Source organism: Tinamus guttatus, unplaced genomic scaffold, assembly GCF_059628265.1.
Source record: "Tinamus guttatus ecotype Peru unplaced genomic scaffold, ASM5962826v1 Tinamus_guttatus_pri_ptg000033l, whole genome shotgun sequence".
NCBI lineage: Eukaryota > Metazoa > Chordata > Aves > Tinamiformes > Tinamidae > Tinamus > Tinamus guttatus.
The window spans coordinates 2,574,132-2,718,310 of record NW_028288567.1 but is presented as its reverse complement, the minus strand read 5'-3'; the positions used below and the strand labels follow the sequence as shown (position 1 = coordinate 2,718,310).

The following is a 144,179-nucleotide window of genomic DNA, read 5'->3' as shown; positions in this document are numbered from 1 at the left end:
AGTTCTTCCCTGTCAGAGGAACTACAGCAATCAGCAGTTTGTGCTCTCATGGTAGCCTATGGCTTCACAGCTCACCGCTGCCTCGTGTCAGGCACAGCAGCCTATCATCTCATTTATGGCCATTTTCTCACGTCTGCGGCTAGAAATCACAAGGATCCTTGCAGGATCTAGCAGAATACAGAACTGCGAGCTCCCCATGCTGAGCAGACAAGGGGATGAGGAGGATGAAAGCCCTCTTTGCCTCCTCTTACTCTTACTTCTGCGTCTCAGTCAGCCTCCAATTACTAGCAGAAAGCTGGATGTCTTTGGCAGGCTGGGACTGTGGGTGTCCTGGGCAGCCTCTCCTCTCAACAGGTCCCCTCTGCTACCCTTGCAACTTCTGCCCGTGCTAGGCAAACCCCCAGGAAGTCCCCAGCCCACAGCTCAGTCACCAAAGGGTCTGCGGGACCCACAAAAAGCCTCCTGCTCTTGCATTGTGCTTCACAAGTATAAATTAGGATGGATTCAGGTTTTACCTTCTGGAGAGGGAAAAATAACAACCTAACAAAACCTCCCCACAGCCAAACAAAACCGACCAAGCAAAACCTCACCACACTGTTTTCATGAAGAGCTCATGTTTCTGTCCTTGTCTCAGGGACTCTTGGAAACGGCAACTGTTTTCTCAGTTTCTATACACTTACCACCAGCAATGCATAATAATCAGACAGAACAGACTTCTTGAGTATGTTTCCTCCTGAAATTGTTTTATGTTTATATTGTTTTATACTCAGAAATAACTGGAAATTCCACTTTTAAGAAATTTCTCTTGGCATCAGAATTGTATAGGCACCTTAATGATTCTAGCTTTAAAATTTCAGTATCGTTTTTCTGTAGGGGTAGTGAGCATAGTCTACTATCTGGCTATATCTAAAACTTTTCACTTTAGCCTCTTGGAGGCAGTTAGTCAGGGAAGTGATGCTGAAATTTAGCCACACAGAAATTTTATGATACAGAAGATAAGCAACGTTTTATATGAAAAAAAAAAGTCTTTTGCACATCTTTGCACAAAGGAAGTTTAACCTCCATAACTTTGTATTATAGACTTAGCTGTATCTATCCACTTTGAACCTATTTCTACCAACCTGTTGGCCCAATGAGTCTTAAATTAAACTTTTACTATGGAAAGGGATAAGGGGACCAAAGGGGACCTCTTTATCTGCAGAGACAATTAGAGACTATTCGTAAAGATATGATAAACTTTTGTTTAAGGGATGATCTACAGCTAAAAGTATTGTTTTAGCTGTAGGAGAGTACATTATTAATGGCATCTCTTGTGGTTCATTATGTCTGTAAGAAACAAAATGACTTTATGATTTAGAGATGAGAGGATTCTGCACTTAAAAGCAATAGTGTAAGCGTGTTTGTAGTTGATAAATACCTGCTTACATAGGAGCACATTTTTTTGTGAACAGAGAGCCCTGTGCAGCACTGTCCTACCATGAAATTAGACATGCTTCAAGAAAAAAAAGTTCTTTTGTGCATGTACAGTTTGTGTACCCTGCACAGATGCTATATGTAGAATTATAGAATAATTTAAGCTCTCTAGGGCCTCTGGAGATCAGCTGGTACAACTCCCTGCTTACACCAGATCAAACTCCAAAGCTGATCAGGCTGCTCAGGCCTTGGTCTGGTCAAGTTCAGACTATTTCCAGGGTTAGAGAGCCTGCAGACTCTCTGGACAACTCATTCTTGGGTTTGACCACCCTTTCTGAGAAGAGCATTTCTTATGTCCAGTTGGTTTTTTTTTTTCCCTTGCTGCAGCTCATGACTGCTGCCTCCTGCCTTTTTTAGCTGTGCCGTTCTGAGAAGAATCTGGCTGTATGTTGTCTGTGATCACCCAGGTGGCCCTGGAAGATCCCCAAATACCCTTAATCAAGCTGGACCAGACCAGCTCCTGCGCTTTCTCCTTGTGTGCCATGAGCTCCAGCCCCCTATCCATGTTGGGGTCTTCTGCTATGCTCAACCCAGCACAGCAGCGTGTTTCTTGTGGTGGACAGTCCCCAACAAGGCACAATATGTGACCTCTTCACAAATACCAAATAGAGAGGAGGAACATCTTCCACTACTGCGCGTACCAGTGTGCCATTAGCTTCCATGGCCACCAGGGCGCACTGCTGACCCGTGTTCAACTCCCCGCCTTTGGGTCACCAATGTGACCTGTGCCGCCGCATGGGATGTCTCTGTCTCTGCGGTGGGATTTGGCCTCCTGAGATCTCTGCAAGCATCAGCCCTACCATGCACCTCCATTCTGTGGTGAACCTGCAGAGGATGACTCCGTCCCATCAGCAGGAACAAAAACGTTCAACAGTATTGTCACCACTGCTAAAACTGGAGAATGCTGAAGTAACAACCTACTGAAGTAACAGCATACTGAAGTAACGAGACCCTGCTGGCTTTTTTTAACTGTTGGTTAAAACCCTGTTGGTCCAGCCAAATTTGCACTCACCTTGTATTTCACCTATCCAGCGCTTATCTCTCTCTCTTTGACTAGAGGTGTACTATGGAAGACCAAGTTGCAAGCCCTACTAGAGCGAAGGACTACCTAGGAAAGCATACCTTCATGGTCATAGAGCACAGTCGGGTTTGCCAAGCAGTGCTTACTCTTGGTAGATCCACACTGGCTATTCCCAGTAACCCTCTTCTTACCCCAATTTCTTTTTTTAGCTTTTTTTTTTCCTCTCATTTTGAAGCAATTTCTCATAATTTGAAACTCACATTCCTCTCAAAACTATTTAAGGCATATAAAATGAAAAGACAATCACCAAACTGATACAGAAGTGAGAGTCTAACCAAAACTGAGGTCGTGGAGCATGCAGTGATTTTACCGCATATTTTTATGACTTATTCATACTTCTTCTTAACTTACTGTCATCTCAATGGAGCACAAGTATTACATTTTCAAGAGGTGATAGTCCTTTGTATATGATAATATAGTCTCTTTCTTGGAGACACCTACAAATTTAAGCTTTCAATATGAAAATAAACCCCATTCCAAATAGCTAATCTAAACCAGACCTTCATTCTTTATACTCAGTTTGTAAATAAAAGATACAATAATATGTACAGATCATATATAATGTCAGGTGTGTAACAATATATAATTTCTATATACATAAGGATAGAGTTTGACACAAGGACATGGTATGCTAGGGCAAAACCTGTCTTTCTTAGGTATTAATGTACAGAAGAACAATCTCCTTCAGGACAGAGGTTCCCTTCCTTGATTCAGAAGAGGCATGCTGCACATTAATACATTTATTTTGGTACAGCACAAAGACCCAGCTTGGGTCCAGTTTGGCTCATCCTTATTTATGTCAGAGCTAACTGACAAGATACATGAATATGAGTCTAGCAGAATATAAAGTCTAAAAGATATTCCATAAAGGACCAATCCAGAGTTTACCTACAGAAAAACTCTTATTAGGAAACTAATTTGAAACTGGAAAATTTTATTAATTTTAGTTTAATTTCTAGCTTTATATTTTCAAAGTTAACATATTTTGTATTAAATTTTACTGCATTTTACTAACCTTTTGTTTCTTTATTAAACAGAAATCAAATCAGTAAGAAATAAGAGTATGTATTATAGTGAATAGGAAATTCTCTATTTCAGTCATCGGAGGCCATATGCTAAGCAAGAAGACAGTATGATGGGAAACTGGTACTCATAAATTCATCATGAAATCATTCAAAAGTAATGCATGTGTTTTTAAATAATGTGATTAAATTTATTTTGCAGTCTCCTGTGAAATAAATTCCCTTCACTTCAGCAAAGGGTTGAGGGGAATCTAATTGCAGTAATGCAAAAGGGGGCCATAAAAAAGACACATCTAGATTCTTCTTGGTGATGAAAAGAGAAAGAGTGAGGACAACATTTCCACACTGCATCAAGAGAAATTTCAAATGAACTTAAGAAAGAAAATTTTTTGCTGAGAGAATGGTTAAGCCATGTTTGCCTATAGAAATAATGAAATCTCCATCCTTAGAGTTATGCAGAATTCACATGGGCAAGAATACATACCTAGATACATATGTATATACATATGTACCTATACACATCTGCATATACTTGTGTACACTTAACAATGTGTTTAAAATTTATGGTAAGCTTCCGAGGAATGTTTTATGAATAATATAGTTTTCTGCTGCATTTTTACCCTCATCTGTGAGACACTGCATTCCTTGCACCTAGCCCTGTGTAAATCCTCAAGGGTTACGATAAGCTGAGGGATGGATGTAGCTCTGCTAGCTAGAGGAAGAGAGAAGTACCCATTTGGAAACTAAACCAAAAAAGTAGAAAAAGAAGAAAAAGTTAAGCTTTTCGAGTTAGATGTTGGTATCAAGAGATATTCTAGAAGAAGAATAATTTGTATTTGACTTCTTTTTTGCTTTCTTTAAGGGTGGAATTATCTATATGCTCTGATGGGAAGTGTTCTCCTCCTGACTCTCTTGACAGTCTGTAGGAGTGAAATCATTTTTACCATTGTTATGCTTAAAAATATTCATTAATTTTAAATGTTGATAGGACTGATCCTCATTTAACCTTGGACCCCTTTCATATTATACTGACAATGTAAAGAGGATCAGCTGCTAAGCAAGAGCTGGAACTGAAAAATTTTGGATTCATATTAGTACAGAAAAAATCCCGAGAAGGTCAAATGAGGGTTTCAGAACATCCCTCTGATATGCTCAGGCTCAGAAAGGCTCAGAAAAGGGGTCAGCTGTTCCTCATGTTGATGTTACTGCTTGGCTGATACTTGGAATAGCTATTTGAAAGCAGTGAATTTAAGGACATGGTTCAGGATCATGGATTTATCATGGTGTATCTCTCACATGACCATTCATCTGCTGTGCTGTTACTGCTGCTGTTTTCAGGGTTTGTTTGCTGTTTTGTTTTAATACTGGTGATTGTCCTTGAATAAAGTATCGTTATGTCCTGAACTCTTCCTAACTAAAGCATCACTTTGCATGAAATATACGCTTATACATATATGTATAAACAAAACAGATCAATGCTTACAGTTCATTGACTCACTTGGCTGTAAAGACCTTTTTGCTTTAAGCTGCATGTGAAAAGTGTCTAATTAATCACTCTGAATAGAAAAGACCTTTTCTCTTCCAGGAAAAAAAAAAAAAGGAAAACAAAGCGAGGCGCCGGCCTGTGTTTCAGGAGCCTGACCTTGAGCCCCAGCCCTGCCTGGTACAGACCTCTCCTAGTTTGACTTCCTTTGGCCTCTCTGCTCCCATCGCCGTTGAAGCATTCCAGTTACTTGTGACAGGCACGCAATGCCACTAAAAAGTGATTAAATAGATCTGTTTTTCCTTATTTCCTTGGGCCAGTAGGGGGCCCAATACTATTTTTAGTTATACAGCTGTTAGCAGAAAAGATGTTTAAATAAACAGGGACCACTTGTAACAAGGCATGGTGTGTGACTCCCAGATTTTTAGTCAACACACCTAGCTTAAGCAGACAAAATATGTCAAAGTAGCAAGCCTACTTTCACTTGGAATTACACTCCACAAAGGGAAATACTATCTTTTTTTTTTGCATGTGTGTGTGATAACATCATGTTTTTGACCAGATGGCTTCTGCTTCTGCTTTTACACTTCCTTAGTTTTGTCTTGGAGTACTCTGGATTTCTTTCTTTTTTTTTTTTTTTTTTTTTTTTTTTTTTTTTTAGAATTGCAAAACCAGCACTATTTTACTTCAATCTCATTCAAATTTGAAAACAACAAAAAAAGAGGTTTTTATTCTCCTGCACGCTCAGTGAGGGGAGAGTTTTTCTTGAAGACAGACATTTTAATCTGCTCACATCATGGCTGTCCTGTGCTATCATAGTAGTGGTTTAAAAGTGTATTTCCAATACAATTTCTGCCTTGTTTCTGTCCAGTCCTGTTCTCTTGCTGGCATTGCTGAGTACCTTAATGTGCTGGACTTGAGCAAGAGGGAAGTTGTTCCCTTCAGGCCCCTGAGCTGAGCTCCTTGCTGTCTCCTGCATAAGCTTGGAGAAGCTCCTTCCCAGGTGTCATGCACGCACAGCACAGTTGTGCAGAGGCTCTACAACCATATAAGTCTTTCCACTGCACAGTAAGGTTTTGTCCTAAATTCATCAGATCTCAAAACTACGCCCTGAGATAGAATAATATTTAGTAGATTTTTTCATGTGTCTTGCTTTATATCAAAACAGTTTAGGGGAATCTGAGAGGTGCATCTCGCCACACAGGGCGATGGAGTAGCCCTGCGCTCTCCCACGAAATCCTCAGGTCTGACATAAAGTAACAGAAACGTTCTTAGGAAGATCAAGCAATAATTCAAGGAATTAATATTCACCACAGGACCACGAAGGAAGTTGCTGAGTGATATTTATGTTATTACAGCCTAAACTTCACGCTTTAGGGTTTGATTTGAAATCATCCACACAGAAAGGCCTTTGTGAACAATGTAAACCCTTGCTCAAGTAACACAGATGTTCATCACCCTCTACCAGTGCTGGAGGCAGCAAACACAGTTTCTATGTTGCATAATACCAGGCAACTGTGCAGTTCTACCTAGATTTTTGGTTGCCATTACAAAAAAAAATCTCATGTCCACTAGACGCCTATGCTTTCCCTCTGCCCCTGCTTCTTTTCTCCTTACAGAATCTGGGAATATACTCAAGTGCAGTCCTACATCTGAGAAGTTTATTTCACTTAAGAAAAGGGATATTTTGCATTTTACCAATATAGACATCTTATGTGATTTTTATCTATAGAGTATTTATCTTCCAGGTATCCTATCCTGGACGAGCTCCAGGTGGACCAGGTTTCTATCACTAGGGATATAAGCTAGATGAGATCTTCAGATCACCTTGTTACATCATTTCAAAAGTAGGTCAACATCTTCTACTTATGGTTTGAAAGTCAGGCTGTATATTTTAAGTTGGCATAATGTTTTGACTCTTAAAAGGCATATGAAATCCAAAGAAGCCTCTTTCACCTCTGATATTCTTCCAACAGAAATATGTTAGTTCCATTTGTTGAATAATTTGCTTTTGAAAATCCTTCCTTACACTGAAAAAAAAAGGAAAGAAACATGGAGTCAGTTTGACTTTTTTTTTTTTTTAATAAACCATATGTCTTTTCTGATTTAATATATGTGAAATAGGTGCGCTCCTAGTAACAGAGATGGTAATTTCAAATATATCCTTATGGAAAAGATCCCACATGTGGCCATCAATATAGCTGATGGTTAGCATGGAGCCTGTCCTTAGGAGTTGAATAGCACAATAACCTCAGTATAACAAGACTTATCAGTTAAATAGACAAATGCAAGTAGTACTCAGGATTTGCTAAAGCAGAAAATAGAATCTTGATGTTGTATCCAGTAACAATACATATTTACTATCTACAACACGGACTGCAAGATATCATCTAGGGACACTGTCCCTATCGTGGGCCATTATTGTAATAGCTACCAATGGGCATCTTGTCTGAGAAGGATGGATAAACTAATCCATCAGTGGATGATTAAGATGCATGAGTGTAGGGTATGCAATTAATGTTTAATAATTGTAATGTATGCTATCCTAGGAAAGCACATGCAACAGTTGCTCTGGTTTACATGTCATAATTATAAAGAATTGTCAATACAGACATTACCAACAACTAAGTGATACACAGAGCAGTTAATAAAATCAAGCTTGTGCTAGAATCTACAAGATAAATTAGAGGTTAAGATTTTTTCTTTGGTGGGGGGAGGGGTGGGGGAATACAGAGACATCTACAGCATAATTTTATCCACTATTATGTTTTGGGCTAAGCATTCTTAGAGAGGTACAGACCATCCTCTAATAGTAGAAATTGCCTGTGGTTTCCCCAAAGCCTAGAAGAAGCATGTTTTATTACATATGTGCTGGCTATTTCCTCACATGGCTTCAGGTCCCAGTTTTCTGAGGTGTTTTGAAAAGGTGTCTACAATGTTATGACTGTATATAATTAAATTATGTGAGTATGAAAACATAAGGACAATGCCAAGAAAAATGCCCGGAGACTGGAATCGTTTTAAAACTACCGGGAACTGAGTAAGAGACTGTCTTTGGACTAGTATATGACATGACTAGTTAGAAGTAGCCAATGTCACGCCAGTCCTCAAAAAAAGGCAAGAAGGAGGACCCAGGCAACTACAGGCCAGCCAGCCTCACCTCCATCCCCGGAAAAGTGATGGAACGGCTCATACTGGCCATTGTCTCTGGGCACACAGAGGACAAGAAGGTGCTCAAGAGTAGTCAGCATGGATTCACCAAGGGGAAATCTTGCTTGACTAACCTGATAGCCTTCTATGATGAAATGACCGGCTGGATAGACGAGGGGAGAGCGGCGGATGTCGTCTATCTCGACTTCACCAAGGCTTTTGATACTGTCCCTCACAACATCCTCCTGGGCAAGCTCCGGAAGTGTGGGATAGATGAGTGCACAGTGAGGTGGATTGGGAATTGGCTGGGTGGAAGAGCTTAGAGGATGGTGATTAGTGGCGCAGTCTAGCTGGAGGCCTGTGGTTAGCAGGTGTCCCCCAGGGGTCAGTCCTCGGTCCAGTCCTGTTCAATTTATTCATCAATGACCTGAGTGCTGCCTCAGCAAGTTTGCTGATGATACCAAACTGGGAGGAGTATGCGATAACCCAGAGAGTTGTGCTGCCATCCAAAGGGACCTGGACAGACTGGGTAAATGGGCAGCGAGAAATCTTATGAAATTCAACAAAGACAAGTGCAAAGTCCTGCACCTGGGGAGGAATAACCCCAGACACCAGTACAGGTTGAGGCCTGACCTTCTGGAGAGCAGCTCTGCAGAGAAGGACCTGGGCGTTGTGGTGGATGACAAGTTGACCATGAGGCAGCAGTGTGACCTCGTGGCCAAGAAGACCAAAGGGATCCTGGGGTGCATTAAGAAGAGAGTCTCCAGCAGGTCGAGGGAGGTGATCCTGCCCCTCTACTCAGCCCTGGTGAGGCCACATCTGGAGTATTGTGTCCAGTTCTGGGCTCCACAGTACAAGAGGGATGTGGAGCTGCTGGAGAGAGTCCAGCGCAGGGCCACAAGGATGATCAGGGGCCTGGAACATCTGCCCTGTGAGGAGAGGCTGAGGGAGCTGGGCCTGTTCAGCCTGGAGCAGACAAGGCTGAGAGGGGATCTAAGCAGTGTCTATAAGTACCTCAAGGGAGGCAGTGAGGAGGATGGTGCCGGCCTCTTTTCAGTGGTGGCCACTGACAGAACTAGAGGAAACAGCCAGAAACTAAAGCAGAACAGCCAGAAACAAAAGTTCCACAGGAACCTAAGGAAAAAAAAAATTAACAGTGAGGGGGTAACAGAGCACTGGAACAGGCTGCTCAGAGAGGTTGTGAAGTCTCCTTCTCTGGAGATCTTCAAAACCTGCTTGGACACAGTCCTGTGCCACGTGCTCTAGGTGACCCTGTCTGTGCAGGGGGGTTGGACTAGATGACCTGTAGAGGTCCCTTCCAACCTTAAGCATTCTATAAGAAGGAAGGTGTCAAAACAGCATTTGAACTTTTTATACAATAAGACAGAGGGAGATTTTATTTATTAACATATGCACTGATATAAATATACTTTCACGGCCATTACGTTGTCTCGTGCAGGTGTAATTCTGAACAACAGACGTCCACTGATACAGAGAGCACTGTTTTCACAGAAATGCAAAATCGTTTTGAACCCTTGTGAGCTTTCTTTATAGCTCTTTCAACAGCATAGTCTTGCATTTTAAAGGAAAAATGAATTTTAAAAGGAAAGTTAAGTGCCCGGATGTGTTCTTCTCTATTAAACTGGCACCTTTGTTTCCCTGCCAGGTGGTCAGAGTGTCTAAGCTGAATTCATAAGGACAGCCGATTCCAAAATGAGAAGAAACCCATCTGTTTACGAGCTGTATGAAATTCCAGGTGCAAGGCTTAAAACGAAATACTCCCACATCCTTCTGCTTTATCACTGATGAGCTTGATAATGCTGGACAAGTTCCTTCCTGTTAGGAAAATTTCTGATAAAACATTCATATCCTGGCCCTATCAATCTAAAGACCAGAAGGCCCTGGATTAAATTTCCTCCCAGGGAAGCAAGGATTGTTAGAACACATTTTCCACTGCATTCTCTCATAGGAAGTAACAGCATTTTTACAGCCATGAAGGAATTGCAAGACAAGCGGACAGTTCAATAAACTGCGTGGGGTGCCTGCAAAAAGTCTTTTTTGGATTCTCTTGGAGTTTTTTCCATACAAACATGGAATACTGAATTTTGAGCATTTTCACAGACTGGAGATTGATAGAGCTGCTTTATAAATACGTAATATAGTCCATGGTACCTGAAGAAAATAGTTAATGAAATAGTCCTGGCTTCTCTGCAAAGTGATAACTCTAAAAATTGTGCATAGAGAAGCTTATTTCAAAGGAACAGGATCTTCCAAGGACAATCAGGAGGCTCTGAAATCTATTTTACAAGTATTCCCTACACTCAAGCATGATAGAGGATTTCAGTCCCCAAATGAGTGAAACATATGAGAACAGCTGATTTTAAGCAGAATGTTACAGGTCCATTAAATTAAAGCAGATGGCAAATGTTTAAAGTAACAAATTTGAGGGTTTTTTGAGAACTTAAGATATTAATGGGTTTGCTATTTCAGATATTTTTCAGGATTAGTAAAGGACTATTTAGCAGTGTTTTCACTGGGGCAAAACTTTCTTATTATGCATACACAGAAACACCTTCAAGTTCTGATATTAAACCTTAAAAAATCTCACACTCCAGCAGAGAATCATGCATCAAAAACGTTCCACCACATTATACCTTATCATACTTGAAACCTGTTTAGATAAAAAAAATGGTAGTCTAGTGTGAGCAAGCCACACTCCCTTCCTCTTTGATCTCCCATAGAGCTGCTGACAAGTTGGAATTGTTTTGATCAGTGTCTAAAAGATGAAAAGGTTGACTTATATATAAGAATAGCTTGTCTGAAAGAGAAGGTAGAGCACTAAGCACTGCAGAACATGGCTCAATTAGACTGGAAAGTGATGCTATTTGCAAGAACTTTTCCCCAGTGAATCAGTCTCAGACTGGATACAGAAACAGCAAGAGAAAAAGGAGGACCGGAGAGCCCTCACTTATGAGCACTTTATTAACTCACCACCTGCAAAGATTAGTACTAGATAGCCTAATGCTTCCAGAAAGCCGAAGCTTTGGAAATTAATTAAAATTTTAACTAAGCTGGAGACTTTTAAATATAGGTACACTAATTTTAGGTTGTTTTCAAATCCATCTAAATATTATCTCTGATAATTAAGAGTCAGGATTTCTCAGATTTGATCCTCAGTCTTTCTTGCCTCGACCACCTGGTGCCTGCTCAATTTTTTCCACAGTCAGGAGGAAGATGCTTCTGGGGCAACACATGCCACCCAGCATCCCTCTTAACAGAAATGGGAGCCTAAAGGGCCTGGGATTTGGTAGGTGGAAACAATTTTGGCCCAAATACATAAGCCTAGACATGTTTTTTAACTTCTTTTATCTGCTAAGGAATATTTCAAAAGAATTCTCTTTATCATTTATTAAGCAAGGAATTCCAACCTGACCTGGACCCCCTCTGCCTTGATTTTGACAGCACCAAATGCTGTTATATGATGGAAAACTTTGAGCAAGGAAATAACATTTTCAAATATGCAAAAAGAAAAAAGCTCCAAACTAAAATCTGAATTCTTCACTCATTTACCTGGTCCCTTACTGAAGACGAGCTGCCAATGAAAGGGTTTTCAATTCTATTTTGAAAAATAAATAAGAAAACTGAAAGCAAGCAATCATCTGTCTTTTGTCATAAAAATTACATAGTCTAAAACTGCATTACTTTATTTTTTTTAAGTTTTTTCTCCGCTTTACATCAGTGGAAACAGAAAAGCACTCTCCATCTTTGCAAAAGAATTGCAAATCTCTTCTCCTTCACTTTCTAGTTAGCTTATTCTATTTTCTTTTAACATACTTTCCAAGCTCATTGAAACCTGATGGCCCAAACATGTTTTTGTAATGTATTTTCAAGCCTCAGTTACCACTGCTTAAAAACATAAGAAGTTGCCATAATTAGAACTGTCACATTAAAATGAATTAATTTGCTATAACACAAAATGTGATTCAAGTTTTCTTGAATGAGACAAGGAAGCTTGGGTTTCTCATTATAATAAAGCAGTTCACTGGCTTAGGTGACCTGGTTTTAGACTGTAACAAGCCAAAGCCTGGGCTATTTCAGAGACAATAATCTCTGGGCATTTTTATGCCCTTGTCCATTACGATCAGTATGTTCATTTTAGCCCACATACTCACTTTTGCTGTGAATAGCCTGTTGATGTAATTATAACTTCTTATGGTAACCAACAAGTTTGTGATTACAGTCACAAGTGTTCCCCATTTTGGGCAAGCATTTAAGGACTAGGCTGAATATAGCTATTCCTAGACCTCAGCCTGGCCTGCTGAGGCCACTGCACTTGTATGGAAGAGGATTTGAAGGCTTGGAGTTTGGGATCTAAACTCAGTCTCAGTGGCTGCATCCATTATTAATGGGCACTGATAACCTTCTGGAAGCACAGGGAGAAAACACCTTGAATTGCTCACTGGGAATTGAATGTGCTGTGCTCAAATGAAGGTCACGTCAGCAGTATAGCAACGTGGAGTAACTTAGAGGTGATACAAGCAGAAAAAGCATAATGATTTTTGGCCTCGATATTAAACCCTGGGAAATTCATAAGTCAAGGTGGATTTGCAAGTGCCAGAAGGATCCCTAGCTGGTTCTATATTCTCAATATTCTTAAAATAGCAATGCATGCTGAAAGAAAATGGGATTTTCTAGTTAATTCTCTGAAATGGAGCTAGGGACCTCTGGGCTCCATTCTCGTTCCAGTTACATACAGGATTTTAGCTAAATTATTCCATTGCTTGTATCTTAATTTCCTTTATTAGAATGCTCTTAACATATTCTTTACTCCATATTCTGCTTCCTCATTCAGCTTATTCTCGCATGTTGCAAGTGTCTCTCCCTGCACTTACACAATGGCCTTTCTTAATGTGGCCCTGTGATTTCAGCCCATTTCTTTAAAGCCAGCAAAGCATAATGCTCAACATGCCGCCAAAGGCTGCCATCGTTTCAGTGTTATTCTTATGATCTTTTGTGTTTGTTACTTTGCAGGAAGGTTTCAGGAGAATCTCAGTCGTCTCTCAAGTACTATTGTAGTGCCCCTTGCTGCAGAAGAATAGTTGAAGGTTCAGGAAACAAATATAGCTGTTGAATATAATTTAATAGCATTTTTTAATGTACTCATTTCTAAGTCAACCACAGATTTTTAACACTTAGAGTAGGCTCCACTATAATTATCATCCTCACCTTCTGTTTTTGTCCACCGTATATGTGCTAGCTCATAAGCAGTTTGTACAGGGACTCAGGGTTAGGATGTACCCACTGACAATGGAGACAGATGTGATATCAAGTAAAAGCAAAGATTTTCAAGACTCCCTCTACCCATTTTTATTCATTGTCCCTGCAGCCTTAAGGTCACACTGATCTGCTCATAAAACACCCATATTTTCCTTAGGCAATTTGTTCTGTTGAAAATAATTGAGATAAGAATAACAGGAAATTGCTAGATATTGGCAATAAAGTCATTTATAGTAATTGATTGTATAGCATGCCTTATGTTATTATAAGGTTTAATAATCAGAAGCACATAACTAAGTCATCTCTAGCTGTGGAGAACCATGAGCAATATGAGCCATAAAAATAGGAGCAGCTGTAGCCATTGATGTTCTCTGATCTTCTAAATGCACACTGGAAATTGTATTAGCCAAGATAACAGAAAGGGAAATGTCTTGTTTCAGAAATAGTATGAACATAATCAGATTTGTGAAACCAAATGATTTTAGTAATATGGGGCACTGTGCACTGAAAGCAAAGAAATGGTTTTATGAATTGTAATTCACTACTCAGTAAATGTCAGAAAATAAACCACAGGGACTTCATCCTTCACTATGAGTGTGATTGTTAGTCCTGAGCATTCAATACGAATTCAGATCTCTCAGGTGCTATTCAGAGGAACTAGGAAAAGGAGAGAGGGCTTCACCAAGTGGCTTCAGAGCAGCCAGTTGCAGCCCAAAATACATCATTCATGGAAATAAATGGAGTCAGTGGAGTCTGTCTAACCCCTGTGCCTTCCTTAATCAAGTCCTATATTCCTACTGTGCTTACATGGCACTTCTTCATGCCTTTCAGATAAATACTGACATACATACCTCTTTTTTATTCTATGATTACAGAGCTCCTAGCACGGTAGAGTGCTGGTCCCTGCATGGTTCACATGGGCATCATGGCAATTCAGATTAATAGTAATATCAATTTGATTAAACAAATAATACGATTCAAGTGTAATAGACCAATTCAACCATTTTCTGCCTTAAGTTACAGCAACCATAGCTAGTAAAGCCCAGGTAATTCTAAGTCTTTGGATGGCTGCAGATTAAAACTTGTACAGATCAGAAAAAGGACAGACACAGGAGAAAAAAACCCCATATTTCCCCTATTCTGGAAAGCTCATACTGCCCTTTGAAGTAACAAGTGCTGCCACGGCAAAGGCAGAATACAGGTCAAAAAGACAAGTCTGATTCCTGCATCATATATGTGCCAAAAACTGAAACGTGGATACCACCACAGGAGAGAGCCAGGATGTGCTCAGATATGTTAAAAATGTAACCTTTAATAGTAACTAGTCTTTTTTGAGGGAGCTGGGGCAAGAGCTTTTCATTTCAGTCTAGTTCTGTCGAACACATCTCTGATTAATTCCATTTTAAATACATATGAACTTCATTTTCTTAAAAAAAAAAAAAAAAAAAGTTCGTGCCCTTAAACATTATATTTTCCTTTGCCATGGAAACTTAATTTATAAGCCATGATTTGTATCCTCAACTGCTTGGAAGATAAACAAGGGAAAAACAGCAGAACAACTACACCCTTCTACATTATGTACAAATATGTTAAAACAACTGCTATATTAGAACATCTTGATTAATCTTGGGGTTTAGATGGCAATAATTTTACATTAGGCAATTAAAAGGTACTTCTGTATTATTTAAAAGATAGATACTTTAAAAGCCCTTTTAGATCTAAGGATACTAACAAGATATTTAAAAGATACTTTTGCATCTTTAAAATCTAGATAGACTGCAAAGCTATCGCTTCCTTCATCCTTCATATTACTCACTCAGAGCCCACTCACTCTGATGAGGTAACTAGAAATATAAATTAGGTTCTCTGGGTCTATTGACCCAGGAATTGTAGCATATTATTGTTTATGCCCATGGCATGGAAAAAAATAAAAAGAAAAAAGCACGAATTTCTGCTGTAGCTATTTATGACTGCTCCAGTCAAGATATTTACATGGCTATTCAGCAGAGAACTTCTTGAATACAGGTGAAATCTAATTGTTCATATTTTACATTTTCATACCACACTGAGAAAATTTTCTGAACTCAGGAAGGTTTCTCACTGAATGATTTAAGACAATTAAGTCACAGCTTTGTGCTTCTGGTTAGGAAAATATTTGCAGCTACTTCTTACAATGTAACCTTTCTTATATGTTTAAACTTGTCCCCATATGAAAAATAGTCTTTCAAAAAGATTATCTGCTGCTTGAGAGACTTAGGCAGCCTCCCTGCGCTGATGTGTTTTCTAGGCAAGTTTCCAAAACAGGTTATAAATTACATATTCTTTAAGAAGACGTTATATGAAAGAGCAGCTGGTGTGCAAACAAAAGAGATTATACAGCTCAACAGAAACACTGAGAACATGGTAGAGACTGCAAGGGCACAAAACAGAAATTGCTTTGGTGAGTGCCACCAGACCTCAAAGGGCCTTTTCTTTGGCACACAAATGAGTAGTTCCTCTCTTTAGGGTTTGTGTATCAATATATATCCTCTCTATTTGTTTTCAGCAGCTTTTGTATAGCTAAGTGTTGCTTAGCACCACCACAGATATCCATGATGGAGCTGATGACTAAAATGACATTGGGAAAGCCACAATCTGATGGCATGGAATTTGCTGCATGCTTGGCATCAGCCTGAAGAGCACAGTGGAATAAGTCCATTTCGGAGCCTGTTGCTGCCAGGAGAGAGAGGTCCTCCCCAGGTCTAGTGCTCACCAGACTTTCCTCCTCATGCCCCAACCTGTAAATCGGTTCAACTGATCAACTTAGCAGAAAAACAATTTAGCATAAAAAGTACATAATTTTCTGCTGGATTTATCAGACAATTAAGTGAAAGGGTATTTCTGGCAACTCAAGGGAAGGTTTAGTCAGGTCCATACAAAAGCTGCCATATTTGGGTAGCAAGAGAGCAAGAGCAAACAAAAAAAAAAAGCAAACACTTCTCACTTCGCAAATATATTCCAATCTGCTGTGAAAACACTGGCCAAAAATGCTTGCTTAGAAGCAGAAAGAAACTAAAAAGTATTATCAAAAGCATGAACATAAAAATCCATTCTCATTTAAACCCAAGGCAATGAACGTACCTTCATTAAGGTCTTTAGAATTACTTTCACCTCTTAACGTCATAACAGTTATTAACAACGCTGCCTAGCACCCTAAGGGCACAGTTGTATGAGATCTCTGGTCCTGGAGGATGGGGTTTACAGGGTAACCACCTCAGCACCCCAGACCTGCTATTTTAAGTGCAGAGACAGAGTGAGTCTCACCATGCTCTGCCCTGAAGCTGTCAAGTGAGCAGTGTCCAACAAGGGCAAGGCAGAAGCAGATCCCGTTTGGAGGGGAATATTCCTTTCCAGAGCTGCCTCACCTCATGGATTTTCTATGCTAGGCAAAATGGCAAAACCAGTAAATTCTGGCAAAGAAGAGCAACTATTAGACTGAACGGCTCATGTAACTGTGCAAAAATATCTTGCAAGCAATGTATTTTTTCCACATGGGGTAACTAAGTTATATAACATTTAAGAAATAGTCATTTCTAAAGACAGATCAAAATTCGCTTTGGAAGCTCATCCCCCAAAGCCAATCTGCCTCCGGGGTCAACTGAGCCCTTCCAGGTGGTATCGCAGCGTTGCCACACATGGGAAATGAGTCCCCCTTCCTCAGCCTGCCCACACACACGCCAGAGTGGGAGCTCAGCTGCCCTTCCGAGTGGGAGATTAAAATCCAATCAACGTTCCTGACGTCTTATTAACTTCAGAGCAGGGGAAGAGGGCGGAGGTTGTCAGCCTTAATTAATGCCTGCTTTAAAAGCACTTTGCATTCCTTGCCTGGCATGTGCTTTACAAAAGCCCAGAGCTGCTGTTATTAACAACTCACAATATAAACACACTTGGCCTGATTTTCCTCTTCCATACAATAGACTTCATGCTTGTTTAACTCCTGATTCCGATGGAATAAGCAGGCTTTCTTTCCTCAGAGCAAGAGGAGGCTCTGGGAGCCTCATGACGTATATGAGCCACAAGAGGAAAAAGCAGCAGTGATAGTATTAAATAAATAAATAAATAAAGCCCTTGGTTAAGTGCTTCATTCCTTGAAGGCTGAGAATGGAATCAGAACAACACCACTTGAATAAACCGCTACCCATGTGAATTTCTTAGTGGCTTGAGCGAAAATTTGCCTTGTTTGGAAAATTACATATTTTTTCCTCACAAATGTTTTTTCTCTTTTTAGTGTGTTAAACTGCTCATAACACACTGAAAAGAACGGGAACATCAAAGACATTCTGCTAAGATACTTTGAGAAAAGGGAAGGGAAGGGAAGGGAAGGGGAGGGGAGGGGAGGGGAGGGGAAAAGGACGCACAGATCATCAGCTTGGGTCCTGAAACGCTTTGCCGCAAAGCATTAAGATACCTGGAGAAGAAAAAAAAAAAAAACCCAAAGCTCTCAAGTTCTCAAATCACTGCCAGAGGTTGTAAGCTTTAATGTTCTGCAAGTCACAGGAGGCACTTTCATTTGGCCTTGATCCTTTCAAGTAGCTGGAAATGAAAACATAGTGCAGAAGCTGTGGCTTCAATTAGACATAATACTGGAAAAAACAAATGTTGATAGCCCTTCCTTGCTAATGAGAAAAAACAAACAATCTCTGGGAGATTTCCATTCCTCCCTGTGAGCCGACATCAAGAATCACATGCATCTAAATATTAGTCAGGACAACTTGCAAACAATTTTGCACCTGTTTTCTCTAGTGACTGGTTCTTTCAGAGAGATGAAGATAGACCTGCTCCCTTTCTCCAAATTAAAAGGTTTTGATGATTTTCTCTCATTTTTTTTAAGCACATCACAAAAATCAGCTAGGAAATAAGGAGCTAGTTTTTTTTTTTTCCTCTAGTCCATAGATTATACTTAGGAACCAAAGTCACTGTCATCCTGTCCAGTAACACTGCTGTAGTATCAGGGAAGAGGCCTGTGAGCTTACACTGGACAGATAATGTTAAGAAAGAAAAGGAGTGAAGGAGCTTAAACATCAGCTTTTGTCCTTGTTCTGCTTCATGTGGCTGGTTATGTGTGTAGGCATTTAGAACCACATCCAATAAAGAATTTTGGGATCTATGTCTTCACTTTTTGTTGTTCCACTTATTACAGTTTATAGTTTGAAAATCTCAAAAGGATTTTGGATAAAAGGGCCAAAGTAAAAAACAAAACAAAACACAACTGCACCCTGGGGTCCCACGCAGAAGGTCTCAGCACAGCACAAAGAGCATCCTGCAAACATGCAGAAAATAGGAACTGGAAAATGTCCAAGAATACAAACATATAATTTTTTAATGACCATTACAGTAACCCTAACTAATCAAATTTCTTTCTGTTAAAGGATATTACCCTTCCTAGATCCACCCAGTGATTATTGGATTCAGTTTTTTCCTTTCTACATATGCAAAATTACCCCTGTATTCTTAAGGCAAGATCTTAGTAGCTGGGAAGGAAAAGTTCATCTGGACCTAACTTTGTCTTAAATTACCCATGATTTAAAAATTTTAAAAAAGTGATATTTTAGGTGGTAAGTAAGTAAACTATATGTGCCACAATAAAGTTCTAAAATCTCTCCCAGCCGCCGTGTCACACCTCATTGAGGGGTGAAGTGCCCTTTGAGACAAGGAGGCACTGAGCTCTGCTGGCGCCTGGCGCAGTGCTCAGGGATAGGCCTGGCTCATTCAGGACCCGTCCTCTCTTCTGGAGGGCAAGGGCTGGAGCTCAACCCAGCAGCAGGACCCACTTGCCCCAGGCACAGCCCTGGCTGCTCTGTCCTCTCCAGCGAGCAGAGGAGCAAGTTGGAGCCGTAAAAAACATCAGTGCTTAGCCTGGGGTCACCCCATTATATGCCATTAACCTGTCACCTGCAATACAAAGGCAGCATGACTACTCTCACCCTTCATCCTTTAACTCTGTGCTTTTCTTTTCTTTTTTTCTTTTCCCCATTTTGTACATTTTGCTGAATTGAGAACTGCATACTAGTCTTTATTTGGGGCATTATTCAAAACAAAACAAAAAACCCCACCACACCACTCAGATGCCTTTATAGCTTGTTCTTTTAAAGAAGAATAACTTTGGGAACTGGAGGCATAAAGTATAAAGTATTGTCCATTTCCTCAAGGAGGTTCAATTGCAAAAAAAAAAAATGCTCTTTTCCAGCATTATATATTTTAACTCTTCCAAAGAAATTGTTTGCATAATCTGCAGCAACTTCAGTAGCATATAGTGTGCTCAGACAGGGATTGAATTACTCTGTGCAAGTAGAGCTATCTTTATGTCTACTTCTTCCTCACTTCCCTGTTGAAAATAATAGGAAGCTTTCTGCAAGATTTTAAGTCCAGATTTCTCACAGAATTGCATAGTGCCATCTACTATAGTGGATAGTGTATGGGAACTTTAAGACCCTATTTTTGGTTAGTTGGGACTTTGCAAAATCCTAATTATTTAATGGATTTTGAGGCAAGGATACATCTTCCTCTAGGCCATGTGAAATGTGCCTTTGAGAATCATCTGCATGCACATACTCAGCAGAGACTCGCTGTTTAAAACCTTACCAAGTGCACTGAGAAAAACCACAATTCTTTCCGGTGAAAAACTTCTCCATGTGTTAGACTAACCGAGCAGCTGAGCATGCCCTAGTCCTTCATGACCGTTCCTTACGCCATTCCCACACAGCAACCAAACATATTCCAGAGCAGAGGAAAATTTATGCAGTTTACAAACTCCTTAAATTAACTTTTATGATTCCTATGTGACTTATGTCAATGCACAATGGAAAAGCTGCCGAGAAAGGGACTGGAAAATTGATTGTGCAGAAAGGTCTATCCAGTTCATGGTTTTCCAGCTGCTTTTATTCATCTTCATGACCTTCCTTGCTTCAGCCCTAGAAGGTAGCGTGGGAGGAAGAGTCCAGGCTCAGAAACTTTACATTCTCTAGCTAAAATAGCTGAATGAAAAGTAAGCATTTGTATTTAGTAAGGTACTGATATCTCCAGAAAAGGCCTTTTGCTCACAAAACACAAACCCTTATTTTGAACCATTTAGTCCATTTTAAAACACATTATCACCATTTTTTCCCAGGTAAGATATAGCTCACAAGTAACCACAGTGGTCTCTCAGCATTAAAGAATAGCAGATCCTCTGAACATTGCGGTGTTGGAGCTGCATGGAAAGAAACAAAACAGGTTGTTTTATGGCTATGGTTCTTACAGCCATTTATTTCAGCAATCAACACATCAGAAATATGTTGCTTATTTTAATTAAACATAAGAGATATACTTCCCAGAAGTATATCCCCTTTTCCTTATTCTTGTGCAACAGGCATTCAGTATTTCTAATTAGCCATTTCATTGCTAGGGCAAATAAATACACAGCACAGGTACAGTGATTACTGACAGTGCTTCTGAGCTCATGAAAAGAGGAAGTTTAATGGTAAAAAAAAATTCTTGAAGACAGCTGGTCTTTGATCTTTATTATTATCTCTTTTGGGGCTCTCCCTTTCTAGGCAGCTTCCAAGCCACTTTTCCTCCTGCACTGGCTCTTCCTTTCCTTCTCTTTCCTCCATGGAAGAAAAGTGAAACAAAGATTGAACTTTGAGGGGCCTGGTTGTACTATTCTGGGCTAGAAGGAAAAAAGAAATCATATTTTGAAACACTTCACTTAAGTAATTTTTCAGATCCCTCAAAATTATCTGATTCCTGGTGGAGGAACATTACCACATTGAGCTGAAAATCTTTGCTGTCACTGGGAATGAGAGCAAGAAGTCTGAATCACATTTCAAAGATTATCCATGTAATTTAATAAACATCTGATACTATGAGGGGAGTTGTTATAGAGCACGAGTTTTCCAGGATTGTATAACTATTACAAAGCAAATAACAGGTGAAAAATACTAACACATAATTCCTGGGTCAGGTGCTTTAATGATTATTTGTATATTAATTAATTCAGAATTAAAGGAAGGAAATTTGGACTCCTTTACCAAGAATTCTGTATTTGGGTTTTAGCCTCCAAAGCAAAAATAAAAGCAAGGATTTCAAGGCTAAAATAGAAATACTAAGCATAGACTTAACACCTGACTTTGAATTTCTTGCCTAAGAGAAAAAAATAACTGTATATACAGTATATAGCAGCATACATGTTTTCAGGTATTTTTGAGCAGTGCCCACTAAAATTAAGTTTGAAATAAAATTACAAAAGCAACCAAAAAGAGTTACAAGCAGTTATTTCCTCTAATGACAAACGGTGAATATTGGATAACCAATCAGGAGAACCCTTATGAGATCTCCAGCAACGCAGGCTCATAAATCAGTAGCTCTGTCTACACGCACTTGGATGCAGCAGAGATCCTGCTAAAGCAGAGTAATGTGTGACCAAAAAACGTTTGCCGTGCTTGGATTCAAAACTTTTTCTCCTTGGTTTGACAGGACTCTCAATATTTATAAATGCTATGTTTATTAAGTATAACATCAAGCATATTCTTCACAGAATCAAGCAGTCATGTTCATGGAGTCTCAGTGTACGACTGTGGTAGACACTTTCTGACTAGCTCCACTTTTATTAGCTGTGAGGCTACTAGTTTCAACCTGAAGGATCTCTAACCAGTATGCAGTAATAAAGGCTGTCTTTTCATTGGTGTGGTTTTGCAGATTTAGCATTCAAGTAGCACAGCAAGAGAGTTCAATAGTTCTGTTTTCTGACTATTTAAGACAAGTTTGGAATGAGGACACAGGAAGAGATGTTTACAGACAGCCAAGATTGGGTGGGCAGTCTTCCTGATCAGCTCAGGTTTTAATAACTGCAAAGCTTATTGTTTCCACCTGAAGACTACCCAGGCCAAAATACCAACACCGAGAAGAAAAAGTTATTCTAATTATAAACCGTCACGCAGATTGCAAAACAAACCTCAGTAGACTACTTTTGAAAGTTTGAATGAGAAAACTAATAACAGCTCCAAACCTTTTTTTTTAAACAAAACAAAACAAAACAAAAACAACAAACTAAGAAACATATGGCCTTGGATTATCCACTTCAAGTTTAAATTTGCATTTCTTTACCCTGGCCAAAATATTCACATACAAGTAACTACATGGACTGCAAAATGCCAAGAAAGTTGGCTAAAACTGCACCTTAACTTCTTTACACCTAAGAAAAATATTGCTCACTGCTATAAAATCTCTTTAGATATCCACATGGAAAATGCTGCTAGTTATTTTTATAAACAAAACAGCTTTCAGAAACAATTAACCCTTCTCTGCGTTCTCTTTCTGCATTCTATCTTTTTCAGGACTAGGGAGGAAAAATAAAAATAACAAAACTAGACTGAAAAACATAGAAGACAGAGCTGCATGCACCCCTCGAGAGCTGCGTGCTCACAGCTAATATGGTATAACAGGCTGGGTCAGGGCGCTTTTGATTAAGTCTGTTCTTAATTATTGAAGAATATGGTAACATAAATGACGGAGAACGGATGATGTGCTCACAGCTCTGGCATTATTTATACCTTTCATATCTAAACAGGTCATTGTATATTTAGTTTTTCATATCTTATTAATTAGAGAGCAGAAGTCATTTCTACTGAACACAGACTAGTGAAAGAGGAAGGCACCACAGCTTGCAAATGAGTTGACAGCAACAAAGCTAGAAGTTTATGTATTTTTTTTTCGTAGAATTCCACTAGGGAAATAACTAACTCGATTAAATAGTGTTCACTGAAAGGTGCTTAAGAAGCCTTACTTTATTAAAAAGTACCAGCAACGACCCAGGCACCATCATTAAAAATGCTGTAGTCAGAAACGGTCAGGTAGGCTTTGAAAATTGTTCTGGATTTCAAATAAAAATTTAGAGCTGGATCTGAAACAAAGCTTCAGTTTTTACACTTCAAGTTTACATTTTAAGTTCTTACACTTTCAAAGTCTGTTAGAATTCAAATTTGAAACTGAGAATTCAAATTTGAAACTACACAGAATCAAGCAGTTTGAATGAATAAATAAAGCAAGACTTTTTTTTCCTAAAGAGTAGCTTGCGAAGGAACAATTTTAATTGAATGAAGAGAGAATTATCTTCTTAAGCAAAATATATTGCATTGTACTTTATTGTTTATAGTGTATATGTGACATAGAATTTGTAATGTTGCTTTAATGTATGTGAAAATAAAATATATCATCCCACTAAAAAAAAAAAAAAAAGAGAGAGAGATAAAGAACAGCACATAAAATATTTTAGGTAACTTTTGTTCCCTAGTCAACTTGATGGATGGTTCAGAATCAGTCTCTCCTCTACAGTAGCTACAGAGAAACTAAGCAGCTACCTTTTAGGGACTGAAACCAAATAAGCTCTACTTGACACAAGGCCCAGTAAGCAACAATGTTTTTTTCCAAGATTCTTTTTTTCCCAACTTTTTCCCGTCTCTCTTCCTCATACAAGGAAGAACATGGGAATAATTTCATTCCTTAGTCCAAAATATACAATAAGGCTTCAAAACCTTCTTATTTTTAGTAGGGTTTACATTTAACAATGTTACTCTACCCTTCTTTACTCTTAGATGAGCCTCAATCTTCTTTTGGAAAATTTTTGGAGAACTGCATGCCTGAAATAAAGCCCCATGTAGGGCACCTCTCAGCTGGGAAGTCAACAGCACATGCAGTAAAATAATAGTATGGATAGGCTTAGTGATCTCAACATATGCTGCTTGTTGCTACCAGAAACTTGTTTTTCACTTGCACTGGAACCTGCAAAACTCTGTAGGGAAACCCATGAAGCACGAGTTGATTTATGCAGTTTCTCTCATGGTGTGTCCCTTACAACATTAACACACACAACTGGTCAGGACACATGTAGAAACACCTGCATATAGTCTATGCTTCACAAATGTACATTTACTTTTAGGAAAAGAAATGAGTAGCTAAAAATATACTGGCTTAAAATGAGTTCCACCATGAAATAAAAATCTATATGCAGACATCCTACCACTGATTTAGAAGTTTTTGATCATCTACTATTTCTGAAAATGACTGAAATGATTAGATTTTCTTCAAAGTGAAGCAATAAATAAATAAATAAATAAATAATAGTTTATTTGCTTGGAAAGCAAGGAAACTGACACAAGGAACTGTGTCAACTTGGACACAGTTCAACCAAAATGTGCCTCTCCATGGCACACTACTGGAACTCAATATTCCTTTTTACAAACAAATGTCAATTATTCTACTGCTTACTTACAAAAAACAACAGGAAAAAACAAACAAACAAACAAACCTCATAGCATTGTCATCAGGCTGTTGATACCCATTCAAGATTTATTTGTACAGTAATTAAATTTAGACTCCAAAGCTTGCAGAAAAATTCTAAATAGCCTTGGAGAGTCGAGTTCTTAAGACTATCAGCTATAAATATAAAAAACCCAAAACAGGAGTTAAACATTACTGTTTGTCCCCGAAGCAAAATTCAGAGCAGAATCAGAAGCTGAAATAGTATATCCAATGATGTCAGCATAGTTAAATCCCCGAGTTTAGTCAGAGATGAGCATTGCAAATCAGCAAATTATTTCTGTTCTGTTTCTATAGGAATTACGTACTTCGAACCCTTTTTTAAAATTTGGTAAGAAAACGCACTCCTATCCCTCCTCCTCCCCGCCCAAAAAAACAACAAAAAATCCAGGCAAGAAAACTCTTTTAACCTTAAAGAACCATATATGTTTGTCTTTTATCCTTGACTATATCAGACATGCCATACACGCATCACATTGAAGTACATATACTCAGCTGAACTTCTAACTTTGGTTCAGAGGACAGTATCTTGACATTAGTAATTCCAATATAAAAGCAAAGAGTCAGCAACAATAAAACAGTCACTTTAGCTTGGTACTCATGACTACTTAGATGCAGAGTGATTCTAAGCTCAGACAAATTTGGCTGGCTGAGGCCAAACGCTAAAAAGACACCTCCAAAATGCAACACAGAGGGTTGGTTTCCTCAGAGACGTTCTTCACTACTACAGCAGTAAACTAAATGCTGCTATGAAGGACAAATACTGACACTTTGGAGATGCAAGTCTGTAAAAATTCTAAGCAGCAGTAATTCTTAAATAAACAAATAACAAATGTCTTTGAGAACTTCATCTTCTACCCTTACTGAGGATCTCGTGCACTCAATATGCAATGTCACTAAAGCTATCACTCAGTTACAGAACACCACAGAAAATAGTAAATCATGAAGCAGTACTGTCAATCTGGAGCAGCCATGTCTGTCCTCTCTGACTGGAAGCTCCTCTTTTAGCTAAGGGCAGCAAATGTTTGAGCAAGAAAAACACCCAGGATTTACTGTCAATCACACCATTAGGAACTTCTGATGATTGTTACAGAGGTTTAAAGCCTTTGCCCAAAATGTCTGGTATCATCAAAACCTCTGTACTGTAAGGCTTCCTTTTTTGTCCTGCCTAGCTCTTAGTTTTTAAAAGGGGATGAGTTGGGCTTTGAGGGAAAGAAATGTACAGCAGTTTGACTTCTGTTGCATCGGTGAGGTGTCTCTTAGGGCACTTGCCTTATTTACGGAGGATGGCTTGAGGAAAAGTAAGAAACCCAATGAAGTTTAACTGGCTCTCTCTGAATGAGTCATGGACTCATTGTGAGAAGAATCACTCTATTTTCTAGCCCCAATACTTTCTAGCTCTGACTAGACAAGAGCAGTATTAAATGGTCTCCTGAGGTCAACTGACTTCAGTGCAGCCATGACTTTTCCCCATAAAGATGTCCAGGGCTACCCAGGTATTTTCACATCATCCAGAAGCAAAAGCATCAAGGTTATGTGAAGAGAGAAGTGGTGATTTTTAACCTCAGTTTAGGCTTTATTTTATCTAATCTATAATGGGAGCATGAAAGGTTGAAATTGAAGTAAAGCTCACAAATACCAAAGTCATCTGGCACTTAGCAATATTTAATCCAGACAATCCAGAATGAGTTTTTTCAGCACTTTTGAATACCAAGAAATACAGTACATAACTGATCACAGACTTGCTTCCTACCAACTTGTCTGCCAGAGCTAAATAAAAACAAAATTTGGAAACTAGACTCAATGTGAACAAAATGTGGCCAGGGCAGCAGCAACCTCAATATGTTCTTAATTTGTATTTTTAGTTGTAGTGACTCCATCAGAAAGAATTATTCCATGGTTTGAAAGAATCATTAAGGTTTGGTGAAATTCTTCCAAGCTGTAGGTTATAAAGATAAAGAATAATTTGACTGCAGTTTTGAAAGTGAACAGATGAAAGAGGCTGACGTTTACAAGAAACTTCAATAATTTCATTCCTTAATAACCTCTTAACTGTTGTGGAAATGGAACTATGCAAAGCCAAACACTTTTACGGAGACTTACTGTTTGCTGGAAATCTAATGCTTTGATCAATTCCTGGTCTGTTATCATACTGCTGCATTTTTCATATTAAACTGCAATTACCCTCTCTGGGTGGTTGAGTTACATTAATTTCTAGTTAACACTGGTGTTTGTCAACAGCAGATACACTTTAAAACAGCTGTAGTTCCTTTCAGAGCTGGACTGTTATTGAGACCATATGGCCATTATGCCGGAGTTGTTTCCTCTTTTGACCTCTCCTCTTGACAAAATAATTTATCTTTAATGTGCTAACCCTCCTCAGAACTGGCCTGGACATTGGTTTATTTTTATCCCTTGAGACACTAACAATTTCACAAATAACCCAAAGTAAAAAACTGAGAAACAGAACACATGTATTTCAAAGAAAAATCTTGGCAAATTCTTCCTTCCCTCCTTTATTGCTTCATTAATAGCAAGACTACAGAGAAAGTCAGTTTGAAGATAAGAAGTGCAGGCTTATTACAGGTATTAAACACATATTTCTGGTGTTAGCATTCTGCTTTATAATATTTCTGTAACTTTTCCTCCTGCTTGGAATTGCTAAGAAAGCGAAAACTTGCCAGTTGTCCCAGTCACACCAAGTCACCTCATTAGCTACCTAGGTTGCTCTATTTGCCAGTTGTCCACGTAAGCATCCATATAAAGAATATCCTTAAAGCATCTTTTAGGTGCTTGAAAATAATGTGTTTTGTTGTTGTTGTTTTTTTTTCCTCTAGGCTTCACCCTAGTCATTTTCCTAATGAAGTACTATCCCATGAGGCTAACATTTCAAAGTGATTTTATACCACACTGGCTCTTTCAGGCTACAACTCAGTGGAGATACAACAACTTTTATTTGAGAATGTATAAGTGGTAGCATGTAAAAGAAAATTCCAAATGTATTAGATAATAAACACTAGTATACAGTTTATCTTGCAATTACTTGAGAGCGTATTAGCTAGACAGGAGTTTTAATGTAACATAACTCACTGCGAGATTTCATGGAGAGGGAAGGTGAAATTTATTATGAAATTTCTAGGTAGATTTTACCCCCTTGCGCATCTTGCTTACATCAGTCTCCTTAAGCCTCAGGCAGTTGCTATTCACTGTTTTCCCTTGTTTGTTTGAAAAATAGGGCTCTCCCTGGTGGGCTAACAAGCAATGGAACAGCAGACGTGGCCCTGCTGTTTGGCTGCAGCATCTTCTACCATCGAGTCCTTGGTCCCGCCGCCCAGCCAGGCACAGGCCTGTGGTCTTGGCATAAACAACGTATTTCCCAATTCTACATCTAGAAGCAGCATGCTAGAAGCAGTGTCCTTCACCAGCTGTACAGGCCTCTCTTTTTACCCTCATTCTGATGTTTCTTCCAGTGCTTTCATAGACGTAGTCCCATTCACGTTTCCTTCAAACCACTTCCAGAATTTGTTATAATGCTCTGCCTTCAGAGCTACGAATACGGTCAGACAGTGTGCAAGGAGCAATCCCCTCACCCCAGATACTCTGCACAGTGATCTAAATTAGAAGGGAGAGAGCAGTTCTGTGGCCCAGTATTATGGACTGGGGTCACCAGCACTGGCCAAGTCAGTCCAACGGCAGGTCCTGAAACTTCTCACAACAGGAGCAGTGAGAAGAGTGAGAGAAAACATTCTCAGAGTGAGAGAAAACATTCTCTTCCAGAGGCACCAATACAAGATCAAGTGAGTAAGTTAACACAGAAAAAAGTAAAATAAAAGCAATAAACAACACTTTAAAGGAAGGCTCCAAAATCTAAACCTACACATTTGATAATTAGAACTGAAAGAGCAGGTATGTTTTTTTCAGAGTCAGAGTCACATGAGCATATAATTTTTGTCTGATTAATGTTCTTTCAGTGTTTCATCCATTGTACCCAAATCTAATACCTTTTTTATTTTTCCCCTCCCTCCAAATTCATGTTTAGCAATACCTAGTTAGTACAATAAATAAATAAATAAATAAAAAGTAAGAAATGAATCATGCAAACTGCGACTGAATGAGTATATTTCTTCACATATCCCTCATGCATCAGTTCAGAACAGCTGATCTTTAGGAATTAAAAAGAAAAGAAAACTAAGGCCCAGAAAAGAAAGAAAACTTGAAAAAATGGTAGCTTTCCTTTCTTCTGTATTAAAATATAAGTTGGCATGACTGTTCTTCTGAAAGACAGAGGCCAGCTGAGCAAGCCCATAATTCCTCTGTCCTTTTCATTATATTTGGACAAAACCTCATATTTGTTAAGTAACCTTCAGCAATAAACTTGACAAAGCATTTTTTCAGAAGGCTATGAACATAACAAATGTGAAGCAGTGCAACAGGCAACTCATCCAATTTCACACAGCACGTTTTCTTCCCTCCTATTCATTTGATTAATGTGCTATTGCTGCTTGATTTCTTTCCCTGCAGCATGTTTGCCACTGAGTTCCTTACCATCTTGCTTACTTAATGACACAGGGACATTTCCTTCCTCTCTCCAGGAATGTCACAACTGCAGGAAGAATAGTTACTTGCCAGTCCCACTTGCCAGTACTAAATATTACAGTATTTGGTAAAACAGACACCATTATCTCAGCTCAAGACAGCCTCAGAACAAAAGCCACCCTCACTTCCAGGAGGACAAAAAGTAGTAAAACAATCCATTAAAGAGGATTCGGCAGCTGTGGTGCAGTGTCACATCCCCACGGACACTGTGACTGAGTTCAGCTCGAACAAGGCCACCTTCCCTTGCCAGCCCCACGCGTAGACCCATGTGCCTGCCAGGCTGCAGAACGGTAGGGAAATCTGCCCCAGAGCAGACCGAAGTCAACACAAAGCACAGCAACAAGGCACTTTCCTACGCTAGCTCAGTCACTAAGATAAAAATATATACTGCATCCTATATACAGGATGAGTGACTTCCAATACCCCACTGCAAAGGAGACCAGTTGGGCTCAGTAGTCTTCTCAACCAGAAGAGGTCCATGCTCACATTTCTTGCTCTCAGTAGAGAGCTTTAGCTACCAAGACAGGTGTGACTCCAGCTAGTGCCTTGCAACACAAGGCAGATCCTTTTCCTACACCCCACACTGATAGCTTGAGTTCCTCCTAGCATCAGGGAACCCCAGCAGTGTTTTTCCTGCTCGCAATTAATGAGAAATTCCCAATCAGACACAGTAAATTTAAGAATAACCCAGGATAAAAATCGAAATAAAACAGCTGCTTGCATGCCCCCCAGGAACTGTGCATACAGGAGGCGGGCAGTTATTACACAGGGAACCCAAGTCCTCACCAGCAGTGATCGAGAGGAGAGACAAGAGCAGAATGAGCTAGTGGATTAGATGAAGACCTGGGAAGAAGCACACCTCAGCACCCCAAATAGATCTCAAACATAACACCCACCTCTATTTTTTGAACTTCCTCTTGTAACTGGTTCTAGACAGGGAGATTTAATGGGGCACTAAGGAACCCACAACTGATGTGTTAGCAGACTCTGGTGCTTTCTATCAGAGGACAGAAGAGAGTCCAATCACTCCTCAGCTCTGTGTCCCTTGCATCATCACCACAGTCATATCCAACCCTGTTAGTTTCAGGCAAGCCAAGCAGACCAACCGGACATCAACATTCCCACCCACTGCTGAGCTGAGGGATGTCCCCGGCCCCCGCGCCACACCAGGAGGCCTTGCTCAGTCGCACGGCATCTGGCTGCTTCTCTGGGCTCCAAACGCTGGAAAATTAGGTTCCGTGTTGACTATTTTTAGTTCCTTGTTGGACCTAAACCTCAAGGGCTATACTGAGTTAAGGCATCAATTATTAACTGTCACCTCAGCAATTAGTGTTTCATCTTTCGTGCTAGCTTGTAAGTGCAGCGTTCATGCATTTGATCAGAAGTCTCTGTTTCCTCGTTCCCTGTCGCTTCAGATATTCTGATGCCAAGCCCACTGTTTTAAGCTTGAGAGTTATGAATAAGAAGGGAAATGGGTTGTAATAAACATGAAATAAAAATAAGAATTTATTTAAATTAATAGTAATTAAATTTTTATTTTATTCCACAGCAAACAATAGCGACTAGTAGGAGCTTTGAAATATAATAAGAATTCAGCTTCTTGGAGGCCACTCAGAAACCTAGGGAAGTAAAATGGATCATTTCTATTCCATAGTAATCCAGCCTTCTCTCCTATATTCATGTCACGTGCATGTGATTTGGAAAACAAAATTCAGGTGTACTTGTGCTCTTTATGTATCATGTATGGATGAAGATTGCCTTAAAAGCTCTTTGTTCATTATGTTTTTTTTCTTGTTCACTAGTGATATCACGGCCTTCAGTCTAGTTTTTCTCTTGGATCAAGCATCCCAACAATGTGATTATTCTGCTTCAGATTGTAGGGCTAGTGCAGTCACCGTCTTTCACCCGAGTACACAAGACTGACACAATCTTCCCATAAAGGGCCAGCAGAAAACATGTGGAGAAATCACAGCCCTACGCAGCTCTAGTTTAGCTAGCCCACCCCATTGACTGAGGATCAGCTGTAAGGCAGCTATAGCACTTAGTTTTTTTCCTTCTTTTTGCAACTCAGCTCCACTGACAGAGAGCAGATGTCACTGTTGGACTCTGGATCTCCAGCTGTGGTCCCCAGCAGACCTGGAAGTGTCTGGGCTGTGCTTTGCTTTTTTTCTCTCTCTCTCACAGACACACACAATTTTGAGGAAATACCTACTATGTCATGTGAGAAAAACTTGAGTCCTTCTTGAGTATGTGAGAAGAAACACATACCTTATACAAAGAGGTGTCCATTTTAATTTTGTATCAGTGCTGGTGCACTCAATTCCCATGACTGTACTAGTTAACTGCTAAGCATGTAGCTTCTGTCAACAGACACACACTCAGTGTGGGTGACTGTTGATTTTGTAAATTTAAGTGCTAAGATGAATGAACATTCAGTCATATTAACATCATTACAGTTAATTGCACTTTCATTAAGCTCCCGCTCGATGCATAAATTGTTCTTATGTAAAGACTAAGACTTGTGGTTGATTTAGAGCAAACAATTTCCTGTAGCGTCCGGATTCTCCCACTTTTTCTGAAGATAACTTTACCCTGTGGGTTACGGCAGCAGAAGTGATCATTGTCATGATTATTTTATATGAGGTTCCACTGCACAAGTGAATGAGAAGAAACTACAAGGAAACATTTTCTCTGACCCTACTCAGGAGCAAGACAAAAGCATAATTCCTAGAATGGAGCTTTTTTTAAAAAAAAAAGGTTGAAAATCCAGGTTACGCTTTGCCAAAACTTTACAACCCGAGGGATGTGCATAAGATTAAAATTATCTCTACAAACACCACGTTTCTATTTTCTAGCCCAATCGTTCAGCTCCCAAGAGTGAAAACTGTTCTCTTTTACAACACTAGGATACTGGAGGACAGAGTTACTCAAAGGGAATGAAGATGAGGCTTTGGCCTGATACTCTGCACAGACAGAAAGTCATCCCTTCAACAGTCCTCTCAGGAGAAGCAGAGATATTTACACTGCCTGTAGTGACAGTTTATTTGACTTAAACAGGACTCTGCCTCCTGGGCTTTTGCTTCTTGATAGCAGTACTCAAAGCAAAGCTTTGCTTTTATATTTTCTCTTGCATTTTTTCTTTTCATGTACCTGCCACTGGACTTAGATTTTTCATGAGAAGCTCCTCCGAAGCAGTCTAGCAATCTGGCTGCCTCATTTATCAAAGCAGCTTCATGCCTGGTGTTTTACTGCAGTTTGTCAGCACAGCTTTTAGTAAATTAATAATTCCTGTCATCTCCCATGAAAAGGAGCACGGGGGTGACCATTGTTGCAGCTTGACATGTAGAGCCAAACTCTACTCCCACTTAAACTCTTGCCAACGGCCTGGATTCCAAGGCTTGCCTATTTTTACAGAACTGTGGCATTTAATGAGCACTGTTTTGTAACCTAACAGTAGAGAAATTTGTGAGCCAGCAATTCTGTTCTGGGGAGAAGGCCAGATCCCAGGTACTCCTTTTGTTTTTACAGGACTATCATTACAGTCACTTGACATGTTTAGAGAATTCTGAAATGGATATGACAAAATTAACATATTTGCTTTGGTTCCCATACTTTTCGTGTTGGTGGTCCTACTTACTCATTGCATGGTTAAAAATCATTCTCACTAAACTCCATTGGTTAATGAAGTATCATTCTATTTCCACAAATTCAGAGGAATTTTTTAACACTTCACTTGAAAAAGACTCCTCTGCACACCTTTTTGCAGTCTTCAGGATTATCCTGCACTTTACCATTTCCCAAGGTGATAAAGTGACCTTTGGTGGCTAAGGTAGCCACATAGTATGCACAATTTGCAGTGACCTACATGATTCTGTTATTTGAGAAGACTCAGATGTTTTCTTTGCTGGTATCAGGAGGAAGAAATTAGGGATTTTGATATCCATCCAAGGGAAAAGACATAACTGCTTGATCCGTCACTGACACAGTGAATGCATATCACTGTAGCAGCTACCAGTCAGGAGCACAAGGCAGAGGAGAAAGCGGAGAATAAAGAGGTGCTCCTTGTCTCCCAAGGCTACAATATAAGCAGAGGACAAGAGAAAGCAAGGAGGAGGCAGACACAACACTTTCACAATGTCTCCTAAACACGGAGGGAAGTACGTGCTATAAACATGGCTCAAATGGCAGTAGGGTTTTTTGTTTCTTTTTTATTTTAAGCAATTGCGGAATGCTTTCCATGTAAAGGGTTCAAAATACGTTTTCTTTTTAAAGACACATCCCAATATCCTTAACGATATGAATCATTCTTTCTGTGGCTCTCTCAATCAGCCACAAACTCGAATACAGCACATAAACCTAACTTACAGTCATGCTACACAACACACAAAAAAAACATGACGGGAGAAAAAAAGAAATGGTATTACCACCATGGGCAAAATTGCTCAAGAACAGTGGGGAAATAAGGAATGCTGTTGAACTACTGGACTGAATCTGTGGCTAATGATTTTCAGTTCTGGATTTTACTATCATCTGCAGGATGGTGGTAGAACATGAAGTTGGGTTTAAAGGCCTGACTTCCAGGGCTCTGGGCTTTCATTTGGTCAATTGCTTCAGATATAATTCAAACACAGACTGACCATCAAGAGCTTCTTAAATACTTTCAGTGAGAATTGTCTTTGATACATTGAATTCATTCTTTTATTTCCCTTGGATAGACTAAGATTTAGGGGAGGCTCACAGACAGCTACAAACTCAGGCTGTATAACTGCAGGGAGGAAACGCCACTTCTCCTGTCAAACTACTTGGCTTAAACTGCACAGGTGCAGAAAAAACCATGTGATTTAATCATTCCAACTCCTTGCCCCTAGACCCCTTCAGGTTACTGTTCCTTGACTGTCTGTTCTTCCAGCTCGCTTCAAAGTTTTTCTTACTGCAGAATTGCCAAAGTAACAGGTAGGCAGCAAGAATATGATAGGAAAACAGCTTTATTTTGGTTGAATGTAATTCTGACAGCTGTCTTGAGTGCTGCGAGGAGTGACAGCTCATGGGGGTCTGCAAGTGCTGTCGCATTGTTCTCCCCATACACCATGTCATGCCACAACCTCCACAGCAAGGTATATTTTCAAAATCTCTGATACTTAGTCCATCTTCACCTTCCTCATGTATTTTTTTCACAAATAACACTTTCCACCTGCATTGAGATTATGTTATTCATTTCTAATGGGACCAAAACCATTCAACCCAGAGGCATACAGTACATGAATTTGCTTAAATGATTTATATTTATTAGGCAAGATATCGCTAAAAACATAAAGATGCATCAAGTAATTTAACTAAAGCCTACAGACTGAAACAGCAACCAAAAACAGAGAGAGAGAAAAAGAGAAAGGCATCCTGACTTGTCTTTGTAGCTAGTTTTACCTTTCTGTGTATAACTTTTCAACGCTGAATAACTGGGGTTGTATTTGTAGTTAAAAAATGATATGCTCTGTACTTAAGGGTTCTACATATTTTACATTGCAATACTTCAAAGTGGTAGGCTAAGAATCTACTTCAAAAGCGAAGATGATTATGAAGCAGCTTTACTGAGGTTAGCAGATTTAACCTGATACGAGAACACAGCCCTTGCACTCCCAACAATGAAAACTCATTTCTGGTCTAAAACTGGCTTTAAAACCAGGAAGTGTTCTCTTATATTTCTCAGGCCACGCCGGTAGAAACACATAAGCCTTTTAGTGCTAAAGCTGAACTCCAGTCTAGCTCAGTAAAAGAGAGACCAAGCTCACGAGTGCAAAGGGCTGCGGTGATAGGACAACACTGCAGCCTCCACCCAGAGCTTGATAGAGCAGCTGGGAATATATTTTTCAAGACTCATTGTCTACATAAACCACTGTTCCAAGGCCTTCACATCAAAAAAGCCCATTTCATCCCACATTATCCTGCTGAATGCCTATCCCCAAAGGTGGATCCAAGGCTACAAAGCCCAAAACTAGCTTGTCTTACTCCATCTATGCAGTACAAGCAATGGAGAATAAGTTTGTCCCTTTTCAAGCTGCACCATCTGTGTTAGCACCCAGAAAGGTATCATACATTTATAACTAATGCACATTCAGAGCCTGCAAAAGAGCAAGAGTGCTCTGATAAAATTAAATTTCTCCTCTGAACGGTCTCTTAGGACACCAAGAAATGAAAGGGTCTTTGTGTCTGTTACACCTCCACTTCAAAAGATGTACAATAGCACCTGACATATTACTCCCACTTCCACTTTCCACAGCGGAGCCCAATTTTTTAACCTTCTTTTTGCTACAAACCACTAAAATATTATCTATTAAAAAGCCACTAAGTCTTTACGACTCTTAATTTTACATTCCCAGAGGGCCCAGACTGTAACTATTGGACTGATACTCTGGACAATTGTGCAATACAGGGCCTTTAAACCTGTAAAATTTCCTCTGTTTTGCTACAGAACAATGAGACATAACGTATTCTACTTGCTTATAGATAATACAGAAGAATATGGAAAGCATGGCTGTGTGGGTGAAAGCACAACCTCTCTTGATCATGTTTGCAGTCAGATCTAGTGGATTTGAACCAGGAATTGCTCCTGCAGTGACAGACTCTACCTTGCATGGGCACCTCCCATATTCACCCTATTCAAAGCATCAATGTCTAGAAACATTAAGTTGTCAGCAAATTCATGCACAGTAGAAAATAAAAGTGAAGCTTTGAACATAGCTATGATCTTGGAAAATAAATGAGGAACTTAACTTCATACACACTTCTTTAGCACTCAGGAGTCTCTCTCCCTCTGATCCTCCCACAATTTGGGGGTAAAAGGCTATAGTCAAAAAAAAGAGGAGCAGACTTGGGACTGGTATAAGTCAACACCAACACTATCAGTGGCTGATATCTGAAGATCTGGTTATCATCTGCATTATGTACGCAGTGATTACTTTTTTTTCCCTTTTTCCAACTGCTTTTTAATCCCACTGGATTTAATAATTTATTCAGACGTGAAGATTCCTATGAGCTTTTCTTTAAATACATACAAATAGATTTATATCCCTAGTCATCTAGTAAAATTATTCTCTCTCTCCCCTGAGCCAAAGTAGACTAAAATAAACTGTGAAAGATGCATATATCTTTCCAGAATAAAAACTTCTCATGTTTCTCTAATTAGAAGGATCAAATTAACAGTATTTTTTAAGAGTTATCACAAAACAGTATTTAAGGTGACATTCCAAGCTGCTGCTCATCTTCTGGAAAATATTGCTATTTATTGCTAACGACAGATAGCATATTCCCACAAGGCTCTCTATTTAGTTCATGCTTTTCTCTGGATGAGTAAGATCTGACTGCATGTATTTATTGTCTAGGATTAGCTGGAATTAACAATTGGGTTAATAAAGGAAATCCTTCTTAGGAGTTTCTCACTGAGGACATTCATTTGCCAAAATCAAACTAAAGATGTCTGTATAAACACTCATGTGTTTATACACATACTCACGTGTTCATATGTCACTCAGTGTGACACTCGCTGAAATACCAGTTCACCTAAAGTGGCTAATGAAAACTGCCAATAATGACTCACACCAGCACAGACAAAACATCATGTATTACACCTGCTTCATTCACAAAGAATTCCAGGATCCGTCCAGGAGAGTCTAGCCATGATGTATTACTTACAAAACATAGAAAAGTGAGTTGCTTTCTCTGCAGCTGTCAACAAGAACTAAAAAACTATCTAAACATTCAGAAACAGCTTAAGCAGTCAAAAGAAAAAACATTTATTATATAAAGCAATACCCGTCATCACTGGTGGAGAGAGACTGTTACAATTCATAAAAAATTGTGAAGCTCATTGATTTTTTAAAAATACTCATTTTAGATTGAGCTATAATACCAAATCACTAATCTAACATGAAATGATCTTTAATTCACCAGAGTAGATGTTTTGCTCAATTCAAGATTACATAGTAATATAATGTGCATGTTTCTGTGACAAAATAACTACTTCAAATCCAACAAATTAATTCAAAGTTTATTTAAATTGTATATATTTAATATATAAAATCCTTATCTTCCAAAGAGTATTGCAAAGTAGAAGAGGTAACACATAAGCATGTGACAGTGGTTTATTAGCAGTCTTACTGCCACTGCTGTGTTCTGACAGTTTCTCTGTACAGTTTCCTTGACACAGTGCTCATGTTCACTAAAAATAAAATTACCTATCTATGTAGACCTGAGATGAGTATGTAGGGTTGACTGCAAGGAGCGCTGCTTTCCATTTCTTGCTCTCCCAGGCACACTGTGCTGCTTCTTAGAGATCACTAGTGTAGACATAATGCCAGAGAAGGAAAAAGGCCAGCAAGAAACACACAGGCCAGATCGTCTCCGTTCTGCTGTCCTGGTCCTACAACTGGTTTGGTGACCTAAAGTCCCATCTCAGTTCAAGGGTGATTCCTTGAGAGGCTGATCACTTTGTGGGTTTCTATGTTACTTTGCAACATTTCTGCTGTTTTACCAAGAAACAATTCAGGAAGGGATTGAAAGAAGGAAGGAAGATACAGTAGGGACGTTTGTCGGTGCCTCTTTTTGATAGAATTTGATTGTGTTGGCTGGCAGTACAAGTGAAAATAACCCTTTACCAAGCTGGAACATATTTTTCAAAAACTTAATTAAGCAGCAAGTATGTTAGTGGTGTGGAAACATCTTCACGTATGTGTGAGAGGAAGGAGATTACAAAAGTGATTTTCCGAAGTCCTAATTAATGCTTTTCTAGCTCTGTAATTGGAAGGGAAAAGCAAGCTAAGCAAGATTTCCAGGGGCAAAAAAGACATGGGGTTTTAATAAAGGAAAGAAAATGAAATAGCCTTTACAGATTTCATCAAGTTTTATAAATGCACTTAGACTTCCTCAGCATTTGTGATCTATTGCTGTACATGGAGGGGGAGAAAAAGATTTCCCAATAACAGTAATGTTACTAGCCATATTTGGATCATGGTAGCTCTACCTACTTACGCTGTCTGGGCTGTTACACCTTTTCTTCTTCTTCTGGCATTAAACCTAAAAATAAAAGATTTTATTGTTAACGTTTTGTTCCAAACGGCCAAATATTATCTAGTTTGTTTTGTTAAGATATTTTAGATCTATTACAACATGAAAAAATAAAACAGTACCCTTTTATAAATAAACAAATGGGGTTATTTTTTCCCACAGATCACATCCAAGATCAAGGTAAATAAGTATTGGGTGGATTTAGCAAATATCCATATTAAGTATCAAACACATTCTCCTAGGGTCTCAGAACAATGTCTCTGAAGGTTCTAAGATAACTTAAAGTTTTTAAATTGAAAGAAAACACATATTCACTCTTATAAGTTGGTAAGCGGAAGAAAGTTATCTAGTTAGAATGATCCAAACATTCAACCTAAGATACTGCAACTCTGATTTTCAAAGACAAGAGACATTAAACATTACTGATCCCTTTTTGAAAGTCAGATCCAAAAGGGACTGAGAAACCTCGGACTGGAACGACTGAGGAAAACAGTACTCTTCAGCACTTACTTACCACCACTCTGTTGGCAGCTACTGTTCCCTCCACTTTAGGTTTTCAATGACAGATAAGGAGGACACAGGGAAACAGCCACTGCAGGAAGGACTGCTCCGGTTTGCAAGGTTAGTGCCGTGGCAGCTCTTTGCTCCCACACTCCTGCTGCAGGATCCCACGCAGGGAGCAGAGCTGGGGAGAGCAGAGAGAGCTCCCCTAGCCAGGGCAAAGACCGACAGGTTAACAGCAGCTCCGCAGCGACGCTCTGCTCTGCCACTTTTTTGAAACAAAAATAGCAAGCCACACAGTTTAGCATACAGCAATTAAACAGCGTTATTTTTAATATCAAGAAAAAATATATATTTCTGTGCTGGATGAGTCAAACCTTCGTGGCTCAACCGAGCTCAAATTAAAGCAGGCAGCAAACTGCTATACTCTGTAACCAATGAAAGCACAAAACCAGTTTCACAAATTATTTCTTAGTTATACCAAGCAGGAGATTGAGGAAAAAAAAAAAGCTTATTTTAATTAAAAACTTTATTTTTCATTACAATTCACAGTTTATACATGGCGAGAAGAAGCCTTGCCATGTGGACATTCAGAACACTGTGCTGGGGAGACAAGGGTCTTTTTCTTTTATAAGAGCATTTGCTCCGTGCTGTTTTATGGAACTTTCTTCATTTTAAAAGCGTACTCTCTGTAAATGTTAATTGACTGATATTTACACTGAATTGACTGAATTTACATATTAACTTATATTTATTAGAAAACAAGCTAAGCATCCAAAAACATTAACATTCATATCTTGCATGTTATCTAATGGTCAGAGATGCTGTAGATTTGCCACTTGAATCATGCCCAATCAGCAAAGTCTCATTCTTCTTTAATTTACACAGAGCCTAAATTATTCTTTAAGGCCTGTTCTATTCATTTTATGTACAGCCAGGTTACAATAGACTACTATGAGAAAAAAATGTAAAAAAAAAGAAAAAGGCAAAATTATCCATTCCATCCTGTATTTCTTCTGAATCTCACATACACCTACAAGCTAAACAGAGGACGTAAAATTATAGCTGTGTTTTCTTAAAGCCAGTAAGGATAACCCACGGTACAGTTTAGGCCTGCTCATCGTCCGCCTGTCCTGTGTGAACGGCCTGAGCGTCGTGTCCGGATTGTGCTATTTACCAGCTCCCTCCTGCTCGGCTGCGCTCGCGTTCGGACACCTCTGTGCCTGAGGTGCACAAAGTCACAGCGACACCGGCCGCGACCGCGTCCCCACGCCGGGCGCAGCCCCAGCACGGGAAGGCTCTCCCGCAGGATGAACGGGCGTCTGCTGCGACTCCACGGAAAAAAAGGAGTTAGGAATCCTTGTCATAGAGCAAACGCCTGGCAGAAGGTTTACGCTCGTTAAAACTACGGTACGTTACCGCCTTATTTTCTGAGCACGGATATCAGAATGCACCAGTTAAAACCCTCTTCTGCATATACTCATAACAGTAGTTTTTATTTGCTCTTGTCATCTACCAAATAACTTACTGATGTATAAGCTGTGGATTTTTCTTTTTTTGGTACATCTGACGCAGAGGGAAAAAACTGCTGAACACCGCTTGAAAAATATAACCCAAAGTGGGTCTGCAAATTCTGCAAGTCAGTGCGAACAAGTATCAGCTGGACCTGAGTAAAACAAATGCTTCTAGGGGACGTTTTCACAACAACTTTTGAAACTGCAGTGCCTTTAAATTTGGAGCTAAGGACATTGATTTGATGATTGTTGAGTTTTGGCATTCATTCATGCTGGTTGGTATCTTCGCTACAGACACCTTTAAAACACCATCGTTTCAAGAAGAATGAAAGCTCAAATGAAATACATTACTCATGCAAGAAAACAAACAAACAGAAACCATACAGGAATTGTAGAGGTTCTGGTTTTTCAAAAGATAAGGCACTGACAAAAATTTCTTAGGTAAAAGGCTGCATAAGAATTTCTTGCCATTTACAAATGTGTTGTAGTCCATTAATGGTCCATTCCTAGGCTCAGTAAGGTAGACCCTGAAATTTTAAGGACTGATCCCTCAAAGCTACATTGTTACCATAACGAGTGTGATTCATTCTTGAGGCCATATGGCACATTAGGAGAAATGAAAAACAGTCTGGGCAGATAAAGGCAGAAGACGTTGCTTGTTCCAGCATCTTTCAATAACAGAAGCGCCATTCATCTTGAGTCTTTGAAGAGATGTGGTGGTAACTCTGGACTGCAGTTTCTGTGGAACTCATGCACACATATAAAATGCTATTAGCATCGATCATTGACAGGGTGGAGAAAAAAAAGGTATATGGCTAGTCTAAGCCAAGAGCTTCTCAAGGACTGGGATCCCAAGTCATAACTACTTAATATTTTCAATAACAGCTATCTCTTCTGCTGCACAGTGAGGCGTCAAACCATTCATATAAATGCTGTCCGTCTTTGTCAGAGCTGGCAACATGTCCTTCTCGCTGGTCAGGTGGTTGACCGACAGGGTTCGCTTGCAAGGAGTCAGGTCTTGGTTGTGGTTGACGGCCAGTTCTGCGGAGAGCTTTCTTTTGATGGAGGTAGCCCGCTGGAACTTGTCGTAGATCTCCACGCTCAGGCGCCGCCGCGTCTCTTTGAACTCGGCGGTGACGTTGGCCGTCCATTCCGCAGCGTGGGCTCTGAATTCTCCCACCTGCAGCAAAGACAAGAAAGAAAGGAGCACAACGTGCCTGAGGCTTTTGAAGACCGGAGTGCCCAGTGAGCTAGCAGCGTGGCTTTGGGCTGGCAAGGAGCTGCTGCTGCTGGCACAGATCTCTCATGCCCCAGAGTCACTGTTTTAGCAATAAGCACCAAGCTGGTGTCCAAGAGGAAGAAATGCCACACAAGTAAGAGCTTACATTGATTCTAAAATCAAAAGAAAGATCTTTTCTGCTAAAAGGGTTTTTTGGGTTGTTTTTTTTTTTTTCCTTTTCTTTCTTCCCCAACCCTTTTTTTTTTTTTTTTTTTTTTTTGAATTAGATGCAGTCACCAACGCAGGGAAGTTCCAGTAAAGAGCGGAGCCCTGACAGCTGCAAGGTCAGGGGATGGTCAGAGGATGCTGAAATCCCAGCAATCCAGACTGTGTTATGTATTGTTACTAGGGTGCAGAGTTATTTATGAGCACTTTCCCTGTCTGTGGAAAGATCCCTAGGAGACTTGGCAGCAAACTTCTAAATTTAGACAGAAAAGCCTTTTTAAAGGAGAATGTCAGCTGCTTGTATTTTCTCTTCCTTGTGCTTTTTCCAAACCCAGCACTAACAGGTTCGGTCGTGCCAGCAACGTGCCCGCTTGTTGCCCTGACTCCACTGAAGTGGCAGATCAAAAGGCACCACGAACACGGCCGCACTGGGGGCTCCTAGGGCTGCTACCAGTCAGTTATACCCGAAGGACCCGCAGCCTGCAAGGCAGAGCACCATTTCCATACAGCTGCAGCGCCTTCGCGCCTCTTCCATGCACATCTCCCGTCGGGCTGCAAGGTGCCGGCTTGCGCCATCCCTGCTAATTCGCAGGGGTTTGTAAATCCCCACTGTCCAGCTAGTTCCTATTCTCTAACTCGACAACTTTGCCAACAACCTGGAGGCAGATACAGCTTCATTTAGAGTAAAACTACCATAATTTTTACCCTTTAGGCTTTCTTTCCACTCTGTTTCAGTATCAGTAAAGCTGAAACATCCTATGAGGTCACCCTGCATCTGAGGAAGGCAGCTGCCGGCACAGAATTCCAAATTACCACTATTTTTGAGAGATAACCCATGTAACAGAGGTGAACTACAGACTTACATATTGTATGTTATATATTTGCTCTTCGGTTTTGAGCAGACATAGCACTGTTAGTATCATAAACTAAATAAGATATATAAGATATATCAAAGGAGGCACCTCTGGAGGAGGTTATCCCATTTTACGTGCATAGTAAATATTTTCAGTTTTTTTCTGCTTTAAATCTCTGCTTTGTAGGCAGCTTAACAGCTGAAAGCTATAGCAAGGGGAAGACAGACTGCTGATAAATGCAGCTCAAAAGCAAAGCATTTCAGAAGAATTAACCCAATTAAATAAATTAGTCTAATTGGTACTGCTCAGTCCAGAATTTCAATCACTGGCAAGCAAGCTTGGAATCAGAGAGCACAGAAATCAAATAAAAACTAACACAAAGAAATATGGGGGGCAAAGCACCAGAAACAAGTAGCCACAGGCTTACTCATGCTTTGCAGTGCAGTGCAAAACAGGAACATAACGAAGGTGAAAAATGATCAGCTTGCCGGCAAGTGTCAGGGTTTCAGGAAAACTTTCCCCCTCCCACAAAGAAATCAAAAACCTCTGTTTATCCAGGGGTCATTTTATTACATTTGTCTCAGCTTCACTAAATTACACAGATGACTAATGTGGACCCATTATGTATATTTTTGAAAACAAGTATTATTTTCTGTAATACACAGAGGATTAGCCTTGCTGAACGATTATTAGTATTTAAATTGTGCAATTAGGATCAGACATGCTGCTCTTCACATCTGAAAATAATAAAATCTGTACTGCTGAAACATTTCAGCTGGTACAATGTTTTTATTTCTAGTAAACAAGTAATAAAGATATGATAGGCAGTATCAAGGCATGCCCTGGGGCAGCTCTGCCCTTCTCCAAAGCTTTCCCAAAGGCAGGAGGCTCAAGTTCTGGGTCATGCTGTCCACTGTCTGTGGAGGCAAAGCGAGAGTGAAATAGTTCCTATTTTACCCCATGCAGTCGTACCCCTCATCAGCTGTGTAAGCCTTCAGCAGTTCAGTTATTTTGCCCAGCAATGGCATTGCATACAGTCACATTCAAGGAATGTTATCAAGTTTGTAGTTTTCAATCTGTGCCTTGGCAGTCACAGCGCAGGCTACTGAAAATCACAACCATCTTAAACCACCTCCCCATATTGTTTTTAATTTGCCGTTTACTGGAATTTTCAAATCCCATTTCTCTTGTGTTTTCTCAGCTAAGAAAAAAACACCTGGCCATGCTTTTGACAAAAGGAAGTATATTTGACCCCAATGACATGCTCAGTATTGTTTGGACAAACCACCTTACTACACATTGATGGTGGTGCTGCCTTGCATGGGGCAAGCTCCTATATTTTACCTCTTCTGTAAGTTATTTGGGAGAATTTTTACATTGTAGTTGTTAGGATGTCCGATTGCTTCATTTTCACTACATTTCATTTGCGAAGCAAGATGCAGCTAGCTGAATATCATTAAAGCCATTTGTGCCTTTTGGAGACAGGTTCTTGTTCCAGCTAAGGTGAGATGGAACATGAATATGGTGGTCTTAACCCTATCTGCCCACATGTCAGAGCTCACAAACAGCTAGGGACAATTTTAGTTTCTTATTAAAAATTAGGGAAAAAATGAAAAATGTAGTGCTATTGCTAGGCAAAATTGAAATACATTAGTAGCTAAATTGGAACAGCATGAAAGCTCTAAGTTCAGTGCTGTGTGAACTCTGCATGCCCCAAATTATTGCTTTCAGCCCCTAGCTTTTGTGTGAACTGAAATGCACTCAAAAATGTTGTCTTTTCAGAATAAAATTCTTTTGATTTCATTGCACTTACAGACTCAAATACAAAAGGTTATAGAAAAAGAAACGTGCAGTTTTTAGCTGCCAAAGTACATAAGCAACCTGCTCTTGTAATTTGATCCCTCCTTTATCCATAGAGACATTTCAGTGTGTGCTCAGGCTCCGTCTGTCCCTAAGGTATGACGTTTTTTCATATGCATTATAGCTTCACTTCATTTGCAGGCTGACAGTCACAAAAAAATCTTATGCAAAGTGACTGAAATGCCAGTTGCCTGCAGTGCTCAAAAAATCTGAAGATAGACACCTACCATCACATTTGTTTGCTTTTCTCAAATTCTCTTGCCTCACTATCTGTAGCCGAGAGTCTACAGATGCTGCCTGATTAGGGCCAACATGACACAAGGATGAGGCCTCTTAGACACAAGAATGATTGACAACGAAATACTTTACCTAAGGCTGACTGACACAAAATATTTCTGAATCAATAGGAAAAACATGCCACGGTGATAGTACAGGAGTCAGCCGTATAATAAATAGCACTAGTCTGGTGATGTTGCTACATTGTGGGGAATATGAACACCACAAGTAACGGGGAAGCCGCATCTTTTACAGCTCCAGGTTAGCTTTCCTCCAGATCCAAGTCTAAGTTAGACTTCGGTGTGGGTTTTGGAAGCTCCAGTGATTTCAGGGGCATATTAGCTCTAATATGTTAACATTATACTTTCAACATTAGCATCTAGTAACTTGGATATTTAGAAAGTAATATCCTAATGCCCTCCTAATGCCCTGTGAGCCTGCACAGGGCAGTTTTCCTAGCTCTAGTCTGGTCAGTGATCAAAGATGTAGGTTACGGATACAGTAGCAAGTTGAGAATTTAAGGGCTAGGAACAATAAAATTATGTAAATCATCTTTTAAAAAATCAATTTAAGGTATGTTACCCTAGTTCTTTGTTTGGATTTTGCTGGCATGTGCCTTGGAAATGTCTGTTTTCACAAGAAGTCATGGTCCTGCAGGTGCCTCCCTGAAGATTTCAATGACAAAGTCTCAAAGAATATGCTAATGGTATAGATAATATCACATCCCTCACACACCTCACCATGAAAGACTAGATGCTTTTCTCTCAAAGAAACGCCACTGGCTTAATTCACTGCCTACTGCACACTTCCTGGCCCCAGCTACCTCTACAGATGAGCAAGCATTTCCCATATGTTTTATGCTACATATGACAGCCCCATGGGGATGTCTTAAATACGGCACAGGACATCTCTAGTGGCATCTCTGAATATCTATATATAGGCCTCTCTGTCTACCTGTAATTGAAATATTTCATTCATTTTAATAGAATATGATGAAAAACAGCTTCTGAGTCATTTTGAAGTGTGTTTAACAAGAAGAATTAAGGTTACTTTTTATTTTACATCAAAAATAATGCATGAGTTTCCCTAATGAGCAAACAGTTCCCAGACTGTGCACATAACCATCAATGCCATTTAAAGAGAGACATGTGGAATTTGACAGGACTAAGAAAAACCATGGACATTGAGCATCTGTTTCCTTCACCCGCTCCTGTCAAAAAGCATCCGAATTAACATCCACCTAAAACTAGTTTGGGAAGAGACTCTCTCCACCTGTATCACTGGTGAGGCCAAAACCTTCTCCATCAATTTTCGGCCTCATCCCATTTTAGCTTTCCCCTGTCTTGCTAAGAACAGCACTTGGATAGAGGCCAATTGCCTAATCCAGAACACAAGCATGTCCAAGGAGAAGCTACTCCCAAGGAGAAGAGAAACAAACATGTGAAGATACTGTCTCGCTGCACCTGTTTCAGTCTCAAGTAGCTTTCCTCTAATTCCTAATGTTTACGTGGAGCTTGGGGACCCTTCTGGACACTCCTTTCACAACAGATATCCAAGTAACTATAGCAAAAACCTTCCCATCATGAAGGAAGACCGCTCAGTCCAAGTATGCTGTGGACAGCACAAGCCACATAGCAACAACATTTATATGAGTGATCAGTACTGAGAATTAAACCACAGCTGCCAGAGCACACTTCTCCATCTGCTTAGCAGCACAGGTTATTGTGAGCACTGGGCCAGGATGTTCTCCTCTTTCGGCTGGCTTCCCACACACGAGAATCTATTTAAAACCTTCTCAACATGCATCGCCCTGCGTGGAACTCGGCTTTTTTCAACGGGGCCTTTAATTTCAGCAAAACTGAAAATATGACACTGATGAACGTAATGCTCTGAGGCAATGAAAAAGGTTTTAAAACTTCATAACAGAGAGCGAAAAAGACAAAAAAAAGAAACAAGCATAAATAAGGGCCTTCTTAAGCAGAATGAGGTGAATACACACTTTAACTTTCCCTTAGCTTGGCCTTTCTTTCTGACACTTCAAAAATATCCCAGTGTTCCAGGACAACCAATCAACTTGCTGCTATTTACAGAGTGAGGAGAGAGATGTAATTGCTTGAAAGATGAGATATGCAACATGAAAGACGTGATATGCTTGGGAGAAGAAGGAACACCAATGACCGCCACGTAAGAAAGAAAACAGACATTGTACGTCAGGGAGAAAAATGAGAATAATGTATATTTTAAATAAATTTGCTTAGTTTCTCTTTGTTAAGAGAAATTTTATGACATTTTCTCTGGCATATAGGGCTCAGTCAATTTACAACAGCCCTAATATTAATATTACCCTCTCCATGATATACCAATCAAAGACAAAACTAGACAGAGCATGCACATGTCACATTATCCAAGCAGCAGAGGAGAGTACATAACTTTTTGTCACAGAAACATTTTCTTTTCAAGAAACTCATCTAGTGCTCTCAGAAATTCCCTACTTAAAAACTGAAATAAAAGAATATAGGTACAGCTGGGCTTGATGGGTTTAACAATGCTATTGCTGGGCAGGTTGACCATCCGTGTGGGCAGGAGGGTTTGTCTATCTGAAGTTTCACTCTCCTGCAGTTACAGAGAAGCACAGGCCACCTCTTCCTGCCCGAGCTAATGCTAGCCACAAACCTATGTTAACCAGTTCAGTTCTATCTTCTCTAGAGATGGCTGGGGCACAGAAGGGGAAAAGAAAGGCTCCACCGACACTCACACTGAAGCTTGGCTATTTCCTGCATATTAAGGTGATTCTGTGTATTGTCCAACTAAGCAAATCTGCACACCCAGCATTTGGCTCTCAGTATATCCGCGTTTATAGCATTATTATTGCAGTTACTATTAGAGAGTATCCAAACCTCGCTGTACTAGAGCCTGTGAATAGATATTTACAGAAGATAGTGCTCTTGTCTTTAAAGTAAAATAAGACTATAGCAGCCGGCAGCACAGGGAGAAAAGGCCAAAGGCACTAATGAGATACTATGATGAGCTTTTCCAGCTGCTTAACCCACTATCTTCTGTTCCTTCAGTCTTTCAGGACTCAGCCCAGCAGATCTTCCACATCAGGTCTTTAAACTATAGAGCTTGATACTGCATGTTCAGATAAAGCAATAAATGATCACTCTTTGGGTTCCCTTGACTGACAAATGTGTCCCTCTACTTTTAAGACAAGTAGCCCAGAAGAAAGAATTTTATTTTGCCAAACAGCCATCTCTTGGAGTAACATTTACACAGAGAGTAGCCATGGTGGTCAGAAGAACTTTGGGAATGATGCCTTCTCACAGTAATTAGGTTATTGAAGTCCTCTCCAGTAAATATTTTTGACTTCGTTGTGGTGAGCAATAATTGTTTGGTTTCACCCTCGTAATTTCCATGAGCACATCAGATGCACTGCATGAAAATCAACCACATTCTCCACCTGGAAGGCACACAGCCCATGAATTTTTATTATTCTGGTATGGAGGAGCATCCACAGTGGCAGCTGTGGGAGTATGTTTTGTGGAGATGTGACAGATGACAGATGAATACGGCAGTTCTGCTCTATCAGGGTTTGATTCAACAAAATAAAAGCAGCTAGCCTACAAAATGTCAAAAAATTGCTTCTACAAAGCCAAACACGCTTAGACACCAAATTTCTCCATTTTATCTCTTTTTTATTTTTCCAGAAATATAAACACTCCTGTAAGGTATCTCCCGGGGATTACTCTTGAAAACTGCACAGACATCTCTCTGCATGAGTATGCCTCAATACTGTGCACAAACTACTGTCCTGATTTGCTCCTTCCCTAATGTTCGAATTTCCTGGTAACTTCAGAAGAAAAAAAAAAAGTGCTTACATTTTCCTGTCAAAATCAGTTGATCTAATTGAGTATTTTAGCTACCTCAGAGAGCTGTTCCAAACCCTCTTACAACCTGGTGTGAATAAATAACATCCAGCTACCTGTATTAACGACAAGAAACTGCTATGCAGCTTTTCATAAAGTTCTGATGGTGGAGCTTCAGGAAAAAAAGCATGTATGTATTGTCAATACTATAAAAACAATAACTTGGCTGCAGCCAGAGATGGCAAATGTTTTAGGAATTACACTATAGAAGTATAATGAAACTCAAGGCACACATAGCATTTGTCTCCATTTCCTCCTATAGGAAAACAGACAATGAGTGTTTTATGAACTCTTTGGTCTGATATGTTAAAAAGACATGTTAAAAAGAACAATTAAGAGAGACTTAATTTTGACAGAGGATTCAGCAGAGAATGGCTATTGTAACCACAAAGACAACTCCGAGTGGAAATTGTTTAATTCTTTGACATTCCCCTGTCAACATCTGCAGACATTTTTGTGTAAAATATTAAGGCCCATTTTATCTGTTCTACATGAGTATTTCAACTCCACTGAACCCTTGTAAAGAAAAGCATTCCAGAACTTCCTCAGTCTCATCTATCCGTTATTGCAAAAGAGTTTCCCCACTGCCAGCACAGCTGCTTGAAGATGCAAGAGTATTCTGCTGAACTGGCTTTGTCTGGGGACCCTTCCACAAGAAAAATATCAAATACACACGCAGTATTTATTCATAATGCATTTTAGTATCTTTTCCTAACAATATTCAAACTCTGAAAATACCTGGGAAAAAAGCAAGGTCTTCAGGAATGTTAATGATGGAAATGTGGGCTGAACAAATTCCAGATTAAGTATCACTCTCTGTCAATAGAATTAAATCACAGACAAATTTGTCTCAATAACTTAAAGAAGCTCTTACATCTTGTTCCAAAAACAATCTGAGTTTACTAATGTTAGCCATGATAATGTCCATTCAGGGAATCTTCATGAGCAATTAACTCTGGAGAAACACAACTGCTGTAACCCAATTCGCTTTGACCAATTTTTGTCCTACTACAAAGTTTTAGCAATTTACTCTGCCTTATTTTTACAGATTCAACAGATCTCATCACCACTATCTAGTTATAAGCAGAACTAAAAGCCTGGGCTGGAGGTTTTTTATCTCCACTGAAGTGTCTGCTCAGCGTGCTGAGGCAACCAGGAGAAATGTCTCAGAGTGGGTCCAAGTGCCAGTGCACCAAGCAGGGACCATCCACCACCTCGTGACAGGCGCAGTGTGCAGGGCTCCTGATAGGGAGGGCATGGAGGGGAAGGATATCTCACGTAATGCCAGACCAGTAGGGACCAGCAGCACCTGGGGACCTGATACTTCCTATACAATAATAAAAGTGTTGCCTATCAGGATTTAATATGTTCAGCTAAGAGATGGGGCATAAATAAGAAAATCACACCAAAATATTGTAGCTGTTACGTGCATGTGTGTGTGTGTGTTCTGAAGCTAAAAAGTTGGGTAGGCATCAGGAGTCCAGATTACACAGATTTATGATGATCCAAAAGAATATCAGCAGATGCGTTTTCCTGGGAATATCTGAACAGCATGTACTTTTATGTTCATTACTGCACTTAATACTAGAGTGTACTTGTAAAACAGTTATCAATACTGAAACTCAGACTTATGGATTGTTGCAAGAACACTTACACTCGTGATCTTTTGAGAAGAGATTGAATTTCATTCAAAAAAAAAATCAACATGGCAAATTCTCCCTTGTTGTTACGCCAACTCTGCATTTCTTAGAGACTCCCAAAAGTTAGGGATGGACTGTATCTTCCATTTTGGTTTTGATAGTGGCTTTATGTATTTTCTGTTTTAGTTTGACTAGAGACCTAGCTTTATGTACTGCAAAAATATTTTATGAACCAAGTAATATCTTCTCTCCTGACAGAAATCGTTAGAAACAACAACTGTTTTCAATGGGGTACTTCCTTCCCACATACACTATTCTGTACATCTTGGGAGGAGTGGAAAAAGGGGAGGTAGGAGGTAGTGTTTTCAAACAGCTATTTTGCCATTTTTTTTATATAGCTCTTTGCACTCTTTCTGAAGTTTAAGCCACAGAGCTAGATAACGGACAGTCCTTTTCCTACAAACTACATTCTGGAAAAGCCCTTCTAATAATATATGTAGCAATAATATCATTTTCCTAGAGCTATTCAACATCCCCCTGCTTGCACTTGTCACCTCTATTGATTACTGCCTTGCAAAGAGACCTCACATGCTTTTTCCACCATCACTTCCTCCCACAAACCCTTCTCCGCTTTGGGGTTTTCTAAAGGAGCTGGCAAACCATCCAGAAAGTCTGACCTACCTTTTAATTTCTGCATATAAGATTGTTGGCTGAACTGGAACATATTCGGAGGCCAAAGAACATAAATACTTAATTCTACAAACATAAATAGAAAATTTATAGCCTGAATGACTAAGACTCTTGATCGGACAGGGATTTTTGTGCAAATGGTGCAATTCAGAAGCAGGTGCAAAATGAGGCAAGAGAGAAAGGAAAAAATACTGCTGAAATTTTACTTTTCAAAGAGATTAAAATCAGAAGAATTTGTAAGTGCTCTGAGTAATCAGTATAGAGAATAATGAGGAGGAGGGAATTTAAGGCAAGCTAGCACGGTTGAAGCCAAACTTCAGAGACAGATTGTCTACTTAAGATGATAGCACACAGCATGTTCCAATCACTGTCTGACACTTCATCTATCTTCCTGTATGAACTGCTTCTAGCAACAGATCTATCCTAAAACTCCCACCTCTGCCTCTACTTGTCTTTCACTTCCCTCTCCATCTGATGCAATCAGAATTCTTGACTGTGTTTCAGGAGACAAAGGGTCACCTGAAGAAGTCAGATTTCCTGGTTATGAGATTTTATTATTAAAATATACTGATATTGAGTATCAGTGATATAAAATTGTCAGTGGTGAAATAGCATTTCATCAAAATAATTCTAGATAATAGATAATGTACTTTGAAACCAAAAACTATGTACAGATTTTTCTCAATTCCACTGACACATGGCAAAATTACCTGTGATACCTCAAAAAATAGGCATTTTGTTAAAAAAATGAAATGCATTCTTCCCTCCAAGTCTTAAGTGCTTTTAAGTACAGTGCAATTGTATCAGTTAAGAGAAAAGTTAACAGGACTACAGATAGAGACAGAATTTGCTGCCAATAAATGTCCACTTTCTGAGGTTTTCTTTCATAATATGCAGCCTAAACATGCAATGACAGACTATGCTTTAGTTCAGATAGGGGTAAAAAGCAAAAAAGAGATATCAAATACTTCTGCTGAAATATAGTTTTAGCTTTTGACATGGAAAGGAAGAGACTTTTCAATAGTTGCATCCTATGTTAGCCATGGCCTCTATTACAGTTAGTTGACTTGGCTGCTGCCAATCAGGAGTCTCCTGTAGCTTCTGCTGCCAGAGAAATTTGATAATTATAGTTCCTCTGAACTCCCTCGCTTTTCCACTCAAATTTTCCTAGGCAGATAGCAAAGACAGCTTCCAGATGAGCTGAGAGCAGTTTTTCTTATATAATGATGCCTGTAAAATGAATATTGTTCAGTCAAATGCAGTTAGTCTTGTAGAAAATGTGATATACGCATATACAACTTTCTTCCTACAATATGTCATTAGGTTATACCACAGATCATTTTTCATGTTTTCCAATTAGTGCACAATTTGTGATACGCCATAATTCAATTTTCTCAACTTGGTCTCAAGTTGAGACAGCACCTATCGGTAAAACTATTGAGAAAACATTTTATTTCTGCTATGGATGTTCAGAAGTATTTGAGCAATGGATTAAAAAATGGGGGTATGTTTCTGAACATCAGGAATATGATTAATTGAATGGTATGTTGGGTCTGTCTTTAATCTGACTTAAAAGCACATGAAACATTTGTATACAGCAAAATGTTGAACATGAACTTGAGCATATCTGAAGTATGAGGTTTTCTGTTCTATAGACAAATGAATGTGATTGTTTAGGCTAAAAAGATGAGAAGAAATGGAGAAAGGGTAGGGTAGGAATTCCTGGTGCTGCTGCTGAGGGAGCGTGGCATGGTGCTACACTGCGTCACCTGGAGAACAGAAGTTGTCTTAATAAAAATACTTAACAGCTAATGGGATCCAAAAGTGTATTCAGTGCACGCTTTTCCTTAAATGACTCTACACTGAAATAGGTTTGGTATAAAAGAAAATGTATTCTAAAATTCAAACATTCAAAACGTATTATCATCACTGTAATAACAAGGATCATGACACACTCCAACCAAGATTAAGCTCTCAGTGGGCTAGGCCCTGTGCTACGAACACTTACACAGTACGAAGCACCTTATCCAGTGATTTTATGGTCTAATAAAAGTGTGAAAAAAGTGACAGTAAGGGCCAGATTCATTATAGGATTTAATTCTAGGACTAGCTCTAGTGCAAAGGAGAACCAAACTATTCCACAAGAACATACAACAAAAGCAAGGGATTCCTGAACATGGGGTTTTTGCATAGTCCCAAGTCACAGTGTCTTTGTCATAGCATCGCCTTCCTTCCAAGGATCCCAAACAAGAAAGCCAGGGAAACTAAATCCAGTTTAGGAAAATGCCCCAAATTGATAACAGTTATCACCTGGATACCAGACTGCACTGGTCAAGTACCACATGTGCCTGCCCAGTTCTCACTTTCTCCTAAAGCAGATGGATCCCTACAGCACTTCCTCAGAATATGAGATGGGAACTTGCAAACAGACAGATTTGCACATGAGCACACCTGCATGATGCCTGCTGCTCCGTTTCTGTGAGGGATATTAGTTAAGCTAGTGGTGTGTGCATGCTTACAAATATGCTACCAAATTTGCGAGGCGGGGGCAAGATGGATTCCCTTACTCTTCAACTAAAACTAAACAAATATTGTCCTCTGAATTGATACACATAAATTAATTGAAGCGATAATAGAAGGAATTAATATGTTACTTAAAAAAAGTTTTTTCTAAAACTTATAGTGACATTTGTGTAGAGCTAATGGCAATCGACGGAAATCTTATTTACCCTCTAGCATTTTCTGAAACAGCAATATTTTGGTTAATAACAAAGTAAAACACCACCTCACCATTAGAATGGTAGATGCACATTTGCAAGCAGAAATATATCTGAACTCAAAGCGGTGCACCTGAATACAAATAATGATGCATGCAGCTGAAGACATAATGGTAAAATACACCCAGCTCATTCCAGTACTTCGTACCACAGGAGATATGTATTTTCTTAACACTATAAAACGATCAATGATTGAATATAATGATTTAATGATTTAGTATTTTTGATTTATCTGCATCCTATATAGGACTGAAACTGAATGTTTTTTTTTTTGCCTCAGAAATTAAGGACTTTACCATACCATCTAGAATAATTCATTTAGAGATTTTTTCCTACAAGAGAGGTACAAGTGTGCACACTCATATTAACAGTGCATTTTACCTAAATGAATATGCAGTCGTGTTTAAAAAAAAAAAATACAACACTATATGACCTGACTACTACACAGTTCTGTTTGAGCCTCATGGTAAACTTCATCCCTATATAGCTTTGACACATGTCCAAAGGACATATAGTTATATGCTCACCTGACTTCTAACCAGATTTTTTTTTAAGAGCAGCATTTCTTCACTTTTAAAGTGTTCTTACCTCTTCCTTTGTCTTTTTTGATATGACTCTTAGCCAGTCTCCAATCATGCTGAGGACAGCTGCAAAGTAAGCAAGCCCAACAAGGATCCAGAACCAAACCACTGGTTTGTAAATATCTAGGTACTCGATATCTGATCCCCCTGAAAAATAATAAAGTGGAAAATAAAGAGAACTTAATAGGCACAGGCACAAAAATGTTTGTAAAGAATTCTTTACCTAAAATAGCCGCTATTTTTCTTATAACTTCTATTTTCTTATCCATATGAGATTCGAGAGCTCTCAGACAACATAAAATAACTTGTATTTCACATCCTACAGTACAGTGAAACATAAGCCTTAAATGAAGCAATTCAACTACACCATGATAAATAAAATCAGGCTCCTACTTTGGGTTCCTAAAAGCATAATAGGAATAGTATATAAGTATAATAGGAAGATTTACCTATCTTCCTATTACTGGAAAGACTACATTAAAAACATTTCAGGAATATTTAAGTAGCTATAGGTATCTAATATTTTGCTTTATGTATCTGCATCCTGTATTGAAACAGCCCAAGAAGAATATTTGTTGTTCCCAAAATACAAAGCATCTTGTTATTCTACTAAGATAAAACTATGGTTATGAAAAATGTTTTTCCTAACTATTCTGGTCATTCCATGGGTTACTTACAAATAGCAAACAAAATGCAAATTTTACTGACAGGATATTTGTTATTCTCATGTTAATATGCCATTTTATCAATAAAAAGCCTTGAGCTGTAATGGTTTGTTTGGTTTCCTTAGAGCTAAATCCATGGTGCAGGAATGCACATGTTGACATCTGCACAGACTCAATTACAGTATAAACCAGGATTCTGTCTGGAATAAAGGACAGATAACCACCAAAAGGCTAAGTCTGTTGCAGCCCAAGATAATAAATAAATAAATAAATAAATAAATAGAGCGAGCGAGCTGTTAATGTTATGGCATCCACCAACCCAGTAAAATGGGATTTAGGGATCATGGTGAGGACAGCTGTCCAAAACTTACTGTCATTCCAAAGATGGTTAATTACTATTATGTCTCAATACCCTCAAGAACTGGTAGTGAACCGTTCATTGCTGTTCATCATATGATGGTGCAAAGTGCTACAAAAACTATCTGCTTTCCTGGTTTATTATTTTTGGTGCATAGAGCCTACATGCTGAAACTGGCACCTACTTCTGTCAATCTGCAGGGAGCACATCCTTCACAGTGCAAACAACTACACAAGAATTCTCTAAATCATTACAGGGGGGTTACTCACCAGGTCAGGTATTGGGGTCATACAGTTTTGTTTACTGTCTGGCCAGGAGATGGCCCCACATAGCCATGCCCAAAGGACTTCAGCTTTTCTAAAGTCAGAAAGGGGCAGTCAAGACCCCTACAGGAAAAGGATTAACTGCCAAAATCTTTATTAACTATTGGGCTTATGAAGTTCCAGGAGTTCTCAATGAAGGCTGAATGCAATGCAACAGCAGGGAGGAAAAGGGCTGCCTAAGGATGTGTGCCCTGAAATCACTGCTGTCCCCTGTGACTGCAGGAAGCTTTCCACACCTGTGGTTAAATGCAATGGAGCAGTATAACATAGTATGGGGGAAATGTCATTAAAATAGGTTCCACAGATAGGAAAACAGGACTGAAACCACCTGCACTGGAATCAAACAGAATTCAATAACTGCTGAATTGCAATGCACATAAATGGGTATGAAAGTATATGCATTTGTACTGAAATATGAGGTGACCTAGCAAATGAATTATCAGAATACATTGTAGAAAGTATACCAACATACAATGCACCTACAAAGACTTTACAGAGCACTAGTAAGAAAAATAGTATTCTATCATTTTTATTTTGAAAAGCAGAATTTTTTAGATAGCCATTTTGGAGGCAAAAATGTTGAGAAGTGAGAAGCTGCACTTTGTCAAAATTAGCTTAGCGGGCCAACAAACAAAACTTTGTCCATCTGTGTTAGACATCTGCCTGCAATGGCTCACAGCAACCACTGAGAAGAAATAAGCTCCTTTCTCAGAGATATGGTTTACTGGAACATACTCACTTGAACCCTGGGACTCTCAGAAGTCCAAGGATTTTCCAATCCCTCTTCGGCACAGACTCCACCTCAGTGCTGCTGCACTTGCCAAACTACTTTTAAATAAGTTGGGGTTTTCCAATGACAAACACATTGGAAGGCATGGATTTTTTGGCTTAATCACTTGTTCCTTACCAAGGCGAAAAGCTCTGTGCTTTAGCAAAGGCATTAGAAAAGATTTCAGGCATGCACTAGGGCAGATTCTGCTCATTGGATATTCATCAGGACTGGGCTTCAAAGTATATTTTTATATAAGACAATTATATTTTAAGTAAATAATTTTCTTATTGTTGGCACTTTCCCCTCACATTCTTACTATAGCCAGCTTTGACTCAAAAAAAAAAGATCTGTAGAGCTGTCACTGCTTTTTTTCTTCAAAAGTCGAAGTTGGAAACAGAAAATCCTACTGGTATTGAGAATCATAATTCCATATCAGACAAACTTCTAGTTTATTTAAGTTCACCTTAAATCCAGGAATCGTCTGTACTATTTTTAATCAGCAACGTAACTATTCAGAGTATAAACATGTCATTAAAACCAAATACAGTTTTAAGGGCAGTTTAACAAGTAGTTGTCCATTACTCCAAGTCTGCACTACTGGCACCTGACCTAATCAAGAAACTTTCTGTCCCATTCTGAAGAGACACAGACGGCAAACGGCAATATTGAAAAGCTGGCTTAGACAGAACTTGGGAACGTGGTATACCTGGGACAAGACAACATTACACCACCAGTGACAGAGGGTACAATAATTAGTAGAACACACAGGATATTTGATTCCACTCAGTGGAAAAATGGAGAGCTACTTCTAAATATAAAAATATGAAAATATAGCACAGCTATAAAGAACACTCTTCTATAGAAACAGAGACGCCATATACTAAATTAATTTTAAAGTAGTTTGCATGATTCATACCACTTGAGTGAATGCCTGAGGTGAAGACGAACACTTTAGAAGACCAACTAGGAGCAAAGGCTACACAGCTTTGTGGAGGGGGCACACAGCTTTCTTGCATGATGCTCAATGAGCACGTCTTGCACTGCACAATTGCATTTCCCCTGTGCAGGGTCCTTTTTTGCAGGGTAAGCAATATCACATGGGGAAAGAAGATCAACTGGAACACTATGACCAGAAGAGGTAGTGGGTTCCAGTTCTGTGACTTTAAACAGGAGCACAATTTATTCAAACTGGATCTTAGGCCAGGCAGATTTTACCTTTAAACCCATTCCTTAAGTTTCTTGGACCATCTGTGATAAGTGCAGACCCAAATATCTGAATTAAAATGGCAACACACCAGATTAAGTCACAGCCAAAAACTGTGAAGTAGTAATAGCTAAAAACTGAAGATGAAACAGGAGGAAAAGCCTAGAATACCTTTTTACAGTGAGACTTGCAAAATTCCAGAAATCATTAGACTAGATTAATTGCAATGTAAGCTTGTAATGTCATTAAGCCTCCTGTGAAACAGACTACTGATATGCTATTAACATTTCTGACCTCTACCTAATTTAGTCATTTTGGACATCTAATCTAATTTGTATTGATATCTGCTGGCTTATCTCTCTGAGAAATACTTGACAATACCTTTCAATTAACAATGCAGCTATCTACACATATGAAAAATATATTGTCATGGTATACATGATTTGACCTTGATGTTAACTTTAATACCCAGGAAGATTTTTCACTATATGAAGAAATGACACATTTAACACACAGCAGTTCTCTTGCTTTTCCCTTTCATAGAACATTTATAATATTGATTTGTTTTGTAATATTAATCAACGTTTTACACTTCAAAGTAAGAAAAGGAATGCTTGACACAGTGTGTCCTGCTTTTGAAGAGACAATGGTGACTAATCCTTTAATACAGTTTCTCACTTTTTCTTTCAAAAAACTTTCTTCCTTTACAAGAGTGATTAATTTCCCCATTAAGGCTCAAAAACAAGTGCAAAAAACCCCTTTCACAAGACACACAAGCAGGTTTGTTTTTTGGAATACTGTACATTTATTTTCTTGTACTTCCAATACAAGGTCTCTTCATCCTTGCCCTCCTGGCATTCACCTTGAGTGATTATACTGTTCTATATTTGTCTTAAGATTGTTCCTGCTGGTGGAAGCTGCAGTTAAAATTTCCATAGGATCCAAATTATTAACTAGCTTCTATGCACAAAAGGGCCTGCTGGTTCCTGGGAACAAAACACTGGTTGTCCAGTACAGTTAAAAATCCAACAGAAAAATTTCGAAGAACTGACAAGAATGTCTGTCACAACAACCCACTCTGCAGTCTTTAACACCATTCCTAAAGTCTAAACTCTGTTGACTCCCTGTTGGGTGAATTATTCTGAAAGCCTCTCCTCAAACTCCCAATAAGCTCTTCAGGACTTCTGTTCAGCTTTTAAGTCCCATGGTACATGGAGCTCAGTGTTTTCTTTTCTTTGCTAATGAAAAATGAGAACATATTATTAAAAAGTTTCTTCTCTCCCCCAATATACATTATCATGAGCATTTAATTTTTATATAAGGCTTCTAATTATATATTAAAATCTGGGTTGACATTTCCCAGAAAAATAATCCAGAGCATCATACCAAAATACTTGAAAATTTTCAGAAAAGTATATAAAAATGAAGCATTTTGTTTTAGCTGATATGGAATATTTTACATTGTTTCCAAGGATTAAGAACATTTTTGAGAAGTAATATTTAATCTTTTAAAGCAGGCACTGAAGACTTTTGTTTTTGGTGTAACCTTTTGAACCAAAATTGAAGGGAATCATGAAATATTCCACAGAGTTCCAATACGCTACAAGAATTAACCAAAAAAAAATTGGCAAAAGAGTTCACTCAACTATAACTGCAAATTGGAGAAACACTGTCCACCACTCCACTTTACTGGACTGCAATTCTGTATGTGTGAGTGGAAAAAAAAAATACTCTAAATATCTGTAAAGAAGCATCCCTTTCTGCCAAAAAAAGAGGGGGAGGAAATAAATTAGTGACAGCATGAGTTTTTTTTTTTTTTTCCTCCCTTTTTTCTCAAAAAATGCACTAGCACCTAGTCCTTGAGAAGTGGACTAATGCTCCTTTCTGCGTGCTGCATGACTCACTGTGACAAGTCACCCCTGAAATGCTGTAGAGGTACCACAATTTATGATGCTCCTCATCAGACAAAATACTCTTCATGAAACCTCTACTACATCCTTAAACAATTACATGCCTTAAGCCTAAATTCTTGTTTCAACTCTGTTCACGGCAGTCAGCTAAAATCTCTCTCTCTAAAGTTTCAGGTGAAGTGTATCAATGGCATTTAGTGTCTGCAAGCCAGTTCTGAATCATCTAAAAGAAAAACAAGCAAGCCCAAAATCATAAGCACAACTCAGCCATTAACATCCACAGATTCTGCATATTTTCTTGTAACAAGAAAAGCTAGCCTTTAAGACAACTATTTATTGGAAGGACAAGAAAAAACAAGCTGTTTGAAAAATCCTTCAGATTTTTGTCATCAAGAGTTCACTCAAGGAAGGCAATAATGAATCGATTCTTTGTCAACTTAAATCTCTGACAAAATGCTGTCTGATGGCCTTTTTGGACCTTGCTGTTTTGATGGCAACAGTACTCTAAACCAGTTTCCCGACAGGCACGGTCCCGTCTCTCTTCGACATCGTTACTGCAAATAAAAATCCAATTCCCATACAATGAAACTCTCAAAGTCAATATTTTACATGTCTTCTGCATGTTAATTTAAGAGAAAATAAAAAACTTCTGCACCATTCCGACATCATGCATACATTTACAGTGGAAATCTAAAATTAAAAATATAGGTTACATTAACTAGGAAAGGCTGTAAGGTATTGAGTAACACAATTCAAGGACATTCTGTAGAAGAAAATGCATTTTATGGTCAAATTTTAAAAGGACATCCTGTAGAAACGAATTATTATATCAAGTGGTCCACAAATAGAAAAATTTGTGGAAATTTGTAATGAGAGTAATGACGAATGTACTCAGTGTTCCAGTTACAGCCAAGTGGGCCACTTCACACAATGTCTTACAGTAAATACAACCAGGCCTTTATGGACTACTATTTTTATTCCCTGCCACACACATACATCTCAAAAGGAGAAAGTAAGTATAAAACACCCAGACTTTTGGCTTTGAAACAGCATAAATTTTTGATTTGGTGTTAGTCAGAATCTGGTCAGAATCACAAATTCCTGAACACAAAATGAAAGTGAGAACAGTAATCTGGTAAAGGGGAAAAAAAAGGAGAAGTCAGACACACATTCAAAAGAAATATAGGAACATTGCATATTCTCTAAAACTATGTAAAATATTACAAAGGATGCTAGATCTCAAAAAAAAATCAGAAAATGGCAGAATTATTGTGGAAAGAAAACAGCTTGTTCAAGGAACCTTATGTACCTGTTACACGTTCTGGTTTTAATTTGTACTTTTTTCTGTTTTTCCCCTGAGAAGGCCACATAATATAGTTGCACTGACTCAGAACAAAGTGCCACCTCAACCTGTACCTCTCACCAACAGGGCCAACATCAGCTGCCTAGAGAAGGATGCTCAGTTCTGTTTAATAGCTTCTGGTGGAGATAAGCATTAATTCCTCGGCCAAACCTGTGGACATTTTGACACTCACAATAGCCTGTGACAGTCAGTCCCACAATTTAGTACATGGTTGTATACGACAACCATTCTTGTTTGTTTTTTAATCAGGCTCCCCATAAATTGATTCAGTTCTCTTTTGAATTGAAAAATATGAATAATTGTTCCCTTCCTATTTGTTTAGGCCACTAAAGCTCTCCTTTGGACTCACTCCCTTTTCAAGGCTGAAGAGTATTAAGCTGTTTACTCATTCTTCCTACTAGCAGCATTCTATCCTCCTGATCATTCCTCCTGATCATTCTCCTGATCCTCCTGATCATTCTTCATGCCTTCTTTGTATTTTTTCTGCTTTTACTGAATCATTTCTAAGATGCAGGAACAAGAACTTTAAGTGTTATTTCAGAGCTAACAATTGTTAGCTAACAAAGCTAACAATTTTTAAAGGAGCATAAACACTTTCTGGTTTCTGCACTATTTTTTTTTCCTGATACTGCATTTGCCTTGGTCCACTCCAGCACCGAAAGGAAGCTGTCACAGAGTCAATCACGGTTCCGACGCCTTTCTTTCCTGAATGATAAGTTCAAGTTTGGAGCACCTCACTTTGCATATGAAGATTGGGGGAAGAAGGTACATTTATTTGCAGCTATCAAAATGATTTTCATTTGCCGTTTTATAGCTCAGTCCTGTAACTTATACGAACCTTAGACAGCTCTTCTTATGTTAGCTTTTTATTTAAAAAAAATAGCTTGAATAACTTAGTACCATCCACGCTTTAGTTCAATTTTTGCACATTCTACCCAGATCATTTATGAATATGCTAAACAGAGGTCTCTGTGGGACTTCACCTACATGAAGTGACATTTGACAGTGACAGGAGCAGTCACATCCCTGTCAAGGCAAGCTTCAGGCCTACAACTTTCTAGAAGTTACTCAGCCTGTGAGACCCACCTGCTGGGCCATGGGCAGTTGCGCACCAGATCCTGTGGCGGATCCGCTCCTCCCTCCACCAGAGCAGCTCCGCACAGCAGCTCGGGGCTGCTGGCCCTCTCTCTGACTACATATCACAAGCAGAGCAAGCTCATTTCCCAGTCACCTCCACCTGGCACAGAGTCCAGGTGTGGGAGAGAGTCAATGCCCACAAGCCTCTCATCAAGCAGCCAATTTTATGCAGACAACTGTCACGAGCATTTCTTAGATTTCTTACCACAGTTTCTCAAAGCTACATGCAACCCATCTAATCCAGGTGAAGGGACTGGTAAGCGTTGGACACATTGTGAATTAAGCTAAACTTTCTGCTTACAGTATAACACACACACGGACAATGCAAACGAAGGAAACAAAAGACAAAGCACAGCGAGAGGACAACACCAGAGAGGTTGCAACAGCAGAAACACAACTGTAGCACAACACACAGAGTTACACACAAAGCTTATGTCACAACTCATCAGTATGAGACCTTTTAGGGACTCCCAGTAAAAGCAATGAATATTCAGCAGACTAAAACACAGTACTTCTTATTCTTACATTTCTCAATCTGCAAGGCCAAAAATATCTGCCCAAGATTAAGTGAAGCACCTTTGAAAGGGTAGAAACACACACACAAAAAAAAGGCAGGCAGAATCAGAGACCAGGCATTTATTTCATCATCCCACCTCCTGTCTCTGCACTGCCACATGCTCCCATGTGGAGACAGGTCATCACATGGGCCCTTACACAAGAAAGATAAAGGGTATATGGGGAGAGAGAGGCACAACACCCCCACAACATACATAGTTGTGTGTACCCCAAAACAAAGACAAAAATGCAAACCTTGTATTACTGTGCAAAATATCGTAAGTTTTGAGAAAATCTTACCTGCAACATAGTCACCAAAACCAATAGTAGTTAAAGTGATAACCACAAAATAAATTGCATCTAGGGTGTCCCAGCCTTCTATGTGCTTGAATATAACTGCAGGAAGAGCAACAAACAGCACACAGCCAAACAGTATGAATATTATTGTTGAAATTATGCGAATCTTTGTCTGACTCACATTCCATTTCTATGAAAGAAAGAGAGAGGGAAGGGGAAAGACAGGAAAGCCACTGTTAATAAAATCGTGCCACTGTGCATAAGCACCTATCACCCACAACAGTGACCATTACGGCTGCTCAAGAGAACAGTGCATTGCAATTACCCAGACAATCAGGAAAATCAAAGTAAGATTTGATTTTGAAAGGGTTTTCGAAGGAAGCATGTCTATCTGAAACATCTGCCAGCAAGACACGCAGGGCAGTGCTGGCCTTTACACTGTAGCTGGATTTGCAGTCTGAGTGAATGGCATGTGCAACATTCATAAATATTAACAGCTGATCATTCAAAACTTTGGCTTGCTGGGCTACATTTTTGAGTGGTCTTCAAGTAACGTTTGTGGCTGTCATGTCTCAACTTCTTGGCATCTGCAGATAACCGAGTAGAATTGTTCACAATTTTGACCATACAGTTCTCCCTTTAATTAGACAACTGGCTAAACAGAATCACAGAAAATAGTGCTAAAAGGGACCTGAAGAGATGATCTATTCCAAACCTGCCTCAAGACAGAATCAACTCCACCTAAGCCATTCCAGACACATTACTGTCTAGACTCTTTAAAGCCTCCAGTGATACAGATTGATGGATGTCTCCAGGCAGTATGTGATCATGCTTAACTCTCCTCCTCATCAGAAGGTTTTCCTAATGCCTAACCTGGATCTCATCTGCTGTAATTTAAGTCTATTTACAGTCTTATCCAAGGCAGACAAAGCGAGTAATTCACTATTTTGCTCTTTGCAGCAAACTTTTACAGGTGTTTTCTTTCAGGCATCTGATGAACATGCTTCTTTCAGATTTTCCTTTTCACCTGCCCATTCTTGTTGCTCCACCCTAGAAATCCACACACACTTCTTTAGGTGTGGTGTTGAGGACTAGACATAAAACTGAAGACATCCTAGAGCAAAATATAATGAAAGGATCCTTTCATGTGTTTTACCTATTATTCATTGCTATTTATACTTCTGTGATGTATGCTTTTTACAGCAGGATGATGTTGACCTATATTAGCTTAAGAGCTCAGAACTCCTTTACAAAATTGTAGAATCTTTCCTAACATGTAAGTATGTATTTTATTATTCTAACATATAGTACTTCAAACTTTTTGAGATCTCATTCTCATTCTGTTCGCCAATCCTTAGTTTTAGTTTATCATTTTTAAATTTAGTTTAAAAGCTTTATCTGTTGTCTAAGGTACTAATGAACTTTTTTAGCTACACCAACACTAGAACAGACCACTGAAAAAATCCTTCTTGACATGCCCTTCCAGTTTGACAATTCCAAATCATACAGTTTTCCACCCGTCCGAGCATTTTAATTCAAATTAAAGGAAGGGAGGAATTGCACAAAAACTGGAATGTTCCAAAAGAGCAGATCATTTCTTATTAGAAAAGTCCTTGACTGTTCATGATACCTATTTTCTTGTACACTAGTGCCAATGGGAATTGTTTTAAGGTCAGCAAGGTAAAAGTACAGCTCTTTTAACTCAAATCAGTATAGCTCAGGCAACAGGAAATTCCCTACTCTGACCTATCATTGGTCTCCCAGTCCCTTTTTTGGGGAACAAGTAAACAGAACAAGGGAGTCTTTCAGATTTGATATATAGATCATTGTTTTCATTCAGAGATTGCCAATAAGGGGCTATGCCTTAATTTTATTCATATGTACACAAGCCCACACTACTGGATGGGTCTTTTCCTCTTCGGTGGCACTAAAGCTGTACCATTTTGCAAGGAACAATTTAATGTCCATACGCCAAAGAAAATAAAAGAGCATGAACCTCTAGGCTTGGACGATTTGAAGAGTCAGAGAGGATGACAACACTTTCAACTCCACAATGTCCTTAGAGCCTCGTGAGGAGAACATGGCTAAGCATGGTGGAGAACACGGCTAACATGCCAGAAAACAGGCTCTGCACTGTCTAGGCTGTCTTGCCTCCACAAACAGCCAAAGCTTTAATCACCTGCAGAATCTGCATGTATCAGATTCCTAAATATGCACAAATTTTATTCTGCATATTTAGGAAATATGCCGAACCTCCTAAATATGGAAATGCAGGTCCTACAGACTGCTTCCCCAGATAAGAGGGCATCTGAATAGGGATTTTGAGAATTGTGATTTAAGATTCAGACCCCACAGGCCTTCTGTGAATCAACTCCAAGCAGCAGCAATGGTTTCCATATGTTATTCCTACAGCTCCACTCTTCCATCTCTGTCAATGACTTCCTTCCACAGTCTATATTACAATTTCTAAAGGTAAACATTGTAGCAAGCTTAGGAGTATTTTAAGAGCAAAACAAAAAAAAAATCAGTTGCTTGGAGTCTTGTTGCTCTTCCTAATGGTAGTTACTGAAGAAAATAACCCATGAATTTCTGACAACTCCACCCAACTCTCAAATAACAATGTTCAATGTTCTTCCTATCTTTTGCTATATATCTGGTTGAAATGAATGAGCTATGCCCCATTTGCTGTATTTTTCAACCAAATTGTTAAATTTAGAACAAGTGGCATACTCACAACAAAGGTATCTTCTACTTTGGCAATTCCTTTTCCAAAGATTGTTCCTAGTTGATCTCCAACACCAGCCAACAGAAAACCAAAGAGAGGAATTCCCAGTAAGGCATAGATGATACAGAATATCTTGCCACCTTGTGTGCGTGGTGAGATGTTTCCAAAGCCTAAATTACAAACAACTTGAGATGTTTAAAAAGAAGTTACATATGTTAAAGTATACATTTAAGAGGAGTACAGGAACAGAACAGTTGCAAAAGGTCCTTCTTGGTTAGCCATATGATACAACAAGCATTGTGAAAAGTAAATGAAAGTGTATGTCATTATTCTTGTGAAAGTAAAAATCAAAGTATTGCACAATTCACCTTTTTTTTTCTGTATATCCTGTATTTTTTCCTTAACATACTGTATATTATACTGAGGAGCAAATCTGTCATTAGAATGTCATCACCAAAGAAATAAAACCTTGACTTCCTAGAAATGACAATTTTCCACATCTATTACCTATAGTTAATTCCAATCAGTTAAGATCTGCCTTAGCTTCTGCTACCTAGAAATGTTTATTACTAGACTTAAAATCTACAGCTGCAGTACTAGGAAACAAGGTGCAATTTTCTTTCAGATGGGCTGCTTTTTTAAGGGGAGCAATGTGAAACAGGTCATTTAGATGAGAAAATGACTATATCTCCTAGGTTCTTCAAGGGTTGTAGACAAGCTTTAGAAGAATAATTGATAGCTCGTGGCTCCTTCCATTTGAAAATTTGAGTCATTTTATCAACACAACTGTTCAAAACAAACAAAATAAAAGCCACAAACCACACACTCTGGATATACCTAAGATACCTTGATTGCTGCAATTCCCTTTAAAATGGAGAAGCAGAAACCTGAAGAGCACAGGCTCTTTAGATCTTATCTGTGAAATGCCCTCAAACATCAGAACTGGTAAATGAGTGATTTGTCCAGTATCACACAGGAAAGATAGGGCAAACCCCACACATGGGTTTCATGAGCATCAGTTCTTTTAATTCAAAAGGTTTTCTCCCCCCAAGAAACACTCATGTGTTCAGGGGGGAGTAACACCCTAGTGTTTTTGTCATTAGTTTATTTCTCAGCATATGGATGTGCACTCCCAAGAATGTCAGAGCGAAAGCTTGTCACAAAAGCTTGTTTTCCAAGGGGACATTAAACAAAAGCCCTTAAAAAATTAACATCTGTGCAGAAAAACATAAATAAGTAAAACAGTAAAATATTTTAGCAAGCAGTTGTGACAATTTGTTTTCTCAGCATTTGTCTTAAATTAATTCAAAATTTTGAATAAAAGATACTTTCCATATACACACAAAAATCATTCAATGAGAATCCAGTTTTCCACTGAAAAAGAGTTTAAGTAGGCAAATTTTATCAGCTCCATTGACAACTCTCAATGCCAATTTTCTTCTAAAAATAGCTTAGTATTTATGCAGACTGACAACTGTAGCCTTCCACAACGCAAAGCACGGTTAATGAATGTCTCACCTATTTGTCTGAATTTTTGTTTTTTTCTTTGTAGTGTTTGTCTTCATACAAATATAGGCTTTTTTTTTTTTTTTTGGTTCTTCTCTCATGTAGAGAAACTTAAACCAAAGCTTTGTGTCAAAGCTAAATTCTACTTTTGGTACTCTAAAGAAAAAAACGTCCCTTGCTGAGCTTTATTAAGGAAAAAAAGAAATCACATGGAGAATACATTTCCCTCCTAGATATTTTGCCCAAATATTTGCTGCTTCCAGGTAGTAATCATGCAAACAATAAAATCATTGGTAAGATCAAGTTTGGCTAGGTAGGAAAACATGATGTTGATATTAAACTTTCCCAAATTAAACTCATCGCATTCAGGTCCTGGAGTCCTCCAGTTTTACGCATCCTCTCTGCAGTAATATCATGCCAGGGAAAAAAAAGTTTGACCCAGTAAAGTGGAATACAGTTACAACACCTATGGTACAACACAATATTCTTCCTTGAGCCAGGGCTAAAATTACCAATGATTAAGATTCAGAAAATTTCACAGAACGGTTGAAGTTGGAAGAGGCCTCTAGGGATCATCTAGTCCAACCCCCCTGCACACACAGGGTCACCTAGAGCACGTGGCACAGGGCGGCATCCACAGCCTCTCTGGACAGCCAGTTCCAGGGCTCTGTCACCCTCACAGGAAAGAAGTTCAAGTTTGCTCTGTGCATTCACGTGCCAAGCAAAAAAAAAGTCCCCTGAGTTTTAAAATAAAATAAAATTAGCTTCTGTTTGCTCACCACAAAACAAAAAGGGACAAACAGATCCAAGCTACTCTGTTTTCATAAATATGTCTGTGCATGCAACAACAGGAGTTGAATGGTTGCCAGCACGTAGTTCTTGGGAGGTCGTAATGCAATTTAGAATCAGGATCTGGATATATCAGGTTTATAAAATTCAAACAGTGTTTTGGAAAGAGCTCCCCCCCCCCTTTTTTTTTTCTCCCCCTTTTAATAATATATAAAGACGGCTGTCTCCTAATGGTGACAAAATACCAGCCCAACCAAGCACAAGTCAAGGAGTCAATGTTATTTATTTTAACTTCATAAAGCAGACTGACATTTTCCTTGCATCCCACAGCTATTACAAAGACAATTGTTGCCGTGGCATACTTCTTATCTGCTGCTAATCATTATGAGAACAAGAAGTTCACGTTCAGCTCTATGCATTCACATTTCTAAATTAGAATCATACTTTGCTTGAAAAAAGGATGGTACTTTGTTCACTTTTATCCTCACAAATTGTTGCTTTTCATCCCCCCAAATGACAAATACTTGTCTTCCATAAATGAAAAAGATGTCCTATAATATTAATTACCCTTTAAAAGCCCTTGTGTACCCATTACTGGGTAAAAGAACAAGTGGAACAGTTTCTCTCTCCAGATGCTCAGTTCACTTAATTCAAACCACGGCTCCTTCACGACGTAACATGTGCTTTAGTGAACTGATGTACCAAGGGGTTTCCAGCAGACACGAGTTGTATTTCCGACTGTGTCCTGTTTCATAACCGCCTGCTGCTGTGCACTGCAGCCCAGGCTGCGAGCTCCACAAACCGAGCCCACATCTCATCTCTTGGCTTCTCCAAAGATGAACTAGTGCGTCATTTATGGAATGGGAGAGGAAATGTACTTCTATTTCATGCAGTTGATTTAAGTCCTGAGGGTTTTGCCCAAGCAAAGCATTACTCCTTTCTCGGAAGGGCAGCAGAATACTTGACAAGGCCACGGGAATACCATTACCCCTCTCTGAGGACCGTGCAGAGGCTGAGCAGGGCACTCTGCTTCACCAGGAGACCTCCACACTCAGCCACAGCACCACATGGCTCTTCCTCCTCATACATGAGCTTCCCTCAAAGAGCTTTTAACCAACTCTATCTGCAACGAGCCCTTTACGGAATACAAAGTTTTACTTCCAGAACTGGGTCAGTTTTGCCCAAGATAAGGGCAAGGCCATTTTCAGATTCCTTATCCTCAATGCGCCTTCACTTCCACCACCAGGCTCACAGCTTGCCTCCTACTTTTGCCAAATGTCATTCATGCCCGCCTCCATGAAGACTCAAACTACATTTTCCTTACAGGAATCTCAGTCACCCCCTTGAGTTGGCTATATAGGTTAAATCAAGGATTATGCAAAAGAACAAACGAAGAGATTTTAGGAGTTATTTTTTATTTTGACTTCTCCTATTTATTTGATATATTTGAGGAGGAAAATGTATAATATTTCCATCTGAAATAGGTTACTATTAAGTAGAAATTTTGTAGTTGTGTATTGACTGCAAGCATATTATTAGTTTTAAGCAAAGCAGAAAATGTTTCAAGTTTCAATTTCTAGTTGTTTTTTTCATATAATGAACAATAGTTTATGCTGCAAACATGAAAAGTTTGTAATGCCAGAAATTGTCACAGTATTGACAAAACTCACTTTTTGTTCAGGTCTAAAAAACTCTGTCTTTACTCCAGCCTTTACAAAACAGAGATTAATTTCAAAAATCTAATTTCTTTTTGAAGTAAAGGCCCTTTTGCTTTTTAGTTAGCTGGTATCTCAGTCTTTCAGAAAGCTCTTTTAGATACACATTTTCAAAGCAGAGTTAGAAGAATAGAGACTCCAAATGAAGGCATTTTAATGGAAAATTCCTAGACAAAGCAGGGCATCTACTCAACCTAGCTGGCCATAATCAAGTATTTCTCACAGGTACTTTCGAGAGTTCTAGAACTAGACTTTACTTGCAAACTGACTGAAAAAGAGTGCTACCACTTCTGATTCATTTGTATCAAATAGTTCAAGTGGGGTTTGAAAGTCCCAGGGAGGGCTTTGAGCATTTTCCTTTCAAATACGAAAATTCAGATGCCAGTAAATATTTTCTTTTCTTTTTTGACATATCCCAGATCATAAAAGACATGATTCATAAGGCAGCAAAGTGAAAATTACACAAAAAATACTGTCATATTTTGAGATCTGAGAACTACTAATAAAAGCTGTATGTTTGCATACGTGGTCAATTCATGTAGTAGCTTAACACTGAAGAATAAATATTTGGTGAACGTGCACCTCCTTAATTACTCAAAACGCGTGAGGCGGGTTAGAGCAACCTGCCCCTGTCGCGGCTGCGAGGAAGCAGGAGCAAAGCCGAGCCGCGAGCTCCTCGCCGGGACGGGACGCGCGGCCCGGGCCTCCTCCTCCTGCCCAGGCTTCGTGCAGCTGCTGCCGCAGGTCCCACCGTCCCGACCACGCAGCTCCATCACGGCCATCACCCTTTCCAAAGGGCACGCGTGTGTTTTGATACTGAATGTCATATTGATTCCGAGAGATCAAAAGATGCTTTCTGCAGGCCCCAAGAAACCACGTGATCAAATCGTTATGAAAGGTGCCTGTGTATTTCTGGTATTTAAGATATTTTTTCCCCTTTCAAGCATAGTTTGGGCTGAGGAGATTAGCATTTAAACATATACTTGCCCATCAATGCCAAGACAAAGAAACACACTTATTCACAGATAAATTTCGATACTAATTTTAGCATACACGATGGTGCGGACACAATCCTCAGGCAACAAGGCAGTGTACATACCCATACTGGCTGCATGCAAATCTCTGCATACACTGTAGAAATTCAAAAATTTGCATGTTCATGTCCACTAGGCATAACTGACTGTTTTTACACTAATCCTCTTTTCTTTGCTCAGCTCTGTTCTAAATACCTAAATACCAAAAATGTAATATACATCTGTGCTCCTGTATCCATATATATACATATACATACATATGATGAACAAATGGGTAACTGAAGCACAGGAAGGAGAGTCCAAAATTTTCCCTAGCATTTCAGCGCTCGACTCACACTGAATCTGTGGTTGAGGACGAAACAATTAGATTATAACTACCCTTAACTAGTGAAATTTTGTTATCAGAATTCTTCAGAGAGCCTTAGTCAAGCCTTCTTGTCCAAGGCCCTATTAAAATTGCTAATAAATACATGCATCAACAGAATCTCCTTTCTCTCTGAAGATATACCCCTGCACGTATACATGCACATACATTCAGGTGTGCAGTACAAGTCAATTTAAAGGCTGAGTAAGGATGAAGACCATTTGCAAATTTGAATACTTGAGTGAGCTGGAGCACCCTAGCAGTAGAGCACATGATATTTCTGTGTTACATATATACACATAAATCCTATCACACCTCCACATGCACTTTTTCCAGCTATTTTCATGATTTTTTTTTCCTCAGGTCATCCTTTTACGAGTTAAATCTTCACATTTACAGAAGCAGAAGTTGAGCTAGGGCAAATTAAATACTTTGCTATACACACACTCAACTGATGAGACTGACGGAGGGCCCTTGCTGAAGGAAGTGCCCGGTGCAATAACCACGCGACAAGAAAACCTCCGCTGTAGACTGTGGTCTGTTATGAAACGGATTGAAAATCTGTCTAACAGAAGCAGGGCATAATTTCCTTACTCATCACTGACTTCTGGAAGCCGGTGAATTCCTCCAGTAGTTTTAGGAAAGATGCCGTCATGTAATACTGCCATTAACTCATTGCTGAAAACAGCCTTTCCTTGGGTACAACACGGATCCCGGCGTACCAGAATCTGGCTCGTGTCAGCCCTACTCCACAGCGCAGGGCCAGGGCAGTGACAATACGTTACTTTTAAGGTTATGATGCTCTGGCTCAAGCCTGAGAAAAGGCATTTCATAATAAAGCTCTTCATTGCCAAAATGTATAACTTGCCCCTATTCAACTATAAGGGGAAACAGATTAATATTAATAAAACATATAGTATTCAATAACTGACAGATCTGATCTGCTTTCAGTGGTTTCTTTCCATTTGTGTTCTGTGGGAGCAGTAATCAAATCAAAGCAACTTTTTAAAAGAACAGGATATAAATATTCATAGGAAATAAAATTCCTTTGAGTCAAATTGCTATGCTAGAGAGGTGAAGGCGAATTTTAAGGAAAAGTCTCAGTATGGGTCCAGAAGCCATCGCAGTACTCAAACTCACATTCAGTTGCCAAGGCAATTTCTGAAGGAATTGGGTAATAATTGTTAAAAGCATTTTAAAAGCTTTAGCATCAATTCAGATAGCTCTGCCTCCTGGTACAGGTTCTTCATTTCATTCAGCTGTCACTTTGCCCAGTGATGAATAGCTACTTCCCATCAGCAGCTGGGACGCTCTGTCCCTTTTTTTGTTATTCCTTTTCTAATGTTTTTGTTACTGTAATTGGCTTTGTTTTAGCTCTAATTTCAGCAGAATGGAGTGAGCTCCATAACCCCAGCATCACCAGCATTTTTTTCCTTAACCAAGATTGGTACATGGGAATAATGTGCTTGGCTAGCACAACAAGTAAAAAACAAATGTACTTTAAAGAAAAAATGTTTTAGTTCAGCATAAGACAACACTTTTATTACTTATATATTTCTACCAAGTGCAAACACATATCAAATAAAACAAAGTGGCACTCATTCTGCATAGTCATCAACAACCAAACAAAAATTGAGTTTTAGACTTGCTGACAAAAATGCACAGACATAAGTAAATTTCTGAGACTGCAAGAGAATTTTGAAATAGTTTACTTCTAGAGTGTCTGGGGTTTTCTCTTTTTAATGCCTTTATTTGTTGCTTATAAGTAAGCTGAAAACACAAATTTGTGAAGGTTATTGTTTACAAATAAAGCAATTTTTAGTGCCAGATAAAGAAAGCTCTTGCTGATCTCTCTCTTCTAAGTACAAAATAGTATGTGTGCTTTTGAGGTAAAGTTACTGTCAGCCTGCACATGTTTCTATCTTCCTTACAAGCAATTAAATGTGGCAAAAATGATAGCAAATAAAGGATTATGGCAAAATCGTAGCAACAAATGAGAAAGGCACAGGTGAAAATCCTGTCTCTGCTACTTGCCCTTCTTTTCCAGCAGCATTACTATTAGCAGAGGCTACAATCAGCATACTGTCAGCTCCTCTTAAACTGGTACAAGTGGCCAAAATTAATACAGATATCCTGAAGTACTAGATAAGTTCTGTCTGTCTTTGTAGTTTCCAACAACTTTTTCAGACATCCTATGCCACTGTTGCAGAACTTGAACTAGTGTCCAACAGTGAATATATTTTGCTCATCATCATTTTCTGTCAAGTTAAAGTGATTTGTCTTCCCGCTCCCCCTTCTCATAAACCACACATACATAACCCAAAAACCCAAGTACCCAGATAATTTGCTCAGAATAAGAGGTAACCGGAGAAATTTTAATGGCGAGAGAAAACAGGCCAGGGGAGACAGGAGGCAGGAAAAAGAATTACGAAAGAGACCCTCATATATTGCATGCCCTTATCTAACTACAGATTTGTTTAATACTGTTTATAAAACAGGAAGAAGATTTTTTCGGGGGAATATGTATGTGCTTATAAGCATGGAAATAAAGCAAGTAATTTTTCATGTCCATTAGTTGATTATTATTCATTAAAATGTCCTGAATTAGCTAGCACTATGATATACCTGAACACTAACAAACACCATTTCCTTGAAGTTGTGGTTAAAAACAACCACCTAATTTCTAAGGATTTTTATTCAAGAAAGCAAGCAAAACAAAACAAATAAGTGCATGCTTAACTTAAACTTTTTTTTTTTTAATTCATCTCATCAAGTATTTAGTATATACACCTGTGAGGATGAAAAATCTATTTAGGATTTCATTTGGCAAAATTTGTACATGTTTGTTCCAGTGTTGTGATGTAGTGGAAATCAATGCTGGAAATCATGCTGTCAGATCCGGCAAATTCTCCCATTTCCCAGAACTTTACACCATATGTCAGATATATCTCATTAAAATGGTCTTATCTAAGCAAGGGAACAAAGGACAATTAAAGCGACTTCAAATCTATTTAAAATCCTTCAGAGAAGATGTAACTCATTTTCTGCTTCCCTAGATTGCAATTTTTAGTGGCTTGGAACTATGTAGACGTGTGGGTTTTATCTGTGCAGGAGTTTAGCTTCAACTGAAGGCGGCGCAATGACCGCGGTGCTGCCCTCCCGCCTTCTGCAGCGGTGCTGCTGTCACCACGGCCGCTTGCTTTTCTTCAGACCCCTTGGTAGACTGAATGTCTGGGTTCACAGGGAAGATTTCCGCTTCATTATTTGCCAAAGACAGAAATCCAAAAGAAATTGGACTTTGTTTGTGCTTCCAATGTAAAGACCTCAGTGGAAGAGCTACCGAATATAAAATTGTCACCCTAGGCATGATGATGGCCAATAAGAAGATTAGTGTCCAGCAGTGCAAAATAAATTTCCAAGTTTGTGTTTCTAATATGATAAAACACTTTGGTTTTACCTGCTATTTTGCTTTTTGGGGGAAAAAAAAAAAAGCAAATGTTATTTACAGTGGACATAAATTTCACCAAGTTAAAAAAAAAAAAAAAAACGAGAAACAAAAAGAACCCAAGAACAAGCATTTCCTCAGCAACACTTCTGTTTCAAATAGGTTGTGAGTTTTCTTGAACAAAATTGGGTGAATCTTTCACAAAACTCATCTAACCTGTACATAGAAAAAAAATGCAAAATGGACCAGAATATTTCATGAGACAGAGAACAAGTCTTTCAGTTGCAGGACTTAAATTAATGTAGTTCTGCATGCCAGTTCACAGAGGGAAAATAAAGCATGTATAAAAAATACTTTTACATGTGGTCCACTTTGTAAACATTATTTCACTTCTACCCTTCAAAAAGCCCTGAGTTTGAGCATGATGAGCTAGTTGGGGCAAAGCAATCCCCCTGACTCCATGAACAGCTCTGACAGTAAACATGAAAAAAAAGCAGCTTCTACCTGTTCAATGAGATATCATGGTTTTGATGAAAAGGAAGACAAGGAAAACCATATCCTGAATGAAATATTGTTTTTCTTATAAAACATTAAAGCAGACAGAGATATGGACAGCACAGTAGTTACACAATTAAGTGCAGTAAATCTTAATTGCTTTTAAATAGCTTTTAAATATGCTAAGTATCAGAACAAGACATCTATATTGCTTCCTTTTCACTCATCTTGAACCAGGGAATTAGAATAGCTAGTTTTTAATCCAAAAATGTAAACAAAATACTACTTCTTCTATGTAATTCATATGGAAATATCAAGAAAGAGATCACGACTCATAGGCCATTTCTTAACTTCAGCCTCTTTTGCTTACAGAATTTGGTTTTCTAAAACAGACAGACTGGAATTAATTGGGACCAAAATGGGGATAAATAGTAAACATTGGAAAAGAAACACCCATAAAATGAAAATTCATTTGTTGATGCTATAATCATTGGATATCGTTGGATGGCATTCATTCAAGAGAATACCATAAAGCTATGCTTGTAACATAATTAATTTTGTAGCAAGTAAATAAGTTATTCCAAATTAAAGGCTTAAGATTTTTATCTTGGTTTTAACCATGGTTTCCTTTCTGGGACCAGAAATACATGTAAGACAAGTCTGTGTCAGCTTGAGATCTCAGTTTCATCTGTGGATACAAAAAATTGTTCACATTTTGTTTTTTCATCATACATTTGTGACTTTTGGTAGAAAACGAACCATTAGGTAAGGTCTATTTTTTATAAACAAGCAGTTCATAAATAAATGACATTATCATAGGCCTCTTTGTATTCCCAAAGACTCATTGGGATTCATTAGGGCGAGTCTTCAGATTCTCTTCTTTAAGGGATTGTGACTTATCACACTTGTCATCTGGCTTTCTAAATTCTTCCGCGCCCAAAATGCTTTAAAACACTCAACTGTTTAATAATACCCCAATGAAATCTCTACTGAATCTCAGGTGTTTAAATTGAAATCAGAAGAACTGAAGCACAGGGTAATTTTATTTTTCCCTGAATTGGGCCACAAGCTGTGTCTGTGGTCTGACATACATCAGCTACAATCTAAAGGATAACTTTGGAATCTGTCTGCAGAACTGGCACATTAGGGTCTTATAGAGTATTTTAGGATGCAGGCCTGCTTGTAGCTATGGGGAAAGACTGGGTAAGTAGAGAAGAACAAAGAAATCCTACACCAAGTTTTTAAGGTTTGTACCAAAGGTGACTCTTTCCCAAAGTGACTAATATTTGTCTTTTAGCATCTTTTTTATTTTACCCCCTAATGCTTCCACGCTGATTTGGGAACATACTCCTTGCAGAATTATTGCCATGCCTTTGCATTGCTTAGTGTATGTTTGCATAATTGAACTGAACTCCAAGCTGCATAGATACTCTTGGCCTCTGCACAGTTTGGTAATAAGATTAATTAAGAATATAACACAGGCTCTACCCTTAAGAGCTCTATGGTGAGCAAAACCAGCTATTTAAATCAGCTCCATGTTATCTGTGCTCAGCAAGAGAACAGACACTCTGCTAACCCCATTCCTCTTCTTCAGGAAGGTCAAATCAGGGTCTTTCTCACAAACTATTTTATTTTTTACCTTTTATTTGAAGCAGACAGTCAAGCTAGGCCTGAACAACTCACCTCACCTCATTTTATCATCAATATAATTACTTCTGGCTTCAGCTACAACTATCTGTGTGGCTTATCTTCTGATAGGATGGAGATAAGTGGATCTTACAGTCAAATGACATGGGATGCTCTAGCTGAGGAGGCTTAAAATGAGCGAGAATGCCAACAACAGAGCAGAAAAAAAAAATTCCTCTCAAGCTGAGTTGGCCTCTTCTCTTTGCTCCCTTTCCATCAGCCTCTCCAGAGAAGAGTGACAAATTAGCAAGGCCTGGAGAATTTAGCTCCATTAGAATTCCTGTGACCATAAGAAATGAGCTTCAGTACTAACAGAGAGGTTTGGACTGCAGTGCACATCCTCTCGAAGCTCCCAAAACCATATCCTATACAGGCAGAATGTATTTAGTTTTTCCATCTGAACTTAGTCCTGTATAAATCAGAACCCCGCTCAGGGCTTCAAAGCTGCCTGAAAAATCCCTCAGAGATGTTACACAAGACTACCCGATGCTCAAGGGGAGTGAAAACTTAAATTCACATCCCAGATGACTTCTAGTATCAGTCAAACCAAAAGTCTTCCAGACAGTCAGGCGTGCCTGTCAGTCAAGAGTTGCTTTCCTTTAGGTTCTCCCTCATTTCACCCCCAAATGCTCTTAAATTGATTTGCAAACATGCAGATCTCCTTGCAGCACTATCACTATCGGTTTGCATGCTATGGTTTAAATAAATAAATAAGTAAATAAAAGGCAGAACACAGTGCCACAAGACCCTTTTATACCAACTAGGAAGGGATCAGAGCAAAGAGGAGGAGGACCAAAGGGCAGGCACCCATTACCCCAGGCCACGCTGGAAGTGCAGGCACCTGAGCTTACAGCTCTGTACCTGTTTGAATGCCTGAAGCCATCATTCGTGTCCCAGGGACACAAATACATTCAATGGACAGCACACCACAGCTAAAGTATTTCACCCGTATGAGAAGTAATACTCGAAGAACCACCATAGGGCATCTTTTACACACAATTTACATGACAGATGTGACCTCTCTGAGCTGGTCAGCTCTATGTGAATTAATTTAAAATAAACTTCTGCATAAGCAAAAAATGCAAACATATGTTTACTTGTCAGGAGGTGGGAACAGTAACAGAATATTGAAGAGCACAGCCCCATACCACTTGTAGAGATGCCAACATACATAGCTATTTAAGTGACCATGATGCAAATACATATGTGTAAACATATGTACGGAGCATATGTGTGAAACATATGTTATTTGTCCATTTGAAGAATAAGTTAAGTTTATGGTGTGGAGTTTTTCTTATACATTTCTTTCCAGCACACAGATGAGTCATGATATGGTAGCAAAATATCAAGAAGCCATTTCACAGCCTTTCCTGGATGGGTTTTCTCTGCTTCAATTAAGTTCTTTAACTGCCACTAGCTCTGAGCAAGGTCAGGTAAGGTATGGGAACACTGTGGCTGCCCTGCACTCTAACTACCAGGAATTAAATTGTTCCACTTCAGAACAAGCAAGAGAAAAATCCCTGAAATCTATCAGTGCAGACACACTCTTTCATGCTGGGCTCTGAAACCCATCTGTACTTTTAGCTGGCGTAGGATATGCAGCACTCAAACCGCAGCACAGACATCTGAACGCCACACTTGTGCACTATAGAAATTCATCACTTTTGAGTGGTGATTTAGCACAAAGTGTCCAAAATGAGTGCAGGGGGAAACTGAGCCGCTACTGCAAGGGCATAATAGCCACCTGTTGGACTTGCATGCTTTCAGGAGACTGAAAATCAATGAAAACCATACAATTTCGGTGAAAAAAAGGGTATTTGACAGGTAAATTAAAAAACAGGGAGTGGCAAAGAGCACAGTATCAGGACAGATACTAGATTCTTCTGAGTGTAAAACTGAGAATACTTTAATGGTACTGAAAATATTAAAGACTTTGTAGCCAAGTAACCTGGAAATTAATAATAAACTACTTTAAAATGGACCCTGATGAAATTCACCACACTGAAGGAAAATTAAAAAAAAAAAAACACACATTTTTCAGAATACATTTAAGCTCATTTGTATTAATATTATCAGAGTGCCTCACAAGGGAACACAATGTAATGAGTACAAAAAGGCTGTAGAAGCATATGATGCTATCGGTGAAAGAAAAATGAAAGTGGAAAACTTGGGGGTTAAACCTCACTGGACTAGCTAATACTAACTCGATTAGTCCAGGCACATCTTCTCCTCTCAAACTCAGAAGTACTGATTTTTTCCACAAGCATTCTCCAGGATCCTGCCATTCAAAGGTTTTCTCCAGGAAGGAAGGTAGAGGGTGCTGGCCAGCAAAGGATGAAGAATGTCCTTTTAACTTTTGGACAGCTCAGAGGAATGTGCACTACCCAACTGGTTTTTAATCTTCTAACATGTTACTGCTGCTAGTTAACAAGCAGATTTCTGTGGGAACATTTCCATGCAGCAGGAGGATTGCGGCTGAACTTTCCCATTCTGTCTCTACATGACTACTTAGCAACATGCTGTTCTAACAAGCATCTGGTAATTTTTCACATCTTCCAACAGCCTTAATTTAGAGAAATTCCATCATTAGAGATAGCTGCTTTAAATATAGCACAGAAGTTTATCTTTTGCAAAATCCTGAACTTTCTGGGACCACGGGAGGATAAGAATGAAGAAGCTGCCGTAACATTTATTGCTCTTCTAAATCACACTGTGGTATGTGGCACCAAAGGTGCTTGCCTTCATGTCAGGCAAAACTGCCTGCTCTCTAGTGCATCTGCCCTGGCTGGCAGGGAACTTGCACGTGCCCAAAGCGGGCAGGCTACATTAATGATGGGTAACATATACGAGCGTGTATACACACACCGTTCAACTATAGGCTTGGCAAAGCACCGGTGTAAAGCTGCCCACTCAAACGTTATAGGTCCATTCCTGCTGGAACCATACTCATCCTACCTCCAATCTCCATTTCACTGATAGTTATACGAGACCCGTCATGTTCCTGCCTCTATCTTCTATCCTGGCTGCTGAGCACAGGACAGCCGGAAAGAATCTCTAACGTGGAAGATGATGTAATATTTCATATTTTCTTGACTGATAAAAATTTTATGTTTCATTACCTTTCATGAATTATACCTCTAAGTTTATTCTAAGCTTCATTTCTTGTTTGCAGTGTAATGTGGAAAGGATGATTATTTCTAATCAGTCTCTAAGTCACTATTCACAGAGAAATATTGGAGAATCTTAACTACTGAGGTAATCTAAATACCAAGCAAGAAATATGGTAAAAAAAGAAATGAGTAGCACAAATGTGTGTCTACACTTACAAGTACAGCATTGACATTGGAAGGTCAATACAAAAAAAAAAAATCTCATTAAAAAAAAAAGCAATGAATCACACACATAGAATCACAGAATGCTTAAGGTTGGAAGGGACCTCTAGAGATCATCTAGTCCAACCCCCTGCTCCAGCAGGGACACCTAGAGCACGTGGCACAGGGTGGCATCCAGGTGGGTTCGGAAGATCTCCAGAGAAGGAGACTCCACAACCTCTCTGGGCAGCCTGTTCCAGGCTCCAATTCTTTCTCCTTCTCCAACCCCAACTGAGGTTCCTCATCTCCTCTCCAGCTTCCCCACTCCTCTGCGGAGGCCTTCCAGTCAAAGGCAAGGTCAATTGCTGAAGGATCATGTTTAGAAGGACTACAACAGGAGCACAGACATAGACACTCTGTTCATCTGCAACATGGTTCAAACATTTCATAGAAAGGCATAACAGCAGCACTGCTATAGTCAAGACTGGGCAAGAATATTAGTGGGGCAAGACAACAGAGTGAGGTGACACCTCGTATTAGAGCATGTGATGTAATTAGAAAAGCAACAGTATTTTGGGTAAAGGAAGTCTTCCTCAACTGTGCCCCAAAAGCAGTTCTTCCAACCGTGCTGAGTTGCTTGAACAGAAGATACTGCCTTCTCCTTCAAGTCTTGCTTCCTTTTACAAAAAAAAAGTAATCACCCTATATTGATTTCTATTCATTATAGTCATTTTTCTACATCATAAAATGCTGTGGTTTTATCACTATGTAATAAGACTTACTCATAAATGGAGAAATCCCTAGAATGCAGATAACACTCTTCAAGTCTCTTAAAAGATCACTCAGAAATAGTTAGCCATATGTCCTCACACTGCCACCACCTAGTTCTTCATACAACTACTCTCTAGCGTGTGAGCTGCTTTCGTTATAATGATCTGAGAACGCATTTTAAACAAATTTAAACTTAAATCTAAATGAATTTTAAAACAATCCAGCTTCTTTCCTATCCATATTTCTCCTTCCTAGTTCCCCTTCCCTATTGCAGCTCTTAAGTGCGTTTTTTTTAAAACTTTGTAAAGCTCTTTAATGGACATGGGAGAGTACTTGTCATATCACATTGCCTCGTAGGTTCAAGTTCAATATTGCTGAGGGCAGTTGCCAGGGCTGGTTACTTCAAAGAATGGCAGAACATGACATGACATAATGTCCTTCTCTTATTGTGCCATTTATACTTAAAGGAACGATGACCCTGTCTGCTGTTTGTACTATTATTCTTAATGAAACAAAACAGCTGAACTTGCAGTTTTAAATCATCATTTCTGGTATAAACTCTGAAACATCAAGTTCTAAGACTAGTTATCTGCCATCTGCAGCTCCTGTGAACTCACCCTTAAAAATAGAGCACAATCTCTGCAACACCCTCTGTGCTTTTGTACTAAAGTTCCAGACAAATTGATACTGGAGGCTTGTGCATGAGAGTCAGTTTCCTCTCACTCTCTCTCTGAAGCAGTTTATGAGACCACTTGTAGTTCCAACAAATATGTGAATGAAAATAAAAAAATATTGGTATCTTCGCCCATATACTAATCAAAAGTCAACTGGTTGAAGGATACAGATTTCCCACCACCACCTTTCTGCCAGTGCTGCAGTAATCACCCTGTTGGTAATAACTGCAGCCTCAGACAAACCTAAAAGCCAAGAGATTTAGCAGGGAAATTTTTAGCCTGTGTGTTGAGACTAATATTCTACTAGTTTCAACTGCTCAGTCATAGAGTTTGTGCATTTGACTTATTTCTCCACTAATTGACTATTGTCAATTAATGACAATTATATTGACAATACTGACAATTAATGACACTAAATGACTATTGTGCATTTGACTGTTTCTGCACTAATGGCTGGAGAATCATGCTGGCTAGTTCTTCTCCAGCCAATTATAAGATTCACAGATGTAACACCGCAAAACAAAAACACAGAAAAAGAGTACAGAATAGTGAACTCTCTAAATCTTCACTGACCCATAGTGGATAAAAGCGAATACAAGTTCAACTGAACATCAGATCTTTATTTCATACTGGCATGTAGACATAGAAATGAACATTTTAGCAACAATGAATAATTAGCAGTGAAAAGTTGAGAATAGAGAAGCAGCAATTATTTTGCAAGAGATTCTTGTAAGAGCAGATTCAAAAGCTAATTATTAAGAACAATATATTATTAAGAATCTGTCATGAGTCATTACCAATTTATAGATTTCTCTTCATGCAGATGATTTACAAAACATTTCACAGCAAAATAAGGCATTTCAGGCAAATGCAAAACTAAATTACATTTTTATGTAGCCTAAGAAAATACCACTTCAGGGCTCAGTTGAAGCTCAATAAATCCCATAATGATGCACAAAAAGAAGAATAAAAGTTCTTCACTCTTGATGGTCTATAATGGAACAATGAATCAGATAACAGCCTCTTGTTCTAGAAAGCACATTTTCTCTGATCAATGCTTAACCAGACAGCAAACAAACATATGGACAGAGAAGTTCCCCTTTCTCGGGCCTTAGAAGACCAACATGTGGAGCAATGTTTCCAGCTCTCGGCATACCTCCTCTCACATGCACTGCTTTTTGTGTCAGGGAAAGAATAGAGCAAAAGCCTGTCTCCACCAAGAGCTCTTCCACGGCTCCGAGTCCACTATCACCCAAATTCTAGCAAATGTTGTCTCCCATACATATTCCTAAAAGAGAACTTTCACAGTTCTTCATCAAGAGCTCTAATGCTGACTTTTGCAAGTAACCTATGCTTTTCTCATTAGAGCAAAGTTTATCAAACTGTAGTGCAATAAAAGGATGAATTAAAACTCAGGGGAGTTTCAAGAGAGGACAAGTCTTAACCTAGCATTGGTGATACTTGAACGCACTCCAGCAAACCAATGCCCAAATCTATAACTACCCTCAGAGAGCCAGGTTAAACCAATTTGATTTTAGAGCAGGTACCAATAATATGTAATCAAAGATTATTCTATTCTAATCTATTAGAATTACAGAAGTTATTTTCCATAGGGAATACCTCAAATACCATGAAATGTTATCTAACTAAAAGCTGTAGTAGATCTCCTACTATTACTATATCTTATTATTTAGATAAAACATTACACAGTGAAATAAAATGATCATCCATTGCACTGAAAATAATTCTGGAATATTAGTCTTTAATCAGTACTCAAATAGTAAGTAAAGTTTAATTCAAAGCAGTTTTCTTTCAAGTAAAGTTGTACAACTAACATCGGGGACAGAAAAGAGCTTATCGGCTAGCTCCACAAGTGGCAAACAATGTCAAGCAATTCTTGAGAAGTATTTAATTCAGATTATATACCTGGCTGGATACATGATGTGAGAAGGAAGATCTATAAAACAGGAGTGGATGACAGCAATTATTCAAGTGAAAGTTGGAGTCTGGCTACCAGAAACCAGAGCAGACCAAAGAGTGAAGTGCCTAATTCATCCATTTGGTTACCATTTCAACCACCACTGACTCTTTGATTCTTGGAGACAAGAACCATCTTCAGTGCCTTCCAATAATATCACCCTTAACCAGATATAGTTTTAATAGTGAATGAATTTTTATACACACATTTGAACTGAGAATCTCACTAGAGTATCTCAAACAGAAAAGAGCAGCAAGTTCTGTGGAATGAAAAAATGCAGTTACACTGAAAGCAGGAAAAAATAACCAAATGAAAAAAAATTGGCCTTGGCAGATTTTCTACAGCATTTTAATTCTCAGAATTGGAATGCATTTTTCTAGCTCATACTGCTTGATACTCCTCGCTTATTCATCTAAATCTTAAAGTGGCACTTATATACCCACAGTATCAGAGCATTACTGAGTTACACTGATTTTAGGTGGAATGACTGACCTTGAGTAAGGATCCCTGCAGGTGAGGGAAATCTAGCTGGGTTCATGATCACCCATCACATTCTTGTCTGCCAAGAGTTGAAATTACAGTTTGCATGGTTGCTATGAAACATTTACAGTAAAGATGCCCATATGAAGTAATGTTTTATTCCCCCTCCTCAATTGTCCTTGGCATTCCCAAGCCCTGGTTACCAGAACAGTGAAAAACATGCAATTCCACAGCAGTGCTAGAAAAAGGGAAGAAAAGACAAAAACACCACATCTCTAGTGAAGTCCCAACACTAACACTACTTGGAGATTTGTCTGAACACAGAGCCTTAACAAAGGCAAAAAACAAATATTTAAGAGATAAGTAATAATAATAAAATAATAATCAAAGAATATTCCTAGCTACCTCTCAAAAAAATTTCAACCTGATACTGCCTTAGAACAGGATGACTTTCGGGAAGTAAAATATCTAGAAGGAAAATATGTTATTTTTCATCCCTCTCCTGTGTTAGTCCAGGCTAAAGTTTTACCTAATAGTATTCAAAAGAAAAATACCTCAAAAAAAAGAGCAACTCATCATACAGCCTGAGTTACTATCTCACATTTTTATTTTTAGCTACTGTGTAGCCAGCAGGTATATTTCTTACAGCTTTTTTTTTCCCCTCTCTTCCCACTCACACCCAGAAAAGCACTTAACTCTTCCCTGGTTAAACTCAGCATGGGCAGAAAGAGGCAGGTCATGCAAACACAAGGGTTTTCTGTGCTATCACCTAAGCCCTGTGTTCCATGAGTCCTTTTCACCTCCAGCCATCAATTCACAAGCATGAACTTCATTTCTTTCCTACTAAGTGAAAGCCTGAAGTCATCAGAATCACCCCCAAAGTCGAGTACACTTTGGCACCCAATGATTTCACCTGCATTAGCATTTCGGCTCATTGTTTTAAAGATTTTTTTTTTTTTACTCTCTCTATTTGAAGAATTACATATGTAGATTATCTGCATTTACTGCAGAAATGCACTTTTCGACTGAAAAATCTGGATTTCTATCCCACACTACGCCTGAACAAATCAAGCCTTCAGCAACCTAGAACTTGGCTTACTATTACACCTATTGACACAGAACTTGCAAAAATAATGATACTGAAGGGTGACATTTTCTAAAACACCAGAGGATTCAATACAGCAAAAGACTCACCGAAAAAAGCTAATGGATTTTGTTAATTTCCCCTTTGCCTTTATTTGCACCATATTCCCTTTTGATGTTTCTTTTTTTTTTTTTTTTTTAATGGACCCAAGCTCCTGGCAATAATGAGGAAACTATAAAAGAGAGAGACCTCTCAGCATACAAAAAAAGAAACACTTTTATAAAATGCTAATGCACTATTGCTATACTTTAATGCCATTTTATTTTGCGATGCTGATGGCACATCAGATTTTATACTACCAGCAGATGATTTTTCCTTCAAGAAATCTTAATGCCTTAATGCCTCTGTCAATCCAACTTATTCTTCATATTCTTTGAAAAAAAATGCAGTCATCACACAGACTCACAGAATGGTTGAGGTTGGAAGGGAGCTCTGGAGATCATCTGGTCCAGCCCCTCTGCTCCAGCAGGGACACCCAGAGTACGTGGCACAGGGTGGCATCCAGGCGGGTTTTGAAGATCTCCAGAGAAGGAGACTCCACAGCCTCTCTGGGCAGCCTGTTCCAGGGCTCTGTCACCCTCATAGGAAAGAAGTTCTTCCTCATATGGAGATGATTTATCTTTTAAATATCATTGAAATTGAACCCATTACTATTTCCTATCAGCTTGTAAAACCTTGACATTTTTGATGCTGCAAGTGTTTTCGAAGGGGCAAGCAAAAAAGCATTTTTGTAACTTTGCAAAGCTAAGCTCTGTCCCATGCTTTCTCAAACACACCACTAAAATAAAAGTAATAAAGAAAACAGGTGCTCTTTTTGCTGCTTTAGGCATTCAAGAGGCTGCCATATGTCACAGCAAAATGCAGTCAAACTGAATCTGCATTTCAGTATCATGTTAACCCAGAATAAAGCAGCCTTAAATCCAAGGTATTCCTCACACCTCTCACAAATAAGCTATGTTGATGCAGAGGACCTTTGCTTCCCAGGTCCTAGGTGGCCACGTCAGTACCACACAGGACACTTGAGACCCAGCTATTCCCTGGGGCCTACGCACACAGGGATTACATTAAGCAGGCTCTCCTCTCCTATAAAACAACATGCCATCAGCCTCATTTCAGATTTGTCAAACTGCACAGGGAGAGATTTTTCAGAGCCCAGGCTTAGTGTTAAAGGCATCTAAATAAGAGCCTTACTGTCAAGGGTGGTCAGGAGGCAGGAACAACCTTAGAGACAGCTTTGCTTTCCAAGCAGGTTACTGCCAAAGACACAGGGACCATCACATGGGCTCCCAAAAAGCCTGGCTTTGATTAAGGCTGACATTTGCTTTCTAAAAGCCGGTCCTGTTTAACAGCTCAACTAAACAGTAAGTGCAAGCAGCTGTGAACAAAACAGCACAGGATGGTGAACAGTTTAACATGGTCAAAGGGGAACTTCTTACCGACGGATCCTCCTGGGAGGGGGAGATGGATGCTACACACAGGTGCTTTTCTTTTGACCTTTAAACCCTACACACGGAAAGTGACTCAAAGGCTCCAGTTTTCTTTATATGCTTGCTAGAAATAAAGCATAACACATTTGTTTTGTTTTGTTTTTCGCTGACTTTTATTTGATATCCCAAATCCTTTGCCTCTGTTTGTTTACTGGATTGAGATTCTCCTGGTTAGTTGCACCACTCCTGATGCAATTATTAAACAAACAAAAAGGGAAGCAGGATATAATGCCACTCGCACAAGCCTTCTGCAAACAACGTTAACTATATTCAGCAGTTCTTCCCAGCAGCCTTTCCTGTGTTGATATAAACAAGCTCTTGCAACTTGTAAATTAAACTGGACATGACAAGGAGGCTCAGAAATTCTAGACTGATTAGCTGGTGGCAGGAAACCTAAATAAAGACATCAAAATCCAGTTCCATTAGCACACTAGCATTAGCAGAGCAAGCTGTGAAAAATTCAGTGCTCATTTGCAGTGTAAATTGGAGAAAGTGCTGTAACTGACAAATTGACATTTTTCACTCCACAGCAAGACTTCCACAGAACTGTGCATAGTAGAGTCTGTTGTTTAGGGAATTATGGAAGGTGCAGGAGACTGGTGGAAAGCTGCATACCTACTAATTAGTTTTAACACAACTTTTTGCTAATTCTGAGGGGGGAAAAAAAAAGATTAGAGTCAGAATGTGCACAAAAAGCGCAAAAAAGGTCTGTCTTCCCCCTCCTCCCTTTGCAACATCCGATAATCACTCAATACCACAAGAGTCGCCTGGAAGAAAGTTTATCAATGAAAATAAGAGGATATTTTGAACAACAACAACAACAACAAAATAAATCAGTGATGAAAAACACTTCAGATGTCTGGAAAAATATTCCAGAACATAAAAATATTAGGAAAGTTTACAAGAAACATAAATATTTAATATTGTTCTGGATCAGGATTAAAAGAAGTAAAATGTGTGGAAAAGATCAGTACAAATAAAGATACGAAAAGCGATACGAAATGCCATTGATGTTACCACCTCCACTAAAAAGGCAACGTTTCTTCCTGTTAAAAGTTTCCTTTAGAAAATTCATCAGGTCAACATGAGTTCCTTTGTGCATTTGCACTGCTAAGAGGCTCTGTCATCCTAAGCTTTTCTAACATAGCTAACAATTTAAAGTTCCAGTATGACCTGACATAGCTTGTTCTTTCTATTTTGAATATGGCCCACAGAACATCCAAGTGCTTACACTTTACCAGATGCTTGCATATTGAAAAGGGCCTGTTAGAAAAAAATACCACTTTTCTATGTAATTAACGGTGTGAGCTGTGTATTACTACATAAATTCAGAGTGTCTTGACTTGGGCAGCACAAGGAATCTTGCTTTTCTCAACTTTCAGAGGAAATCTCAAGTATCATGGGCATGTCCTGGAAAAATCTGGCCTTCTCCTTTTCTTAGTTACAGTCTTTTGGGTTGATGAGGCTCAATTTCTTTTCTCTGATTTGCCTATTTAATTCCTTTTTTTTCCTGATATACAAGCTCTCATTTGCTCTCATTCTCTGTATCTCGACTTTTCACTTGGTTTTCACCAGCTTTTCACCATGATCTTTCCCTGAGCAGGCCACGCTTCCAGCCTTTCTTCAGCCTACAGGAGGTCAAGTACAATAAGAAAGTGCTTGGTAAAACGAGAGATAGTTCTGGACTGCAGCCAGCAGCTACCAAAATATATGATCAATATTTTTCACTAAAATGTTAACAGTTACTGCTACAAAATAATGCCATTGTAAAAAGAAAAAAAAAAAAGTAACTTTTTTTTAGGCAAAAATTAGGCAAATGCTAATTGCTATACTTATTATTCCCTCTCACCAACTATTTCTGGGATGCAATACAATCAATGTTTTTTTTTTTTCAAAAAAGTTCAAGTGATGGTTCTTGATACCGTCATTAAAGAAAGCTTTGGGAAACATTATCCATCAGCAAAGTATTGATTCCAAATGAATTTCTTGGCTTCTAAGATATCACTGGGAATGTGGGGTAAACGACATAACAAAATATACTAAGAAAAGGAATGGGAAGGTAGAGAATCTGCTGCAACACTAGAAAGCTAAAATTTTCTGTAAATGTCAATAATTCTGTTTTCCTCTATGCAAGGACATCTTTGAGATATATACTCTCAAGGACAAAATATTTTAAAATTTTATTAATATTTATAAAAACAGTTTTTCAAATGACTTATGAATTTATAAGGTCATGTTTTGGTCCACAGAGAATATCTGTAGTGCTTGGCTGAGACTTATGACAGCTCTCTGGAGATATGCATAATCTGCATTTTTAGTCTCTTGACAATTTAAAATATCAAGTTATGTGATAGCCATATGGCCTCAAATTGGAAGGAATGCTTTCCTTATCAAAAGGTTACTTGGACGTGACAAAAAAAAACCCAGATATTACAAAGTATTTTCAAAACACAAAATCATTTGATGACATGCGATTGTATAAAGCATAAGAGAAAACACACCCAATAGTTTTGCTCATTGCCATTTTCTTCAGGAAGTCATAATTCTAAAGGGTTTCCACAAGAGCTCCACCATCAGGAAGATGGTTTATGCAGTAAGACAATGTCAAACATATTACAGCAGTAATGTGTGCCAGCAGTCCTGGGCTCTTACCTGCTTGGAGTTTCCCATCAGAAAGGTTCTCAGACGAAAGATAGTATTCAGAAGCCAAAACATTTTACACAACTTTTTCCACTACATTTTCTTAATTTTCTGTCATGAAATCTGGTATAGAATTTAGGGTTGTCTAGTTTGATCTGATTCTGACCACTCTACAGAAATGACCTGAAATCTTAATTTTTAAATATATTTCCTACTGTGTTATCTTGCCCCTCAGCCCTCTCCAAATCTCCTATCTCCTCTAAGCAGGACTCACGTGTTTCACTAGATTATGAGTATTTACTTACTTTCAATATTATGATTCCATTATTTTTTTCTAAAAGTAACAAATAAGTAATTTAGAAAAAAGAGCACACTACTGCAAAAAGATATTGATCAGTTTTAAGAAATATGTATCTTTAGAATAAAAGGTAACATTACGATGTAAAGTTTAAGCAGTCAGATGAGGATAATGCAAGGCTGATCAGCTATCCTTTCGAGCTATCCTGTTGTTTTTCTTGGCATAATCTGATAAAAAATTTACACTTTTTCAATACCTGTTTTCTATTATCTTGTGGGTCTGCTGGTGTGAAATCAATATGAGTTTGTTACTGACTTCAGGGAGGCCAGAGTTTCACTTTTTGTTTTCACTAAACCTGTGTTTTAGTCACTCTGGATGTGAAAGAAATACTGCACAAGGACACCATATTCACACATGCAGACACGTGTACACACAACACACACAGACATAAACACAGCACACGCTACCTAACGAAAGAACAAAGGTGCTTGGAATATCTGAAGAGAACAACCCCCTCCTTAGCAATAAGCATATAAACATCACACAAAGACAATAATTTTAACAATTCCTTACACACTGCCCTCCTAATGTAGGTCTTACTTTTCTCCATCTGAGTTCTCATTCAAGCATTTTTGTGGACACCTCTCCTATGGCCTGATGATTATTCTGTGGAGAGTTGCTCCACACCTCTGAATAGTGCAGAACCCTGTTGCCAAAGGGGAGGAACTGAAAGATCAAGTTCTGCTCCTGGTTACCCCTGCTCTGCTCCTGGTTATTACCCCTGCTCGGAGGGGTAATAGCTCCGAAAAGCAGGAAGGACCCAGACTTCTGCTGGGCCAGGAGACCATGGACAGAGCTCCCAACAGCTTTGAACTTTCCTCAGTCCAACAGAAGATTGCTCAGAGTAAGTCTCTTTTGGACTGCTTTAATTAAACTGAACTGAGTCTTTACAGTGTTCTGGACAAGTTGACCATGAGGCAGCAGTGTGCTCTTGTGGCCAAGAAGGCCAATGGGATCCTGGGGTGCATTAAGAAGAGCGTCTCCAGCAGGTCGAGGGAGGTGATCCTGCCCCTCTACTCAGCCCTGAGGCCACATCTGGAGTATTGTGTCCAGTTCTGGGCCCCACAATACAAGAGGGATGTGGAGCTGCTGGAGAGAGTCCAGCGCAGGGCCACAAGGATGATCAGGGGCCTGGAACATCTGCCCTATGAGGAGAGGCTGAGGGAGCTGGGCCTGTTCAGCCTGGAGAAGAGAAGGCTGAGAGGGGATCTAATCAGTGTCTATAAGCACCTCAAGGGAGGCAGTGAGGAGGATGGTGCTGGTCTCTTTTCACTGGTGGCCACCGACAGAACTAGAGGAAACAGCCACAAACTGAAACACCAAAAGTTCCACAGGAACTTAAGGAAAAATTTCTTAACAGTGAAGGTGACAGAGCACTGGAACAGGCTGCCCAGAGAGGTTGTGGAGTCTCCTTCTCTGGAGATCTTCAAAACCCGCTTGGATACCACCCTGTGCCATGTGCTCTAGGTGACCCTGCGTGTGCAGGGGGGTTGGACTAGATGACCTCCAGAGGTGCCTTCCAACCTTAAGCATTCTGTGATTCTGTGATTCTCACCTCTTTTGGAATCAGGAGAAAACAACAATACAGAACGTGATTATTACAGAATTGAATGAATATACATCTCAGTCAGGTTTTAATGCACATGTGCTTTAAATCATGCCCTATTTAACATTCATGATTACACAGCTGATGAATTTCTCCTCATAAAATATTTCCACAGCCTCTTATAATCACCTCAGAGAAATCTGCAGCAATGTTTTCCTCCTACGGAAGAACTGTTAGTGCAGCTAGGGAATCTTAAAGGCAATTTTCATTTCTGTCTCTGCAACTACAGAGTAGCTTTAAACCAGTAAATTTGGAAAAATTACCATTAACAAATATATGCACACATTTTAAATCAAAAGACTTTCAGCTCATAAACTATAAAAAGATAATAGACTGTGTCTTACCTATGGTGGTAATAACAGTGCCAGCAAAGAAGAAGGAACTTCCCAAGTCCCAGTGACTGATCTGAGTAGATGTGTTTCCTAAAGGTATGATTCCTGCGTTTATTGCTTCCACTACTTGCTGCAAGTTCAAAAAGACTTTTGTCAATATTCATGAAGCAACTATTAAAATATACATTACACAGTAAATAGATTAAGTCACTTATTAAATTCAAGCAATAAAATGGAAAAGAATCAGCTTTGACCTACTCAAGTTTTATTATTCAGTCAGGCTAGAATTCAACCTTCAGAATATACCCTAAACACATAGGACTAGTTCAGCAAGCTGTAGAGCTATAAACTCCAGATCAAATCAGAACGCACAATGTATTGTTAGTCTAACAAACACATCTTAGTTGGATGACAAAACTATTTTTAATGTTGCAACTATTTTGTTGAGGAGAAATGTACATTAGACAAAGATTTAAAATTACAGTTTCCCAGAATATTGCTCACGTTAGCTGTCCTTGAGTTAGACAAGCATATGTACTTTCTAAAACAAAGTCATGTTAAAATTCCAGGAAAAAGTGTTCACGCATTATTTTGGATCAAATGATCTCAAATCAATTGAAACATTTTTTGGAGAGCAGGAAGGTCAATAATTAAAGATTCTGAATTACATCTATGGTCATGAATTTTCACAATTTTAATAACAAATTCAGAGTGAACACCAAACATACGCATATAAGAGTACCTCTAAGAGACTACAAAATTATATATTCTGTAGTTCTTGAATTTTTCAATTCTATGTAATATAATGAGCACACATTTGTGACATTTTTATTTTTGAAAATAAAATTTCAGAAAATTTCCTATTTCACTTGTATCACTGCAAATTACTATGACAAGTCTATACCTGTGTAGTTATCTCTGTTGCACATACATACCAGCATTTGAATTAACTGCTGCTACTCAAGCAAAGAGTATACTTTTAAACCTGCAATAAATACTTTAAGGAAGGTAAATCATAATTTCATTCTGAATCTTTAAAGCACAAGTTATTTCATAATCATTGTAATGATAATTAATGTTTAAGAAAAGAACCAAGAAGAAGCAATACTGCAAATGCTAAAATGAACATTTTAACTCATAGCTTTCTGCTTGGCAAAGTTGTCCAGCAATTGATTAGGCACATAAAGACACTCAGCAATAGGGCAGCCCAGAAGGGTTTTCTGCATGGGCAGTCTGTGTCAGAGCAATGGTGTTTCACAAGAGCAGTGATTTTGGTAATTACAAAATATGGTGTTAATTTGAAAATGAAACAATCCTGGTTTCCAAACAGTGTTGATCTGGGTAGAAATTACAAAACAAAAAAAGCAATGCTGAAAAAAATGAGCCATCAATTCTTCCTGATTAGGTCTTAAGTGCACCATTTTCAGTTTGCCATTTTCAAAGCTCAGATGCACAAAGTAGCCATTTTAAAGTCCACAGCTGCATCTCTGCAGCCACAGAGGTCTTTACTGCTGCACTTAAACCATTTACAACACCCAGAGTCATCAAGATAAAGCCAGCTTGGGCATCCTTACGGAGATTTTACATTGTTCTATGTTCTATACCTTTAACTGCTTTAATTTTCACTCGTTTGAAAATACTGATCAAATATCTGAAATTTCCATTCCTACTGGAAAAGGAGGAGGGCAAGGGAAGGGGAAGAGAGCTTAACTTGGCTTTTGTTTTCTTTTTTAAAAAAACACTTTTTTCTGCATTTGTATATTCTGTGCCACTTGTGCCATATTTGTATATTCTTGTAACAGGGAATACAAGCTCACTCAGCTGTGAGTACAGCTGGGCTGACAAACACAACCATGTGCATCACTGTAGGAAGGGACCCATCAGACTAAGCAGCATGTGAAAATCCCCCCTTGTCTTAATTTTATCTTTTCCATACTTCAGATACTCCTTTGATTTGTAAAACAGTATGCTGCATTACAAAGTGTACTGAAGGCATTTTGAACATTGTTTCCCTTCAATGGACTAAGAATTTTCCTCAGAAGTTCTTGTACCTGCAAATGGGAACATGCTCCCTCGTAAGAACACCTATGGCAAAGCACTGGATCAATATAATTTTATGGGACCATTCATGTTTTATTATAGTTTATTCCACTGCATGAATGCACTATACAGAGCAACGTATCTGCTTAAGCAGTCTAAAGATCAATTTTTATAAGGATCCAGATGTAAAACGTTTTCAGAGGTGTAAAACGTTTTCAGAGATGTATATCAACCACTGCAAATTTTTCAAGCCATGCTACTTCAATGTCTTTGATATGAAGGATGTGTTAACCTAAGCTGTTCAGACACCCATTACAGCTCTGTATTCCACAACTACAGTATGCTGTAACTTCAGAAGAAACACACAACTTCACCCAAATCTGCCATGTTAGGTCAGAACAACCAAAACGCAGCAGATGGCTATGAAAGACAATTTGCTAATTTGCTATTATTATTCCTCTGATAGTAACCAAGAGCTAATTAGGAATAGAATATATACCAGGGCAAGCATGAAAGCGATGCCTCCTCTTTGCAAACCCTCCTAGTGTCTGACAATGACAGTTCTAGGGAATTTCTGAGTGGGAGGCTGCATCTGCATCATGGTGTTAATCTTGTTTTTGGTGGATCATTTTACCACGAATTGTCAAATTGCTTTTCACACAATAAGAGAGAGGTTCCAAAATGTGAAGTAATCCACTCAATATTTTGCAATGGATGGGCAGTCTTAACAAGCCTCCCTGTACACCCACTCATATTATGGGACACAATTCCATCTGCGGCAATGAGTTCTCCGATTTATTTGGGGATTGTATGAAAATGCACTTCTTTTCTAGCTTTTCAGGCTCTTTATAATTTTATAAAGTCCTTTTCTTATGAGAAACTTTTGAATAGTCATGTTCTCCAAGATTTTCAGGATCCCACCAGCTGTCTCATTTGCAGACTAAGTCTTATTTAATAAATATTTATCTATTTAAGTAAATCTATTGCATATTGTATATGAACAATTCCTTATTGCCAGTATTTCCTGTTGACCTTGTTTGTACCTTTAACTGGCTTCAATACATTTTTATTTTAAACACAGCTTTAATCATAAATGGCCGCCTTCATCATTTGGTTATTAAGCTTCCAAGCACACCATGCTTTCTCCTGCGTCCTGCCATGCTTTAGTGGAGCTGTCCTTAGCACCAGCAAAGCTACTGCATTATATTCCTTCCAATTCTTCTGCAACTCTCCCCTACCACCATGGCCAACAGGCCTGAAAGTGGTACGGTTGTGGCACAGTGAAATCAGTAATGCTATGTTGTAAAATCTCTGAAAGAGGCCTGGGGATTTTGCAGGGGTAGCTGTGTTTTAAAAGTCTTTAGATGAAAGGTCGTCTTTTTTTTTTCGAGTTTGGTCAGTGCTTATAATCACATCCTCATCTACGTCTATTCCTAAGCATAATAATAGAACAAAATAATACACAATTCCTACCGCAGGCACAGTTCAGTGCACTAATTTCAGGGCAGTAACTCCTTCTTGACCACAACCACTGCACAAAAGTGCCTCAAATATTGGCACTTCCAATTAACATTTCCTCAGCTTGTAATAAACCCTGGGAATAAACACAATTCACTGAGGGCCAGGATGTCACCGTCAGTGTTTAAACAGCGTGATATTCATTGTCAGTGCTTAGTTCAATTCAATTTTATCTGTCACTTTATTTCTCAGTTTTCAGTCTTTTTTCTTAAATAATGCTTTACTATCAGAACAAATACAACCATTTAATTTGTCACAAGTTCAGCATGACCCTTTTTCCTTTCTTTGTAATCTTTTTCTGGTGTCTGAGCCCTTTGGCAGATCCTAACTTGTATAAAAAACACTGAAAATGCTTTTAATCCTGAAAGTTAGTATCACAAGAACTCTGTGTAATCTGTACATTTATTATCACTGAGTCACCTGTTAGCCTACAAATGCTTCATATAATTTTAATATGGAAAATATCTTGATTTTCTGAAACTTGTTTTACAGTAAGAAAGATGAGTTATAGTCTTTGTGACAATTTCTTTTTCTTACCTATAGTTAAAACCAGATTCAGCATCACAGAACCCATCAGCATTAAAATAGGGATGACAGTGATTTCAGTTCTTACACTGTCTAGAACATTTCACCGCTTGTTTTATCTTCTGCATGTGTATCTCCCTGCTGGGTGTTTGGTAATTAGATGACTGAGGACTGAGCAGAGTAGGGGTCACCCATCTGAGATGCCAAAAATATGCAGAATATTTTGGAAATATATGGAAAATATCTAGAAATATGGAGAGGTTTATAAGCCAAAAAAAGGTATCTTCTGGTGGTCAAACGCTGCGTTATACAGAGCAGCAGAACTGAGCATGGGTTGAACTAGTCGTTCTCCTTCTCCTCACCTTGCTCCACATCAGGCTCTGAGTTATTTGCTTTTGAACCTTGTTGTCACTTTGCTTTTATGAGACGACGTAACACAAGTTTTCATTCCTCTCAGCCTTTCTATCCAAAGATTAAAATAGAATCATTTTAAATTATGCATCTGGTAAAATATAGAACGTGTCTTCTTCTGTTACCTGGCCTGCCAGGAGTTAGCTCCTCTTTCCTGGCAACACACTAACAAGTGATGCTGAGAAGTCAGATATGCCTCAAGTTTGGGGAAGCTCAGTACTAGCCCGGATTTTTTCCCTCGCTCTTCTGTTGCCGCTGTGCACAGGAGCACTCTCCTTCCACCTCCACGTGCAATGATATGTCCCTTACTGCGCAGCCACTGCGCGCCTCCTGCCCTTCTTCTTCAGCTTTGGTTTACAAGGAATGAAATCCTAGCTCTTTGTCCAAGGCACGCTGGGAAGCTTTTAACACTAAAGCAAACTGCTCTCAAGCCTCCAATAGCCCAGGCTTTTGAAACACTGTTGAAAGAGACTGCAATGATGTTTGCATTATAGCACTGTGAATCTACCCATTTCTGCTTAGTTTGGGTCACATATGACTGTGATCTGCACTGGAAACTAGTAGCCATTATGTTGAAGGGCTCTTTTCACCCTATGTTCATAATCTGCTCGAGCAAGTATATAGAAACATATTAAAATGTATTTATATTTCTAAATATGCACTACAAACAGGCTACACCCATACATTTTATGTGTGTATGTATAGATACATATGTACACATATTTAGGGAAGGAGCTCTTTCTTGGCTTCTTGAAACCTAAGGCAGTAAAAATTATTCAGACAGCTGCTCAAGGAGCTTGACTTACTAATGGTTTCTAACTACTGCACTATCAAAACCAAAAGTTGTCCATCAGATACACCAAGCTAGATGGTTCTAGGTCTTACAGGAGGGTTAATCTGAACTAAATATATCCTGCAAGATCTCAAACACTAGGAGCAGTGGAAAGAGTTAGCGTCCACACTGCCTGGACACAGAGTGGCAATGATGGTTACAGGATATATTTCTTATTCTTCCAAAAAATTCGTATTTCCTGTATGCTCCTGAAGAGTAAAGAGTGTGTGCTTGAGAAACTCCTTTTGGTTTAACTGCCATGAAAAAAACAGCTGCAGGAAAGAGAGCTCTCATCACCCAGTGCACAGTGAAGGGAATGGTCCCGGGTGAGAGGGAGGGTCACAACCAAGTCCTTCCTCCAACACCAGGCAGAGCCCAAACGGACAGATCTGGCTGTAGGAGAACAGCAGGAAATGGAGCAACCCAAAGCAAGAAATACACACCCAAACCAGGGGCTTCAGCAGCCCCCCTGGGTTTTGGAAAGTGAACAGAAGGTTATCTCTGTGGAGGACAGGGTAGGTTTATGATCAAGGCCTTTTAGAAAGGTCTTCTATTTAATAAATATTCCTGTACCATGTTACAGTGTTATGATCAGGGGATATAGGCAGAATTTAGGAGCACACAAAATACTAGGATGAATACTATACTTTCAGAAGAAACAAGTAGAAAAGGGATCTTATTGTATAAGTTAGTACTATCTATATGCTTACAGATAAGAACATATAAACTCAAACTTTAATACACAGACACCTTACTAAGGATAGACACACGCACAGGATCACAACCCAAACTACAGCTCCTGCACTTCACATTTTAACCACTTCAAGCACCACTCACTTCATGTGGTTCCCAGGCAGCTCTACTACTGGTATTTGCAATTCCTTAATGTTGCATTTCTAAAATGTTGCAGCATGGCTTTGAATGCTAAAAATCTGATGCAATGGCTTTCTGGATCTCCAGATAAATAAATAAAATACAATAAAATACAAAGTATCAATTTCTTTTATGGTGATCTGACAATCTTTTCACAGCTTTAAGGCTTGTGAAGCATAAACACCTGCTGTTTACAGGCTAGGATCCAGATAAGCATGGGATGCTTTCTATTTGGTTTTGAGGAGGCTGGAAGGAAGTGCAAAAAAAAAATGCCTAACAACATCTAGGGTCAAAATTGGTGCATGTCGAAATCCTTTTAAAGATTCCCTGCTCAGAGGATCTGTAGACTGCAGCTCATATGGCTGAGAATGTACCTAATTGTTGTGATTCAAAGAATAAGTTAATTCTGATCTGATCTACGTTTAATAAGCTTAGCTAATGAATTTCACATTTGTATAAATAAATTTCAGATTTGTCTCAACCTGGACAAAACCTCTGCTTCAGTCTGTGATTTATTATCTCCACAAACAATACATTAAGCTCAAAAAGCTTCCAATCTCTGGAAGAGTAAAAAAGGATTCACACTTCTTTATTTTAACAGTTTCCTGCATAATCGGAGATGTTTCAGCTCAAACTGCTTACTTGGCTAAAATAAAACAATGTATTTCTGAGGATGCAGCAAAATTATTTTCTTGGCACTAAGACACGTATTGCAAAGATCTTGTAAAAAAGACGTAAGATCAAATTGTTGCAGAGGTGCAGCATAATGTATAAAATATATTCTCACTCCTTCTAAATATAGAAAGTCAAATTAAAGTCAAATATTTCAAACAAGAAATTAATCATGTAAGAAGTCATAATGGCACTCTGGAGCAGTAAGTTTGATGAAAGAACTGTCATTCCCATGTCATCCATAACTGTGTCAGGCTTTCCTCAGGAGACGAAGAGAAAACAAATTCCAGGCTCATTCACAGTCTAAGAGATGAATGGACAGAGGAGGGAAAAGGCACCCGATACACATGTAAGGTGAGAGCAGGCATGGAACGTGGCTCTGAGGACCCAGCACTGCCGCTCTTCTCACGTGAGCCACAAAGCCCAAGCAGCACCCAAGGAGACCAACTGGTGGGATCAACATCCATTTGGCTAATCCTGGTGATTCATGAATTATTTATTTATTTTAATGTAAGCACATATTTTGCAGGCATTCAGTTTTTCAGAATACTCAGAATCACATACTTGGAAAAGGTTTAAAAATCTTAAAAAGAAATTTACAGAGTCCTTCGTTGCTGAGGCAGCTGGGTGCAGCAACCTGAAAACTCATTTACATTTCAAAATGAAGGTTTTGTAAGACAAAAGCTACCACAAACAGCACTTTGAAGACGTTAAAAGCTCATGCTGTTTATTCTGATATTATTTTTCCCATTTGCTAGGCTTTTCAGGATAAACGCATTTGTAAGATGTTTGTGCTAAAAGAACCAGAAACGAGAGATGTATTGTTATTAAGTTGCAGCTTATCTTTCCTTTCAGTGTCTTTATTAGGCTTCAGATTCTACGCACTAAAATAACAAGAATAACTCACACCAGCTTGCTCAGGCACTCTAGATACTTTAAAGAATTAAGAAAAGATTCTCCTATTTCCAACATTTTATCGTGATACATTAAATTACTTTCTTCTTAAGGATTAAAGGCATTTTTTTTAAAAAAAATTGGTTTATTAAGGTCAACATTAAAATAGATAACTGCTGAGCCATGTCTAATTAGGTGATGTTTAAATAAAAAGTTCTTCTTTTAATCAGTTTTCTGTTTGGCGGGGGAGCAAACACTTGTCCGTCATAATCAAATTTTGCCTCATTCAGATATCACAAAATACACAGCTCCCAGCACATCCTTAACTTCTAAGAAGAATGAGTTCTGTGGGGGAAACTCATTTTCATCCTACAGAGGGAATGTGACATAATAAATAATAATGACGATTTTACCCAGTTGTTGGGCATAATATCCAGTCAGGCTCACCTGTTCCCAGAAACAAACCCTAAATCTCAAGGTGCGTCATGAACTCAGCAAGTACATACACTGGCTGTGAATAAGGACATACATGTAACGTGCACATCAGCAATGTATCCCAAGCCTCCTAATATTTGCTACCAGGCACAGGTGCATAAATAGAGGAGACTTTCCTAGGTACTTTGCAATACCTTTGTGCATCTGAGTTTGGAAATAGTCTCCAACATCTTCAAATGTTAAGCAGTAAGTTAACATGGACATGGAACAGTCACACACCAAAAATTAACTAGAACTAGATTGAAATAATTAGAGACACAAGTTCTCTAATTAGAGATTTTTTTCATTCGATAATACTTGCTGGATGTGGGTGTATAGCTAGATTAATCCCAGGTTTCTACCAGCTTCTGCCAACAAAAAGCTCAGCAGTGAGGAAAACAACTGTTCAATGGGAGAGGTAAAGAATCCCTAGTGTAAATGAGGATCTAGTTTATATAATTTTTCTCATACATGTAAGACCCACACTGAACTACACTTACTCTTTCAGTCTGTCATCTGGCAATTTCTTAGTGCTTCACAGCAGGGCCTAGTTGAGAGCAAGCGGAGAGGGAAACCAAAAACGGTCTACAAGAAACTGCCAAGAGTTCTTCTTTTAATCACATCCCCTTACCTTCACACCCTGGCCTATTCAGCCTCCACCACACCACTGCTTTCTCATCTGTTAATAAAAATGAGATCATTTTTAGATCTTCCAACTGAAACTTTAAAAATCAGAGTTTAACAGGCATGGCTTGCTGGTCTGTTGTATCCTCACCAGACTCTCCAAGGTAGTATTTACATGATGATGAGTTTTCCTCCTGGGAATTTTACTTAGTTACAGCACCCTTATTGCTGTGCACTGCCAGCCTCAGCATTGCTGTGGACAGCACACAGTCAACCAGTTAGTAGAGCTGTTAATATTAGCTTCAGGCTACTGTAAAAGGAGTTAAAATTGCCCTAAAAATGGCTATTTGGGTGTACAGATAGCATGTGCATGACTTGTGCACATTTTAGGTAGAGGACTAAACAGAAGTGCTCATGAAATATCGAAAATTGATGTATCTGTTATTAGATCTAAGGGTCACACATGCTGTTGTTCATTCCAGACATATTTTATCATTAAAAAAAAAGTGGTTTGCACTGAAAGAGATGTGTAGCACTGAACCATGGAAGTCCTAGGTGGAGCGGGTCATGAGAGACAGATCTCTCTGTCAACACATGGGCAATGTTGCCCGAAGTTATAGGGAAAACCCACGTCCCTTCTCTGAGGCAGCTGAGGCTACTTGGCTGCCCATCAGCAGGGTGCTCTATTTCATTAACTATGGATGTTTTCTATACTGCATGGCATCTCTTCATTGCCTCATGTTTCTCACATACATAAAACATATGAAATTTATATATAAAAGTGCAATACATTCGCCTCTGAGTGCACCTAGAGGAGCCACATGTTCACGTGGCCACTTGCAAACACATGGTTTAAGGAATTCAAAAGTCAAACACATATATCTGTGTGCTGTCAAGTTGGCAGAAGAATATATAGTCATGTCAGGAAGGTTTTGGGTTATTGATGAGAGAAAAGAAGGATGGAGAAGAAAATTCCCACATGTGCATTTATAGCAGCTGACAACTTTGTACATTGTAACTAGCCCTGTGGCAGAGGGAAGATTTTGGCAAAGAGAATGTAAACTATATGACCTCCATGGGCTACTGAATTGGACGTTCATTTCACTTTTATAACTTTTTTAAAGTTGAATTTCTACTTTCAAAATAGTCTTTCTGATTTGCTCACCTGACTAAGCCCTCACACACTGCACAGTCCGTTAACAGCCTGGGATGCTCCAGACTGTTGCAGAGCAAAGGTTAGACGGCCTTTAAAATCAGAAACCATGAAGACTGGAAGTGTCTTGCACTGTGACAACTAGCAAAAGCCAGAGCCAAACCAACTTCTGAATTCCCAGAACCTTAGTTCAAAAGGAAAAGTTTATAATGAATTTCATTATAATTTGTCTCAAGGTAAGTACCTGATTACAGAGGACATTGCAGCCTGCAAGCTCTGTAATTTTCTTCACACACACTAATCATTCCAGCTTCCTAGTACTCAAGTACGTGCTGATTTTCAGCTTTATATATTTCAGCAATTTTAAAAATATCATTTACTTTTTTCCTCACACACAGTACTTGTTTCTATTCATACAGACATTCAATCAAAACTGAAGAAAAAATGGATTATATTGCACTAACAGTCAGATATAAGTCCAAAGAGACAAAATGTCCCCCAATACTTTAGCTTCTGAGAAAAACGTTAAGTAGAGAAGAAATACGAGCTAGCTGTTCTGGCAGTAACGTAGACTTGGAAACACAGATTCCAGAGTCTGCTTTATTACGGATTTCTCCTTCTACTTTGGGCCAGTCGCTTAATTCTACATCTTTAAACAACCTGATGTCATGCACTGTAACTTAGATAGAAGGAAGTGCACTTGTAGCACTTAGCCTCCCTAGGCGTCCCTTCTCCATTCATGAGGGAGGATACAGCATCTCCCAACCTTCATGAAGTGCTTCGCACTGTATTGAGGCACTGCAGAGATGTGGGATGGGACAAGGAGAAATTCAGTTTTTCACTTATCCTGGCAGCAAGCACAGCGAGTTCTTCCCACAACTGTCATGTCACCCTCTGTGCTTTATAAACCCCTCATCCTTCTGGCCATGCTGAGGGAGCTGGTGAGGAAGAGAACTAGTCCTGAGGTGGGAGCACTGCTAATTGCACTGAAACTGTCACTTCTTTTACACAGACCATCAAATGGGCATTGAATGCTGATGAAGTGTTTTTTTTTTATTGCCAATCTGTGCTTCTGGGTAGGGAACCATAAACGCTAAAACATCTAAGCACTCCAGAGCAAATTTCAACTGTTTCTGCCTTAAGGACCATTTCATAGAAGATGTAAGATAATATTGCTTCAATAATTCTATTTTGATATTCATAAGTTCAGGATCTCACCTAAAACTTTTATGTGGTGAAATTTATACTAGATACAAGAGGCCGTTTTAATCAGAATGCATGTATGTATTTCCTTGAAAGTCTGTCTCACATTCTGTCCATAAAACCACTGAAACATTTATTATATGGCATCAGAACAGTTCATAGCAGCAACATTTTCTCACACAGGACACATGGAGATAGGAACTGCCTAGCTGTCATTTAATGGTTGCCACTTTCAGAACATTTATTAGGAAAAAAAAATCCAAAAGCTGTAAGAAATGTCCCTGTTTTGCCTTTAAAAATTCAGAAGTAATGTGCCATAAAGATAACTTCGCAAATCAAAGCTCTGCAGCAAAAAATGTAACGAAGTAAGTGTTGTTCTCCAATGCCACACTCGACGAAAGGTAGGTCTACACAGGTAAAACCATCCTCTAGACACCCGTCCAGATCAGCTATTAAAAAGCACCTTGAGAAACTCTGCTGCAAGTGGCTGCTCTTCGGGGGCTGCCTTCCACGGGAGCCTGGATGCTCCCTGCTCTCCTCCTTCCCACCCCAGCTCAGCGGACCCAGGTGGCTCCAGCGCTCCCTTTAAGGAAGGGACTGATCCTTGCCCACTCTTGGCTGTTCCTTCCACCTCCCTTTTCATGGTTTGCTCCCTAGAACTGACCTTGCCACTCACTGAAGGGTCCCTGGATAGCCCTAAGAGTACGGGGACATAAGATTTAAGTCTGAGAGGCCCTCATAAGGCTCTGGATCCAGTCCTGCAGATAAATATTTCCCATGATTCTGGGAGGGATGCTCCGCAAAAATGAAGTCACAGGAGCACACTGATTCACGGGAGCTTGGGGATGTGCCTTTGAGACGTGGGGAACTGAAATACTAAGCTCACAAAACTGTAAGTGCACAGTACTTTCCTGTACTTAAAATCAATAGAAAGAGACATACAGCTGGAAGGAAAGCTGGCTCGATACAATCACTGTACACTAGACCTCCTTTAAGGTAAGGGACAGTGTATTTTCTTCTTCAGAATTAGGCTTTTCAAATATCGACAGGCCTAGTAAGGCACAATCAATATATCTGTTCCTTTGTGAACTATTAATTATCTATAATGCTGATGAATAATCATTTAATTAGCATAATGGGAGGTTTCAATGAAAAGCCCGTCTATTGAGTGTTCTGGACCTAAAAATAGCAATAGCTTTTCAACCCTGAGGCTCCGTATGAATATGCGACGGCTCAGCTTCTGGTCTTAAGGTAACACTGCCCGGGTTGGCCAACACAGAGCCGTGCTAACACAGTCCCGTCCCCTTTGTCACAGCAGCATTTGCCACATGTAACTCGGTCCTTTATAGCGTGGTGGCCTTAAAGGGTGGGTTTTTGCGTGGATTACCTGAATGAGCTCATCGAGCTCCGTGGCGTTCACGCAGGAGTGCTGCGACACGAACGTCTGCTTCTGAATCACGATGGTGGTTCTCTGCGAGGTCTCGTGAGGCTGCTCCAGGGCTTTAAACACGGTTGCTCCAATTATCAAATACACGACTACCACCAGGAAAATGGTCGAGACTGTCTTCCATTTCATAACATTTATGGCCGAATCACTCTCCTCCCGTGAAGAAAGCACGGTAGGCTTGGTAGAAAACGACAATCTTGGTTTGGAGTTCTGAGTAGCCGATTTGGGATCCAGCAAGTCAGGTGCCGCCACTAATAAAACGGAAAAGGAAAGTTAATTTTCACAGTGCTGGTCTATGTCTTCAGCTGAACTTTCTTCTTGACAGAAGATTAAAGAAAAGCTGTTACTTCAAATGAGAACTCTTAAATAGTCAAGCCTTTCACATATATCTCATGCTGTGTTACAACAAATCTGCTCTTCTGTGTAGTATGACCCATTTCGCATATATACATACGTGCCTATATGTGCACACACACAAACACTTGTAACATGTGTAGAATTAATTTCTCTGCTTACACTCTACCGTTTCAGGAGCGCAGGACTTCCCTCCACACTGTTGCATTCCTTTGAATTAGTATAAGGTGGCGTTTTGCCGCAGAGATTCTTTACATCCCCTGCTGTCTTAAGCCCTGCTAAGCAGCTTTCCCGATGTATTTCACCTCAGTATTACCCAAGGAGCCGAGAAAAAAAAAAAAAAACAAAACAGTCTTTCCCCCTCCCACCTATTTTGCATCCCATACTCTGGAAAATGTTCCCTTAGAACAGTTACATGATCACTTCCAAATTCCCCATGCACAACCATAAAAACATACCTAGTTCATCATACCAGTCGCAAAGTATTTATGGCATATTGATTAAACCTTTCAGAAAATACCAGTAAAATATATCTGTATTTACTGGAAATGTCACCTGTTTGTTAAAGCATGTATTCATATTTACAGTGGCAAAGCCCCACAGGGTTAGGAAAAGAGAGGCTGAGTGTGCTACCAAGTATCTCAATAACTCATGTGATTACCAGCAACTACATGAGTACTAAAAAAAAAAAAAGCCACCACATGAAGTGCAGGTAGAGGTCTCCTAGGGGAAGATGGCCACAGCAGTGACTGTACAAGCTATATTTAAATTGTTTTGAATCACGAGAATATTCTGAATGGTCACAACACGGCTCTCAGCTGTTGGTGGGGAAAGCCCACATCTAAATGTAGTTGAAATTCCCCCCCGGATCACGGGCATCAGGACATGTCCCCAGGCGCTGGTGGCATTTCCACCTGGCACAGCCACCTCCTGGGCACCTGCTGGCCCCAATCCGGAGCTGCAGGAGACAGCGTGGGGGAAAGGGAACAACCAAAAGGGGAGAGGGACCCGGCATCCCCATTCCGGAGGGCTGGACGCCCTGCACGTCCCACACACCCACCCCACAGGGGCCAGGCACCCCACACACCCCACACGTCTCACACGCAGGCTCCGCGTTCCCTGCTTGCACCTCAGGCGCTGGACGTCGCACACCCCGCTCAACATCACGCGTGAGGGCTGAGCGCCCCACACGTCCCACACACACACCACTCGCCCCTGGCTCACCCCCGAGCGTGGGGCACCCCACGTCTCACACACTCACACCTGAGCGTGGGGGCCCCCACACCTCTCACACACGGGGCACCCCACACGTCTCCCACGCCGACACCTGGGCGCGGGGCACCCCACACGTCTCCCACGGCCACACCTGGGCGCGCTGCCCCCCCGCGGCTCCCACGCGGCGGGGCGGGGGCTCCTTCCCCCCGGCACCCGCCGAGCCCCTCAGGGCGATGGCGGCGGCGCGAGGGCCCCTCCGAGGGCGCCGCCCGCCGGCCCGCGCGAGCAGCGCCGGCCCCGCCGCGCCGAACAAAGGGGCGCGCAGCGCGCACGGGATCCGCGCAGCGCGCACGGCTCCGCGCAGCGCGCACGGGCTCCGCGCACGGGCTCCGCGCACGGCTCCGCGGTGCCGGCGGGGCGGGATGCCGGGCGGGCGCGGCGGCGCGGGGAGGCGCGGAGCGGCGCGGGGGAGCGCGGAGCATGCAGCATGCAGCAAGGCGCGCCATTGTGCTCGTACTCACTTCTTATTTACCGGCCCGGTGCCCTCTCGTCGCTGCACGGGCAGGCATTTTGTTCAGGGCTGGGGTGGAGGATACACTTTGACCAGGTTTACAAGGAAAAAACTAAAAAAAAAAAATATATCCAGCAAGGCAGCGCGGGCGAGGCTGGCGGATGGCGCGGGAGCAGCGGAGGCAGCGGCAGGGGCTGGCGGCGCCGATGCCGCGGGCTCCCCCCGGCCCCGGGCCGTGCGAGGTGCCTCACATGGCGCATCGCGCATCGCACATCGCCGCGCGGCTGCGTGTCAGCGCGTGTCCGCGCGCGTGTCCGTGCGCCCGCGCCCGCCCCGCCGCGCGCGGAGCAGCGCGGGGCCCGCGGTGCCTTTTGTGGGGCGGCAGCGCCGCCGGGCTCGCCCCCCCTCCCCGCCCCGCCGGGGGGGCCGCGGCGCGCCCCGCGCCCGGCAGATGCGCGCGGGGGCGGCGGGGCAAAAAATAAAAAAAAAATAAAAATAAAAAAGGGGAGGGGGAAGGAAAAAACAAGGGGGAAAAAAAAAAGAAAGAAAATGGGGGGTGCGCAGAGCTACCTGCGGAGGGGAAGGTCTCGCCGGGAGGCAGCAGCGCGCAGGGAGGCGGCCGGCGAGGCGGGACCTGCGCGCGCCCCGCGGCCCCGAGCGACGCTCCTCGCCGGAGCCTCCCGGGCAACTTTTGAACGGGCCGAGACGTCTCCGAGGCGCGCGGGGACCCCGGCGCCAAACCCGGCGCGTCCCCCCCAGCTGCCGCCTGCGTTTAACCCGGCTGCTCCGAATCCGGAGGGGTCTTTTATTTGTTTGTTTGTTTGTTTGTTTTGTGCGAGGAGTTAACTAGGAGTTAACTAGGTGGGATGCAGGAGTCAGGGATGGCAGCCGTGCTCCTATCATGCAGAGTGCCACTGCTCTGCCTCCTCCCATGTGAGTCTGATGGATACCTCAGAAATGCTGCTCAAGCTGTGGTCTCCCCCACTAAGAAGCCTGAAATTGTTTCTGTTATTCCTGCCACGGGCTGAATCCTCGGTTTCCTGGCCATCTATCACACGTGACGGGATCCATGGGTCGGTTGTTCACACTGAGGCGCTTAACATCTACAGTCACCTAAAAGACGGACAAGAGTTTACCTGCAGAATCCAAACGCTGTTTCTGCCACTCTCTAAAAAGTCTCAGCAAACACATTAAAAATTAATCATCCTAATAAATGGGCATCAGTCACAAGGATTTAAAACCAGAGGCTCTATCTGTAAAATAGCCCAAGTCAGTCATTCCTTGGATGTTCAACGGGCTGTAGTCATGCTCAAATCAGCAACGCTATCAGCAAACGCTTTCAGAATCGCTTATTTTAACACTTCTCCGTATGGATGTGACATAAAACAAATGAGCGCGATGCCGCGTTCCTGCGGACTCCCATCCCAGCCCCATCCATCACGCCGGTGCCCTCTCGCACGGCAGCCAGGCCCCCCTGCTACGAGCAGGCCCTGTCCGGCCTCGTGTGAGCTCGGCCCTGTCCGGCCTCGTCGCCACGGACCCCACAGCAGTTGTTGAGTAACCAGAGACGCTGGGCCCCGTCCAGCAGATCCTTTTGCGAGTTGCCTTCTAGTCACAACGCGCAGCTTCCTCGACGCAGGCCCTATCCTCAGGCGGCGACGGAAAACGCCGGGCCCGCTGCGGTGGCGCCGCGCGCGGCTGCCTTGCCCAGGCGCTGGCGCCCTGCGATACTTGGTAACGATTCGCAAGCCCGGAATGTTTTATACATAAAAAACACCGACTTTCTCCCCCAAAAGGTTTGTTACTCATAAGCCCATGTAAACAGACTGCTCCTATGTCATGGAAAAGAAGCACTTCGCACAATTTCTTCCAATATCCTATGGGAAAAATGAGCATGACGTCTTTCTTCCATGCTGAGCTGTGTCTGTATAAGCTGTTGTGGAAAATAGTACTACATGCCTTTCTTTAGCAATCTAAATATTTGGAGTATCGTTTTGTTTTTTCTTGGGCAGAGGAATTATTATTAAATGCTGAAAAAGGGTCAGGTTTATTGCCTTCAATGAGAAATCATTGGGAAGCCTTCCCGTAGCTTCCCGTAGCTTCAGCAGGGATGGATCTGGCCCTGCATTTAAGAGTCCCATCAGGCAGGTAGGGTCCCTTTTGGGCAATGGAAGAGGTCTACTGCAGCGGTGACTGCGCTGATTCCCTTACTCTTATGAGCTAAAAAGCTCTTGATGTGACATTAATTATCTCCTGGTTTAGCTGGTATATATCTTTTAAAAGATTGACTTGATTTTTCTGCCTATTGTGGTCACAGACACTGTGTACTTAAAATGGATTTGAGCAATGCATCTCACTTTTAGCACAGATATTCCAGATAGGATATTTTAATGATAGCCATCTTGAAATCCAGTGAGGAAAACCACATTTCTTTCTGCGGTGTACAACAAAAACTATTGTGTATAGCTGCTCGTATTTTCTTGGGGCCTTATATAGCACCAGCATTTATTCCATGGAGTCATGCCCTCCAATATTTTTATTGTAATGTACACCGCACATTGTTTGAATATTGTGTGTGGCCATTTTGCCCTCAAATTTGGAACTGTCACTTGAACAGTTTGAAGTGCCAGGACTGTAACAGTCCTGAACTTTACTAAACAAACACCCTCAAATGCAGCTTATCGCTGACAAAACATACCACCAACCAACATGGATAGGATTAAGTAATAGGAGGGGTTACCGCACAGAGCTTCGACTTTCCAAGCAAATGGGCTTGCTGCTGAGCCAAAGGGAATCTTTGGGAACAAGCCAACAAACAAAAATCCTAATTGCTTCTAATAAGACAAAAAATAAATGCATACAGGTATGTATACTAACAAAAGAGAGAAAATTTCACAACGTACAGTACTGCCAAATGCTGTCTAAAAATGTACTGGCATTAGTTTGGGATGGCCACAGACAGGGGCTGCTGGAAGCTGCTCAGCTCTTTGAACTGTGACAAGTAGGCCCGGCAGAGAGAGCCCGGCATGCAGCGTGCAGGGGAAGAAGTCAAAGTTGCGCGACAAACATAGCGATCACATATTCGTGCCCCTAACAGCTGTAGATGATCTAAACATAGATTTGATATCACAGGAGGACACTTGCAAGGAAAAGGTTGTTCCAGAAAAGAACTGCCCTGGAAAGACTACTTGGAAAAGACCGATGTAGAAAAATATCTTTATGTGTCGCTAACACTTCCTTTCCTCTTTCCAGCTGCAGGAGCCATCCCCTCCCACAAAGGCCATGAGGAGCACTTTCTCGGTGACTGCACTAAGGTACTTGCTCAGCCTCCCCACCACTTCATGCAGTAAATTCTTTTCTCCCTCCTCCAGCTACATAATAGGAGGTACAACAGGATGCAGCATCCTTTATTCTTACTAAGTTGCACTGATTTCTACACTCTGATAGACAGGACTGCCAGTGAGAACAGTTGTCCCCTGCTTATTCCCAAAGCTGGGTTTCCTCCCAGAAATACCGCTCCCCAGGACTGCTGCACCCTGGAAAGGAAAGGTGGGCAACGAGTCAGCTCAGGATCAGGGTGTGCTTGGTCATGTGCGTAGTTATTTAGGTCCTATTTTCCCCCCTTCGATGCTGCAGGGGACTCCAGCACCCTTCTGCAGCCTACAGGAGGTCTGCGTTGGGCTTTGCTGAGGACACTCAAGCATACAAGTACCTCGTTGACTTCCGTGGACTATCCGCCCTCTTCAAACGTGCACGTATTTGAAGTGCCTCAGGGAACCGGAGCTTTTGATCAAACAAAGCACTGCTACAGGCTCCGGCCTCATTGTGGATGCACCGCCCTCCCTGTAAAGGTAATGACACTTCTGTGTGACATGAGAGCACACAACCTTTCAAACACGGCCTGGCTCTTCTCAAAACGGGCCAAATCATAGACCCTGTTAATGTGAAGGATAAACCTCCACTATAGTTAGGTTTCATTACTACATAGCTCAGCAGAAATACTACTATTTACTAAGTTAATTTTAAGGCCCATTTTACTTATTCAGCTAGACTTACAAATGACTCTCTTACTTCTTTGGAGACATTAAAAGACCTCTGTCACTTCTTCATGGATAATTATGGCATTAAGGCCATGCCATGTTACTGTATTCTGCCATTAAGCCATTAGTCACATCCTGCTATGGGAATTTGCACTAAATGAGAAGCTAATGGCATACAGCTCGCTTCTCCTTTGAGCACAGGAGGAGACAGACCATGCGCAGGAGCACCAGTGGCACTGAGGACCCAGCGCCGTTCGGGGCAGTCGTGCTCAAACTGCTCAGCCGTTCCAGTGCACATGGAATTTCCCAAGCCCACTCCCAGCCTGCCTGACCGGAAGGTCTTGGCCGGCCTCAAACTCCATACTCGTTAGGCGTCCTCATTCCCTTAACTCTTCCCCCTTCTCACACATACATACACAAACAAGAACGAACCTCGGGTAAGACTACTAATTACGCAGTAAGAGACTTCTTGAACTACTAATGCAGCCATCAGTCTCCAGCACTTAAAAACATATGTGATCATTCTAATTGACATTTTAAAATGAGTAAAACATTGTGTGGTACAAATTTTATAGGTATTAATGAGTTTTACCTCATTAGAAAGCTATTACACCTACCCTGAATGTCTGTTTTACAGTGTAATAAATTATTTGTTCAGCAGAAAAGCCATTGTTTCTCACTTCATCAATTCATAAAAAAAATGTTTATATGTGCCCATCTATTTTCATACAGCACAGTTGTCAGTTTTAATTAGGCTGTAATTCTTTCCATCACTAGCAATTCTTATCTATTTATCCACGTGCGGCAAGTGGGAAGTTGTTTTAGAATCCATAAAGTATTCACTCTTGTAATTAATATTGCGAATGTGTATTTTTCTTTACTGGCTTGCAAATCTCCCGGTGGGCTTCCTGCCTGCCTGTGCCATGCTACCAAATCTAATGGGATTTATTTGTCACATGTTCTGCCACTGTTTTTTTTGTATTTGCTTTCACAAATCTGTTATGCTTGGACAGATTCAGAAGCGACAATTATAACTAAATTTTCAATGCCATTCTCATTAATGATTAATGGGAATTGCCATATGTCACCTTTATTATGGATTACTTATGCACAGGAAAAACTTACTACTACTCTGAATTAGTGATCTCCTCAAGGGAAAGCTTGTGTTGCTCTGGGATGATGACAAAATATTTTACCATTGCTGTTTTGTAATTTATTTTTCATTTTTGCTAATTATGGTCTCTGTTCAAAATAGGAGACTTGACCATGGGAATATTTAGATTTTCTATCTGGCTGTCCACACCCGTTCGTACAAATCATGCAACTGTCCTCGTACACTTTCGTGGCACTACTGGGTAACTTATGCTGTGGAAACCTAATGTCTGTATTCTCTCTGCAGACTGGAAAAGCATGGAATACTCTGATACAGAAAAGAAATAGTATATAAGACAACACACATTAGACCTAGCAAGAGAATAGCCCAAATTCCTGTTAACTCTAAAGGTAGTTTTCCTTGAGTAAGGCAGCAAGCACTTTTAAACTATGCCTTGAAGAGCTCAGAATTTGTTCTTTGTATTTGTATGGCAGCGCATGCACATTTTTTTTGGCACTCTGGAAATAACTGCAACAGACTTATGGCACAACAATCTGTAAATAAAATAAAATACAGACAGAAGACACTGGAAATCACCTGAAATAGTATGAGTGCTTTTCTTGCATAGTAATCCACAAATACAATTTAGAAGAGAAAAGAAGCCCCAAACAAATGTAAGAGAAGAGAAAATAGTCCAAGCAGTATTAGAAAAGTATCATGCAGAGATAATAAAACAACTTGCTAGCAGAAATAAAGAGCACAAATGAAAAAAAAAATGAAAAAGAACATTCAGTACCATCTATGTTTTTAAAAGCACTAGATCTATTCCACAAAGCAGTAGCCATAAGAGAAAGTAAAATGAAATACATGAATTATTTTCAAATATACAAAAGAGATTTGTTTTTTGTCAGTCTGTGAGTGCTCTGCTGGAAAAGATACTGTATATTTTTATGGAAAGACAGATTTGGTAGTCATTTTTTTTTAATTTGATAGCTTGTTCTAAGTTAGCACAGACCTCTTATTTTATCTCTTTTCAATTATTTTGCCATTTTCTCTTCCCCTCATGCCATGTACAGAGCTCACAGATCACACTCTGAAACTAGGCTGTGCAAAAGAATAACTCCCAGATTCCCATTTAGGCACCTAAACTGAGGTAAGTGAGGTAACTGAAGAAGTAATAAATATATTAAATATATGAAAAGTCTGGCTCCAAGAATCAGAGTGTTGCAGCTGGCCAAGTACCTTCATGGATCTGCCAAACATCACCTGCCCTTTACAGTGACTGGATGTTCCTACTGCCCCAAAGATGCCACTGGCACGATGCAGGCCACAGCCTGGGTGAATGGAGCCAGAGAGATTGGAGAAGGTGCTTGGACAGCAAAAAGCATAAGTAAGTTGCTGTTACTCAGATACTCTCTGCATTGGCATTGTTTAAAACTTCCTTCCATCCTTGAACACATTTCTCTCAATTTTCTTGATAGCATAGACCTCCAAATTTTGGGTTTGGTTGTTGAATCTTGGGCTGGCACCTATGGCCAGACTACAGGTTTGTACACATCCTTTCAGGTTTATCATACTTGCAAATCTCTTTACATTTTTGCTAGAAATAAGGTATTTCAATTATGTAGTGCTACTGATACTAAACATGAAAAATATTCCCATGATTTTGTACAGCTTCATATTTTATTTTCAGTTGTGACAGTGAACATTCTAAATTGCTTTGAGGAAATGACTGGCCCATATTCTCCTCTTTGCATAGCAGATAAAAATATACTCCAAGTGTAAATATACTAGCGCCAAATGGATTTAGACTGTGCCTGCTGGGAAAGTTACTTGATACGACTCTTTCACATAAAACATAGTATTAATGCTATGGAATTTCCACAACATTTTAGCAACTTGGACATGAAAGATACTCTTTTTCTAAAATCCTCAACATCATAATATTTTTTAGAATCATTTGCCCCAAAAGATCGCTTATCCTACCACATAAATGGGAAATTAAGATTTTGCAATATCCTAGTGTTAAAGATACTCTTTCATAAAAACTATTTTGTTCTAAATTATTGTATACTGGCAAAAGATAGAACACAAATGTCCTACTGTTACAATATATTTAAACTTTCTTTAATATTTTTGTTAAAATAAAGGAGTATACCGATTTAAGAAGCACGATTGCCAAGAGAAGTTAATATAAGAACCATAAAGAAATCAATTCCTGAAATTATTGCTTTCCTAGCTTTTCATGTTCTCTCTCTTAACAACTTTATATATTAAGGAGATTACTACTCAAAAAATTTATGTAGGGCCTTATCGAGTAAGAACATCTCAATGCAAGAAATACAACAAAAGCAGCCTGCAAGGAAGCCTCAGGCTGAACAATTATACTATATTCACAGGGACACATTAGTAATTTTCTTCTTGATTTTAGAGGGATGATTTCTGCTATTCATAAAAATAAGCTATTTGGAAAGTCAGCTATGACCACAATATTGTGAATACTAGACTTCCGTAGGAAAAATATCTCTTACCCTAACTTATACTGTCACAGGGAGTAGGTTCTACATCCTGCCAGCAAATCTTAGGAAATGCATAGAAAACAAATACGAAGGATTTTGGATGTACCTATACAGCACAAAAAAAAGTCCTGCCCGAAGAGCCCCGTGGGAATTCTAAGCAATCCACTGCAGTCGTAAGTTTGTGCAGCACAACACAACAACGCTCTCAGGTCCCAAAGGTAGGATAGATACAGTCTTCTCAGCAAGGAAATTGAACTAGTTAGTCTGACCCCCAGCGCAGAAAATTAGCTCAAGTAGAGCATTTCAGTGGCATGTCTATGTTGCCTGTAGTTCTGGACCTACCTCTATCATCTCAGCCACTTTGGGCTTTTCTATGGCATTGTGCAGGACACAGACATGTCATCTGACCTGGGACAGAGGTGCCTACATGCAAAACAGAGATCCTGACAAAAAGTCTTTCTTAGATATCTTTTATGTGCCTCAGTTTTCTCCAGTGCATTGGTCTGTGATGGTGTCTGGTCACTTGGAAATATTAGTGAGTGGCATTTGTTGTTCTCGCTTACATATTTGTGCAAAATAATGCTTATGCTCTGATGTTATAATACCCTTAAATGATTGATTAGAAAGTTTAACCTCCCTTGCCATCATCAGGGAGAATTTTATTCAAAATAGGTAAATGATTTATTTACACCAGATGAGGTACTGAGCTTGTCATTATGCTTTGCCATCTTATTGAATAAAAAGTTTCTTCAGAGTCGGTGAGCTGTTGAGCTCACGCTGCAGCTATATGCCACAGAAGGGCATTCCAAAGGCATCTTAACAGAGCAGAAACTAAACTGTGGCCGGCAGCACACAAGAGGACTGGATTCCAGCAGGAGAACACCATGAAACTGTTCAGGGAATTCAATGCCTGCTAGCTGCATGGAAAAGAAAAATCACCTTGAAGCCTAACTAGAACGACGCTTTGCTATAACATGTTTTATAGTTTCAATTCTCACACCTCACTCCAGATACAGCCACTGATTCTTTCTTTTAATCTTATCATTTTATTAAATTAGATTCATTTTATTTATTTCTCAAAAGTTAGCCTTGAGCTAAGAAGGATTTCAGAATGGCCAACAAACCTTAAGCAGCCAGTTCCTCAGCATGTGACAAATCCTTCAGTGTATTATTCTTAATACCCAGGTACCCTAGGTTTCTCCTCTAGTTTGTAAGATTCAGTCTGGTGACTGAAAAAAATCACTCCCTCAGTAGAAGATGAAGCCCCACGATGAGTGGTAATCAGAACCTCCTCAGCAGGCATCATGGTAGGAAGGAGAGGGCATGAAATTCAAGGAAACCTCCTGGATTTAAGACAAGACCATAATCCAGCAGGCATGAGCAATTCTAGCACAATCCAAATCCTTCCCAATTAAAGATTCATGATGTGAGAAAAGGTGAGAGAGAGAAAAAAACATTTCTAGCTTAGTGATTATGTATTCACTTGGGCGAAGAAGACGTGAGCTCCAGTTCCTGCTCCAAGGACTGTTTATGCATTTTATCTAATGACAGCTTCAATGAAAAATCAAAGCACAGAGACCAACTACATCTGATCACTTCCATAGATATTTATCACTGATAGTCATGATCAGTCTCTGTCAGCAAAGACTACACTGACGCTACCTCCTTTTGAATTCTTTACCTAGTTTACTTGCTTGGCATGCAGGAAGACAAACCATCAAGGATGCTGCAACGCGCAGAAAATTCCTGCTAACTCAGTTCAAACAGAGTAATTAACAGAATTAATCAATTTCAACTGAATGAGATCAAAGAAATCTCCCATTAGTGGACTGTTTAGAATAACTCAAGGAAGATTAATTTATATCCCAGTGTTCTCTTGATCCCAAGAAGTTGTTGATGACAGAAAAGTAGAAAGAAATCTTTTCATTATCAGTCACTTTCATGATTACTTGAATACCCACTGTGTACAGAATACTCCACACATTCCTCTATTTTTAGACCGGAAAGCGACCTGTCAATAACCGCTGAAATACTTCAGTATTTAAAATGATGACTTATGGAAGAACATAAGATAGTTGCTGTGTAGAATATTTAACAAAAATGTTTTTTAATTGGGAGGTGTCATACCCAGTCATGTTTCTCTTAAAGTAACACTAAAGCCTTATTTCTCTTAAAGCCTTGTAAAATATTTATTGAGGAATTAGCAGCAGTTACTTGTACATTATAAACAGGTATGCATCTACGTTATCTACACCTACGTTAGCCACAAGCTCCAATTATTGCTATAATATTAAAAGCTTATATTATTATAACACCAGCAGTTTACAAATAATGAAATAAATAAATATTCCTAGATTAGTAATCTTGTACATACACTCCTAAACTGCAAACACAGATCAGAGCTGTCACTTAGCTGAACAGAAAAGTGATGCTGACCTGTGTGAATTTCTGACCTAAAGGAAAGGGCTGCATGTCTTATGGAAAATCTTCCCTAAGGCCCTTTACTACAGACCTACTGACATACAAGATGTTACAATAGTATAGTAAGCCCCTTTATGCTCCTTAGCTTCATATTTGCTTAATGCTACAAAATTTATAATGTCAAACTGTCTGCTGGCAGCTAGCCTGTTTGTGGAAAGAGCTGCATGGCAGGGTCACATGCAATAGAAGAGGACAAGGGTAGGTGACCCAGGCTGTCTTCCATCCGCATCCAGATCCAGATCCAGATCTCCTCTCGCTTACTGCACCCTGTTGCAATCCCACTGGTGATATATATATATATATATATAATATATATATGTAGATATATAAATTATTAGTGTAAACGAAATTAGCTTAGCTGAGCTTTGGTCATTACCTTCTGTGATTTTCTCTCTGTTCTTACAGTCTTCAGGCTCAGTTAACTCAAAGATTTGAGTCACCACAGTCTGCACTGAAGGGCCCATCTTAACTCACCTTTCGCATTAGCGGTAGATGTGGTCCCAAGTTAGAATCTGAGTATATATATGTGTGTGTGTGTGTGTATATACACATATATACACACACATATATATACACACACACGCATACATATATGCACACATAATATATAGCATAACCTTATGGGGGAAGTCAGTCACCCAAGAGAGGAATTCACAATCTCTTTCTAGCGACTGCCATGAACTAGCCACTAGGCAACGCTACAGAAAAAGAACGGTGCTAAAGCCTGTCCGTCTCTGGGATTTAAATCACTCAGGGGAGGATCTGTCCACACTGGATTCCAAATATTGTTTTGGCATACTTTATAAGATATTTGACAAGGACAGCACAAAAGAGAACGGAAAGGAGGAAAAGGAGAGAACAACGAGCTAAGAGGCACCATTCAATGTAACATGGTAGCTGAAGCATATATCCAGGAGACAAGAGAGATTTGTGGTTATATCTTCCATCTTCCTGTGAATACTTTAACCAGCAAGCAATTGGGTGGAGCATTCTTAATCCCCAAATTTTTAGCTGCTGAAGATTTAGGGAATAAAACTATTGGCACCCATGTCCCAACAAGCCAAATCTAAACACTTTTATTCATTTTTTACACACGCTTTATGCAGGCACATTCCCATCAACTTCAAAGGAAGCCTAAAAACTTGGAAGAATTCAGTTCTCACATCATCTATGGCTATGTCTCTATTTATGTTCCCTGGCATGCCTTGGCACGCTCCAGGGTCCTGCTGCACAGCTGGTTCACACCAGTGCCTGGCTGGAACAGGGCATGGCTCACGCTCACGCTGTGGGCTTCACCTTTCCTGTGCATGGGAACTGGCTCGAAGAGGCAGGGGGACAACAGATTGGGGCATGCCTGGGCTTGCCCCCCTGCAGAACTGCTGTTCAGCCAGCTTCTGAGCCCAGGAAAATGGGTTCCCATGTACCATGACACAGAAATAGCCTACGGCAAGAAGTTTCCATGGATGTTCAGCAGAGCGCAGTCCTTGAGAAATATTCCTAATTGCATGAAAACACAAATGGCAACAGTGAAAAGGTATGCCTGACAAGAAAGCATCTTTTGTGTTACATTACACAGCTTAGTCTGGGATGAAATTCAACTATGATTAAAAAAACCCCAAAACTATCAACTATTAATTTACAGCTCGCCAATGACAGTTATCCAAAGCGACTTTATCCTTTAGTTCTCACAAGAAATTTTCTCACTCACTAGGTCTAGCTAAGATGTGTGTATTAGTCTCATCACCATTGTATATACATGCTAAACATTGACAAGAGCTCTTTATTTCACTGCTCCTTTGAGGTGGAGGATTGCTGTTAAGTCCATTTTCATCAATGGGACCCAGAAAATAGTGACTTGACAAAATTATGTAAGGAGTTTCCTATGGACAAGAAATTTTTAATAGGTTTGAGTTCCACTCTTTGTCTACTCAATTGTCAATGTACACTCAAAACAACTGGATCACTTCTCCTTTATAATGGGCATTTGTTCTAAAATCTCCAAAATATGTCTTGAGAAACTTGTGTCTCAACACGGAGGGGAAAAAAAAAAAAAAAAGCTCTCTTGCAGCATCTTTGAATAAGTTAAATCTTTCCCTGAACCTGCTACAAACATTCCCTCATGCATAAAGGTCAGTGCCTGCTTAGACATTAATATAAAATAGGGCCGGAAATATCTAAATCATTCCTGACACTATTTGGCTGAGCTACTCTCAAAGACCTCCAGGAAATAATCTTCTCATACAAACTAGCCTTTTCTTGAGCCTGTTGCACCTTGGACCTTGAAGACATGAGGATATAGATGACGAGTGCTTCTAGCCACCCAGCTATAATGACATGAGAATAATGGTCCCAAGTCAATATACAATTCTTTCTATCGTATAAGAAAAACACTGCCAACTTCAGATGATGAATAGGAAGCTTCCTCAATCATGCACATGTGCGTAACAACATCTGATCTTCTCTCCACTTTTTCTTTAATATACTTTTACAATTGTAAATACCGTCGCCTTTTGCTTATATTTTTTTCTTTGTTGTCTATACCCTCATTCAGTTCTACTTCTTTTCTATGTACATTTTTTCTTTTATCTGCAAGTGCTTTTGTCCTTTTAGTTCACACACTCTCCTAGTGAGATGAAGTACCATACATACTTCCAGCTTCCATCTCTTTCACTATTAAGCAGAATTCTATATTTTCAAGACTGTTCTTTGTAATTACACTGACTTTGCACACAGTTATTGTGGAACTGACTGCAAGACGACTGCATGATGTGGGCTTTATTGCTTATTTCAAATTGACTTAAGATTTCATATTGACCCGTGCATTAATATTCCGTTTATAAGCTACAACAATTCCATTTATGTTCAAGGGGTCAGTTCAGTCACCTGAAATAGCTCTCCACCTGAGCAATTTCCACAGAACAATCTTTACAGTGCAGAACACTCTGTTTCCTTTTAGGTACAACTTTCTACAAATAGTTTTGTGTCTTGTCAAAACAGTAGCTCTACCCAAAGGCCAGACATTGTTTAGTTGCTGATTTTTTTCCTTCAAGAGTAAACTTTCACATTACTTCTTAAAAATTCATTCCATATGACAGGAAGTTTTTTACTTCAATTCAAAGACTTGTCAGTCCAAACTACTGTGCCATCACCTTTTTTCCTTCCAGAGATTGCAATCTTGTCCAAGAATGCTCTGCAGCCTTGCAAATTAAACTGTGGGTTTTTTTTCCTAAACTTAAATCAAAATCTTCTATGATATTTCTCCATTTTGATCTCCAAATACCACTGCAATCCAATCTCAAAATAAGCGTTTCATAAATGACGAAATAATCATGAATTTATTACAAATATTAAATAAATTTCTCTCTTTGGTATTTCACACAGAATTAATATCTCAGATTTCATTCTTTCAAATGTTGTTATCTGTCTTGTCTTTTCTAAACCAAACTGTAAACTAGATCACTCTAATTGTAGGGTGTTAAACAATATTCACTGCTACCCACCCAATATTGCTAGGGAAAACAAGTTTTGTCTACCTTTTTTTTTAATTTTGAAGAGACAAATTCTCATTTAATCCCTCTACCTAATGCATTTCTAGAGAACTCTAGCTGCAGTAGCTGTAGCGCTTAGCTGTTCTTTCATGTTCTTCATTCCTCACTTATCTTCTACTTTTCCAACATAGAATGCATATTTTTTTTTCTGTTTCTTCTTCATGTTGTGCTCTTTGACAGTAATTAATGCAAATTCCCAAGTCAGATCTTGTAATTGTGATGAGTCTTTCTAAAAATAACAGGTAAACTATCAGATATCTAACAGGCATAGATAACACAGGAGCAAGTTGATGATGGAGGGAAGCTAACCCTTGCTTCCCCTTTTCCTCTGTGTCAAAACAAAGTATTCCCAGGAATGCTACATGACTTCCAAAGACTACCGAAGATCTGGTTACACTTAAATCTTGTTTCAGCTTAAGTCTTATTAATAAGCCTCACGAATCTCACAAGAGTGAGACTCTTAAGAACACTAGATGACTATAAATGATTTGGGAGAGTTAGCCCCTATCCAAAGCGTGCAATGACTAAGCAGAGGGCACCAAGCACCACATATTCAGGGTACTGATTCTTTCAGATCTACCAACAAAAAAGTGCTATCCATTCGGGCCAGTGTATTCTGGTTCCTCATCCTGAGGTTATTATTGTATGACTGCAAAGAAGGGCCACACAGCAACCTGTGCCCCTCCTAGCTTATTTTAACCAATTTGGTTAGGTGTCCTAATCAACACCAACAGTATACGTGAGGTGAGGTACAGCCAGACACAGCGTGTCTGTTATCAGACACACTGCATGCCATCCCGGGGGACAGCGCCCTTGATTCTTGTCATTGGAGCCCCACAAAAGCTAACCCAAAGTGGAGCACAGCAGAGTTCTAGGTGGGTTGTGTCAAAGGAAACCAGAGCCTGGCTCGCTTACTCTGGCAAAATGAAGGCTGAGAAGAGTTCAGGCTGCTGTGTATGGATATATCAAAGAGACTTTTTTGAGCTATTGGACCATGCTGGCACAAAATCAAATCCATGCCATAAATAAACATAGGCTGGAAATCACAAAAAGCATTAGAAGTGCCAGGATTTGGAACAATTTCTTCATAGGGAGCATGAGAACAAAAGCCTAACATTGTAAAATAGAGGCTGGTCAATTTAGAAAAAAGGTTTATCTGACATGCTGCCTCCAAAAACAGATTAGTCTGAGCCCTCAGCAGGGCGATGGCCGCCCTTCCTGCCCCATAAGCCACATTCTGCAGTCCCCACGGAGCCACACAGACCATACGCCTTGGAGAGACGCGGGGAGAGCGGACAGCTCAGCAGGCCCACGGAGCTTTTACTGCTCCCTCATGGATTTGGGCTGGACGGCCGCTGCAGCCCAAAGTTGTGCCCGTTGTCCCCCAGCAGCCTCCCCACCAACACAGCCCCTGTTTTATAAGTGCTGTAACCCCCTGGCAGCCAATTTGGTTGGTGTGCAGCTCAAGAAACCCGAAGTCTTCATCTCAAACCCTCTCAAACGTAGATCCCCAGATGCAATATTCTTATGTCCCACAACTCTTAAGTACCAGTCTGTTCCTGTTCCAGACTAAAGAAAAAAAAACTCTTCTGGAGTAAAACTTATTTGAGAATAAGATTTTTTTAAAGGGTTTTTCTCTATTCGCTGTTTTTCTAACAATAATAGCACTGAGAAGCACAATGATAACACATTATCAGAGAAAAAAATCTACTAATTTGAGAATACTTAATATTTCAAAGGCAATACTGATGTCCTGAATTGTATGTTCTAACAAAGCGAAAACACTCACACCAAGTAAGTGTCAAAGTTGAGGATACGTGCCATTTATTAAATGAAGATGAAGTTATTGCTGAGTTAAGAGATAGCCTCAAGTCACTAGTATAATTAAAAATTGTCATTAAACATTAAGATGAATGAAAAACTTAAAATTGTGTGTTGTCAAAGTGCCAAGGAAATAATTTAAAGACAGTTTTAAAAAGTACTGGGAACAGCCTTTTTCTGCTTCACCCCTTTCTTTCTATTACCAAGCCTCTTTTACCCTTCCTTATATAATAATCCACACACTCTTTTCTCTGTTTTTTGCATAGGTAAGCAAAGCTATTTTCTCCTACCATATACTTTCGTTTATAATAGGCTTTTGGAAATTGCAGAAGCGGCTATGGTTTTTCCCATGTGAAAAAGAAATGTCACAGTGAAAGAGGACAACCCCTTCTGGGGCCAGAACTGCAGTCACAGGGCACAAAATATGTGTTTATGGATAGACAGAGAAAAATGAAGCAGAAGAGCATCCATGGGCTGTTTGTGGGATTCTGGTTATTTACATGTTTTCTTTTCAGCATCTTTCATTTTTCTCTGCTGTTCAGAATTATTCTTTTTACTCTGGGTACATAAAAACATTTCTTGCTCTGTTTAAGGGGAGTCAGAGGATGATAAAACTTCTTGGCTGCTGAGGATGTTCTGAGGAGCCAGGTAATTCCTGGAGCTAAACGGAGTGGGCAGCATGTGCACTTGCAGTACAGGTGGTCAGAGGCTGGATCTCCCCATGCATGTTAATGTCCTCTTCCACATGAAGAATGAAGCCTTTTTTAAACTTGTGTACAGTTTTTTGTATGTGTGTGTGTAAAAAAACAAGGAAAAGACAGCCACACATACCAAAACAGATGATAGACTTCAGGTCAGGACCATTACGTGGTATATGAAGACTCAGGAGCCAGTCATTCATCTGCCTGATTGGGAGACCTGCTTAGTCTCCAAGCAGGCTGGCTGCACTGCTCCGTCAATGGTGGAGCTGGAATGAAGGTTCCCATGGGAAGTATCAACCAGACCAGTGCTTTTCTGTGAGAGAAGTCTTATTCTTGAAAAACTGGCTTCTGTCATCAAAGACATTTTATTACACCTCAAACAAAGCACTTCAATAGCTCCATTTCATGGCAGCACAGAAGAGCAACAGAGCCTTGTCCCTGCTGTGTCACACGTGTGCTCCTGCTGTCCACTTCTGGATGAAGGCTTTAGTCCTCCATGAGTCCCCTACGTGTCCTGACTATATGCTAACTTTACAGTGATGCAGACAGACACCCAAAGCTTAGGGCATAGTGGCAATCGTGAGCAAAAGCCGTGCATGTCTAAGGCAATATGCAGTACTGAATAAACTTTGTAAAGGCAAAGCACACATATGAGTTCCCACCCTAACAGTTTTCAGATAGATTATGTAAAATAGGTCTGATGCACGTTTTAGGGTAGTTTAAAACCAAAACTGTGGATCAGTAAGTACACTTTGGAGAAGCCAACACAGAGGTTCCTAAACAAATCCCTACCTAGTTGGAGAATTTAGAAAGGATGTTTGAGAATTCAGCAGAGATCACAGAAGACTTCTACCACTTCGGACTGGATAGATCCCAGCCTCTGCCAGGATAGACCCTTTGCATGCTGTTTCACAGTTTTCTGCCCAGAGATCTGTCATACAGGCTATCTTACTGCATATTTTCAAATTAAACAGCTGGAGGTATCGACAGTCCTGTCATCGCAGCCCAGTTACAGTCCTGTTTCTCCATAGCTTTAAACATGCTCTCCAAAGAAAATGCTCTGCACCCACAGAGCTAAAACTGGGATTTCTGTAATGGAAATTGTAATTTACCAGAAATCTCAAACACTTTTGCAAAGCCTGCTGATGTTGTTTCCTGCATATAGCTACTTCCCTCCTTCCTGTCATTACATCTCTGTTGAGATGTACTTCCAATCTACCAGTTTTCAATTTGACCTTTTAAACAACCTACTCCATTGCTTTACATTTATGAAAGTGTTTAGCATGCTTGCATTCTAAAGATGTTGTTGTTCTTGCATAAGCATTCAATTCTCCATGGAAGCAATAGCAGCTGTAGCTCATCTTACAGAAGACTTCTATGCAAAATGATATTCCTGATGTGCCTTCTTTTCACCATGCGTTAGCATTCTAAGTTAGATCTTCATAGTGGTGTTTCCTTCTGCTGGATATTTATCACAGTTGAACAGAAACGTGAGGCAGATCCTTGAATATAAGTATCCCAGTGTCCTTACAGTTGCATGAGGATTAATAGAATGAAGCATACAAATGGCCAGAAAGATGTTTAGTTTTGCAAGGTCACTAACACGTGGCTTCTTCTCTCCGATGAAGACTTTAGTTATGATGGAACATTTTTTGCCCTTATATTCACCAAGGACAGGTTTTTCAGATGCAATTTTTAATATAGGTGTTTTAGGAACACCAGAAGTATACCAATCATACCAAATCCTTGTTCTGAGGTTTACATGGAATTTATCTTTTTACCCTTAGTAGAAAGGCAAAGGCTGTATTTCTGCTTCTTTTAGATTTTTAATAGTATGTTGCATTTATATAGATTGAGACAGACCCAAGGCCCTCACATCAACTCTAAGTAGCTAAAGCAAATATTCCCAGAACACTTATACAAGAGAATAACAACACAGCTCATGTGCAGTGCTCAGGCAACGATGAGGAAAAACTAGTTAAATATCCGTAATGAAATGCTATTTTCATTGTTTTCCACTATTGATTTCAATGAAATTTCAGCCTAAATTTTCTGAAATTATTTTTGTCATATACACTTTGCAATAATTACATCCAACCTAGACATGCACAAGTGCTGTTACCTTCTGCTACGGTTCAGTAGCTCTTGCTGAACAAGCCTAAGGCAGACTGCTGCTCAGTAAAACCCAGAACCATGGTTGAAAAAGATCTTCAAGATCATCAAATCCAACCGTAATCCCAATCACCACTGTGCCTACAAAACCATGACCCTACTTGCCTCCTCTACATGTTTCTTGAACACTGCCAGTGATGGTGACTCTGCCACTACCTGGGCAGCCTGTTCCAGTGCTTGACTACTCTTTCCATGCAGAATTTTTTCCTAATACCTAACTTGAACATCTCTTGGCATAACTTGAGATACTAATATTCCATTTATTCAAGGCAGGTCATTGCCTGTTCTTTCTAAATGCCACTGCTGTCACATTAGATGGTAATTGCCACAGTCTCAAAGCAGAGAGACTCTTTTGACTGCTCCATTCTCATGCAATTGCATTCCAATGGCCATGAAATGGGTGCAAATGCTTATTTACTTGGGAGATCAAACAACATATGCAAGGCCAGCTGGCGATACGTGCACGCTTCAGATCTGCCCTGCTGATCTGCCTCCCTTTCTACAGGGCAGTTGCAGAGGTTGGTTTGGGAATCACTGGTACTGTAACAGTCAAATACAATCTGTTTTTCCAGTGTGTAACCAGGTATTCAAGGCTCTGCTTTCTCCACGTGATAGGAATGGTAAGGCTGAAAAAGCCTTCCACATATACATGGTTCAGCACATCCTGCTACAGTCACCGTGGCCCACAAACTTACACTGCCAGAGGATACCAGAAAGCAGATGATGATGCAGCTCTCAAAGGTGTTGAGGTGCACAGCCTCAGGTCAGGCACTCATATGTTGGGATGTGATTTGGACTCCTGTTGTCTACCTACAGCCTCTGTATCCCTCTCTCTGCTTCTGGTGCTGTGGTAACATCTTTGAGGTTATCCTCATGAACCACAGAGTGGGGGCACAAAAAGACTTTGTGAGGATCCTGAAGCAACCTTCTAGAGTCCTCTGGAGGTAAAATTATGAGCCTGGGAAAGCAGAGCATGGTGTCTTTGAGCACTGTCTTTATCACGGTGCTAACTTTCTGGTGCGTACAAAAGTACACACAATGCTCTAAGTTGTTTTGTAAGCAAACGTAAAGCAAACGGTAGGTGGCAAAATTGAAAGAGCTATCTGGGGGAATAATGGCAATATTACCAAGAAAAAAATCGTTATGTAGGCATATCTCCCACTGAGGAATTCTTGTTTGTTTTTGTGAAGAGTGGGAAGAAATAAAAGGGTTATGAGATGCAATAGAAAAGTCCAAACAAATGTCCCTATCTCGACCCAAGGAGAACCCTGCACACATCTAAAGGAAAGTCAAAGGGAATTTTGCCTTATTCATCAGTCTTACAGTTCCAGGCGCCCTTAATGACAATGTTCTTTATTTTATAAATTATACCATAGCCCATAAGTTGTTTATCTCTGATCATATACTGTGGTTTCTTTTTAAATTTCAGTTTGTGGTTTTACCAGTTTGCAAAAGATTTGACCTTTCACTTGCCTCTCTCAATTATCTGCTACCACATTTTTGGACAATGACACATTCCTGGTTTGGAATATGATGAAAACAAAACAGCAAAATAGCAGGCATTTCTCAATGGCATACAGGATAATAAAGCTGTGCAACTCAATGAGCTTTCATATGAACAGTTCAGTAACCATCACTCCATTGCTCAAGTGACTGTTTGTTAAGAAAGTTTTTTTTTTATTTACTAATGGACTCTCAGGTTATGATAAAAGAAATGATACAACGTACACTGCCTCTGATCTTGGAGGGGGAGAAGAAATCAAAACCATTTTTTCCTATACATATGTGTGAGTGTATGTGTGTGTATATATATGTATGTATGTGTAACATTTTTAGTAGTAATTTATGAACACAAAATAAATTTTTCAGCTTTGGTGCAAGGCTCTGTCAATGCAAAGCACAGAATCAAGAAACATATTTTGGCTTGGAACATAGTGCTGGCAATGTTTATTCTCTATGTCGAGCAATTCTAAGTGGATTGCTATGCCTGTATAGGATCCTACAGATTTCATTTATGGAGACTCATATGCAGCAGGCAAAAGTGAGGTTATAACCTTCTGTAAGTTGCTTCCTAGCTGTTACTTCCTAGCTGATCTATATACACCCAATACATTGTTCCATTACAACTTTCAAAACTGCTAATTCATTTTGTGGAAAAAAAATTATTCTTCTCTTGGCTTCTTCCCATAGCCCGTATTTATCCTCAGCAAAGAAGTACTATTGTCAGTCTTTACTGATCCTGAAATAAATATACTAGTTTACAGTTTCCTGATTAGGTTTATGTATTTTCAATCAGTTAATTTCACCAAGCTTTTAAATAAGTGAATACTCTCACTTGTAAGACAAAAATATTAACCTAAGTCCACATTAGAAATAATTAGGATATATTTTAAAAACATTAAAAAGATACATGCCCACATGCAAAATTAAAAATAAGTAACAGCTCTTTTTGTAATGTGTAGCCAGTAACAGACATTATTCCATTAATAGGATTAATAGGATTAATTCCATTAGCAGGAATAGGAGTTAAATAACTCATGCGTGATATACTTTTCTTCCCAAAAATCCACGGAAGTAAGAAGACATTCCAGGTGATGTTATTAGCTTTTAATTTGACTCAGAAATCAAACCTGAAATTTTCAATGACTGTCACACCAGAGACATATATTTCATTTTTAGGAATGTCAATTCCTTTGGATATTAATTCCAAAAATAGAAATGCCGCAGTAAGTAAAACTTCATTCTTCATATGAGCTATTTTTTAATACTTTTTTTTTTCATTCCGAGGAAAAAAGCTGTTCATGGATTTATAAATTAATTGAATTGTCTGTTAAAATCAAAACAGTTGCTTAAAACAGCGTTATCAGCGCTGCGGCCTCAGCTCCTACCAACACAGGCACTGACAGCACCTTCCTAGAACGCAGCTTTCCATCTCCCAGGCAGACTCCCAAGCTAGATTTGTTGTCGTTGGCTTGTGTTTGTTTGTGAGCCCATTTCACGTGCCCGAATCAAAGATGGAGCTCCGAAGTTAAACTGAAGAGCTGCCTCTGAGCTCCACTATCTGGGCCCTGGCTACAAGCACAGTTATCTGCTACAACAGGGCTACTCAGCCAGGAAAAGAGCTAAGGTCAACAGTCTTACTCATAACTTAATTAAAAAAAATAAATAAAATAAAGGTACTCTATCCAGTTTGCTGTTTCCTATCCTAATTCTCTTTCTACCAATTTTTGATTTAATTTTGCAAAATAATGATTACTTAGTCAGTTAAGCATCCCTACAATGCAAAGGATGCATTTCAAGAATTAAAAGACATTTTTCCTTTGGGAGGGCTGATTTTACCAAAGTTTTATAAAGAAAAAACCGTTAACCCTGCTCTGCAAATACAGGAAATGCTTGCATTTCAGCATGAAGATTAAAGTAACAATCTAGTACCCAATCTGTCAGAATTTTCTCTCTCTTATTTCACCGAAGTGCCATTCCTTTAGGTAAGGTATGTAAAGAAAGCTTTGATGCATACAGGAATGGAAAGTTACAGAGCTGCATTAAAGTTAATTTTATCTGTTTGGATAGAGGTGACGGTTTAAGTTCTCTGCAGAAAGCTCTATCACCGGGGACCTTCTTTTGGAGAACTGTGCTTGGGCCCTCTCCCTGCTTCCCTCCCCAGCCCATGCAGGCTGAGCGTTACATGTCCTTTTCCTTCCTTTTCATCTACCTGTTGCAGAAATTACAGTGAACTTGAGCTACCTGCTTTATCTTCTAAGCGCCTTTTCATAGATGAAAGAAAGTTGATCTCTTTCCTAATGATCAGAAGCTGAACAATGAAGACAGCTGACACACTGCAACTTCTGCTGCTGGCTTTGGAGACTGCGATGGGGCCTCAGAAGGCCATGCTCAAACTCAGAGCGCCTTTTTTTTTTATTTTTTTATTTTTTTAGTTCTTATTCCGAAAAACCACAGTGGATTATTTTGTCTGAACACTGGGGATTGTTTGTATTGACAGGCAACACCACCAAGGAACAGGGGCCCCACACATATTTTAATGACCACAGCATGGGCACAGAGGCATAGACACTCACTCGCAGCTGCAATGGGAAGGTTGTTTTCTAGAATGAAGTACACTGCTGGATTTGGTTCCTCTTATCTTTTTTGTAGGTCTTTGGCGGCCTTGACTAGCTGAAAAGTCCTTTGATTTCAGATACTGCTTAAATATCTGTTGAGAAACAGCAAGTAGTTTGCAGACAAGCTAGATAAGCCAAAAAAAAAGGGGGGGGGGTGAGAGAAAACAAGTGTCACCATCATGATCCTATTTTATACAAAGAGTACTGAGCAGGAGAAATGACTTGCACAGCTGAAGATCAATGTCCACGTGCAAAGATACATTTCCAGCTACCCTATCCATTGCTATAGTGTACTGGGTTTTATTTTAGTGAAAGTGTGCGGAGATCTGCTGGGAGAAGAATTTTTAGAGCTTGGCCTAAACTCATAGGGATGTGAAAGGGAAAGAAGAATAAAAAACAAAATCAAAAGTGTGCTAGACTCTTCCGGCATCCCGGGCTACAGTCTATTTGCTCAATTACTTCTTGCTGTTAACCTGCATTTTATCTTTATATGAAACACAGCAGGAATAAAATGACTCCTCTCCTTGTTCACTCTGGCCTCCTGTAAAAAAAGGTATGTTCCCCTGAGTAACTCAAAACTCAGGCATGGAAAATTCTATGTATTTACTACAGCATTCTATACAGAAAGCATTGTTTCAATGCACTAAATTGCTAGTAAGTGGTCAAGACTACATTAAATCATACATTTTTTCCTCTCCACAGCAAAAATAAAGAAGGGTGAAATAAATAATATACTTGAAAGGATGCCAGAATAGGTATCTGTCTTCATGTTATTTTGTGGTTTACCACATCAAACTGAAGATTCATTACACCACGTTGAATGTTATACGAATTTTCCTGCCAGCATAAACCAGTTCCTCTTTCTTCTAGAGAGATGGTAGGAAATAAATCTCCTCTTTTCAATACAAAATAATTAAGAGGGGAAGAGGCTATATGCATGAGGAAATTAATTACTTTTTCATTTATAGCAATTAATCACATTAAAATATGAAAAGAACATGAAAAATCTATTTCATCTTGATATGGTGCCTCTCTATTTCTCCCACATGCTTAGTCAGTTCTGTTTATCTTTCACACAGCATACCTTACAGTTATTAAGAATTAATTTCCATCTATTTTTTTGCTTGTACTTCTTCAACCCCTGTCTCTTTCTCTTCCAGTTTCAGCTTACCTCTGTCCTGCACTTGCTACATTTCCACTTTGAAGATCTTGACCGCAGTAGAATTCTCACCAAAGGCCACAAGAAGCACAGAGCATGCATACTAAGCATACAGAAATCCAAACGGTCTCTGCAAGCGAAGTCCTTACAGCTGCAGGGGGCTGACAAATGCCTGGCTGTGTTTATTGATGCAGCTCCTTAGCTAATCTGAGGCACTTTACAGAGTTTGAAGAACAGTGGAACAAAGGCTAAAAGAACAGAACATCACCCATTTGGCAGGAGCATGATGTAGGCACTATCAAAAATATTGGCAAAGCAGATGGTCAAAAAGCTGGTGCTACCTCTGGGACAGCCTTCTGCCTTTTTTTTCCCCTTCAATTTCAAACATAATTCCTGTTTCCAAGACATTCAGAAATGGCAAAATATGTTACTTTCTCTTTTCTACTCTCCTTTCAGCCTTTCATTTCAGCCTTTCCAATAGCCTCAGAAGATGGAGTTGAGGTGCTGTTTGTGGTATTAGGCTGTCACGGTTTCCTGTTATTGCTGCTATTAACCTCACCTATCTCATTTCAGGCTAGGCCTTTCCTGCCAACTCCGGTCTTGCAGACAGAGAAACAGGATCAATAACTCTAAAGACATACATATTAGAAGTATATTAAAGGCATCTTCAAAGTATATCATGTCTGCTCTGGTTGACTTGTAAGTATTAGAATTTTGTGCTTCAGTCCATGGCTAATATTCACTTCCATCTTCCATGTGATGCACCAATTGTCCTCTAATATGTACTCTAATATACCCATCAAATTTAATGCCACAGATACAGAAAAGGACTGTATCCTGCTAATCCCGGTCCACGTGTGAAATTTCCAATTCAGGGAGAACTGAAACAGCTACTTCCTTCTTTTGAAAAGCTCTTTTTTAATACTAAAGTTGGTGAGACTTCACCCAAAAGACAGCAAATATCTTCTCTGAAGTTATATTCATACATTTTATGAAATGTAGGTTGCACAATATAGCATGATGGCTCTGTTCTATTACGGTTCATTACTGTGTTGAAAATTACCAACACTGTACATTTTTCTCTTTATTCTTCTATCATTTCAGATTATGACTGTATTGCAGTAAATATGCTAAGAACATTTACAGTCTGGCACCTACTCACAGCGAGCAATACCTTCCTTCTCAGGTCATCCTGAGGCATTACTTAAATTCCAGTTAGGTAATTACATTCTGCCTGTCTAGGTGTCCTTCTAACTTTATAAATGTATTCTTCACTTGTCATGGGCAGTTTAAGGTGTTGCTGCAGCCTGCAGAACAGCTGCCACACTTTTGTGCATTTGGGTGCCCTAGCAATCTTGGTACCTCTGTTTAACTTACCTCAATTGCTTTCCAAACTCTTCAGGAACAGGGGATAAAAGTTGATAAAAATAAGTGGGTTTTTTTTGCTTGTTTATTTCAATATTATAAAACAAAATAAAGGAATATGTGATAAAGGATTGAATTAATTCAAGAAAATGTCGTATTTCAGTAAAAAGTATTTTGGATGGTGTAATTTTAGCATAATTAAGCATTCAGAATAAAGATACATTTTAGCACAATTTCAGACATGATAAACAGTAAACAGTGATCCAAAGGAAAGACATATCTCTGTAAACAACAGAAATGAATTAAAGAATAGAGTAGAATAAATGGCACTAAAAAATCCATTGTGAAGGAAATAAGTAGCTAATTCCCAATTCTACAAAATTACTCAAGATAATGTTTAGCTTTATGCTCAGGGATGAACTATAAACAAACACGAGCAGCAGCACTAAACTTCCTTGCTCAGAAAGATAACCCACTTATATATCACACTGGAGAGAAGCAGTGATTTTCTACAGTTTTGCACAAAAAGACAGAAAAAAGAACAAAACAAAATACCCGAAAAGCATAAATAAGTACTCTAAACACAGAATAGATGATCTTGTGGTGTTTGGAAGACTTATCTGATTCAGAAACCTAGGGTCCATGTCCCCAGTCTGAATCAAGCAGAACAGATCTCTGAACAGACCTTCATGTCTTGTGAGGTCTGAGCACCAGCAGTGTTTTTTTCTTTCTCAGATTTTGGCTATCCCTTCAGGGTCTGATAAAATTTTCCAGTAAAAAGCTACATACCTATTGATAATTTCTAAGAAAAGCACAAGCATCTCTAATATTTGACTACAGTAGTACTATTTACACTAACATGTTTACATGAAGGCGTGTGTTAAGTGGTTTACTGGATAAAGATCAGACTACTCAACAGTTTCCCAATCCACAGACTCCAAATTAATCATCACATTGTTATATTTATATAAACGTGCACAATATTTCAGTGGTATCTGTGATCAGATCAAAGTTAAGGACATCTTCAGCTTCCTAACTAAGCATTCCAAGTAATAACATACTGGATAACTGATGAATTTTGTGTAAATTATGTCATCCAGATACAGCAAATCTTAGATACATACACATGCTTTGTGTTTAAACAGACCTTAATACAAGATAAACATTTCAAAAGAAAGGCAATTAATTAAATGAAGACAGTTAAATTTAAAATTGATATGTATGTCATTTTCTGCTAGTCCAATGTCCCAAGCCATAAGAAGTGATTAAAAATTCTAAAGTTCAAGTAAATTATTGAATATTTGTCTATAATATAGTACTTACAGTAGAAATTATGTCTTGCTTGTGGGTTCCTCATTTGGTGATGTAATATTCAGAAGTCACCATGCTTTTGTTCTTAAATAAATCATCATTTCCTTTATGGCTCTTTCTAAGCAGTCTTCTGAAGAAGTCATTTCAGCATAACAGATTCTCTTCCAAAGTGTATTTATGTTCTGTTTCTGTATTTCCTGTCCAAAAAACTCAATGTACACATAAAAGTAAACTAATGAGTTACTAGTTATGAAACACAGCATTTATAACATGCTTTACATCTTCAAAGTACTTTACAAATGACAGCTGATTGAACAGGTTAGAAAACACTTAAAAATCTGAACAAAATCACCCTGAGTCCTTTCAAAGATTGGATAATTGTATCACAAATGTTCCAGAAGGCTTTAAAAGACCACAGCTCCTTTCTGATGAATGAACAGATCAAAATCAGTGTTTCCATTAATTCTTCCTTTCTTAAGCATCATTCACATGAAACATGTAGATGCAGCATGCAGCCTACTTGCTGCTGAACCATTGCCATTATACTGTAGAGTCAGGTGCGCCTCAGAGCACATCATGTGCTCTATTCTTGAAACAAGAAAGACTTACATTGCTCCAATTTATTTTTAAATTCATGAGATTCCTAAGTAGCAGTCACAAAGCTTTTAAGGATCTTTTCTCAACTCTGTCAATAGTCATTGATTAGGAGAGAGAGAGCGCCATAGTCCTTACACTGTTTGATTTTATTTTCTGTAACCTTTTTAAAAATTAATTCTTCTACCCATTCTTCTTCCTCATGGGTCCTTATACCATGATTATTTCAATTATAAATTTTTAAAAAGAACCCCAAGTTATTCCCTAGCTTCACTTGCACACAGATGCCAAGCTCAGATGTCAGTGATCTGAGACACACTCTGCTTTTATTTTTCTTAAATACCTCTGAAAAATATATATAGGTCATACAGTTATTCCATATTCTAGAAAGTCATATCACGTAGGTATCTTTTACAGTACACAGCTGTTGATGTTCATCTACAACCTAAACAGCAAGCTGTTTCAATGGTAGGCTATGCTGAATCTGCAAAAACTGGTCTGTCTGTCATAATATTTGTGAAAATGTTACTATCATAATATTCACCTAACAAAATGCAGCCACATAATACTACTTTAAGTAATGTAGTGATACAAAAGTAATTTAATCTTATTCAGTAATTTCTGATATATAATATTAAATATTTGAATATATGGGATTTTTTAGGATAATGAATGCAATTACAGCCGTTAAACACTGTTCTATAATCCACTTGTAAATACATCTCTCTGCAAACAAAGGAAGGAAAAGTTCAGTAAAGGAAATCCTGGCTTGACCCTTGGGACTCTGACTTGTAGCCACACATTTCTGTACACTCGATTTCTCATTCTCTAGTAAGAATTCTGTATCTTTTATTGCCAACTGACAACACCTCTAGACCAAGTGGAAGCCACCTGAAAGCACTTCATCTGAAGGGCATGTTACAAAGAACTCGGTCCCACTCTTGTTCAACTGAAAGGAAGCGATTTTTGTTTCACAGGTTGGTAACCTGGGCCTGGTATCTGCAAACAGATCCATATATGATAGCATGAAGCAATTACAGTACTTATGGCTGACAATATGAGTCCATTTTTTAAGATATTCATAAAACCTTTTATTACAGAGATGTGCTTTATGTGAGTCACTGTGGTAGATACTTCCAAAGTTTTATATAACCAGCTCTCACAACTTTCCATCAGGAGCTCTAAAATACTTAATATTTTGCTTAAAGCCCCTTGTCTGAAGTTGGGGAAATATTTTAGAACTCCAGGCTTTTTTCTTTGACTTTTTGACCTTTTAGTTGCACTGAAGAGTTGGAAATGTGAATTGCAACTTGCAAAGATGAAATAAAATAAGATCCTGATAGTATTTCTGACTAGCTGTAAGACTTTATACTTACCAGGAATCTGAACAGCAAAGTTGAAGTTGTAGATAGAATTATATTTTATTGGGAAAACTGTCTTTTAGCAGGACTATCACTATAACTATTTTTTTTTGCTAATATGTCATTAGTGTAAGGGGCTCTGCAAATTCGAGACATTAGAGACACGGAAGTTGTTTACTTCTGCATATTTAAAGTACAAGGTCCCAACTTCCCTGAAAGCACCTGCCATTTTACGTAACCGTTCTGATACACAATGCTCCTCTGCGCCCACTCAGTTTGAACTGATACAGATCTTTTGATCCAGCTTTCTGTCTCTCTGTGAAAAACAAATATTTAAAAGCTGCCACTAAAGAAGTAACATATCCCACAGAAAAGCAAGCATCAGGCATTTTAAGTCCAAAATAAGGAAGAAGTTATTGAAACCATAAGAAGCATCACAGATGGTCAAAACAAGCCTGACATTGTGATCTGAAAGCATAAATTGTCAGGAGAGAGTTTCCATATACCATGTGTTTCTACTCTAATTCTGTTTTGATTGCTTGGCTTTTTTGTTTTTTCAAAGTGAAAACATTTTCCTGGCGTACATGTTTAGGAAAACTCTTTCAGCTTATCAGTTCTCTCTATTTAGGCCACTTTTTGATCATTTGGCTATTACGCAAGCACATAAATTGCCTTTTCTCATTTCTGTAAATTGTCTAATTCCTTTTTGTGAGCAGTTGCCACAAGTCTCTGTAAACCTGGTGCACCTGCACCTGAGCACTGACGGTAGTTAGGAGTGTATTAAATGAATTCACTTAACATGAATCCACTGCACACAGTGAAGGTCAAGTTTAATTCCAGGATGGGGAAAGACACAACCTTTGTGAATCAGACACTGATGAGCAGGTTTTCTTGAAATTTGTAGATGAATGGGAATTCTGCTTGGGTTAGCCACTGAGCAACAGGATGTATCCAATTGTTATCTTTGATAAAACAATGCAAATCTCACATGTAGTCCAAGACATCTGTAACTCTCATACCATGCCTCACAACTTGCAATCTTTAGTCACTTAAATTTTCTAGAAACCGAAAAAATATTACAGCTACTAGATAACATGCTAATTTCTCTTTTGTCCTCTCTATTTCTCTAAGTCCTTTTCTTTACTCTCTTATCTTGAACCCTGCCCCCCAAAATGTTTTTCAGCACCTCTTCAGACTCTGCTTTAGAAGACATTTATATCAGCTGGTCCAGAAGGTCTTCATATCAGACATGACTATTTTTCGTTTAAAAATAATAACCAGTTACATAAGTTTATCTTGCTTTTTGAAATGGCTTGGGCACATTTTTTCCTTGATTTCATGTTTATACCACTAATCTGTGTTTTCTCCCTGTGTGTTTACCATCTGCAGTTGTGAATGTATTCTCCACAGGTCTGAATTATTCATATGAATACAGTTTAACAACACTCTTAGACCCTCAGAATGTCACTACCTTTTTTCCCCCTTTCCATCAAAAAAAAAAAAACCTCATCAATTCCAAGTTTCTCTTTTTGATTGAATTTTAAATTATGGAAATGCAGTTAATTTTGAACAGTATACCACAAGCATCTCTCAGCAGCATTGCCTGATACATTAGATTTCTATGCATTGAAGCATAGTAGCAATATAGGCCTGACCTTGGAGTAGACCCCGGAGTATTTTCCCCAAGAGCGGTTGTCAGCCTGCCATCAGAGCAAGTTTTTATTGTGCTACACTAGCTCAGAGAATAAGAAAACATCCCAAGTTTCAAATGCCTTTCTGGTGTTCTATCCTCAAACATAAACCCGTTGACAGTTTACAACAAACAAATTGCCCTTCTCTGAAGAAGGTAGTAGTTTCCTGTTTACAAAGTTCAACAGAGTTCAGATCTTTGTGTCACACCTAAGCCGTGGCAAACTACCAAAAAGCTGGAGCCGAAAACACATGTTCGCCCCTTCTCACATCGCAAGGCCATTCACCCCAGGGAGCTAGTGTAGATGCTGGGCCCGGCACATCCACCGACTTCCGCAGCGGGAGCAGGGGCCTCAGTTCCCAGCACCTGAGAACGTGGCCCACGTCCAAGCGTGGCCCAGGCTCAAGCTTGCCACGGAACAAAGTTCCCCTGGGGTCGGCTGTGCTGCCTGGCTCTCGCCCGAGCTTCCAATGTGGCTCCGTGCCCGCGCGCAGGGACAAGGCCGCAGGCCGCCAGGCGCACGCGAGCCTCCCGGCGCAGCGCGAAATCAGACAAGTTTCATGCGGTGCTGGAGCTGGTGTTACCTAAACTGCCTGTCTTTGTGCTGAAACAGTGAGGAGTGCTCGTACGCTGAGCCACCTTTTAAAAAGCTCTTGCTTACTAGCTCCTAAGTATCAGCTGTCAGTTCTCAGTGCCTGACCACAGGCTGCAAGCAGGCCAACCCAGCAAGTGTGGATGCAAATTTAGCAGGTTGATAAGCAAGCCCTTACTGAGCATGGGCACATATACCAAGGTCTCTTTGACTGAGTCTGGGAATATTCAAACCTGAATGTTTTCCTTATTTTAAGACATCAACTCCCTTGCGTTGCAGAGATGTAAATTTCTTCAAAGTGTTGTGTTTTGTGTACTTCAACCTCCATGTCATTTATAGAGGTAAAGAAAAAGTGAGAGTGGCATCATTATGTCATCCAAAAATACACAAAATAAGTATTTTCTAAAACAAAAACAAAACAAAAAACCCCATCTTTATAACACACAAATCCCATTTCTTTTGAAACCAAAGGCAGAACAGCATTTGGAAACATTTCCCGTACAAAACCTAGTGAGAGAAATATAAGCTCTTTCTCTAATAACAACAACAAAATCTCTTTAAAAGCATAGAAATGTCACCTAACCAGTATTCCGTATTCCTTACTGTTTCCATAATTCCTTTATTCAACCGCACATCGTTGGACTAAGATAAGGCTCATTCTAACCCATTCTATACATACAGATACTAAGACTGCCAAAACTGGAAGAAATAGGAATAAAACTCTTCCTGCTCCTTACCTGAGTTCCTAAGTAACATATAGTTACAAAAAAGTCAGGCAATGCCTAGAAAAGTCTTATCTCTTGATATTCTTGGAAGGCAAAAGTTCGCATGCATGTACCTCGAACAGCATCACAAGCATAACCATATCAGTTTAAGTTAATAGCACCAGTGACTCCAGATACAATCAAATATTTATGATGATGACTTTGTTTTCATCTACGAAATGGAGAAAAACAGCTCCACAGCAAATGAATTGTGGATTTTAGATCTAAAATATATTTTAAAGGCACAGATATGCATGTATATGCACAGGAACACTTTTACATAATAGGAATATCACACTACAGAACACACAACCCCAGGTTCAGTGAAAGTAGAAGGTATAGAAATCAAAACTGAAAAGAAAATACTTTTAATTCAAGGTGACAAGATTGAGCAAGATCCAGAAGGTTTTTAGACATTTATGTAACTGGTTTTATTTATAAGACTATCCAGAATCATGTACTTGTTGCACAGGTTTCATAAAAAGAACAGAAATAATTTGTATCAGTTCTTAAACAATTTTCCCCTTTATTAGTATTGAAAAGGAGAAATTATAAAAAGTTTGAAAAACCCACAGGATTAAGGATGAGTATAAAGAAACATCAAAAAAATACAATGACAAAGTCAGGAAGGCTAAGATGTAAAATGAGTTTTAAAAGTAAAAAAGATCATAAAATCAGCAGAATTAAGTGAAAAATGGAGTAAATGTAGATTCATTACTTTACAAGGCAAAGAGCAAATAAGACACATCTTGGAGGAGGCTGAAGCATAAGATTATAAGGTAGTTTTGCACAGTTTTAGTTTTAAGGCAGACTTACCTTGCTAAGGTGGTGTTCCCCCCAAGGAAAGGATGCCCCATGTCTTCATGGAAAACCTACACAACTGGGAGGTAGCTACATTGGCAGTCACAAAGCTCATGTTAAAATAACACCTTTGCTGTGGCTACAAAAAGTCTGGGAAGGAAAAAATCAACTACTATGACCATTTTACAAGCAGCAGTGTGGCACACAGATGTATTGGGATTCTAGTGGGGAAGGGATAGGAAAATGACAACAACTTGTATTTTTAAGAAAAGCACTCTCGTCTTGAATGATATTGCATCAGTCTTAGAAGTGGCCTCTTAGCCAACAGCTACGGGAAGGAATGACTGTTCATGAAAACAGCTGCCAATTTGGAGGAAAGAATGAAGTGTGAAAAGAGAGAAATTTGGGACACCGTTGACTCCAGCCCATCCTGTCTTAGCCTTGCATAGCAGCTTTCAGCTGTGTACTGCATTTAATCTTTTCCTTTCTTTTTTTATTATTATTATTTTTTAGCTCATCCTACTCTGAAGAACAATCTTTCCTTACACTTGCAAACTGCCAACTTCCATACGGTCAGGGCAGCCAAGGAAGGATTTTAAGAGCTGGATTCTGTTCCTTTTGAATCGACAGAACCAGCTGCACGCTGTCTGCTGCGAGAGCTGAAGTAACTCAGTGTGGTCAATATGTCTATATAGACAGGATTAATTTGAAGGCTGTGAGACTGTGTCACTGCAGATAGTATCACTTGTTATCCCTAGCATGAAAATTAGATGACTTATTTACAATCACTTTTCAGAAGAGAGCTAGAACTTCTTTCGATTTTATGTGAACATACCAGAGTTTTAGAAAATGTAAGTGATTTTATATCCTTGAGGCAGATAGATAGGTTGTGCGTGTTAGAAAAACAAAGAACTAGATTTTGAAAAAAGAATATCCCGTAAGTTAATATTTAAATACTTATAAATCAAAAATGTGACACCAGACAGACTCACACATCTTGTACCTGTTGTTCACATTAGCTTAATCTGTTTTTTCTGGATGCTGGGAATATGACATTAGGAAATGATGGGCCTTTCTGACGAGTCTGTGTGCCACCCGGGTAGCATCTCTGGAGCAGAACTGGCTTCATAATTGGCTCATATTCCCACCACCCACTCAGCATTCCTGTCATAAGACTCATATCGACATTCTTATTATGGAGAGGAATCATATCCAAGAAGTATCACACATGACTGGGTGGCACCTGCAGCCAATCTAATACCTACATTTCACTTCTAGTGCTGCTGCAGGCTACTTCAGGTGCTATGGGTGTCATGATTCATATCTCCTATTGCCTATACCTGAAGGAAGGGAAAAGCTCTACGGTCCTTCAGAATGACTTAGACTAGTAGTTTTTGCAGTAACGGCATTAAGGAAACCCAAGCTTGCAAGTTGCCCACTATTGCATGTAATATTAATGGACAGCCATTACAGCCTTTCCTCAGCCTCAGCCTTTCTAATGACTTCACAAGCATGAAGAACAAAATGATTTCTATTTCCCGTGGAGTACATATGTCAGATTCAAAAGTCTGAAAGATAAGTGAGAACTGATCTGCTAAAATCATACTAACATGCAGTATCAAAAATACCAAAATGTTCTTCACTGCATTTAAACAGAGTTAGATACTTCCAGATCATAATCCAAAACTTGTTACAAACTTTGCCCAGAAAACAGGAGTATTTCCATTCATTTGTGTAAAAAGTGGAGAGCTAAAAGCTCAATGTGTTTAATTTTGTACCTAAACTACTCAAAAGGACAATGTACTTTGAAGCTGCTGTGAACTGTGTAGGTCTTCCTCTGACTAATAAGTGACTGGGCTCCTACTGTGATTTGGTTTATGAAAAAGAGATTGTTTAAAAAATGGATTTCTTTCCATAATGAGACAGTAAGAGGCTGCTGACCAGTATATGTGAGGAGGGAAAGACAGACTTTACTCTTTGATTCACCAAGTGAGGGAAAAATAATATCAAAAATAGATCCTAGTTCCACTTCATACTGTCAGATATTGTCAGATGCTGTCAGGCTCTTATAAGGATATGGAGGAGTCTGACTACTCCTCGGCCACAGACAGGGCCAGGAAAAGTAAGACTGGATGGGAAGGAAGAAATATATGCAAGGATGAAAACAAGTGATAACTGCAAGTCTGATACAGAGACTACAACCATTTGGAACAGAGCGTTTAAAAATGCTGATTTTTGATTCTGTGAGGGACAGGGAAACAGCAAAAACTTTCCTGCCTTTTGTCTAACCCAGAGCCCTTCTAAGGCAGGATGGCTGCAACAGTCCCCAGGAAAGTGCTGCAGAGACCGCCGTTGAGAGAGCGGTAAGAGAGAATAACCAAGCTCAAGACAGAGATTTTCCTGCCACCACTTCTCATCAGAATAGAAGCAGTTTGCCCAGCTCCAGCCTGGCCTATCCCCTAACTTTGGGGACAGAAATATATAGTATTTCCCACATTGCTGAAAAGCTTTGCAGCAGGTCTGTCACAACACAAGCAAATTAAAGACCTAACTAATCTCTAACTTCTTTTAATCCACACCTGCACAGGGATGTGCAAACTATATCTAGCTGACTTTCTTTTTACCAGCCTATTATTTTACACATAGTTTCTGCATTTCATCCAAGTGTTACCCAGTTACCAAAACAAACCACCAAATCACCTCAGTCCACTTGAGGCTGCTAACTGTAGCACTGTGATAAAATGGTACCTATTACATTACATTAAAAATCAAATCAAGCACCTAAAAGCATGAAAATGAATAATTAAGAACATGAGTCTTCTGCTGCCCACCATATAGTCATATTTTGCCTATTTCATCCCAATGCCATTAACTGTCACACTTTGATTGTTTTTAAAACGTGTAATGTTGTTTTTAAAACGTGTAATGTTGTCTTGATGTCAGTATCCAAATAGGTTCACTGAGAAGAGTGGAGTCTGAATGGAATCTACCTAAAAAAGCCTTCAATAAAGTTATTAGGTTCATAAAAAAAGGAATCACTGCTCAGTTTTGAGAACTACGTTGTACTGAATATTGCCTCTTGTCTTTCACTGATATCTAATGAGAATAGAAAAAGACATAAAGCACATTAAATCGGACCCATAAAGCAATCAGTGTCTAACAGAACCAAAAAGGCCTGAAACGCAAACACAACCAAATGCTACAGGCCAGCTACTCCAGTAAAGACTTTCTAAATTTGCAGACAAACAAACAAGAATGCCCACGAGTAAGTCACAGCATTTTCCCCAAACTTCTCTTTCACCTAAGTAGTCATTGATTCCAGATCATCCAAAAGAGAAAAGATAAAGTGATCTCTTTAATATAATTAAGCTATATTTTGACCACACTGTCCTGAAGTTTTAGCATGGGACAACTGATATAAAAGAGTCTGAATAAACATTCACACAAATATTTATAATGCAAGACCATTAATCACATCTGCATTCCTTTTCTTTAAACTGAAAAGAGACATTTGGTGCTGGAAAATATTTCACAACTGCATTTGCATGCTGCAATTTTACATTTTCACATGTAAGAATTAGCACATAATCTGAAACCAGGCACTTTTTGAAGTCAGTGGGAACTCTGCCATTCACGGCAGCATGATTAGAATGGCACCTATCCATCCATCTAACCTGGAGATTGGAATATCCATGTTGAATTTTGGACATTTTCCTTGCACAGCTCTTTGACTTGTTCCTGTTTAAACAAACCCTTCGCAGAACTAGGAGCCAGCTCATGCTATTGGAACCATCATCTTGAATGGAGAAGCACAGATCTGAAAGGCGTCGTGTAGTATGTGGTTAAACATATGAGGGAGATGAAACCCAAAGATGTATTTCACAGGCTCAAAGGGAATAGATCAAATTGAATTATTCATCCTAACATTGATTAAATCCATAGACGGTGGCTGAGGGCTCAAACCAACACAGATTTACCACTGAATAAAATTTGCTACTAGGAATAGTTCCACGAGTAGTGTTTTCACACAGTTTCTCCTTCTATCTGAGATTCTTTAAAGCCTCATTATCTTGCTCATGGAAGGCAAGTAGAGAAGAGGATTCACCTTTTTCTTAACTTGCAGTTCAAAGACAATAGGTGCCTTTTCATTTTAGCAAAAATAGTTATTTTTTTAATAACAAGAGTATATATTATTCATATAGTATTCAAAAATATTTGAAACTAGATTTTTAGACAATGTTTTCTAACAATTGATGAATCTGGAAAGCCTATTTAAAATTTTGAAGCTGTGATAGAGACAGAAATAAATTACTTCCTATCTTTGACATTTTACAGTGGGACACATCTCAATAATCACTATTTGCTTTCCTCTGAAGCAGTAGGTCATGGTCATTGTAGGAAGCAAGATATCTGACTTGATCAGTCAATAGCCTAATATGATTCAGAAAGTTGCATGTCCCTATGTCCTTAAAAACACAGAAAGCTACGGATGTTGTACAAGCGGATTTGATAAACTCAGGCTACTTTTGTGGCCAGCTTGCAGCATTCTATTGGTGCACCAAGCACAAACTCAATAACAGTAAATTGTTCATGAAAGATACGGCTTATCGTCTATGCTCTGTCTATCAGGAATTTCGTTAAGAGAGGCCTGAACTGAAGAAATGTCTTTGCTTTGCATTGCTTTCTGAAGCTCTGGCTGCCAAGCCAGAGGAGTAAGTGGAAGTCGAAGGCCACTGCTGGGATTCTAGTATAAGAAGAATGTGCCATGATTTGTGGTATGAGAAGAATATATGTATATAAGAGGTTCATATTGAGATAACGTTTTGGATGCTAAACACTTTCTTGACACAAAATAAATCGATAGGAGGCAAATTGGTTGTGCATTTTTCAACACAGGCAATATATAGAAAACATAAGGCTTAACATGTGAGACCTTGGAAGGAAGAGGGCTTTCCAATGGGTAAGATTTCATCCTCTACGCTGGTTATCCTCCTATAAAAAGCTCCTATATTAGAAAAATATGTTACATTTTTCTTACTGGCAGGATTATGTTTCCTCCAATGGAATCACCCTTTGTTTACTCAACTGTGATAACAAAGCAATCCGGTTACTCCATCCCTTCAGAATCAGCATTGCTGTGATTCAGCACTTCTATAATTTTCAAAAAAAAACCTTAGTCTTCCAAAAATTAGTCTTTATTAAGTTGCTTTATCTTGGTCAAGTTCCAAGCTTCATGTAATTTGTGTTGCTAATATTATCTCATTTTAAAACAAGGCTTAGTACATTTTTTCAACTCATGACCTTCCTTAATATAATCACTATAGCTGTGCTTTAGCAAGACCACTTGAATACTGGAGAAAAATATCTTATTAAATCCATGCTAGAGTAGAGACTGAGCAATTATCGCTTGATGGGGAAAAAATCACCAGCAATTGCACATTACAAAGGGTGCAAAGTGCTTGGATAGCTGACTGTGGCTCTCCAGTTGATGAATAACAACATAGATATGCATAAAAGAGTGTGAATGACTTCAGCGTGTCTCTGCCTTCAGTAAAGACAGAGAAAAGGGAAATCAAAGTGCTTTACAGAAACCTGCTCTCTTGTCTGCCCTAATAGGCTTGCAAAATAAACAATATACATTATACT

The 144,179-nt window shown here is 39.4% G+C and overlaps 1 protein-coding gene across 3 annotated transcripts; it reads right to left on the bottom strand.

Moving 5' to 3' along the window:
* Positions 1 to 40,314: 40,314 nt before the first annotated feature.
* On the bottom strand, positions 40,315 to 132,933 carry KCNK2 (potassium two pore domain channel subfamily K member 2). Of its 3 annotated transcripts, none has more exons than XM_088532089.1 (7): positions 132,744 to 132,933; positions 104,264 to 104,574; positions 91,670 to 91,787; positions 65,852 to 66,027; positions 63,121 to 63,307; positions 54,541 to 54,680; positions 40,315 to 41,668 (listed from the first exon to the last, which is right to left on the bottom strand). In XM_088532089.1, exons 1-7 carry the CDS (start codon positions 132,775 to 132,777, stop codon positions 41,351 to 41,353), a joined length of 1,284 nt encoding a protein of 427 aa, XP_088388215.1. In that variant the 5' UTR covers positions 132,778 to 132,933; the 3' UTR covers positions 40,315 to 41,350. The 3 variants fall into 3 exon arrangements, with proteins under 3 accessions (XP_088388215.1, XP_088388207.1, XP_088388223.1); XM_088532081.1 differs by lacking the exon at positions 132,744 to 132,933 and adding an exon at positions 116,714 to 116,813 and having other exon boundaries at positions 65,852 to 66,012; XM_088532097.1 differs by lacking the exon at positions 132,744 to 132,933 and adding an exon at positions 106,414 to 106,523.
* Between the last annotated feature and the right edge of the window lie 11,246 nt (positions 132,934 to 144,179).

Coding starts and splice junctions, on each gene's coding strand:
- KCNK2 (XM_088532081.1), bottom strand. CDS start 116,765: ATGCGGATGGAAGACAGCCTGGGTCACCTACCCTTGTCCTCTTCTATT. Junction 104,575..116,713: donor CTTGTCCTCTTCTATTGCAT/GTGACCCTGCCA, acceptor CCGTTTTATTAG/TGGCGGCACCTGACTTGCTG. Junction 66,013..91,669: donor CACTGTTATTACCACCATAG/GTAAGACACAGT, acceptor TTTGTAATTTAG/GCTTTGGAAACATCTCACCA.